Raw genomic sequence first — 126,687 nt, 5'->3', positions numbered from 1 at the left:
TGTGGTGCAGGCATGGAATGCATTATCCAGAGACTGAATTATGTGGTCTATTTCCCATAGACTCCATTGTAATCAAATAATTCACATTTTTAGAATGTTTTCCTTTTTCTCCGTGATAATAAATCAGTACCTTGTACAGGTATGGGATCCGTTATCTGGAAACCTGTTATACAGAAAGCTCAGAATTACAGAAAGGCCATTTCCCATAGACTTCATTTTATCCAAATAATCCAAATTTTTAGAAATGATTTCCTTTTTCTCTGTAATAATAAAACAGTAGCTTGTACTTTATCCAAACTAAGATATGATTAATCCTTTATGGAAGCAAACCCAGCCTATTGGGTTTATTTAATGTTTACATGGTTTTCTAGTAGACTTTAGGTATAAAAATCCATTATCCAGAAAACTTCAGGTCCAGAGCATTCTGAATAACCGGGCCCATACCTTTACTTGATCCCAACTAAGATATAAAGAATCCTTATTGGAGGCAAAATAATGCTATTTGGTTTAAAAAAAAATTCTAGCAGACTTAAGGTATGGCGATCCAAATTACCAAAGAACCCATTATCTGGATAACAGGTCCCATACCTGCACACCTAATTTTTTGTAACATTTTTTTATACATTTACTATATATTCACAAAGACTGAAAATGTGCTGTGACGGCCTTTTTATTTCTATTTATGTACTGTATGTTTGAATGATAAGGGAATGTAAAAATATTCAGTGTGACTGAATTTCACTTTCTGTGCAGAATAAAGGACAAGTAAAGCCCCATAACTCATATTTTACCAAAGCCTAGTCCTCACATTCCCTTGAACACTTTAATTTGTCTGCCCAAATCTTGTTTTTCTTAAGGATACATACATGCCATTCAAAGTTTGAGACTGCAGCCTGGGACATGGCCGCCATGTTGAGGACACTCATCCTGTTAGCTTTGTGCATCTGGTTTCTAAGTTTATTCTATATGTGCATGTGCTGGCCAGAAAAGAGATAGCTGTGCAATCACCAAGCCTGAAGTGACAAAACTTTGAAAGTGCCATCATTCATTGTGTAAGAATTGCTGGTACAGTTCTGGAGATTTTGGAAACACTGCTGAAAAATTACTGTGTATATTTATTGGCGTATGTAAGGATAGTTACATTTCTTATCTGGGCTTTCCTTGTCCTTTAAACTATGTAATATATACTGTATTGTAAACTTTTTTATAATGGTCAAAGATTATGCATGTTTTATGTATTTTTATTGTTTGCGTTTCAACAGTTCTATTGTACAGAACCGCTTTGCACTTTAAACGTTTTAAGGAAAAAATGGAGAAACAGATTTATTACAGTTGCCTTAATACAAGGTTGAAGAATAAAAAAATCTAAAAAAAACAAAACACCTTTTATATTAATCAGGGTCTTTGTTAAAGATTTACGAGGGCACAGTTTGTGGAGTTCTGTCGACCAAAAAAAAACTTGGGTAGTAATGCAGCAAGCCATAGAGGCATTTAAATGAAAAGCAAGCCTAAAATAAAAAAACAAATAAAATTGCTGTTTTTTTCTGCTGCTTGTGAGCTTTTTGTGAGATTTTTTTATGAATATATTTTGCCTAATAAATGTGCTACACCCTTTTAACTCTTTTGTCTTCTTGAGCCTGTGAGGTTATATAAAGTAGAATACTATGGACATCTGCATAATGTTTCCTTGCTATTGTGCTCTCTACCATTTTTGAGCATTGTGTGTGAAAGGCTATAGTAAAATGGAGTGGCACCTTCTCCCGCGTTATAAGCTTTACCATCAATATACCCAGATGAGACTCAAAATACTCAGGTGTGGGCCCTTGCAGTGGTATGTAGGCAGGGTGTAGTGAAACTGTAACTTTTAGTATTTCCACAAGAATGGGTACCTGTCATTCTTATAATTTAACCATAGAACTTAGTTATTAAAGAACACAATCCACATAGGAGTTTATCAATACAAAGCAGGAACAAGGAACATCAGTGGATAGACACTCACAGGGTAAGAAAGAGAGAATACACTGCATAGACAGAGGCACTCCTTCTGGAGCTTTCAGCCTTTACCCTACTTCTGGGCATTCAGTACCCAGGATCCTAGTCCCACAAAACGCTCCTCGGTGGAGCCTGTGCTACTTGTATAAATAGCCCTAGAGTGATCTATTAAGGTGAGTAGCCTATCCATGCTAAACCTGACCAATCTAGATACCACTGCACCCTTCTAGCCTGCTCAGGTAAGGAGACTGGCAAAATGGACACTGAACACGTGTGCTCAGCTTATATATCATTAAACACTGACACCTTGTGGCTAAACTAGGGAAAGCTCAGGGTCCAGCTCCAGTATAAACTAAGGGGCCCTTCAGTGGCCAAACCTTATGGGGTTGCACAATAAATGAGCAAACCGATTTTTTCCCTCACAAAACAAGTGTTTCTGGATGTGTTCCTGTGCAGTGGCTTTTTGATGCATTCCACTACAAGGTAAAGCAGGAGTTAACAGAGTCCATTATTTCCTGTGTAGGTTGTACTGACTGGGCCATGCTGATTTGCTGAACATGAGATGTTGCATGCAGCTATGAGTTTGTGAGTGGATCACGCACCCTTTGCATGTGTGTTGGTGTATGCTGTCCCTGTATTCTTTCTCTTACCCCCATATGTAATAAAAGGCACTTTGCCCAGGAACAGTAACTGATAACAAACAATATGATGTTTGATGTTAAACATGTGACCACTAAATACTTCCTGCTGTTGCTATGGGTTACTGCTCCTGGGCAAACTCAGTGACATATTACATAACCCCCTAAATGCAGAACATTCCACACCTGATATATATGGCATGCTCTGAAGTCATGGTGCAACTGTCTATTAACAATGAGTTTGAGAGTGGATACTGAGAACTGACTAACGTCCATAAGATCATTGAAATTCTTCAGTGCATTTGGACAGTTTTTAAACCCAGAAACTATTTTAGAATGCCTAGGGGCATATTTATCAACATGTGAGTTTAGAGCTTAATAAATAAAAAGTCACCCACGTTCTATTCATTCCAATGGGATTTTTAGAATTGTATTTATCAGTGGGTGAAATTTAGAACTCACCATTTGATAAATACAGTTTTAAAAATCCCATAGGAACAAGTAGAACATGGCTGAATTGTTACTTATTAGGGTCTAAACTAACACCAAAGGGCACATTTACTTAGCTCAAGTGAAGGAATAGAAGAAAAAAAACTTCGAATTTCGAATGATTTTTTTGGCTACTTCGACCATCGAATTGGCTACTTCGACCTTCGAATCGAACGATTTGAACTAAAAATCGTTCGACTATTCGACCATTCGATAGTCGAAGTACTGTCTCTTTAAAAAAACTTCGACCCCCCCACCACCTAAAACCTACCGAACCTCAATGTTAGCCTATGGGGAAGGTCCACATAGGCTTCCTAAAAATTTTCGAAAAAATCATTCGATCGATGGATTAAAATCCTTCGAATCCTTCGATTTGAAGGATTCAATCGTTCGAATGATTTTTCCTTCGATCGTACGATCTGCGGTAAATCCTTCAACTTCGAAGTCGAAGGATTTTACTTCGACGGTTGAATATCGAGGGTTAATTAACCCTCGATATTCGACCCTAAGTAAATGTGCCCCTTAGATATATGTGCCCCTTAGGCTGATTGAATCTGAGCCCATTCCATTGCATGAAGAAATTAATAATATGAGTTCATTTTATATGTACTAGGAAAAGTGCCGGATCAGACAACTGGTACTATTGGGAGAGGGATATGTAGGTTGTGTTTGCTTTGTTAAAATTCTGCCATCTATTTATGTTTATATATAAAGGAACAGCCTGAAATGTGAAGCTGGTCAAATATAACACGTAAACATGGATAGCTTTATCGTGCCATATTAAAATTAAACATGAAACTAGATATTTACACGCTTCAAAAATAGACAAAGTCAGTAGACACAGTATAAATGCAGTTAAGATAATAAGATAAGTCATATCAAATTGTAATGCATTACACTTCAGTAACCAGAAGGAAGCACATTGGTTTGCCATTACTTCGGAGCTATTTGCAATTAGATTGAAAGGGTTATGTTGAACTAATTAATGCTAATCTCCTTTTCTTAGCACAGCCTGACATTTGGCACCATGCGGAAATTCTTTTTTAATCCAGCTTTACTGCCTCCTTTTTGTAAAGGAAAAGCAGCTAAATTACATTTTAAAAAATTGCTCAATTTGTATTTGATATAGACACAAAAGGATGCATGCCCATCCTAACATCATATTGTGCTACACCTGCTCAACTGACTATGACCTTTGAAACTGCTGCCTTTGGATCAGGCCCTATATAGAAAATACAATCCTGGTTGCTGGGGTTAATCGGACCATAGCAATTGCATAACTGCTGAAATTCCAAACTGGAAGGTTACTGAAGAAAATGCTAAATTTGACAATTTTTTCAAAAAAATCTCAACATTTTTGGATGAATATAAAATGAAAAGTTTACATAAAAAATACCAAATAAAATACAGAAAATTCAATATTACCCTCCGCACCCATCCACGGTTTTTCTTTTTTTGTGGCTAGCCAATGCAAGGTGCTCTAATGTGGTAGGAAAAAATAGGAAACAGATCTGCTCTTTGCTTGGGTAAAGTCCCCAAATTTTGGGGATTTTTATGACTGTCACCAGTTCTGCAGTTGCCCCATAATATCAGTTGTTTGTGCTTTACTGTAGTTGCTGGAACTCTGGGATTCAGTCTATTCTGAAGGAGCTGGAAAGTCACTGGAATATAGAAGCTTCTTCACTCAGGGGATGCCAAAGTTCAATCCCAACCATTGCGTCATCTCCTTCTGGTCTTGGTTAAATCCCTTAATCTCCCCTGCACCTCAGGCACCAAATTTACACTATTACGAATTCTGCGTAAAGACCTGCATATCATTATAAGCTGATATAGATTAAAAAAATGACCAGTTTACAATGCCAATTTTTTTAAAGTTTGTATTATAGAAAAAGTCTACAAAAAAAGGGAAAATATTTGAAAAAAAAAAAAACTTGCCATGCAACGTAACTGAAATATGGCATATAATTTTAGAGGTTGCCCACAATTTTAACAGAAAAATATTTTAACTCCTATCCTGAAATTATCATTGAAATTGTTGTTTTTTTGGTTCTCAAATTAAAAATCTACTAACTTTACTATAGGTTCATATAATTCCTTGCATCTTACAATACAATATAATATTTTCTATTTACTTAGAAGCATATGCACCTCTCAGCCACTCCTCCCAATTTATTGGTCTTAAAATAGCTTTATCCAATTCATCTTCTTGTGGAATTAGCTGGGATTGGCAGAGCTCTGTGCTCTCAATTAATGCTTTCTCGACACTGTGGGATAAGGGTTGAGAACTATCGGAAGGATGTACAGGAAAATTCTCCTTTCCAATGCAGAGCTGTTAGGATGGTAACTGTATTTATTATTGCAGCATTTACTGCAGCTAGATATTGGAAAAGAGTGGATTGTTGCTAAAAGACATTCTTTGAAGATGTGGGAATGCAGCAAAAACTCTCTTCTGAGGATGTCCACCTGTGACCTGGGTGCCATCTGGAAAAGCATACAAAAATTTTGGAGACAGAATGGCCTGTTGACTCTTTCTATTCTCTCTGTTATTACTGGATGCCTTATTGGATTTCTACTAAGAATTCTGGAACTCAGTGATTTGGTAAGCTAAATGACTTTATGTTCATCCCTTCCCTTAAAGATGTAGCAGGCTCTTCATAATCTGCTCTGGTTATAAATGGAATGGATTCCATCATCATGCACATAGTTATAGTGATATATAGGCAGTTATTTACTAGAATCCAAATTTATCTTATTATTTAAATAAATCCATGACCAAACTCTAAGACCCGATTTTACCTTATTTATTATTAAAAAAAGCTCCATTAATTGGTTTGGGAAAAAACCCGATAAAATCTAGAGAAAACTTTTTCCGGAAAAGCCCAAATTCTTCGAAATTTTCCCGAAAAGCCAGAAATGGTTGGATTTTTGACTAATTTCAGCACAGACCACAGAAACTTACATAGGAAGGATAGGGACCTCTGCCATTGACTAAAACTCAACCTGAGATGGCAGATTTTCGGATTAAGTCTTTTTTGCAGCATCGGGCTTTAATAAATCTCGAAAAATTTGAGGTTTTTTTTTTTAAAAAAAAGCGCCTGACCAGATTTGGAATTTAGTAAATAACCCCCATAGTGATACACCACAATGATAGCCACAAAACACTGGACCAGTGCAAATCAATAAGGGTGGGAAAATCCTTTGCCTAATTATTTAAAATAGCACCTCTCCCAATAAAAAACAATGCATCCAATTTATAAAATGATCTTTTATTTGTATCAATTTTCATAAATATATATATAGCGTAATGAACTTAACACTAGCTAGAAATGATAGTCACAGTACCAATTCTTCTAGTCATGTGACTCAAAGACCGCAGTGATGATATTACTTTTGGATGATGAATTAGAAGGAAAAAAATAATATATACAGGAATAAGATCCATTATCTGGAAACCAGTTATTTACAAAGCTCTGAATTATGGGAAGGTTGTCTCCCATCGACTCATTTTTATTTCAATAATTCAAATTTTTAAAAATGATTCCCTTTTTCTCTGTAATAATAAAACTGTACCTTGCCCATGATCCAAACAGATATAATTAATCCTTATTGATATAATTAATCCTTAATGGAAGCAAACCCAGTCTATTGGGTTTATTTAATGTTTACATGATTTTCTAGTAGACCTACTTATGGAAAGATTCACTATCCGGGAAAACCCCAGGTCCCGAGCATTCTGTATAACAGGTCCATACCTGTACTTAAAAAGAAACAAAGGTGTCCATTCATACAAAGCCAAGAACAAGCTGAACGAAACCCTAGAACAAGCTAAGTGAGACCCCTAAGTCAGATACCAACTGTATTGCTGTCACACTTAAAGTGAAAACCACCAGTGCACCCTGGCCTCTTGAAAAATTTAGGCCCAGTGCTCAGTAAGAGCAGGGCCTGGCCCGCTTGCATGGAGTCCTGAGTGCCGGTATTTTTCCTTTTTGTCATACTTGCAGCCCACTGTCAGGGCCACCATTAGGAATCTTGGGAACCCCCATAAACCACCATCAGAAATCTTGCCCCCCCACGCTGCTACTTCAACAAAAGATGAAGTAGCAGCTTTTTTTTCAACCACAGCTGCTACAATACAAACTCGCCAATCATTGTACTGAAATGCAGGGGTGTAACTATAGAGGAAACATACCCCTCAACTGCTGGGGTGGCCAGGAACTATAGAGGGTTAAGTTTAGAAATGTACATAAGTTTGTGCTACCTGGTTAGGCCTCCACTTGGGTCAAAATTTAACAGGTCAGGGACAGCACCCCCGGCTTGCCTGATGGCGGGTGGCAAATGGACTTACAGAGGTGCACAGCCTCATAATTATGCTTAGCCAATAACATATTTCTTGCTGTAATGCTTATTACAGCTAGTTAGGTAGGTATGGCATGTCAGAACCAAATAATTGTTATGCGATATTTGAAAGTCTTAATTACAAATGCATATTTATACTTTAGACAGGTTATAGTAGATGTTTTTCCAAAACCATAAATCAGTTACTGTATCCACTCTTGCCTAACCTCTGGTCATATTCTATAAAACATAACAGGATCTGCCATAGAAAGTCAGTATTTAGTGGGCTGGTGGGGCTGGTGGGGCTGTTTGGGCCTCTGAGTGGGCTGATTGGGCCTCTGTGTACCTGTAATGCCAGGGCCTATTTTAATTCTCAATCCGGACCTGTTCCTAACTCACACAGGGTTTTGGGCCAAAAATGCTCAGCTATTTCCATAAATTTACCTGAACAGGTTTTTGTAACTAAGCTAAAATGTTAAAACTAAAAAGCTCAAAGATGCCAAAGTGATTCTTCATTATTAAAAATCATTCAAAGAAAATTATGGAAATTGCTCGAAAACCCTGTGTTAGGAAACTCATGCGGGGTTTCCTTAAAGATTGTTTGAGCCAAAAAGCTTAAATCAGGCTGCCCATCATTATTCGCACTTGACTGTTATTATTTTTGATACTAACCCTCCTTTATTCTCAGATTCAAGAAGCTCGAGCTCAAGAGCCATCATTAGATAAAATATTGTACAGTTATGGCACCTGTTATCCAGAATGCTTGGGACCTGTGGCTTTCCCGATAACGGATCTTTCTGTAATTTGGATATTCATACCATAAGTCTACTAGAAATAATGTAAACATTAAATAAACCCAATAGGCTGGTTCTGCTTCCAATAAGCATTAATTATATCTTAGGTTGGATCAATTACAAGATACTGTTTTATTATTAGAGAGAAAAAGGAAATCCTTTCCAAAAAATTTATTATTTTGATAAAATGGAGTCTATGGGGATTAGTCGGAGCATTCTGGATAATGGGTTTTCGGATAACAGATCCCATATCTGTCCTGACTTTTCTAGTAAACTTAAGGTATTAAGATCCAAATTACAGAAACATCCATTATCCGAAAAACCCCAGGTCCCGAGCATTCTGCATAACAGATCCCATGCCTGTATATATAGTGAATAAAGTACCCCCTCTCGTAAATTATAAGGATATTATAAGTTACTCAGGAGTTTCATATACAGGTCATGGAACTCTGAGGTAACTTCTAATATCCTCATATTTTACAACTGGGGGTACTTTATTTATTATAATACACAAGTTTCAGTGAGTCATGTGACAGAAATGACATCAGAACTCACCGTTTATAACTGATGACATCAGAACTCACTGTTTATAAGAATATAATTTACAAGATATTCATGGCTTTTGTGTATTATATGTATATACACTAAACAGTTTATTTACAATATTTATTAACAATATCATGGCAAAAATGCAGTTAGAAGGACATTCATTGTATTTCATTCAAATTTGCAATTATTGCAGCTTATAAATCCACATTTATTAGAATTGTAGCCTATTTTCAGATGACCTGGTAAACTTACTGTTCATGTAAATTAGGTTTCCAATGTAAACAGATCCAATTTGTTAAGCCTTCCTATATATCTTAAGCCATCCATTCTGGTTATCATCCGGTTAACCTTCTCTAACCTTTTCACAACTTTTTATAGCTATGTAGAATATTATACTCTGTAAAGCTTACAAAGGCAAATTGTATAGTGCTAAAATGTGCTCAAAATCGTACCTACTTAAATGCTGTTCTAAAGATACATGTGCCCTGATCAACCTGCTTTCATAAATTGGCATGCAGTTGTGCACACGGTGCAAAATACAAGCCATAAAATGCCAGGGAGTTCTGGAATTAGCACCTTTACTTTACACTTTAGGAAGTGTTACACCCAGTGTTCCCTTAGCACCTTCACATCATGAAACTACCTTGCATCTTGAGAATCACACTAATGTTACGTGACACCTGCATTGGCCATGCAATGTGGGTGGGTGATCACAATGATCCTGGAACTATGTAAAAATCATTTACCTTCTTACCTTCTATGTAGGGTAAGATTAGCAAACTGACTGCTGACTGCACTGTGATACATGATCATTGAATGTGTCACTGTGAGCCTACAAGCATTATGGCCATATAGTTACACAATCAATATAAAATCCCAATTATGTGAAATATTAGAGAAGGCTCACTGGTATCTATGTTGAGTTTGAGTGCCACAGCCAACCCCCAAACCATTAGCTGACGGGAGCAGGACTCCAAGTACAGAAAGGTAAAAAAAAGTTTTTATTCAGATGTCCACAAGTAGTATTAGGGTTGTGACACACTGGCAGATTGGGGGAGAAGCGAAACTGTGTGCTTTAGCGCAGGCATTTTTTCATTATAGCGGACGGGAAGACCCGCAAAGGCAGTTCGGGGAGATTGTCTCCCAGACAAAGAGGCGATTAGTCCCCCGAATCTGCCCGTGTGTCTCAACCCTAACATGTTTTGTGCCTGCAAAGCAAATTTTTTTGGCGCAGTGGATTTTACACTGGCGAATTTTCACAGCAGTTTCGAAAATGTATTTGTCGATGGCGAAATGTGGAATTTGTGCCTGCCGAAAGTTGTGTCACTCTCATTTGCATAACGCATGTGTGACGTCACGCACATGCGCATAATGAGTAATTCAGGTCATCTTTTCATTATGCGCATGTGAGTGACCGTACATGGCTGCTCGCACTTGGAGCTCCCTGCCGGTGCGAGTAGCCTAGCGCTGGTCGGGGGGAATTTATTTTTTTTTAAAAACTACTGATATCCAAAACCAGAATGCAGGTGCCCTTTAAGGAGGCACCAATACAATTCTATTTACTGTATTACTAGCTATATGTTAGTTTTACTACATAGCCTTGCATTTATCAACAACAAACCTCATTTGCCAGTTTGCTGCCCAGTTCTCCAATCCATTTAATTGGTCTTGCGCCATAATCAGATTATGTATGAATGGACTGCGCATGTGGATGGTTAGAATGTACTAATCCTATTGGAAAGCTGCCTCCTGCATGACCCCGCCCCCTCCCCCCGGGATCCCATTCATTTTCTATTATCTTAGCATCTCCTATAGGTAGGTTTTTGAGAAGCTTTCACAAATTATAAAAATGGTGACAAGGTAACCGCTTGGTATAGTCAATATTAAAATTTACTAAATCTAAAAAATTTTGTCTATATAATGTATTACCTTGTGCCAGGTTTGGATCTGGTCATGACTGCATATAATCCTCTATATATATATATATATATATATATATATATATATATATATATATATATATATATATATATATATATATATATATATATATATATATATATTAATATAGCAAAAATAGCATCATCGTCAACCTTGGTGTTTTAAAGAAGATGTTATTACGAGAGTACTGAATATTATTCCTGAGTAGTGACATCATTATCCTGGATACAGCTAGTTGACTGATACCTTTAAGTCCGGAAGTGACAGTCTTAAAGTCGCATTGCCCATGCCGCATAAAATGTCAAGCAGTGTGAGGATCCTGAACGAGGATAAAGAGGATAAAGGTTTTCACATGTCAATATATACATCCATTATTGCTTGCTGAAATACAGAATAATCAGGAACCCCATGCAGAATTTGCAATAGAAGAAGTGGAGATCGCACTCACAGGTCTTAAGTGTAGTAAATAGCTTTTAATTGTGGACAATCGCTGAGAAAGGCTGTTGTATCAGCCGAAACGTCAGCGATTGTCCACAATTAAAAGCTATTTACTACACTTAAGACCTGTGAGTGCGATCTCCACTTCTTCTATATATATATATATATATATATATATATATATATATATATATATATATATATATATATATATATATATTATACATTCATTAAACTACGGTAATAGTTTTTAAGGGGTGGTATGGTTATAGAATGGCTAATTCTAAGAAACATTTCAATTGGCCTTCGTTTTTTCTTTTTTATAGTTTTTAAATGTTTTGCCTTTTTCTACTGACTCTTTCCAGCTGTAAATGGGGCTCACTAACCCCATCTAAAAAACAAATGCTCTGTAAGGCTACAAATGTATTGTTATTGCTACTTTTTATTACTTGTCTTTCTATTCGGTCCTTCTCCTATTCATATTCCAGTTTCTCATTCAAGTCAGGCTCGGTTACTAGGGAAATTTGGACCCTAGCAACCAGATTGATAAAATGGAAAACTGGAGAGCTGCTGAATAAAAAACCACAAATAATAAAAAATTAAAACCAATTGCAAATTGTCTCAGAATATCACTCTCTACATCATACTTAGGGCTCTTACTGACGTTTTTACCTGCGCTCCCCTGCGTTCCGTTTTTCTGCGTTCAGCCGCAGGGGAGCGCAGGAATAGACGCATTACATTTTTTCCAATGGGGCTGTACTGACACAGGCGCGTGTAGGCGCCGAACGCAGGTTGAGACGCAACATGCTGCATTTTTCCTGTAATGCGTCCATTCCTGCGCTCCTCTGCGGCTGAACGCAGAAAAACGGAACACAGGGGAGCGCAGGTAAAAACGCTCGTCAGTAAGAGCCCTTAAAGTTATTTTAGGTGAACAACTGATGTCAATGAAATGCTCCTCCTATATGAGAGCCTATTCATTACCTTAATTATTGATTGTTAATGTCTAACTTGCATGTGATCCATTAACTGGAATACACTGTGAATCCAATTTGTTAATTAAAAATGGCAAAGTCTTTTCGTACTAAAGGGTTCAGAGCAGCACAAATACATTAACTATTTACTGCCAGCCATATGTTCACCTCCAACTCAAAATCATCTTTCACGTTCTTTTAAATATATATATATATATATATATATATATATATATATATATATATATATATATATATATATATACTTAACATTTTACCTAACTTATGGTAATTTCAGCCCAGATATTTACCAGTACACCAATGGGATCTATTATTCTTGTCAATAACCAATATGCAACATTACCCCTATATCCAAATAAACTAGTCTGGATATTAAATCCAATACTTATATTTGTAATTTATTTTATGATAACCTTTCCATTCCTGCATTCTAACATTCTCATAGGCAATATTTATCCCACTATCTCTTCATTATGTTTTGCACATTCTCATAATTCTGTTTTGAACCCAGTATTTCTATCATGCATAGTCTAAATTTTCACCATTTATCTCAGTGTTTGTTGTCATCGCGTCCTTTCAGTTCAAACATTTTACCAGTGTTATTCTCATCATTGTATTCTGAATATTGATTCCAACAATGCTAGTTGTAATTAACAATTAATTCACCAGTTATGTTCTTATGCTCAGTTTAATTATTAAGCTATGTATTATATGGGCAGCATAACCATTACTGTACACTATGAGGATATTTATTGTCGATACAGAGTTCAAAGAGTTCAGCTGAAAAGTACAGCTTCTGCCTACTTGCAGAACATGGCCTGAAAATGTTTGTTTTGCGTTTTTCAGGTCAATCTCCATGTAGCTGCCCGCAGAAGGAAGCTGTTCTTTTCAGTGTAATGGCTCTTACAGACAAGCGTTTTTACCTGCGCTCCCCTGCGTTCCATTTTTCTGCGTTCAGCCACAGGGGAGTGCAGGAATAGATGCATTACATTTTTTCCAATGGGGCTGTACTCACACAGGCGCGTGTAGGAGCTGAACGCAGGAAAAATGCAGCATGTTGCGTCTCAACCTGCGTTTGGCGCCTACACGCGCCTGTGTGAGTACAGCCTCATTGGAAAAAATGTAATGCGTCTATTCCTCTCTGAGAATTCCCATAGGTCTCTTTATCAGATGGCAAGGCATTACCTAACAACAATCACCATGTAATACAAATCACTACCTACTGAGGTCTGTGGGAAGCAAACCATGGCAGATTTTGGGAAGAACAGGAGGCCTTGCCTTGGAATCTATATAAGACAAGGGGTGCACATAATTCAGAGCCTGGAAGGGGGTAAATCCAAATGAAGATTAGACATAGGCTGACAGGGATGTTTCCCAGTAACGTGACTAGCGGGGGTGTGCCCGGGTGCGGAATGTGCAACCGAGTCCCCCATCTCCCTCCGTATGCAATTTTCATTGCGGCTTCAGCGGTGTGTGAGCTGCCGGGGGGCCCTGAGGGGGTGCTGGGCCTGGTCCAATCGCACCCCCTGCTCCCCCAGTAGTTCCGCCACTGAATTTACTGAGTGTCATCAGTTATAATTACTGAAACTGAAAAGAAACAAGAAGTTATGTTTTGTATTGAAGCAGAGAAATTGTCATGCATCCATTTACTAAAGATTGATATCTATATTTAAGCATGCATTTATGCTCAAAAGTCAGTTACTAAGGCAAAACTGAACCCCTTTATAGCCACAATTACTTATTTTCCTCCAGTGTGTACAAGGGCTTTTCAAAGATTTTAAATGTAACCTAGGTCTTGTGAGTTGCCTGTAGGGATGTAGCGAACGTCGGAAAAAAAGTTCGCGAACATATTCGCGAACTTGCGCAAAAATGCGAGCGGTTCGCGAACGGTTCGCGAACCCCATAGACTTCAATGGGAAGGCGAACTTTAACATCTAGAAAAGACATTTCTGGCCAGAAAAATGATTTTAAAGTTGTTTAAAGGGTGCAACGACCTGGACAGTGGCATGCCAGAGGGGGATCAAGGGCAAAAATGTATCTGAAAAATCTGCCTGTGTGTGCTTGGAAGAGATAGTGTAGGGGGAGAGCTGTTAGTGATTTCAGGGACAGATGATAGTAAGTTTGCTGGCTAGTAATCTGCTTGATACTGCTCTGTATTGGAGGGACAGAAGTCTGCAGGGATTTGAGGGACATTTTAGCTTAGGTAGCTTTGCTGGCTAGTAATCTACTGTTCTCTTTAAACAACTGCCATACGTTGACCTTGTAGGCATTGTTTGCCCAGTTTTTTTGGACGCAGCCACTGAAGCACAGTTGCCAGAAAAAATATGCCATATAAATGCTGAAAATAGTCATTTTTCGCCATACGTTGACCTTGTAGACATTGTTTGCCCAGTTTTTTTGGACGCAGCCACTGAAGCACAGTTGCCAGAAAAAATATGCCATATAAATGCTGAAAATAGTAATTTTTCGCCATACGTTGACCTTGTAGACATTGTTTGCCCAGTTTTTTTGGTTGCAGCCACTGAAGCACAGTTGCCAGAAAAAATATGCCACATAAATGCTGAAAATAGTCATTTTTTGCCATATACGTTGAGTCAACGTATGGCAAAAAATGACTATTTTCAGCATTTATATGGCATATTTTTTCTGGCCTCTGTGCTTCAGTGGCTGTGGCCAAAAAAACTGGGCAAACAATGCCTACAAGGTCAACTTATACACTACTACAGCGGTAGTAAAATAAAAAAAAGTAAAATAAAAAAAAAATGAATATTAAAAAAAAAAAATTAAAGTTGGTGCTGCTGAACTACTAGGAGCAGCAGATTAGCACACCAGTCCCACTCCCCAACACTGCTAGACTAATAGCACTGGGCTCTTATAGTAGTAGTAGTAGTAGTAGTAGTAAAACAACAAAAAAATAAATAAAAGCAGTCCTTACAAGGACTACTGTTATTGCAGCAGTCAGCAGATGAGATCAGCAGCAGGACAGCTGCCCACTGCAGCTACATACAGAGCACTGCAGTAGAAGGTAGATTACTAGCCAGCAAAGCTACCTAAGCTTAAATGTCCCTCAAACCCCTGCAGACTTCTGTCCCTCCAATAACAGAGCAGTATCAAAACGATTACTAGCCAGCAAACTTTCAACTGTCCCTGAAATCACTAACAGGCAGCAGCTCTCTCCCTACACTATCTCTTCAGCACACACAGGCAGAGTGAAAAAACGCTGCAGGGCTTCGGTTTTTATAGGGAAGGGGAGTGGTCCAGGGGAGAGCTTCCTGATTGGCTGCCATGTACCTGCTGGTCTGGGGTGAGAGGGCAAAAAAAAGCGCCAACAATGGCGAACCCAAAATGGCGAACGTCGCGCGACGTTCGCGAACTTCCGGCGAGCGCGAACACCCGATGTTCGCGCGAACAAGTTCGCCGGCGAACAGTTCGCGACATCTCTAGTTGCCTGTAGCCTGTAGGTCCTTCAATGCTTTTAGCTATCTGTGAACCTGCCAGTTTGCCTATATCAGATGTAGTATTGCGGACTGGCTATTTATATCAATGCATAATTTGCATTTTTGTTAAGAGTTCCCCAAAATCAATGACAAAGTATTACTGTAGTTATTAGAATATATATATATTTTTGCGTAACAAATTTTTACTTATTTCTCAGGAAAAACAGTATTTTTCCTTTCCTGGGGAGCTGCTTATGAGAATGCTGAAAATGTTAATTCTGCCACTAATAACTTCTAGGTAAGTGTTGGAATTCTGCCACTAATAACTTCTAGGTAAGTGTTGGATCTGCTCTATTTTGAGGTGCCAGGCTAATGACTTGAGGCAGACTGATCTTTAAATAAGTGGTATTTATTTACAAAGGAACTAAAAGGTATAACATAAAAAGGGAACTAACTAACATGGAGGGAGGTAGAAAGGGATAGGGAAGGATGCAATGGAAGGGAGTGGAAAGTGACTAACTAATAAAGTATTTACAATGCTCTTTATATACACATAAGGAAGACCATTCAAACAAACATACTACCCTGTTCCCAAAACAGCCACACCCAAAAGACAGTCCCAGCCAATCAGGTCGATGTTAGCTTTTCTTGAAGATGGTTCATCTCTTCTTAGATAGACAAGGGACTGAAATCAAGTTAGGAAAGAAATCCCATAACCCAATGCTCCAGGTGTCCCTTTGTTGATCCAGCAGAGTGTCATTTCCTTGGGAACTCTTGCTATCCCTGCACCCACACCAGTATGTCCAGTTATTTGCATCTCTTTGATATGGACATTACTGTAGCTGCAAGGATTGTTTTATGGCAGGATGACTGTTGTCCAGGCTTGCACCTTCACAGTTGCCATTGATGGAAAGGCAAATATCTGTTAACCCATTGCGTGTATGGGCTTATTGTTGAATATCCAAAATTCAGTACTACAGTAAGTTTCTGATTTATTTTGATTGGAATGGATTTAAAAAAGAATGTATTTTGTGTGTATGTGTAGGCATACCTGTTAATACAGAAAAAAGTGATTTATACTGAGAAACAGTGCTAGTTGAGCTAGCATACCAATACTTGCATGTTTTCCCACTGATCTATATTTTTATATGCATTAGTTTGATGTCTGGCCTTGCAACTATGGACTCCAAAGCCTGTGGCAGAATGGGGCTCATTACCATCACATACTATCTCTGGACCACATTCCTAGCAGTTGCAGTAGGCATCATCTTGGTAATCACCATCCACCCAGGATCTGCTGTCCACAAAGAAGACTATGTTGGGGGAAAACCAGTTCTAAGCTCTGCAGATGCCTTGCTGGATTTAATAAGGTGCTTGAGCCATTGCTTTTTTATCTGTTGTGCTGCTGATGTGAAACGGGTAGTTCACCTTTACGTTAATTTTTCAATTGGCCTTCATTATTTATTTTTTATCGTTTATATTTTAATGATTTGCCTTCTTCTTCTAACTCTTTCCATCTTTCAAATGGGGGTCACTGACCCCAACTAAAAACAAATGCTCTGTAAGGCTACAAATGTATTGGTTTTTTTTATTACTCGCCTTTCTATTCAGGGCCTCTGCTATTCATATTCCAGTCTCTTATTGTAATCACTACATGGTTGCTAGGGTAATGTGGCAACCAGATGGCTGAAACTGCAAACTGGAGAGCTACTGAATAAAAAGCTAAATAACTCAAAAAACACAAATAATAAAAAATGAAAACCAATTGCAAATGGTCTCAGAATATCACTCTCTACATCAGTAATCCCCAAACAGTAGCTTGTGAGCAACATGTTGCTCTCCAACCCCTTGGATGTTGCTCTCATTGTCCTCAGAGCAGGTGCTTATTTTTGAATTCCTGGCTTGGAAGCAAGGTTTAATTGCATAAAAACTAAGTATAGTTCCAAGTAGAGCCTGTTGTAGGCTGCCATTCCACATAGGGGCTACCAAATAGCCAATCTCAGCACTAATTTGGCACCCCAAGGGAATGTTTTATGCTTTTGTTGCTCCCCAACTGTTTTTACATTTGAATGTGGCACTTGGGTATAAAAGGTCAGGGACCCCTGCTCTACATCATACTAAAAGTTAATTTAAAGGTGAACAACCCCTTTAAGAGACATTATCGCAGGGGGACAGGGAGGGATAGAGTCTGCTTCTTCTATAGCATGTCTTATACTTAAAAAAAATATGCAAACTATCAGCAGCAGGTAAGTGCGTGCATGTGAGAGGGAGGGGTGAGGGTGTGAGCAGCAGTTAGATAGGTGCGCACGCAGGGCCCATCTGGTTTTTATGCAGGGGGCCCGATAGTGTAGTTACACCACTGATTATTAGGATTGAACAATTTTCTGGATGTGGGCCACTAACAGGGATGTAACTATAGTGGGTACAAAAGCAACGGGGTCCAGGAACCTCAGGAGCTTATATGTGCTTAAAATATTCACCCAATTTTCATGTTAAGGGTATACATTAGATACATAGAAGGCCTGGGATTAAGTGGTGATTTTGCCCATGCAAGTTGGGGATGACAAGGATAGGGGTCCAGATTTGGACTCAAAATATAAATGTTTAATTAATCTTGATTGCATTTGGGGGTTACCGTTCTCCCACCTCCATAATACAGAATATAAGAAAACGTTTAGTGGTATTGGGTTGTATCCAATTATTCAAATCTGTTGCTTTCACATGCTCATTTTCTATAGCTCTCTGTTGCATTTGCATCATTTGTGGGATGCATTCTGTGGTCGCTATTTTTGTTGGAATGGTTTTAAATAACATTTTGATTTTTCATCCATAGGAATATGTTTCCTGCAAATTTGATTGAAGCATCATTCCAACAGGTGAGGCCTTTCATCTGGTTACTGCATACTGTATCTATATACAGCGGCGACCCAGTGCCACCTTTAGTCTACTTACTGTTGGATTAAAAATGTTTTCTTATTTCTGTTATTTTACAGTACAGGACAATCCTTGTTCCAGTGGTGAAAACACAGACTATTCCAAAATCCAGCGGCAAGTCCATAAATTTTCTCTATTTTGCACCGGATGATATAAACCCTTTAATTCATCGACCAGTAATATTGGAAGTGACGCCATCTCCAGACATCCGATACAAAACACTTCCTGGGACAAGTACAGAAATGAACGTCTTAGGAATTGTTATCTTTTCTGCTACAATAGGTAACATCTATATTAATAAAGATTAAAAATGCTGAACAAATATTGTTTTTTGTATATATATATATATGCTACTTTAAATGCTCTGTCAATCAAAGTAGTTGGGGCATTTATTTCTTTGGGTCCTCCCCACATAAGACCGCCCCATAGGCCAAATAGAGTAGAATAGAGTTTGACAGGGTTTACAATTTGCCAGTTAGGGCTGGTGGGACTAGTGGGCCAGACATCTTATGAACACTCAATTCTTTGTCCTGCACCTCCTCAAGTAGGACATTAATGTGTCCTTCTTTTTGGGGCCTGTCTATAAAGAATAATTTAAATTATAATAATATAAATGACCTTACTTATACTGAAACAGCTGGAACTGAAGGCTTCAACTCTTCATAAAACATGTTTGATGTAGGTTAAAACATCAGACTTTAGTAATTCATTTGTTAAGTCTATTATTGAAAATTATCTCAGAATATCACAGTCCTTGTGTCATTATGTATTCATGTTACAAAATGTGATTTCCAAGAAGGCTGTGGAATTGCTTTTATATTTTGGAAACCAGCACTTTAACAGAGTGAGCAGAATATCTTCATCTAAAAATGTGTTGATTATACTGTATAATAAATATATATTATTTTATTATATAATGCTGTGTTATATCTAATGTTACATTATGTTATTGTATGCAATATTCACTTCTACTTTGCTTTTTTTTTTAAATGAAAAAATGATCTAAAGGTTGAGAAACAGAGCTATTTCTTGTTTGCTACAGTCACACAATGTGCTCAAATATTACCATTCATTTCCCTTTCAGGTCTTCTTTTAGGCAAAATGGGTGACAGAGGGACTCCCTTAGTCAATGTATGCCTGAGTCTTAACGAAGCAGTGATGAAAATTGTTGCAGTGGCAGTTTGGTAAGATTACATTTTAATCTTATGGAACTTGTTTAAATCAAATATAGCTCAGAATACACAGAATACACCGAATCAAAAATAATTTGCATCTTCACATCTCCTACCTTAACTGAAAAGTATGTAGAGGAAGTTCCAGTTATTTCAAATAAGCAGTTTCCCCATGAACCATATGCCAGAAAGACAAATGTTATAGAAAAGGGTTCCTTACTTTTCCATCTCTAATCTAACTTCTGAATCAGCCGATCACTGGGCTGCAGAAAAACACAAGCCGAGAATGAGCTCCTCCACTGCTTGATGTGCCCATTCCCAGATACATTACCTTGGCCTGGGTGCAGGCAGACACAGCAGAGTTTGACTCTGACATGCAAACTCTCGCGTTTCGGCACCGAAATCCGCCACATATGCCTGCACCTGGGCCGAGGAAAATATCCAGGTACAGGCACATGAAGCAGTGGAAGAACGGATACTCATCCTGAGTTTCTCTGCAGGCCTTCATTATTTATTTATACAAAACCAGGTTATGCAGTAGTTTACAATAATATATAAACAAACAGGGTCATGAATTAACAAATATTCTAGGTCCCCCCTCAAGCATCAGGGGAAAAAAACATTCTGAACCACAGAACACATATTATGTGCACATTTCTAAAACCGGTGTGCTCAGGTCAAAATAAATTTAAAATTTTGTGTTTTCCCACAAAATTCTTTGAGAGCACCAAAATTGTAGCCTCAAAATTTATGTGCACATGCCCAGCTTAGAGGGAACATAGTTTACAATGCATTTCAAAGTGTGCACAATGCAAAAAAAAAGCACAATGTGCGATACATTTTAAGAATGGCTGCAGGCCTCTGTGGCATGTCCCTTAAATAGGCACTACACCATTCCCCTTGTCTAAAACGTTAGTGGCAGAGCCATATCAGTTGATGCTTGTCAGACAGTCAGACATTGTCTTGGTTTATATCTAATAGAGGACAGGGAACTCTGTCATAGTATTATTTTCTGTAACATTACCTTTTTCTCTAGGTATTTTCCATTTGGGATTGTTTTCCTCATCGCTGGAAAGATTTTAGATATGGAAGAGCCATCAGTGATCGCAAAGAAACTTGGGATGTACACAATAACTGTCATGGCAGGATTATTTATACATGGTGTACTGCTATTGCCACTCTTGTTCCTGATAATAACAAGAAAGAATCCATTTGCATTCATTCAGGGGATACTACATGCACTTCTGATTGCCCTGGCTACTTCATCAAGGTAAAATATTTGAGGAAAAATATTGATAATTTTCAATCACATTTAAAAGATTTGCAAACACAAATACATTGAAATAATGTTAGCTTTAAAAACAAGCATATTTAAGTGATAAAGTACAAAATGTATTAGGTATATAATACACGTATAGTCAAAGAACACTCTCAAAGATATAAGTACACAGCTGCTAAATTTACTAACAAAATAAAATTGACAGATATCCTATGAGGGGCTGTACATTGCATGGCCACCTTACCATTGTTCTGTTTGTTCAGGGCACTGCACCCAGCTAGTGAGTTAACCTTTATATTTTCTACTTTTACCTGAATTTTGGAACATGATCCTAGAGGCACACTAAGGTTAACGGCAGACAGGTTCTTTTCTCCCCAGAGTATAAAAGAAAATCCTAAAGTATGCATTTTAAGGGCCTAAATTTGCTGTGTGACACACACACATTCAGGGGATACAATCATCTGTCTGTCATTAGCCTAAAGACTTATCAACTGTCCAGTCAATTAGCAGTTAGAGCAGTGGTGCTCAAACTGTAGAGCTGTACCTCCTAGTTGGGCTCAATACAGTCAATGAGGGATGGGGCAGCACAAAAGGTAGTAAAGGTGAAATTTGCAGGTAAAAACTAGGGATGTGCCAAAAAACAAACTAGACCCAAATATTAATATGCATTTATAGATTTAAGGAAATGCACAAACAAGTTTTCCACTTCAGTTATCCAGTCCTTTGTCATATAGTTCAGTTTTGACTTTGCTAAGCTCTTCATCAAATCCAAGTCTTGGTCTAACTTGGTTTTATAATATAGATTTTTTTTTTTTTGCATTGTTTAGGCTTACATATAAAATTGTTGCAAAGATTTTCTAAACAATGTTCTTTCTCTCGGTCATCTCAGTTCAGCAACCCTGCCAATTACAATGAGATGCCTTATAGAAAACAACAAGATAGACAGACGGGTGGCAAGATTTGTGCTGCCAGTTGGAGCTACCATTAACATGGATGGTACCGCGTTGTATGAAGCCGTAGCTGCCATATTTATCGCACAAGTTAATGAATACGACCTTGATTTAGGTCAAATTATTACAATAAGGTAAGCGATGTAGTTTTAACAAATTGCCTTCACTCCTGTCCAGGGACAAACAGTACTTAAGTACTTAGATATATCGATTTTCTAATTCAGATTACCTAGAAAAGTCAATTTTTAAGAAAATATTTAAAAAAATATTACATGAAGCAGTATTGTACTTATGGGCTGTTTTCCGAGCTATATATTCATAGAGATCTGCAAAGTTCAGGAGTATAGTTCCGCTTTAATAAATAACACAGCATTCATATTTATTATATTTAGTTTCTCCTTAAAAATGAGGAAGATCAACTTACCTTTTTTAAATTCTAAAATCTATACTTTCTGAAATGTTCATTAAAGGAAAACTATATCCCCAAACAATGTAGGTCTCTATAAAAAGATATTGCATGAAACAGTTCATATGTAAAATCCTGCTTCATGTAAATAAACCATTTTCATAATAATATACTTTTTTAGTAGCATGTGCCATTGGGTAATCCTAAATAGAAAATTGCCAATTTAAAAAATAAGGGCCACCCCCTGGGATCGTATGATTTACGGTGCACACAAACAAACCATACATTTTAGGTCACATGAGCCAATTAACAGACAGAGTTCTGCACTTCTTCCAGTTAGATAGAGTTGTAGTATTTCTGGTCAGGTGATCTCTGAGACAACACAGGGAGAGTCACTAAATGGTGGTTCGAAGCAAAAATATATAGACCAGTTTGGTAAGATTCTTTAATATGCCACTTAATTTGATATAAACTATCCTTTGCTTAAGTATTTATTTTTGGGGTATAGTTTTCCTTTAAAGGAGTAAGATTCTAATAAGAGGTAACTTACTCCACACAACACGGTATGCAAAGTGCAAAAAACAGCCCAGTTTTAGGTACTTTGCATACTGTATGGTGTCTTATCTATATTTCTGCACAGGGCAGATGCCTGTGGCATGAGGGTCAGGCGTGGGGAGGCACATACGCGTTCCCGCGCCTGCCTCCTAACTTGCACATCACATGGACGCACAAGTTAGAGCGCTTCAGAACACACACCCCACATTGGTGCTAACTGTGCTTCCTGCAATCCAGGTGAGGAGCTGATTACAGCTTACCCCTAGTAATATGCCCCTATTGTATTTTTGTCCTAGAGAAGAATTTTGTTTTCATTGCATCCTTCAATAATTCTTCACTTATCTTTGTAGCATAACTGCAACAGCAGCAAGCATAGGTGCTGCAGGTATACCACAATCGGGGCTTGTTACAATGGTAATTGTACTTACATCAGTTGGACTCCCTACCGATGATATCACACTCATTGTTGCAGTTGATTGGGCACTGTAAGTTTTAAAAATCATACAACTAGTAGTATTATAAGTGGTTAATTAGTTCCTTTATGTAATGTACTTTTTGTTTGTCTGTTTAGAGATAGGTTTAGGACAATGACCAATGTCCTTGGAGATGCCCTGGCTGCTGGAGTTGTGGCACATGTGTGTAAGAAAGATTTTGCTTCATATCAAGAAAAGGTAATTATACTCAAGATTTATGCAATGAATGTCAAAATACAAAATACAGTTGCAAAAACCTAAAATTTCTTATATCTCAAAACTCTATAAAACTATGCTGTTATAGCGATAGTCACACGTGAATTTTAGCAGCTGTGTAGCACATTAATGTGACCCTCTTGACAGCTCTGAGATCTCAATGTGCACAGGACATATGGTTATATAATACAGGTATAGGATCCGTTATCCAGAAACCTCTGAATTATGGAAAGGCCTTCCCCCATAGACTCCATTTTATCCAAACAATCCATATTTTTAAAAATGATTTCCTTTTTCTCTGTAATAATAAAACAGTATTTGTATTTGATCCAAACTAAGATATAATTAATCCATACTTGAAGCAAAACCAGCCTATTGGGTTTATTTAAAGGAAAAAGAATACCGTTTTACAGTTGGGGTTCCAAAAGTTAGACAACCCCAAGTGACTACTTTTACTTACCTGACGCCTCGGGCCGGTGCTCCTATCAGCAGAAAAATGCATTGGGCCAGGGTTCCTCTTCCTGCTTCTTCGGTTTTCAAATTAACGGTGTAGACGCATGCGCAGTAGAGCGAAATAGCCAGCTTGTTAGTTCAGCTTTTCACATGCGCAGCAATGTGTAGACCCGAAGAAGCCAGAAGATGATCGCTCCATGGTGGTCGCTAGAAGAACACCGGGCCGGTGTGGTTTTCTGCTGATAGGAGCACTGGCCCAGGGGGTTAGGTAAGTAAAAGTAGTCAGTTGGGGGGGTGCCTAACCTTTGGAACCCCAAAGGCTAAAATGGCAGGAAAAAATTGGATGCAGAAATACTTATTTCAGTAGTTTTCAGGCGTGTGCTACAGAAATTACCCAGGGGCATGGAGATTGCATGATTTATGCCTCTCCTAGAATGAAAGCATTGGGGAAGGTCAAAATGCATCTACACTGATTGCATTTAAAGTGATTTGCAATCAATGCAACCCTTCTAGGTTGATTTTCTAGGGGTGTCCGTGCGTATTTACATTATGTAGTAACTCTACTGTAATTGCCTTAAAGGGGACCCATCACCAAAAAAAATATTTAAAATCCTATTTTATCACATTAGTCAAGCAAAATAAACTTTAATTACACTGTATAAATTATTTGAATCTTGTTTCCTTCAGTCTGGGAATTCATAATTATAGCAAACAGGCAGGAGCCATTTTGTGGACACTGTTATTAAGACAAGCCTTGCATCATCTCAGATTCTTGTTTGTGCACCAGAATGGGGTACCCGATGACCATTCCCATGCATGGCTACACAATTAAATGGTAAAGAGAACGGGGGAATGTGTGGAGAGCAGTGACATCTAGGAAGTGCTGAATGGAAAGTGAAAGTAATTGTCTGCCCCGCCTCTATGCCACTGGCATAGAGGAGGGGCAGACAATATTTGATTGACATCTAAGATTTTTATATTAGCTTACAACAGCTATGAATTGTTTAATAAAAAATAGAAATTGGATTTCATGTTTAATTTGAAAAGGACTTTTATTATACAGATTTTTGTGTCTGGGTGACAGGTCCACTTTAAATGGCATGACACTGAAGTGTATAAAAACATATGTACTTTTTCTCCACAGCAAGATCAAGTAGGCAAAGAGGAGGGGAGTAATATCAATGAAGAATCAGTACATGCTGACAGCCACATCATGGAAATGGTAGAAGAAGCAATGTATGACAAGAGAAGAATACAATTTAATGTTTGCCTAGTCTAAATGGAGACAATCTTCACACTGCCTATTATCGAATGATTTTTTTTCCGTAAAAAAAAAAAAAGACATCATATTTATTATATCCAGAGGATATAAATGACAGTTTGTAAACCTTGCTTTATTGGAACAACTGTGATTTAAAAGCAATGACAGTAAAAAAAAAAAAAAAAGGAAATAGAGAGTTTAAAAACTGAGAACTGTTATGTTATGCAGAAATAAAACTGGCTATGGAGAGAGTGTCGATGTTCAGATGTTATTTGACTAGCATAAATGCAGCCTCCTTCTCTCATTCTAATAGGAGGGCATACTGTATTATAGGACCATGTATTTAAAGGTGCAGACTACAATTGTCAAAGCCCATTAATTACTGTGCCTATTTCATGTTCTATAACTTGGCCACAGTTGGGAGCAGTGTAAGTTCCATCGGGAAGAAATATGGCTCCATGTTCTCTGACTTTGGCACCACCACGATTCACATCAAGCAAGATACATGACAAAGACTATAAGTGGTGCTGAAAGCATCAGTACTGTTCTATTCATATCATATTTGTATATGTATAATGTAATATAAATAATAAACACTACATATATAGCAATTATTGGACATCCCATACCTTCCACCAAACATAAAATATCAAAATACATGTGTCTTTTCAGAAACAATTGGAATGTGAATATTGGGCCATTTTAAACAGTCCCTGCAGTCTGTAATAGCGAGCTTTGAGTTGGCACCAGCCTGTGATCACTCAGAAAGGTACCGGTAATTGTTTCATTTTTGAGAGACATACTGTAAACAGGCAGGAATTTGGACCTTTGATAGCTTGTTTTTTTTTTTGTCAGCTAGGTCATTTCCATTTTGCACTGTACAGAATCCATAAGAATCAGAGGCCAGCTTCCACCCTATTCCTTTTCAAATGCAATTTAAAACTGTATATTCTGTAACTCACTTTACAGCTATATGGAGATATATATATATATATATATATATTATAATATAATACCACACTCAACAGGCTCAGAGTAACTGATTTTAATAGATAAGAAAAAAAACAAATTTCTTTTGCATGTCTATTAATATCAATCATTACTCATTAACTGAGCCTGTTGAGTGCGGTATTTGTTTGTTATTTTGTGCACATTTTACCTGCACCCCGGGCATGCTGTTTTTGATTAATAATGGTTGAACTGCAGCTCACTGACAAGGGTTCCTTTGCTGGTTGTCCTGTGAAGTATCCTGTGTTGATACCCCAATTAAATTGTTCAAAAGAAGGACAAATCCATGGCAGTAGTCTATGACTGCACATAATCCTTTTATTGGGTAAATGGGTATCCAAAACCACATATTTTAGTTTTGGATACCAACTTCCCCAATAAAAGGATTATTTGTAGTCATCAACTACTGGCGTGGATTTGTCATGCTGTGTTTTGTGAGTGCATACATATACACATATATATATATATATATATATATATATATATATATATATATATATACACACACACATACATACACACACACACACACACACACACACAATTTGTACAAAAATGTACAAAAGCAAACTACACTCACAGGATTTCAGTGAAAAAAAACAAAAGTTGTGTTTTATTACAATGTTTCGTCTCCTATACTCGAGCCTAAATACTCACTCAGTATAGGAGCTGAAAAGTTCTGTGAGTGCAGTTTGCTTTTGTACATTTTATTTTATTATATATATATATATATATATATATATATATATATATATATATATATATATATATATATATACACATATACATACATACATATATACATACATACATATATATATATATATATACACATATATATACACATATATATACATACACACACACATACATATATAATTATCCGTGTTGAAAGATTAAGCCTTTGTAAAAAAAAAAAAAAAAAAAGTATTTTTTTAATGGAAAAGCCAATAAAACATTGTAAATAAATTGCTGTGAACATGTTGTGAGACTGTTTTGAAGGGTATTTAATATGGGTGGACTTTTCTCACTCCCACTGAATCCTAAAAATAATTGCTGTATCAACCTCATTGCAAATGGGTAAAAAACATTTAGAACATTACAGGTAATAAATTATCTATATTACCCCCACATTGTGTAATGTTATGGTATGTAAGGGATCATAATACCTCATATGACTTCACTTAGGTTTTCCAACAATATCAATGTATATATAAATTAAGAGAACAGGGAGGGATGTGCACATGTTTGCTTTTTGGATATTCTTTTTAATACAGGATGGTAAGGTGCATTCAGATCAGTACCGGAAACTTGGGATTTACCGAATCCAGGATTTTTTTTCTGCAGGATTTTGATTTGGTCAAATTCAAGTGCATGGCCAATCCAAATAATATCATGACTTTTCGTCATACAAAGAGGTCAAAAAATTTTTAGCCACGTGCGCAGAACAAGGTTCTCTCCCCCCTCTTCCTTTTTAACATATGCAAATTAGGGTTTGGTTCGGTATTCTGAAACCTATTACACACAATACAATGTTACATTCTGAAAGTAGCGAGGTATCCTGGTGGGACAATTTTTGCAGTTTGCAACACATTTTCTACCAGGGCAATGCTAATGTGACATTGCATTGTGTAGAGACATCAAGGAAGCTTATGAGAAAGCAGTCTCTAGGAATATGTCTGTTAACTTATAAAACAAAAACTCAGTCTAGCAATTTTAACAACTTCTGGACAGTCCAAATAAGATTTTGTACCACATATAATAAAGCGGCCCACACTGCACAACAAAGCATCAGTAAATATTGGGGTGTTTGTATTCTGGTAAGGAAACAATCTAGCTTCCTGTTTTTTTTTTTTAAAAAGTCCCTAACCAGCCAAAATTCACCAGTGACAGCTTCCCAGCCATTAATTAGCTAGGACAACGGCAATTCCCTAAAGTGCGAAGTTGTGTCCAGCGTGCTGAACGCTGGCAAATCTTTGCTAGCGTTACTTCTGCAATCAAAGCGAAGATGCGCTAGCGTTGCCTAATCTGCATACAGTGGGAAATGATAGAAGTTAAATGGCCGTATATGTTGCAGCAAATATTTTACATTACACAAGTCCAGGGAACCTTATTAAATAAAATAAAGTTGTTATAATGCCCTACATGAGCCCAGTTTATAGTTTATGTTCCATATGTTAGAAAATGGAGGGGGGAACCCGGTTACCCAAAAAAAAAAAAAATTACGGACCTTTGCAGGCGATCATTCAGAAAAAAAGGCGCAAGCATTTTTTGGGACTTAGAAAATTTTTGCAGTAAAAATTGAGGAAGTCCTATGAACTCCATTGCACTTAGCCTGGTCTGAGCTGGCAAAGGCAAGTCTGGCGAATGAGGTAACGTTCAGTAAAATCCGCATCTTAGTGAATTTGCGGAGTTACGTCCATTTGCCAGAGCGAAAATTCGCCTGCCGTTAGTGCGAAGCAACTCTAGAGTCTATCTCCTTCGCTAGCGAAGTGACGCCTGCTCACGTTAGGAAATCTGCGAAGTTCTCGAGTGACAACAATAGCAGGCCTGGATTTGTGGCAAGGCCACAAAAGCACAGACCTAGAGCAGCAGAAGAAAGGGGTATAATTCTGAACAGCCGCAAGGGGGGCAAACTGAGGTCTAGGCATGCCAATCTCTGCACTTCCTGATCCCTCCATCCTCCATAAGATCAACGGATCGCGCCTGGTGGGGGGACTGTGAAGGATACCGACCTGTCCCCCTGTGTGCGTGTGATCCTGACGGGGGCGTGGGTACTGATGCAGGCGGGGGGTGGATGCCTCCCAGACATGAAATCTGGCTCTGAATAATATAAGTGAAACATGCTTAAGGTATAAAAGAAATGATAAATGTGGGAGAAACAGATGTAAATGGTGCATGTACTGTAAAAGCTTCAATGGTACCTATACCCGATATATACCTCCCACTATACACTTAAGAGAGAATACAATTGTATTTGTATAGTGAACTTCCTGTATCAGCAGAGTGGTTCAGCAGTCTTACAACAGCAATGATCCAGGAACTTTCAAAATAGTCAGGAAAGTTCAGGATCTAAGGCAGGGGCCCCAACCTTTCACCCATGATAAAGAAATGTTCCTGGGTGGTTCCAAATAAGAGCTGTAATTGGCTATTGGTAGCCCCTATGTGGACTGGCAGCCTACAGGAGACTCTGTTTGGCAGTACATCTTGTTTTTATGCAACCAAAACTTGCCTTCCCACCAGGAATTCAAAAATAAGCACCTGCTTTGAGGCCACTGGGAGCAGCATCCAAGGGGTTGGGATCACTGATCTAAGGTATGCTATATTTTAAGTGATAGCGGCACTGCACAAACTGAGTGAGATCACGGCAGCAGTTGAAAAGCTAAGCTTAGGGGTTTTACCCTTACACATTTAAGACCATGAAGTAAATGGCCATAAGGGGTAAAGGATTGCTACAGACATCATTAAAGGGATTTATTCATACATTTCACACTGCGTCTGTCAGGTACCAAAAAAAAGCTGTACAGTGTCTCTTGCAGCTGGTAAAATGCCATTTGGTCATGTATTGTTTGGTCTGTGGGCTTTTTATTTGGATTGGCAACAAAACTGCCTATTTAAATCTAATGGATCATATTTTGTCAAGCTATTTTCTTGCTTACAAAAAAGATTCTACATTTTTCTGGCAGACTGAAAAGGAGACTTGTGCATGGCAATTTCAAAGCTAGGTTTCTGACCTAATACATTCGAGAGTAAAGCTCTTGCTTATGGCACAAGTATTTGATGCATTGGTTTTAAAAGGCATTTTAACACATTATACCCCCGCCCTCTGTATGCGTGCAAACTGACAGGAGTTAATTCATTTTTTACTGTGCACATGGGGCTGATTTTGCCCAGAAGTGTACATTTTTTTCTGTCCATCCTGTGTGCACAGGGATAAGTTGATTCCACTTCTGCAAATGTGCACACATACAGGGCAGATTGTGAGATTTAGAAGCAAGGAGAGAATATAGAAACTTGTCTAATTATATCTTGTAACAACCGCAGACAGCAGGTCAACAAATCAAGTCACTGAGCCAGCAAGGTTTAGGGGCCCTATAACAAAGAACTAAAGAGATCACAATACACTTACTTTTTTACAATTATTGCACATTTGATTCTGTATCATGGTGTTATTACTTTTGTTGTTTTTAGCATGATTGTTTTTCTAATACTGGAAAAAATCTAATGAATCAAGGTTTTAGGGTAAAAGGCACATGCTAAGATTTAGGGAGATTTAGTGGCCCGGCCACAAATCGCCTCTTCTTGGGGCCATTAATCTCCCCGAAAAGCCTTCCCGTCCGCTAGAATCTAAATCGCCGGCAGGATGGCACTCAGAACATTTGAGTGGGAAGGCTTTTCGGGGAGATTAGTCGTCCAAAGAAGAGGCGATTTGTACTTGCCTCATGAGGAAACTTCGAACGATTTTGGCAAACAAATTGCTCCAAGTGCCATCCAGCCAGAAAATTAGATTCTAGCCGGCTGGAAAGCTTTTCAGAGAGATTAGCCGCCCGGGCGACTAAATCTCCCCAAATCTTAGCTTGTGCACTTAGGATAACAAAGTCAATACTATAATGTCCACCGCATCTGCAATTAGTAAAGCTGTGCATAAACATATGCCCTCAAATCCAAATGAGCGAAAGTATAGTTGTGAGAAGTGAGCTAAATTTTCTTCAACATACAGGATAAAAATTGGATAAGGAGTTAACTATTCGATTTACTGCCAACATTGGTTCAAGCTACTGACTCCATGGTTTGGTGTACTTCGTTTTCCACATTTGCCTTCTTTGTCTTAGTTTATTTTTTTCCTGAATAATTCTAGAACATGGGTGTTATTTGTCACACTAGATGATTTAGTTGGACCCCAAAAAGATTTAAAATAGGTGTTCACTTGCTTCAGTGAATTTCAACATATGTCTTCATTCAAAGTTGTATAAGGTCCAAAAAATGCTTTAGCATAAGGGTTACTTTATGATACCTAAGAAACCAAATACACACACGGCTACATCTCTCAAGTGAAGCTGAAATTCCATCCAATTTCAGTGGCATGTAAAAGGTCTCCTTTTGGTGTTCCTTGAAACTGATGATTTTCAAATACTTTTATTTAAGCATGCTTTATAAACAGCAGGTTAATTGTTCACAACAGTGAGTAAAGCCCAACTGTCTTATTTACATAGTAATGTTAGGTCTACGGCACAATTAGCCAGCGGACTTAATAATCAGTAAGTAAAAATGACTACTGTGCAACAGGCCTTAGTGCAAAGAACAATGGTGCACACAGCAAGATCAGTTGTTTGACAAGTCATTAATAGCTCTGCGACGAAGAAAAAAATCACTCCCCACATATTTGAATGGAAACCATTTGGTATAATGGATGCACTTGCAGGCCAAGGTATTGTCACTCAGTGAGGCTGTGGGGTTGTCAATTGCTCCATTGCCCAAAGTGGAAGCAATAACTTGCTAGATATAGTCTGATAAAGAATAGAGATTTTGAAGATACAAGTACCCGGTATGATTTTACTGTGTACACATGTAAAATAAAAAACACAAACGATACAATAAAATTGAATGTTAATGCAATAAAACACCAATAATAAAATATTGCAACATCTGTTTTACTTTTAGATTAAAAAAAATTAAAGGCTTCTGAAATGAAGGCACAACATCTAAAATACAAAATGTTCAAAAACACTTAAAAGATTTTCTAAACGGTATGTGCCTTTGCAACGCCTTTTTAAGAAATAAATAACATATAAGAGTATTTACAAAGGATGCAAAAGGTCAATGGTCTCAAAAAAGGTTAACATTAATAATACAAGCAATGAAACATATCAGGGATTTTCATAATACAATAGTGTTCTCCAAAATGTGGTTTCAATGTTTATTTTGAACAAAGACCCTTTTATATGACCAAATATTTAATACATTTGTTAAGATTGGTCTAAAACAGTTTAGATCGTATGAGAACGGGATTAGGGATTGCACATATCAATTTGAAATCCATATTTACAAGAGCCATAACAGTAAGGCATCTGAACACCCAGCCTCAAGCAGAAATCTTAGGCTATCTACACTTTAGCCCCAGCAGATCACTGATGGGAGTTTCAGCTGGGTTTTAAGACAGAAAACCATTAAGCTGCCAGTAGGATAAATAAGTTGCATCCGAATAAATAAATGAATTTGCCAGCAAATTTTAACATGATGTAGTAGAAAATGGTGCAAACAATTTTTGCAGTGCTACTTAATGCTGCATACCTTGCCAGGGAGACCATCCACCTAAAGGCAAATTAAAATGTAAAATACATTAACATTCTGGACTTTTTTTTCACCCAAAAAAGTATTAAATATGTCTACATATATTTTACAAATTAATCAGAGAAGCAGCTAGCATCCTAACAAGATAGTAAACTCTTTTTCACAATGACATTTAAAACTGTCCCCAAACTTTTATATTCGAGATTTTGCAACTCATTTGTTGAAAAACACTTCCATAACCCATAAACTTTATTAGAAGCCAAATATGTTACCTTATGAGAAGATGCTTTAAAAATACTTACATGGTTTGTGTTCCCTATCAGAGTACAAGCTTTTAAACTCATTTTGCAGCCTTTACTAACAGTGATCATTAGAAGAATCACAGAGCCACTTATAGCAGTTGACTAAGACTCCCACTGGCAACCTGCAGGAATTTTCATCCTGATCAGTAAGAAAGTATGATGAGACCTAGAAATATTAATTGGCTCATTTATTTCCCTGATTCAACCTTTAACCCCAACTGGAAGTTCTATCATAAATATATATACAGTTTTATTTAACCAAAAAGCTATGGAGGAGGAGTCAGGGAGATACCCCTTATGTATTGCATGGGATAATATAACCTCTCTGAAACTGGTACTGGCAGAACCAACATGGTTCCCCCATTTCCAAGAAATGTTTTGAAGGATATATGTTACTTCCACAACTGCCACACTGTACTAGCATAATGGCATTAGATAAAGAAAGCTAACTTCAAAGTGCCACTCCAACCACAGAATTTTAAAATATCAATATTTGAAGCTAAAATGCTTGTAACCAACAAAAGTTTTCTGTGTTCCCTTTATACTACCTTCAGTACTTTTTTGTAGGCTATTGTAAATCATAACAGAACATTAAGAAAGAGATCGTACTGACAAAACTCACCAGCATGACAAATGTATGAAATAGATCAAATGCGTTAATGTAGTACAATATTGTTGTATCATTATAGCATTCATGCAAGAACAAGATTAATAAAAATAAAGTTTTAAAGCACCCATTTAAATACAGAACATTTTCATATGTCAAGCAGATAAAAACAAATGCAGCACTCAAAATTCAATTAAGCCTAAGGGGTCTATTTATGAAAAAGTGTGCAAAGAAATTAAACAAATGGGGAAAACATGCATAGAAATATGTTTTATCTATTTGCAAAAAGGTATAATTTGATAATACCAACAAATTTGAATTTCATTATACTACTTTGGAATACCTGATCAATTTTGCCAATTTAATAACTTGTGAAATACATTTTGCAAAGTCTGCTCCAGACTTGGCAAAATATACTCAAATGAAGTTACACTATAAAAGTCTGGGATCCTCTGGTCAAATTACATGATTGATTTTGTAAGTGTGTTTGTAAACATAACACAAGTAAATAAGCACTATTTAAAAGTGCACAGAAAACTGTTCATATTCTAACAATTTCTCCACCAGTAAAGAACACAGAAATAGCATGCTTCCGCCACATGTACAGTAACCAAAATGAATGCACTGTATTAATGTTTTCTCCACCAAAAAAAAATGGAAGATGCATAATGCAACATATTGAAGGGATGTTCTTATTTTAATAGCAAGTCTCTTTTTAGATTCAGTTTCTTCACACACTGTGGGACATTTAAATTAAAGGATGTGTGCATACATAAACCACTCTTCGCTCAATATTTTGTGCGTCACTGGATGCCTCAATTTTCACAGTATGATAGATCCACCTTGTTATAGTTTATGTCCCACAGTGTGTGAAGAAAGGGAAGCTAAAGAGGCTTGGTAATAGAAACCATGAATAAAATATACCTCAATACCAAAGACAAATTATTTCTATGGAAGACCACAAGAACTGAGTTCAGATGTTATTCTGCACTGGCTGACAGGGTGTCCAAGCTATTGCACAAATAATTTAAGTTTTATTTTTTTTAATCAGGTAGATCCAGCAAAGATAGAAATTGTGAATTATAATCTGCAGAAATAATGCATGTGTTCCCTGTCGAAGTTGTGTTAACACAAATGTGTAAATTGATAAACATGACAGTTTGTAGTCCACTGCTTAGCCCAGAACTACCATGTTATACAGCTCAAAATGCATGCCTGTAGTGCATAAAGGTCTAGCAAATGGGAAGTTTGGCCTTGCCTTCTCCGACTTTTCCAGGAAAAAAAAAGTCACCAGGACAAAATACCTGAGAAAAATGTAATCTTTTCCCAGGGAAACCATGCTAAATTATAGAAAAGATTGGAGAAAATATACTTAGAAGAAGTTAGACCACACAGAAAATTGCCAAATAGATGTCTACATTAGATGCAAAACGTTCTACCTTCGGGAATTACAATTACATTTAACACAGTAAGGAACTGTCTATTTTAAGAAGCAGGTAATTGAAATCATCCTTTAAACATAACCAGTTATATACAGGTGTAGGTGTTGCTATACTTTCACATAACTGTAGAAACACATTTTGTGTGTTGCAAGTATCAGGATAATCGCTATGGCAACATTTGTTCTGAGAGCTTTAGCCTTAAACATTGGGCATTACTTAAAGGAATTGTTCAGTGTAAAAATAAAAACTGGGAAAAAAGATAGGCTGTGCAAAATAAATAATGTTTCTAATATAGTTAGTTAGCCAAAAATGTAATGTATAAAGGCTGGAGTGACTGGGTGTGTAACATAATAGCCAGAATACTACTTCCAGCTGTTCAGCTCTCTTGGTTTACACTGACTGGTTACCAGACAGTAACCAATCAGAGACTTCAAGTCGCTGACTAGCTCATACTAATAACTTTAAAGTTGTAAAGGTTATGTATACTAGTGATTGAGCAAGTGTGAATTCTGCTCCCGTAGTTACTCAATGTTAATTATAATAGTTACAGTAAATGCTGAAACCTATTATATGTAAATATTAAAACTGAAGATTGGCTGTAAAGACAGTATAAAACAAAATGCTTGAAGAGAGCTTGAAATACATTAAGGGACATATTTATCAAGCTGTGTAGAGGAAACCACCAGAGATGTTGCCCATAGCAACCAATATGCAATTACATTTTGAAACAAAAAATGAAGATATGATTGGTTGCTATGGGTAAAATCACCAGTGATTTTTTTCTTAAAATTTTTTTACACCACAATAAATAGGCACCTTAGAGTTATCCAGACATATAATGATTATGGAAAACTATGGACTGCAAACAATAAACTAGGCCACTCCATGTGTAATAAATGAATAACTAAAGTAAAAAGGGCTGACAAAGCTACATTTAAGTCCTTATACAGGTATGGGATCTCTTATGTGGAAACCCGGATTGGTGTTCATTACAGGAAGGCTATCTCCCGTAGCATCCATTTTAAGCAAATAATTCTAATTTGTTTTAAAATTATTTCCTGTTTCTCTGTTGTAATAATAGCAGAGAAAAGGATTCATATAAGTGGCAAAATGTACCCTTATGGTTTTATTTAATAATAAAGTGTTTTTAAGCAGACTTAAGGTGTAATGGAAAAACCCAGGTGCCAAGCATTTCAGATTATAGAGCCCATACCTGTACCTGGCATCTTTCCTTGAGTCTTGATTATTAATCCTTATATAGTTACTATGATCACGGTGCCTGGCAATCAGATAGTAAGCTGAATGATAGGCTGAAAGGCAAGTTGGAGAAAAGAATAAAAATATCTCTACAATGCAGGGTATTCAGGGGCCAGGACTTCATGCAATGAGTCTCCAGTTTCGGATGCTTCCATTACTCACTGAAAATGCTGACAATGAAAAGTTTAGCAAGATATTTGTAGTGGTGTTTGTGTTGCTACAATAAAGTTCAAGGGAAAAACAAATCAAAATTAAATGTAAAAAGAACTCACATTTATTCCAATAGCACAAATTATTTATCATTAAAATGTTAGGACCTCTATTAGCAAGATATTTGAAATGTATATAAAACCTATTAAAAGGAATGAACTCAATGCCCTAGGCAGCAAATTACTTAAAAGAAAGAAAAAAAACAAAACAAAACAAAAAAAAAAAAACAAAACCAAAAGTTGAGCAAAACAAAATCAAATTTAATGATAAATGCAAAAGTAAAACAAACAAAACAAAACACAAAAAAAACAAAAGAAACAAAATCAACATAAACAAAACTGATATTTGGGAAGAGTGTTAGATTTTTTTAAACTAGGAATCAAACTTAATATTTAATTTGAAAATAGGTTCTGCTGTTTTTACTGTTAAAAAAAAAAAACTATATCAAAAACTATATAAAAAAACAAGGCCATAACGGGATGCAAAGGAAAAACTAAGCAATGCTCAAATGTTTAATGAACAAGGAATCTATATTAATCCAAATGATACTTTATATAATAACTGGATGCTTATTTAAATTAATTTACGATGTACCACAAGGCAAACATTACATGCCACATAAAATCAATCAAGAATAGATACATGAATGCTCTACTTGGACTTTAATATAGTATTGGAATAGATTGTGTTATGAACTTTTTGGTCCATCCCGAATATTCTATGGGCTAATGAAAATATAACAAAAAAATAAAGAAGAATTCAAAATTGCAAAAAAAAAAAAAAAAAAAAATAGATTGAGCAGTTATTCTCTCTTAGAAATAGGGTCCCATAAAGGAGCAATAGAATAAACGAAAATATTATTCAGCCAGATTAATCCAATTGTAATATATATAATATTTACAGTTTAAATGATGCTTGTGGAGATCTCATCTTTTGTTCTCCTTTATACATTGTTTTCATTTAGCAGAACCTGAATGAGATGGGGGGGGAAGCTGGCAGAAGGTGTTTTTACTTTGGACTTAATTGGTATTTACAATCCCAACAACCAACAAAATATGGGCAAGGTAGAGTCTAAGCAGTCACATTTCCACACATGCCAACATAAACCTTCATTTAAAACCAAAACATAAATGTATTTTCTTAAAGGAAAAGACAAAGGGTACTTGACTACTTAAGACTAATCACAGTCAGTCATGTCTTACATGGGATTGCACATATAATAAATAGACATGCTGCTATTAATGATCTTCACTTTATGAAGTCTAAAATGATCTATGTTGGCTCTAGGGTAGTTCTAAACTCAATGCTTTAAAGTCTATAAGACAGGGTAAACCATGGAAAAAAAGACATCCTACTTGTATTAAAGGAAAAAAAGAAAAAAAAATCCATTGTCTGGAATAAAGAAAACCTACAGAGCAAGAATTTTTTAAAAAACATCTTCAAGGTTTAAGCATGCTTCAATTTACCATCTGTAGGGCATAATTTAGTCAAAACTATCTATATTTTATTTGTATACTTAAAGTAAATAACTTAATGAACTTAAAATTGGTCTAACACAATGGGGTTTGTCAAACATTTGAACAAGTAAGTTGCATCCCCAGAGTATAAAAAAAAAATTAATTTTGATAAGACAAAACACACTTGAAAATTGGCGCAATGAGTACACGAACAGAAAAAAAAATGGATTCCCCTACCCCAACTTAGCAGATCATAATTTCTCTATTACATACAAAATTTTAAGAGCAAGTTATTTGTGTGACTTGCTGGTTTTGAAGGAAACTTGTAAGGTTTTGTCCCCTAAACGGTAGCCATTAAGACTTGCAATAGCCATTGCTGCTTCTTCATAGTTTGTCATGGTCACAAAACCAAAACCTTTACATTTGTTGGTGTTAAAATCACGAATAACCTTGACATTAGTGACAGCTCCAAAAGGGCCAAACATTTGCCAAAGAATTCCTTCATCAGCATCTTGGCCAAGATTGTAGACAAATATGCACCAACCAGAAGTCGCACTGCTTGCAACATTTACACTAGATATGCTGCTCATGTGATCTACACCCATTGGAGAAAACCTGTCAAAAATGCAGAACAGAAAAAAGAAAAACAGTTAATAAAGCAAATAAATGTTATAAAATATGTAGATCTATACATTTCTAAACAAAGTAAAGGAACAGCTTAGTGTATATATAAAACCGGTTAAATAAGCTGTACAAAATTAAAAAGAAAAAAATTCAGATATAGTTAGCCAAAATAGTAATCTATAAAAGCTGGAGTGAATGAGGTCTAACATAACGGCTAAAAGACAACTTCCTCCTTTGCAGCTCTCTAAGTCTTAGTCATTGACTTTAAGGGGGGGGGGCACATGGGACATAACTGTTCAGTTGGTTTGCTTTTAGAACTTAGAATTTAGGTCAGATTCAAAAGCAAACTAAATGAACAGTTATGTCCCATATGGCCAACCTTAAAGTCAATCATCAGTAACAGACAGGTAACCGGTTAGAGATCTGCAAAGGAGGAAGTACTGTTCTGACTATTATGTTAGACAACTGCTTACTCCAGTCTTTACACATTACATTTTTAGCTAACTATATTGAAAACATTTTTTATATTGTGCTATTTGTCTGCAGACACTCCTGACAAAATTCAAGATGGGAAACTATTGTAAAAACTTGCCTAGATTAATACTACTCTAGAGATGCTGAACCTTTAGGCTGGTTAAGCAAGTTTAATATATACATTTTCAGCCAAATTAATTTTTAAGGTTTAGTTCTCCTTTAAAAATTTACCACTTCCGATTTTATAAAATTATAACTAAAGTTATAATTACAATGCACTTTGCTACTAGAGAGTAATGTGGAAACATGCACCTATGAACTGAAATAGCTGGGAGGGATTCTACAGTAGAAATTATAATTAAATAGTTTGAGAACCAAAATGTATCGGAAAGGCTTTATTGACGAGCAAATGTTTGTCATGTTAACAAGTGACATTTGAAATATTTCACTTTCCCGTCTTCTTGCCAAAGTAAAATATTCTAAAATGAAAGTGGTTTCATATGCATTTGCTTATATCAGATTGCAGAACTTGGTAGAACTAACCAGACACGGTGTTGAGCCCCACGAATATTTACAGTGGGTCTAACCCAATAGAAATGATGTTTGTGAATTAATTGATGCTGTTTTTTTTATGGAGAATGTAATGACCTGCTATTACAAGCAGATGCTTCATTTAAAAGCAAAGTAAGGGTTATTGGTGCACCTCAAAAACAAAGACTTCCTGTAATTTGGAGCACCATTACTTTCTGCTACCAAAAAAAACTTAATTAAAAAAAAACTAAAAAAAAAAAAACAAACCATCATAAAAAAAAAAAAAAAAAAACCATCATCAGGTCCTTAATTGCAATCAACAATATAAACTTTGGCTTTAAAATGCCTACTACAAGTTATGAAATCACACAATATTTTTTTTCTGTTTGGTGATTTTAACATTCTCTTAAAACATTTACAGTACTGTACATATACATGTATATGTAGCTTTGTTTTGTTGCGGTCACTCAATGTGTTGCCATGATATAACTAAGTTTGATCATAGGGAAAATATTACTGCTATGTATATCCGATAAATGACATTTGTAAGACATTTACCATAACAGAGACTGGGGCGTTAATTCACTAAATAGCACAAATAGTATTCATTTGTAAGAGCTCTTTAAGACTGGAGATGCTTTAGTGATTTTGCTTTTTGGTTGGTTTTTATATTTACCGCAACTTACTGGGCATTGAATAAAAGAGGAATACCCTGTATAGTAATAGTCTGCACCCTAACTCAGACATGTGTCAGACGATCATTTCTTAAAAATGATGATATATATATTATATATGTCATATCTAATAAAACTGTCTAGAATTCATTTTTAATAGGTCTACGTGCTAAAGAATATTCAGTTTTTAAATAATCATTCAAATTCACTATTTGTAGGGAGGAAAAAAAGCAAACGTTAATAAATAACACCCCACCCCCAAGGGCTCATACAGATGGGCATTCTCCTATGGTCAATTTTCCTGTGTTCCACCACAGGGGAGCGCAGAACAAAACACAGTTTTTCCTTTTAATGCTGCACTGCCAAAGGCACATCCAAGTGCCGAACGCAGGTGGACAGCAACACACATTGTATGGAAGAACAGCCTGTGTTTCAGTCTATGCTCCACTGCTGTAGAGCAAAACGCCCACCTGTATTAACCCAAAGTGGTTTGACTCCCACCAATTGTGATTAACCTTAAAACACAGGTATTTATTATGGTTGTTCCCGTGTGGTGGATTTTCTGTGCATTCATTGTGAATTAATTGATGCTGTTTTTTTTATGGAGAATGTAATGACCTGCTATTACAAGCAGATGCTTCATTTAAAAGCAAAGTAAGGGTTATTGGTGCACCTCAAAAACAAAGACTTCCTGTAATTTGGAGCACCATTACTTTCTGCTACCAAAAAAAACTTAATTAAAAAAAACAAACCATCATATCCCATTTCTATGTATAGAATTAAACTGATAGCACGTTGTCACAGTGCTTACAGTTCAATCCTGTGTTCAAGACTACTCATGCCACTGAAATATTGTAGGGCTTATTTACCAACATAGGTCCTTAATTGCAATCAACAATATAAACTTTGGCTTTAAAATGCCTACTACAAGTTATGAAATCAAAGAACTCGATTGCTATGGGAAAATGCTATGGTGCAAATAAGCACATATGTATGTTCCAGCCAAAGTATTGGTAGACAATGATCATTCAATTAATTCCCACACTGTTTTGCATGTTCTTCAATTAACAGGCCTGATACAAAAATAGAAGCATAAAGACATTGTGGAAACAGGAGTCTTAACTTCAGCTCATTGTTCCTGAGCTCTTCTCTCTCTCTGACTATGAAGAACTCAAAGAGGTGCCTACTACGCATGCCCGATTGATTTCTATCGGAGCAAACCCCTCAATTACGGCAAACAAATTCTCATTTAAAAGCACAATTGTTACTTCACCTGAACCTTTGTGCCTGGTGATGAACAGGCCCTCCAAATCGTCGAGCTGGGGAATGACAAATCTGGGAAAGGAGGGCCACATTCTTGTTCTGATTTGGATTGGCAGCAAATTTTACTGTAATAGGCTCTGAAGATCCAGGTGGTTTGTGCCCATTGAAACTGGCAATGGCCTCTTCAGCTTCTGATCTTTTATCAAAACGTATAAATGCAACACCCCGGGACAAACCTGAAATAATAAAGAAAGGGTTGTTTTGTGTGTTTTTCTGGTGTCTAGTGAGACACCTCCCTTGTGGTGGATCGCATGAAAGAGTCACTACAGACTAGCACGCATGTTTGAGATTCAGGTTTGAGAGCACCTACGTGCAAGAGTTAACGGATTCCACTGCCTGGTTGTACCCATAAGGTCTGCATTTTAGCATTGTGGCACTGAAAAGTCTGTACAAGGTCCCTTTAAAAAGGTTAAACAAATCTCTCTCGACATAATTGTGTATAGGGTTGGTTTTTAGGTTGGCTGGATTCTTGGTAGCATATTTAATATAACACTATGTGAGACTGAAGATTGTAGACAGCCCGACAAAGGCTTTAACAATAAGCAAGGCCATTATCTTACTAGCAGAACAAGGAAAAAAGAAAATATATGCATTCAACTCTTAATATTTCCGTAACACAAAGGGGCAAATCCACTAAGCGACGAACACTAGCGTTACTTCGCTAGCGTTACTTCGCTAGCGTTTGTCATTTTCGTTACTGCGCAAATTCACTAACGAACGCTGGCGTAGTTTCGCTAGTGTTACTTCGCACCCTTACGCCTGGCGAAGTTTCGCTAGCGACGTAACTACGCAAATTCACTAATGCGTGCAGTGTACTGAACGCTACCTTTTACGCTAGACTTCCTTCACCACCTCAGACCTGGTGAAGCGCAATAGAGTAGATAGGGATTGTTTAAAAAAAAGTCAAAAATTTTTCTAAGTCCCAAAAAACACTGGCGTGTTTTCTACATTATGGGTGAGGCTGAAAAAGATCGAAACATTTTTTGGGGCTCCCCTCCTTCCACCCTACATTTCCTGACTCATGGCAACTTACGTAGACAGTGGGCACATGTGTAGGGCAAAATAAATTTTATATTTGATGATTTGAAGGTTTTCTAGGCATTTGTAATGCTGATACCTATTCCTCCATTGAAATTTGAATTTCGCGCCGTATGCAAATTAGCCTTCGCTAGCGTAACTTTGCTTTACTTAGCGAATCAACGCTAGTGCAACTTCGCAACCTTACGCTACCCCTGAGAGCAACTTCGGATTTTAGTGAATTTGCGAAGCGCTGGCGAAACTACGCCTGGCGAAGTGTGGCGAAGTGCGGCGAAGTTTCGCCTGGCGCAACTACGAATCTTAGTGAATTTGCCCCAAAGAGATCATTTTAAAAGGGAAAGTACATGGACATACAGCTGGCTACACAGTAAACCTGGTATTACCTGTTGCTTGATCAACCAGCACTCGTGAATTGATAATGTGCCCAAATGGTAAAAACATATCTTCTACATCTTTCTGCGTCATTGTCCTTGGGAGCCCACTGATGTACAAATTTGCATCTTTAATGGATTCTGAACTTGGGCGAGCAAAGGAGACCTTTAACAAAACAAAATAATACCAGCATTAACCATTAGAAAATAAAAAAAATGTACAGCCAGGCAAAATTTCAAAGAAACTTTTTTCCAAAAATGCAAATGAACTTTTTTTTTCCCAAATATTGTTGGCTAAGTCAACAAAATTCACAAATGCAGACTAGTCTAAAAAAAAGTTACCTTATTCATGTGATTTGGCAAATTAATTTTTATACTGTACAAGCTTATTTTCAAATCCTACTTCATATTTTATTTACCAGCTCTGTTATGATCAGTCATTTTCTATTTAAAAAAAAACCCAAAAACTTCAATATTATAATTAATTGAGCCTTAACCCTTGCCTGCCAAGCACGTACAGCGTACGTTCTTATGCAGAGGAGCCATTTTCTGCATCGGCAGCTTTAGACGGCTCTGCAAAGTATGCAGCAGTGACAGGCTGTCATGTCAGTCCTGTGATGCAATCAGACCCACGCCTATATTTACATACATTTATACACTCTTAAGCTGGCCATAGACGTAAAGATCCGATCGTTGGAATCCTCGAACTTCCATATCTCCCGACCTGCCACTAACCTTCAGTTTAAATAAAGTAGTAAAAACAGATTAGCCAATGTTCTACCTCTGACAGCAACCATACGAAAGTTTATGTCCGACAAAGCTGGTGACGGTCTCCCACTGAAAATCGTACAATCAGCAACACATGCAGAGATATTATCGGCAGCCGACAGAAATCTTTTAACCTGGCCGATCGTCCGATCTCCATGGGACATAAAATGACGGTACTCTCCACACACGGTCCGAAAATCGTACGATTTGTACGATCGGATCTTTGCGTCTATGGCCAGCTTTACACACACATTTTAGTAAAGATTCCTTTTTCTTTTTTGTATACTTATATACACTCACACAACTTTTAGAAGTGTACACATGTATACACAAGAAACTCAGATTTTTTTTTTTTTTTTTTTTTTAACTTAAAAGTCTACATTGGCCAGCAATTACTCTGTTGGACCAGTTATTTTATTTCATCGATTTGCACAATTTTTATGATTTTATTGCAATTTTTTCCCTGCATTATTGCTCCTTATGTATTAGCATAGCTTTGCCATTTTGGTATGGAAAGGCGTCTTTTCCCTTGTTGAATTAGTCAGTTTTTCTGGAGGTCCTTGTACGTTCGGTGGTCTTACAACACATGATACAAAGTCAGGGGGCTGGTATTTACGCAGCCGAGTTGGCAGGCGTGAAAATTCATATCCACTTATTTCATTTGGGGTATGTAAATATCAAGCACTTTGGTAAATCTATGCATATTGGGCATCAAACTGTTCAGTAGACCTCTGGTGTTCATATTTAGCTTTGTACATAAAACACAGATAAACGCCTCAAATTGCTAAATTTTTTAGCCATGAATGTCATAAAACCTCTACTTTAAGAAAAGCTTTGCAGTTTGATAGTTTGGTGTAGAAAGATGTCTTTACCCATGTTGGATTCGTCAGAATCCGTACTTTCCAAATATGGTTTTCTGGGGGCTCTATTTGCAGCAGATGAATTGGCAGCCAAGAAAATTTTCATTTGGGGTCCGTACATAGCCACACTTTGTTATCTCTATGCATATTGAGCATCAAAGTGTTCAGTAGACCACTGGCGTCCATATTTAAGGTGATCTGTCTTTGTATATTAAAAATTCTGTGATATGAATGTGGCAAATTGCAGGTGAGGTGATTTTTCAAAAATCTCATAAAAATCAACAACTTTAAATTAAGTTTGGCACTTTGGTAATTTACCCATGCTTAATTCTTCAGAATATCTGTGTTTATGAATGTAAAGTTAAGACATCAAATTAGTATGCACAAGGTACATTTTTGGGCCCCTGTATGTCACATACTTAGGTATACCTATACACATTGGGCATCAAACTGTTCAGTGGCCTTTCCTTCATATTTAGCTTGATTTATCTTGGTAGCTAGTGATATGTGGTGGATAAGATGCTTCAAAGGGTAAGCTTTTAGGTGATTTTCAGAAATTTCATCAAAACCAACAAATTTAGGAAGGGTTTGAGGGTTGGTACTTTGAAGTAGAAAGATATTTATCCATTTTGGATTTCGGTGAATGTGTACTTTCCAAAAATATAGGACTTTCTAGGGTTAACACACTATGTGGCAGTAAATGTGTAATTGCAGTAAGTGTGTTGATTTTGCAGTAGCTAGAACAGAAATGATAGCTCATATGGGGTGACTTTCTTGGGCATCAAATTGTTCAGTGAGACCTCATGCCTTCAAACTTAGGGTGATGTATCTTCATATCTAATAATGTGCGAGATAAAATGCTGCAAATGGAAGCCTTGGGGTGATCTTTCAAAAATGTCAGAATGTTTTAGAAAACCCTGTAACTTTAATTGGGTAGTTTGGAGTAGAAATGCAAAATTCAAAAGTAAAAGTAGTAACCTCCGCTGTATGCTGGCAAATGCAAGGAGTTTGTCAGGTAAAATGGGAGACCTAGAATTAATTGCATGCTCTAAAAATTATGATATAATTGGTATCACTGAGACCTGGTGGGATGAAACATGTGACTGGATTGTGAATTTAAATGGTTACACCCTTTTTAGGAGGGACAGAGGGATTAAAAAGGGTGGAGGAGTGTGTTTGTATGTAAAGCCTGAATTAAAGCCATGCGCTAAAGAAATAAAAATAGCTGGCACTGGTGAGGGTGTAGAATCACTCTGGGTAGAGATTTTGACTGGGCAAAAGGTAACAAAAAGAATTATCATTGGTGTATGCTATAAACCACCTCGTATAAGTGTCGAGTATGAAGCCCAGCTACTCTTGCAGATACAAGCGGCTTCACAGCTGGGTCAAGTTGTTGCTATGGGTGACTTCAATTGTCCAGACATTGACTGGGGTAATGGGGTTGCTAAGACAGAAAAAGCTAGTAGGTTTGTAAATATGCTAAATGACAACTTTTTATTCCAGCTCGTTCAAGAACCTACTAGGAATAACTCTCTTTTGGACCTTGTAATAACTAACAATACTGATCTCATCTCTAACATTTGTGTGGGTGAGCATTTAGGGAATAGTGATCATAACATGGTCTCCTTTGAGATTCTGTTGCAGAAGCAATTCTATAAGGGAGTAACTAAAACACTAAATTTCAGACGTGCAAACTTTGACAGTATAAGGGCATCTCTGCAACATATTAAGTGGGAAATGCTTTTCACCAGGGTTAAACACAGAACAAAAATGGGAAGTCTTTAAAATGCTGCTTAATAAATATACTTGTCAGTATATTCCACTTGTAAGCAAGGAACGTCGTTGCAAAGCAAAACCTTTTTGGTTCAATAGAAGCGTTGGTGTTGACGTGGGTAAGAAAAGACGTGCTTTTAAGGCTTTCAAGTTAGCTGGTACAGCCGAAACATTTATAGGGTACAAGGAGGCCAATAAATCATGCAAAGAAGCTATAAGGCAAGCTAAAATTGCTATAGAAAAGGATATTGCAGCAAGCAGTAAAAAAAATCCAAAATTATTTTTTAAATATGTTAATAGTAAAAAAATGAAGCAGGAAGGGGTGGGACCCTTACTATCCGAGGGGGGTCAGCTGGTTGATGAAAACAAAATAAAAGCGCAGATTCTGAACTCCTATTTTTCATCTGTCTACACAAATGAGGAACCAGTAAGTGAAGGTTTCCTTCTTAACAGTCCCAATTCTAGTAATACAACTAATGATGCATGGTTCACACATGAAGAAATTCAAAAGAGACTTGAACATGTTAAGATTAACAAAGGTCCAGGGCCAGATGGTATTCATCCCAGGGTAATTAGCGAGCTTAACTCTGTGATTGCCAAACCTCTTTACTTAATTTTTCAGGATTCATTGAGATCTGGCATAGTGCCGAGAGACTGGCGAATAGCTAATGTGGTGCCTCTATTCAAAAAGGGATCCCGTTCTCAGCCTCAAAACTATAGGCCAGTTAGTCTGACGTCAGAGGTAGGAAAGCTTTTCGAAGGGTCAATAAAGGATAAGATACTGGACTTCATAGCAAATCATAATACTATGAGTTTGTGCCAGTATGGTTTTATGCGTAATAGATCTTGCCAGACTAACTTAATTTCTTTTTACGAGAATGTAAGTAGAGACCTCGATTCTGGGATGGCAGTTGATGTGATTTACTTAGACTTTGCTAAAGCATTTGATACAGTGCCACACAAAAGGTTACTGGTTAAATTAAGGAATGTTGGCCTGGAACATAGTATTTGTACCTGGATAGAGAACTGGCTAAAAGATAGACTACAAAGAGTGGTGGTAAATGGAACATTTTCTAATTGGACCAGTGTTGTTAGTGGAGTACCGCAGGGCTCTGTACTAGGTCCCTTGCTTTTCAACTTGTTTATTAATGACCTGGTGGTGGGCATTGAAAGTACGGTTTCTATTTTTGCAGATGATACTAAATTGTGCAGAACTATAGGTTCCATGCAGGATGCTGCCACTTTGCAAAGTGATTTGTCTAAACTGGAAAACTGGGCAGCAAACTGGAAAATGAGGTTCAATGTTGATAAATGCAAGGTTATGCACTTTGGCAAAAATAATATAAATGCAAGTTATACACTAAATGGCAATGTGTTGGGAGTTTCCTTAAATGAAAAGGATCTAGGAGTCTTTGTAGATAACACATTGTCTAATTCTGGGCAGTGTCATTCTGTGGCTACTAAAGCAAATAAAGTTCTGTCATGCATAAAAAGGGCATTAACTCAAGGGATGAAAACATAATTATGCCTCTTTATAGGTCCCTGGTAAGGCCTCATCTGGAGTATGCAGTTCAGTTTTGGACTCCAGTCCTTAAGAGGGATATAAATGAGCTGGAGAGAGTGCAGAGACGTCCAACTAAATTGGTTAGAGGGACGGAAGACTTAAATTATGAGGGTAGACTGTCAAGGTTGGGGTTGTTTTCTCTGGAAAAAAGGCGCTTGCGAGGAGACGCGATTACACTTTACAAGTACATTAGAGGACATTATAGACAAATGGCAGGGGACCTTTTTACCCATAAAGAGGATCACCGTACCAGAGGCCACCCCTTTAGACTAGAAGAAAAGAACTTTCATTTGAAGCAACGTAGAGGGTTCTTCACAGTCAGGACAGTGAGGTTGTGGAATGCACTGCCGGGTGATGTTGTGATGGCTGATTCAGTTAATGCCTTTAAGAATGGCTTGGATGATTTTTTGGACAGACATAATATCAACGGCTATTGTGATACTAAACTCTATAGTTAGTATAGGTATGGGTATTTAGAATTTAATTAAAAGTAGGGAGGGGTGTGTGTATGGATGCTGGGTTTGCATTTGGAGGGGTTGAACTTGACGGACTTTGTCTTTTTTCAACCCAATTTAACTATGTAACTATGTAACTTCGTTTGGATTCGTCAGAATCTGTTCTTTACAAAAATGTATAGGTCCTAGGGTAAACCTACTTTTAGTGGAAATTTTTGTCCTTAAAATCTGAAATATACAGGTTTTGGAGCAGCAGTTTTACGTTGTTATAAAAAAAAAAAAAAATTTTTTTCCCCTTAAGTATAAAAAATTTTTTTGCCCCATATGTAGACTGTAAATATCCCAATGAAATCTATTTTAATTCCAGATTGTAACTGTAGAAAAGTCCACGGGATGGGTGGGTTTATGTATGACACACAGTAAATTTCAAGATATGCAAGCACAATCTATAGTTTGTATAAGTGGCATCCCACTGAACTGAAAATATGGCAATCTAACAGATTAAAAATGGTCTTTGACAAGTATATTTTGGAATATTTATATGTTTTATTGATGTGTAGTTTAAAAAAAAAATGTGCATGACTTAATATTAGCAATGCCATACAAAATATTCTACTGTAGATGTTTATAAAATCATGGATAGTAGGAAGAGGACTTAAGTTTTATTAAACCCACTAGATATGTTATGACTCAAACTGTGACCCCTTTGTTTTAAATGTTTTCCTTAATCTGACTTTCTGGTCAGTACATTGTATATCCAAAAGCATAACTGACTGACAAACCACGGGGCACACTCAGTAAATGGGGTGTCTGAAAGATAGATGCAGCGTTGCTGGACATATTTATGATCACTGCTATGAGCTGCTGTACATCTGGGATGCTACAGTTATCATCATCATCATTTATTTATGTAGCGCTGTCAAGATACGCAGTGCTTTACTGCAGTTATAGCAAACAGGGAATAAATGGTGGATAACAGACAAGGATTACAGAGTACAAAAGGGTTTACAAACTGAAAAGTTAGGGTACAATTGAGACATTAGGATTGTATAAACACTTTGTCATTTTTGATACAGCAATGATTAATTAAGGTACATCGAATAGGCCTCTTTACACAGTTAGCAAAAACCATAAGGCAAATGTTTGTAGCTCTTCTTTAAACAGATTTGGGAAAACATAAACCACAAATGTAGATTTACCTTTATAGTTTTTGATTGGAGCCTCAGGCCATTAAGAGTGTTTATTGCTCTTTCTGCATCTTTTGCATTAAGGTAATTCACAAAACCATACCCTAAACTGTGCCCTGCAAAAACAAAATGTAATTCTTTATTACTCGCACTTTCAGTTTTAAATTATATATACATTTATTTTTAGATCAATTAATGTGGGAACAGAAAAAAAATGTTTACAGAAAGGCTATAAAAACAAAATACACTAAAATGCAGTCAGTTTTTTTTTTTTAAAAAAAAAAAACAATTGAAAAGCTTTTTTAAAGCTAATTCAAAGTAGCTCACTGACAAAAACTGACACTGTTTTCTAAGTTATAAGCTTAAAGGGGCAGCATACCCATTTTTCAACATTAGTTTAGGGCTCATACTGAACATATTTTTTGCCTATTGTTTCATTATGAAATATAGTTTCTCACACTAAACAGGGCAAAATCTGAGTGAAAATAAAGCCACATTCTACTCCCTGTCTGTATGAGCAAAATCAAAAGAAATCAGCAGTTCACTGAGAATACCTTTGGATAATGAGCTGCTCCTCATCTCAAAGCCTATATATGGGGGAAAGAAGGGGTAAAATTACTGGGAGATGACAAATATTAGGCACCCCCCAGTAAACACCAACCATATACCCCTACTGGGTGCTCCTATTAGCAGAAAACTGCCACAGGCCAGGGTTCTTCTCAGTGAGCACCCCAGAGCTATCCTCCTCCTGCTTCTTCCTTCACGTGGGTGTGTATGGGCAGTAGAGTGAAAAACAAATTTTAACCCAAAAACATTTTTCACTCTACTGCGCATGCACCTGTCTTGGGCATTGAAGAAAGAAGTGGATTGCGGCATTCGGCCACTTTATTAGGTTTACTGTTCCCTATCCCTTAAAATCTCAGACCTGGAATCCACTCTAAGTTCTTTGCAGCTTGGTAAAGCCTTACAACTATGGCCACCCACAGGGGTAGTCATCCTGGTGGATTTCTCACTTCCCAGATTAGCAGTCCCCCATGAGCAGGCACTGAAGCAGGATGTCGCTGAAGCCGAATCAACTGAAGAAGCAGTCTTCGCAGAGGAGAACAAAGAAGACAGCCTGCTTAACTATAAAGGTTAGTTCCACTGAACACCATTTTCAAAAAAACTTATGGGATCTGTGCCACATTGCCAGAAAACATTTAAAGAGAAAGCTGAATGTGGTCAAGCAGTCAGATCCTTGACAGCATTCACTATAGACTTTAAAATTTACAGCATGCAAGTACTTAAAAGGACGAGTAACACTAAAAAAAGTTAAAAAAAAAAACAAAAAACTTTATAGCCCCCTCTAGTACCTCCTCCTTTCAGCACAATGTTCACTATCTTTAATGCTTTATTTAAAAATAATCATAATCAATATCTTCTTCTGGTTTTGTCTCAGAAATAGGGCGATATGGTGAGATGCCCTCAGTTTTATCCTACGTGCTCGCTCCACATCTCCTGACCAGACTTCTTCTTAAGACGGAAGTCAGTTGCTGCGCTGCTGTGGAGGATTTTTCAGCCTGCATGTCTTAAATTTAAGCCCGATTTATTTCTGTGAGTGCTTCGAACAGCGAAGGCAGCACTCAGGTCAGCCATAAGTCTCCTACAGCAGAGCAGCAACTGACTTCCGGCTTAAGAAGAAGTCGGGTCAGGAGATGTGGAGTGCACACGTAGGATAAAGCCGAGGGCATGTCGCCCTATTTCTGAGACAGCACAATCCCAAGAACCTTGCTGCTGCCCTGGGCTATGACTGTGTGCACAGCCCAGGGCAACCGCAAGGGATCCACAGAACCTGCAACTAGGTGTTTGTGTGGAGCTCAGTAGAATACCACACATGGCAGGTGTGGTTTTTGTGAAAAAAATGCTTTGGGTCTGGGGTCTGATGTTAGATAATGATCACTTATGTTTTTAATAAATCCCCACCACAGCCTTTCCTTGTACTTTATACGTGTAACTTTAAAATTATTTAAATTAATTTGCCTTACCCGCAACTTTATCCCGTATAAGCTTTGCAGATTCTACCTCTCCGATACTGCTGAAAAGGCTTCGCAGTTCATCTTGTGTCATGTTCTGAGGCAGGTAGTTCACAATCAGATTGGTCCTACCAATGTCATCCCTGCACACGTCATCCATGTGATCTTCATAACCGTTAGACATCTTATATTACCTGTTAAGATAAATATAGCAAATTTCTAATTATCTTTTAACCAATGTGTGCAAAAAAAAAAAAAAATCAGACTAGAATAGACAACAGTAAATAATGTTTTTGAAAAAGCTAAACCAAATTTGAGAGGGGCAAATCAGTTCAGTTAAAGGACAATAAAAGGCCATTTCACGGGGGTGAATTTGTTAGGCATACTCCACTGAATTTTAACTTGAACCCAGGGCCAATGCTCCTCTTCACAACAAACCGCACTGTCTTTGTTGACTATATTCCCAGTGTTTCCTTGCACTGGGCTGGGCCAACCTTGGGCGAGGGTTTGCCAACTTTACTATACTGCTAATGTTTAAGGCAGAAAGCATACAATGGTTACAATATAATGTCTATTATCTATTTTTGATAGCTCTGCTGACATATATGCATTAGCAGAGAAAAGAATCTACTGCCTTTCTCTATTTGAAATTATGTGCTGAGAGGCATCGGATGAGCCCATCATGCACAAACAGCTCTGATACCATGAATGTCATAATACATTTCTATAATATAGGCTAAACTATTAAAATGTAAAAATACTTGTAACAATGGATTCCCCAAAATTGTATACGCTTCATTAGACTCCTTTACTTTTATTAGGCTGTAAGATAAGAAACAACTCATTGTATAGATAACTTCTCAGTGGACTACTGATTTATTTTAATTGCACTCATATGAACCCAGAATGTTACTTACTTACAATTTCAGATATTTCCTAAATAAAATAATAGGTATAAGTAAGCTTAGCAGAAATCCTATTTATTGGATATATATTGGGGGTACGCTGCCTTTTTAAGAAAGTTCGCCCAAAGGTACCCAACACTTTAAATTGATGTGTGGCATTTTAAACTCTATTTGAATAGTTTTACCTATTCTTTTCAGCATTTAATCAAGGTATGAGACTTGCATATTCTATGCTACAAATCATAAAAGGTAGATAATGCTGGTCAGTTCAAACATGTATTTTTGTAAATTCTATACTTTTCTGGTATAAGATCCATTATCCAGAAAGTTCCAAATTTCTATGCAACAAAAGATTTTTAAACACTGATGGCACACTTTACCCTGATTAGTGCTGATCTCTAAAAGATCACATACAAAATCCAATTTTCAGATCAGTTTCTCAAATCATTTAATGAAAAATATATTTCTCTAAGTGTTTTGATCATATAATTATTTAAACACTGCCATTTTGAATACAGGTATGGGACAGGTTATTCAGAATGCTCAGAAACTTGGGTTTTCTGGATAATAGAGCTTTCCTTAGTTTGGAACGTCATACCCTTAAGTCTACTAGAAAACTATGTAAATATTAAATAAACCCAATAGGCTGGGTTTGCGTCCAATAAGGATTAACTATATCTTCGTATGGACCACATTTAAGGTACTGTTATTATTACAGAGAAAAAGAATATCATTTTATATGGATTATTGGATAAAATTGAATCTATGGGAGCTTTTCTGTAATTCGGAGCATTCTGGATAACTGATCCCATACCTGTACTATAGTCCAACCCTCTTCTAATTCATAAGAACCTTTAACAGCTACTTTTTGTTCAGAAATTGTGGTTCCTGCATATCTTGGAGCTCCAAATTTGGTTTATTACAAGTGAACACTGAATGCAACCACTCTCCTCCATGAATATGTCAAAAGATTATTTTAACGAAAAAATAACCATGTTATTTTATGTTACTACAAATCATGAATTGGGGCACAATGCACCAAAAAACTTGGCCTCTTGTAGTAGCAGAGTGGTACGGGGCTTGTCACGTGAGGAATACTTTTATTTGGATGTAGAAAGGTGCAATTGTTAGGACTTATATGGGCAGATCAATTGGCAGTGCTGATGAGTTCCAAATTACCACACACTGAGCCACTCTATCTGCATCACAAGGTGGTATGCAAAACTTTTTTTTTAGCCATTGTGCGTTTTTCTGCAACAAACGTAACCCCGATTACACATAAGTAACCTTGCAGTAAGGAGTCAGTTTTTATAGCAGGTTTTTCATGTGTTCCCGTCTTCATTAGCAACATTTGTCAATGGAGTCATTGGGTCACGGACAACATCTAAAAAACAAATGCTCCAAGACTATAAATGTATAGTTATTGCTACTTCTTATTACTCGTCTTCCTATTCAGGCCCACTCCTATTCATATTTCAGTCTCTCATTCAAATCAATGCATGGTTGCTAAGGTAATTTGGACCTTTGCAGCCAGCTTCCTGAAATTGCAAATTGGGGATCTGCTGCATAAAAATCTAAATAACAAAAAATGAAAAAAATTGCAAATGGTCTCAGAATTATCACTCTCTACATCATACTAACATCCCACTGACATTACTGTAGGTGGGAAGGAATTTGGAGACTGTTTGTCTGCAGATTTGCGGATTTACCACAAGTAACAAAACGCCCAGTTAGCTATTGCCCTAAGTTTAGTCCAATCTGCACTGTAAAACAAAGATATGTTTTATGACCTGATAGCTCATCTGAATACATTACATATTTTAATTAGTACTAAACTACTACTGTGCAGTACATACTTCACTCAGAACTAGGGTTGCCACCTTTTTTGGAAAAAAATACCGGCCTTCCTGTATATTTTGATTTTTTCCCTATAAATAACATTGGGGTCAAGCATCATTTTTACCGGTCAGAACACCAATGTAACAGTCCTTTAGGGCACTGACTCTTAAAACAAAATCAGAAGTTGCAAGATTCAAGAGATCAGTTACCCTTTCTGATTCAAAGACTGCACTGTTTTAATTTCAAAAATAAATGGAAAGCCAATACCTTGTCTGCTACAAACAGGTGAATCCCAAACGTTATTCAATGGTGCTCACAACACTTCAATGTTCAAACGTTTCGGGACCGCATGGCCCTTCCTCAGTGGTCCATGCGGTCCCGAAACGTTTGTTCTGAGTTGGGTCAGTAAGCACCCTCTATAGTGCATTTTGTATTTAATAACCCGCTGCGTAGCTGTTTCTTCTTTTCTTTTGAAGGCTTTCAGTATATTTAATAAGTGGTGGCCAGATCCGGGACAGCACTGAGTAAGTTATATCTGAAACTTTCCTATACAGGTTAAAGGTACTATTGTTTTTATTTTTCATTTCTGTGCTTTTATCACTGTGTGCTCTCCCAAGATGGTTATGCACAATTTTTTTCTTGTGTACATTCAGGACACAATGGGGTATGGACTGCTACGTTCCTGAGAGATTGTTTAATGAACTGGAATGTCCTGCACACAATTGGTTTGTGTGTGATTGGGCGTGTATAGAATATCAGCGGGCAGGCTTGAAAAAGGGCAAGACGAAGCATTTTTCTGACCCAATTAAACTTATCACCTTTGCAACAAAGGTGATGCGGTGGTATTTTTTCTAGAATGTGTACTTAACTGCTAGTAAAGGTTTCTGGACTGCTTTGCAACCAACTCTATAAGGAGGTTGAAGCACACACAACGACTACCAATTTGCATACACAAATTGACACGCTTGTTTGGTAACCACTGCACAAGTTGGCCATCCTTGTCCACAAATCTGGCTGTTTGTAAAGGACCATATCAATGTGCTGATGCGGTCTCCACTCAATGGAAAGCGGATTCAACAGCATTTCTTGGCCTGTATTTGGCCAGCAGTACACATTTAAAGGGGAGAAAAAGTAAATTTAATCCACATTTTATCCAGTGTAAAACTTACACATGTCAGACACCCTTTGCTTTCTAAAATGAACAAGAGCTAGGTACCTGATACAGGATCACGTTGAGGACTTGTATATTATTTGTGCTTTTTGATAGGGGCAAAAAGCTAGCATTAGCCCCTGTTCAAAGTGATAGGTATCGCTGGAAAATGTGAAGTCCTGAACGTTCCAGTGAGGTGAGTGTCAGTATTAACAGGTGGGAGATTTCTAGCATTTTGTCCCACTTACTTTACAGAAAAGAATAAACAATCTGGCATACTTTCTGTGGAATGTATTCTGAATGTTGTATCTATGGGCAAATTTCACATTTAAGGAGGACCTAAAATAAATAACTGTGCAGTTAAAGTTTAAGGAAAACCAGTCCAATTAAACTGGTTGTTCACCTTTAAAGGAACAGTAACACCAAAAAAATGTAAGTGTTTTAAAGTAATGAAAATATCATGTACTGTTGCCCTGCACTGGTAAAACTGATGTGTTTGCTTCAGAAACACTACTATAGTTCATATAAACAAGCTGCTGTGTAGCAATGGTGGAAATTGAAAAACGGCTATATGGCACAGGTTAACTAATGGATAACAGATAACACCATTAGACAGACAGAGCTTATTTGCTATCTGCTGTGTAACCTGAGCCTTTTCTTCTTTGAATGGCTGCCCCCATTGCTACACAGCAGCTTATTTATATAAACTATAGTAGTGTTTCTTAAGCAAACATCAGTTTTACCAGTGCAGGGCAACACTGCATTATATTTTCATTACTTTAAAACACTTATTTTTTTACATTACTGTTCCTTTAAATTAACTTTTAGTACAATGTAGAGTGATATTCTGATACAATTTGTAATTGGTTCTCATTTTTTATTATTAGTGGTTTGAGTTTTTTGTTCAGCAGCTCTGCGGTTTGGAATTTCAGTTATCTGGTTGCTAGGTTTCAATTTACCCTAGCAACCATGCATTGGTTTGAATAAGAGACTGGAATAGGATTAGGAAAGGACCTGAATAGAAAGACGAGTACTCAAAAGTAGCAATAACAATACATTTGTAGCCTTACAGAGCATATGATTTTAGATAAAGTCAGTGATCCCCATTTAAAAGCAGGAAAGAATCAGAAGAAAACTGCAAATAATTACACTATAAAAATAAATAATGAAGACCAATTGAAAAGTTGCTTAGAATTGGCCATTCTACAACATACTGAAACTTAAATTAAAGGCGAACCACCCCCTTAAGGTTTCTACTTTTGTTGTGGAGAAAATAGAATAAAAAAAAAATTAAGGGCTGAGTGAAAAACAACCACCATTAGTGCCTATTTTTTACAATGTCTTATGGGTTGTAAGGCCAAGTATTCCACCTCCAACAACACAACTTATTTCCAGCGTCTGTTCAAACTGCAAAGGAGCAATGCAACATACAATCCTACCATGCAACTCTATTCTATGAAGGGCACAGACTTGGCACCAAGAACCTTGAAACCAACTATGAGGCGTTGTCATCTATAGCAGTACCAGTGAAAAACTATGCCTCTTGTTCCATCAAACTGTGAGAGCACAACATACAAGAGGAGAAATGCCGGGAAAAAGCAGTCCCCTCAAGGCTTCAACCTCTACGAGTAAGGGATGAATAAAGAATCGTCAGTCGCCACGAAAGCCATCTTTTAATGCCATTAAAAGTGCACTAAGAGAATACTCTCCTAAGAAAAGGCGAACTTCACTGTACGACTGGGCCGCGCTCCCTCCCCCTTATCACTGCTGCAGGGAAGCGTACACTGGAGGCGGGCTGGATTAGGGGCCTACCCTACTACACGCGTTCCCTTCTTTTCTGAGGCGTCTCTCGCTCAGAGCCAAGCCATGTAACTGTCGGACAGCTCTTACCTCTGGGAGCTTCCCGCTCTTTTTACACTACAGAGCGGCACGGTCCGTGGCCCGGTTCGGACGTTCCCAGAACAGCGAGCGGGTTTTTGGCGTCACACGGCCAAAAAAAAAAAAAAAGAAAAAAAAAAGAAACCAACATGGCTGACTCCTCTCGCGCCGGCGCTTGTTCCGCCCACTTCTATTCCTAAGTGGTTGGCGCCATTGACAAGCTAAAGCAATTGGTCACTAGCGGAGTTTATCGGGGGCGGTAGTTAGACGCCATTTCCGGTCAGAGAGGATACAATGGTTTGTGCGAGTGAGTAAGCGAGCGGGGGATAGTGGCGGTACTCTGACTCCCAGTAGGCATTGCGTGCTAGTTTATGTTTATAGAGAGAGAGAGAGCGAGCATCCTTCACTTAAACCCTGCGTGGAAACTGCTGTAAGTTTAAAGAAACGCAAGTCTTTAGAAGTATTACTAAGCGGGACAAACAACTTGGGTCAATGGTCATTGTATGCTTTTACTTGTCAAACTACAAGGCTTTGTGTTAAACACTCCACAAGCACAGAGAAAGGCTAAATGTGGCCATTCATTGGACGATACCAAATGAGTAGATCTTCCCACTATATTTCTACCTTACTATGACTGTCTGGAATACAGGTTGAGCTGAGAACCACATCAATGAGCTTATGCAGCCCTCACCCCAATGGGAGTTTTCAAACCAGCCCAATCAACAACTAGACAATTTTTGGCCAGATATGTTGCGTAGGCTTGGGGAGGACCGCATAAGTTGCCGAATCTGTTCATCAGCATCTTTTATCAGCTGGTGTATAGCCACCATCAATCACTGAGGAGCCTTCCCCAAATTGATTAATCTTGGTCCTCAGCCCCTGGTCAAGTGTTCTTTAAAGGAGAAACAAACCCTTAATAAAAAAAAAACCTACCCTACATAGACCCCCCCCCCCGGGCAAATGCCCCTAACGCTTTACCTACTCCTCCGTGTAGATTCAGTCCAGCGGAGTTCACAGACGGCATCTTTTTTTCAGTAATCTTCAGAGACCAGCGCATGTGCAGTTGGAGCAATTTTCTGCTTCGCAACAACTGCACATGCGGCGAAACTCATGGAAATTGCCAAAGCGACGTTCTCATTCCTAAAATTACCGAAGCGTCTGAAAATGGCACAGTGAACTCCGCTGGACATAATCTGCAAGGTGGACAACTTTACACACCTGGACTACCTCGGACACTCTATCTGTACTAGCTGGAGTCACGTGTATTCGTATACTGCTGAGATGACAAAGTTTACTTTGACTTTGAAAGGCTTACCTCCATGGAAAGGCATACCTCTAGTGTTACCATCAGTGATATTTCAAACCTTTTTTCAGATCAAACCCACATTTTAGGAAAAAAACCAGACTTAAGTAAATACAATTCCCATCATTCACTTCTCTTTCTCTAAGACAATGGAGCATGCACATAACGTAGAATTATCAGGCAGCATTTGTGCTTAAATAAAATTCGTGAGCATACCTTGTACTGCGGGAGAATGAGCCCTCCCTTCATTAAGCGCACCTATCAAAACACTCTAAGAAGATTGCCGTGGTGATCCGCAAATCAAGGCAGAAGCTATACACACTTATTGGCCAGTGCTTATAACATTGTCCTCCTCGGAGTCAATTGTGTGTGATTTACTGCTACTCCTGTCTCCTTCACCAACCTGCTACGTCCTGACAGTGCTGCCTATTTGGAGCAGATGTTTTGGCACAAGGGCAAATTGTTGCCCATTTTAATGATGTAGGGAAAGAGTAGTCAGCACATCGATTCTCAATACTCTTTGGAGATGGTGCACGTTCTACAATGGCCACTTCCCATTGGCAAACTGTGTAGTGCGAAATTGAAAAGCACCATCAACTGTTGAAGTAGTTAAAAAGCCTTTATTTGTGCTTTTGTGGGCATCACCGCAACGTTTCAGGCCATGCAGCCTTTTATCATAAAGGCCGCATGGCCTGAAAACGTTGCGGTGATGCCCACAAAAGCACAAATAAAGGCTTTTTAACTACTTCAACAGTTGATGGTGCTGTCCAATTTCGCACTGCCCATTTTAATGATGTCACGGAAAAGAAAATGGCAGCTGCAGAGGACACAGTGGGACAAATTAGAAGAACTTTGAAAAAAACTTTAACAATCAGGTACAACCATGGTAGAGACTTTCCTTGTAGATGCATCATGCCATATTGCGCCTTATCTCTGTGACCCTTGCTGCTGCCCTGGCATTGCTCATACACAATACAGCAAAATTTGGATTTAGAAACTGAAAGACATGAAAGCAGCAGAAAAAAATCACAGAGACTGAAAGAAACATGGCATTATGGCTTTCCCTACAATAATATCAAGAGCTGGTGCAGGATACTATTGTAGTGATTAAGCCTTCCCTTCGTCTTCTGCATTCTAAAAAAATATCCTGATTAAATAGCTATCTAGTGCAAAAGTGTGTCCATAAGATACAATGATCGATATCTCCTCGTGGATAACTTAGCATGAATTACTCCAGGAAGCCAAATGTTATAACTGTCCTCAAGAAGCAAAGTTTACAAGAAAGTTTCTGTCAGGAGAACATAAAAAATGATCTAACATCGTGGAACCCCTGAAACAAAGTCTCAGTATTCAAGATGCATTGTATCAATCATTTATGATTTTATTAAAAGATGTTTATAGCTATTCCTTAATTATAAACTTTAGTGAGCTGCGGCATCTACCGGTAATCCCATTTTTATTCTGTAACCCTTGTTGTGTAACTATTTAAATAAATGTTAACTGTTGCTGAGTGAGAAAGACGTCTGAGAGCCGATGGCCTGAAATCTTTGTCATGACATTTACTTCTAGCTGTAGTGATTTCACAGAAGTCTGGAGATGAGATTTAAATAATTGCTTTGAAAATTTATAGCACACAATTTTCACTAGGCAGAATAACCAGTGTTTAACTAAACTAGAACGGTGTTTGTTAGTAGTCAAGATAATGTTAGATTTTCAGATTACAACAAAATGTACATAGAGATCTTGATAAGAATATTACTGAAGAATTTGGAAGATTTAATAACATAATGAAATTAAAAATATTATAAAGAAAATACAAATCACTGGGAGGTGCCAAATGGTACCCGATACCTCAGGCCTGTGCTCCCTTTAACAGAAAGCTGCACCAGGCTGGGGTTCTCAACAAACACCACGGAGCGGTTCTATTCCTGCATCTACTTTGTGCAAGTCACATGCGCATTTAAAAGCGCAAATCCCAGCAGTGCAGTTCTCGGCTGACAGATGCCTTGGACTGGAGTATCAGTATGCGGTGGTAGCTCAAGTATGCTCTATTTATTGTTTGAATATTTATATAGTGCAGCCATATACATTAAAACAATACATTCCTAGAATAAAGAGCAGTATAGTTATTAAAAAAAAGTAAGTAGCTGCCCTATTTTTCAAAAATGTCCTGAGTGAGTGCATGTTGTTAGTGCTCCAAGAAGTAGTCTTTGGGTCTTCTCTGCAAATTTATGCTGAGAAATTCAGATATAGGTCAGCAAGAGGTTTTAGGGCTGGAGCTCCAAGAGGAACAAAGGAGACAGCTAGAGATGTATGGAAACATGATAAGAGACGTGTTTGTAAGTTTTTATCAATATAGATAGCAGCAGAGGGATCTTTTAAGTTGGAGGTTGGATTATAGCATCACAGTTTAAATGATAAGTAAGCCTTTTATTTTAAAATCCCCTAAAATATTTGACTGTAAACAGTCCCCAGAATAACATACAGTTCTTTTGTTTGGTTTTATTTAATTCCTCAATCACAAGCAACTGAATCTCCAACAATGTAGTTTTGTGGCATCAGACCACAGCATTTGGGTCCAACACAAGTGTTGTGTTGATCACAGATTTCCTTCTGATGAATTTCCATACAGATCACGTTTGTTCAAACAATTCTGCACAGTGAAGCAGTGCACCACTCCTATTCCAACAAAGTTCTACAAATACACATTTTATCTCTATGAAACAATGTCAGGTATAAAACTGCCGCCAATGACATTACATTCAGATATTCCACTATGGTCAATTCCACTGTGAAATAAAGTGTCATATTGGATCTCTGTGTGGCTCTGCTGAGAGTGGTCCCATTGTGTTATTCAAAAAAAACATCATAGCTGCCTGCCATGCCATTGCAAATTCTTTAAAGGGGTTGTGCCTTCCAAATACTTAAAATTTAGTTGTTTTCAGATTGTTCACCAGAAACAAAGACTTTTTTTCAATTGCTTTCCATTTTTTACAGTTTTTCCAAAATTGAAGTTTAATGTTCCTGTCTTTGGTGTTTCAGCGTGGCAACTCAGTAATGAAGGTGTGGATTCTGAACTGTTACAATTTGTTGCAATTGTTGATATCCTATGGAACATTAGCAACAGTTGTATCAATTATAACAGCTGCCTTTAATGAAACTAATGATTCTGCATAGCAGGGCCAAAAATAAGAAATGGATCAACTTAGGTATCAACTTACAGAGTCGGTGACACCCATGATCTGCTTCAGAAAGAGATAAGAAGGTGAAAAATTAAACTTCAATATTAGCAACATGGTCACAAATAGAAAGTAATTTATTAAAGTTCTGGTGAACTATCTGAAAACGAAGTGAAAAGGTGTTGGAAGGTGAACAACCCCTTCTGTTAACAGAGCTAATCAATTTGCAAAGTTCTTTATTTCATGGGTATAAAGCATTTCCACAGTTTTGGTTACCCTAGATGGATTATTAGTTCCATTTTCACAATGCATTGCAAGCCAGCCTTCTACCTATGTATGGATGCTACAGAGGGTGGGGACTAGTCTTTTTTTTTTTACCTTGCATATTTTTTTTTTTATATTGGACACTACACCTGCTAGCTATATAGTGTATAGTGGTGCATTGTCAGATTAGCAGAGTAGTGGATCCAAACTATAGGAAATATAAAAAGTGGGGCCATGTCACGTAAGGTCCTTTGCACATGCTTTCAGGGTGTTTATTCAGATACCTACTAGTATCACCCTTACACTGATATCTTGACACCATTTCCCTCTGCCTATAAAAGTGTTGATATACCTACAATTGCCACATACTGTAGTAGTTTTAGACCATTTTCACCGCCTACACATTAAGCAGTTATTTTACAATACACTCATATGTTGATCCTTTCCACCAATTATCAAATTATTGACTCAACAATAATCTATACTTCTAAATATTTTCTGTTATACCATATTTGGGACACCATTCATGGTCACTGACAAATCTCCTTGTGTGCCAGAGCATAACATTTAAAAAGTGTATTCATAGACCATGTTTCCTTTATTATTTAAAGCCATACTTTAGCTAGGACCACTAACTTGTTTAAAAAAATAAATGTATAATGATGCATTTGTACCTACAACAAATGGCAACTGAGATAACAAAGAAATCATTGACAAAGGGTTATTTACATAAAATATATTTTAACAAAATTAAGAGACTGACTTGTCTGAAACAGAAAAAAAAATGATCACGTTTCAGTATTATGTAAACGTTGCAGAATCAAGAATTCGAAAATCTTGAAAAGGATTCCTAATCATCAGCATACCATCACCAATAGCAGCCAGTACCTGTTGGTACAGATATAAGTTATACCATAGCAAAATTTACAAAAAACAATTATATATACGATAGCCAGAACATAACAGATACATTAGTATTCTAAAATAGCTTGAAAGGGTAATAAGAAATGTAGTGCAGCTGAAAGCCTGTTCATAAAAACTTGTGGTTACCAGTGTGGCTTAATGTACAGTTCTGCACTCATCACTTCCTGTGCGATTATCTGAACAAATTGACCAGAATAATTTCAACTGACCTGATCAATTATTTGCATTCAAACTTTTACTTGTATATCAATACATAGGATTTATAAAGGTCATACTTATTTGAGAGGCACTAGACCAAAGCATAGTAAATCAAGATAGATATTGAAAAAAACTGAATAAGTGATGAAACATTCATTATCTCAAACAAATATGTGTGAAAAAGCAGATGAATCAGTCTTTCAGTATTTGTTTACAACGCTCTCTAACCAAATAAGTATTTGTAAGTAGTTGATAAAAATCCAGTTAAAGAACAAGGAGAAAAATGCTGGGGCACCAAAATAACTAATCTATGCTTACATCACTGATGAACTACACTTCTCAACTCCTAACTCTCATGCTTTTTAGAAACAGTAACCAATGCTTTTACATTAATCAAGACTAGTTCCAGCTAATAAAAATATAATTTTTCATACTACTGCACATGATTATCGATACCTGCATCAGCCCAAATGTGCTGGATATAATTTTGATTAACATCACAGTACTAACTAATTTTTTAACCTGGGCCAGTGTGCCTCTTGTTTGAAATTAACTGGTCCAAAGTACTTTAATGTAAATCATGGCAGTGTTATGTCTTTCTGTGCTCTCAGATTTCCTGAATGTGCCCAGCCCAAGTTCCAGTGGGGACCTGGAAGCACAGAAAAAGCTGGCCAAAGTACAGGTTTATATTTTAATGAGGTGTACAAGTCTGGGGGAAAAGTTTAGCGATTTAGGTTCCTGGCAGTGAATAAAAAAAGTGGCACATCCTAGTATTTTCTGAATCTTTCATCTGTAATAGCCAACTCATCTTATTGCATGTTAGTTGCTCAGAATGTTTAGCTGAAAGCCCCGTGCACAAAGTGGTGATTGGCCAATTCAGCAAATTAATACGAATTAACTACTTGCCTGTGTGACAGCTACACAGATATTTTTATATAAACAAGGGAAATCATGCAACAGTAAAATAATTATGCATTTTCTCTTTCCACAAAAGAAACTACAAATGGAAAATAGGTGATATTAAAGGTTTGCATCTTCCAAAGGGGTGTTCTTACGCTCTGCCTTTAACCAATTCACGCCCAAGTGCATCAATCCTTATCCAGGTCAACGCTATCCTTTAAGTAATTTTAAATCCAATGATTAAGGAGAGCATTTCAAGCAAAACTGCTGTGATTCAATTTATTTTGTGGACTACAATTCATTATTGTAGTCCACAAATAAATTTAATCACAGCAGTTTTGCTTGAAGTTCTCTCCTTAATCATTGGATTTGATATTAAAGGTTTAGTGTAACTGGATTCCTGTTGTTGCAGATGTGTGTGTGGGGCACGATTGCCTTGCATTGCTCTGGTTAATATCCTAAATGTATGCAGGAAAGGTAAATTAACTATTGTTTATTCTAAAATAAAACTCCAGAAGCTTCTGGTGCATGTGTCATACCAAATCCTTCCACTGATTTTAAAGAAGTTGTTTGTCTGTTAATAAACTTTTAGTACGATATAGATGGACCTATGACCTGTTCAATGACCCTGACGACCAAAAAATAGAGTACGAGGCTTCAGATTTATCATTATTGTTATGGGTTTTTATATTATGTTTTTGTTCAAGTCCTCCTTTTATTCATATGTTGTTCTGATTCCAAATGGTTGCCTCGTTACTACAGTAATTGAATATAGAGCCGTTGCTACTCGTCTTAAAATTCCACTGTCTGTACATATTAGATGTTACTCTTAAGGGGAATTTCCCCATTGAAAACTTTACTGTTGCTCTATCATACATTGAAAATGAAATTATTCTAAGTAGCATGTTAGGTCATTCAAAAACATAAAAACATACACAAAAAATCTGCATTTTCTTAAGACTCCTTTTCTTATTTTCTTACCTGTGCAATTAATACAGCAATACATGACCAAAACAGCCAAGTCATGAAATAGTTAAGCCGGGAATGCAGCTTTTCAAAGCAACCCTGTTACAAAAAAAATATAATAAAATCCAGTTTTAGACAGTTGTATTATTTAAATGGAATTAGCCTTTCAACATTTATGTTATTCTTGCCATTATTTTTTTTAATAAATAAAACAGTATTGGGAATTAAATAAAAAGGCATAGTGAACCTGGTGCATCCAGTTGAACCTACTGAAGCATGCTTCTATTATGCATGTAAACCAGCGTCCTAAAGAGTAAAATCACCCTTGTTTAAAAGTCATAGGATATGCATGTTTTCTTAACCAGAGTGCTGGTTCCAGTTGGTGGAATTGGCAGAGGACCCCAGGCATAATAGGACATGGCTGGGGCGGAGCAGGGGCGTGGTCTATTTTCTATTCTATTATTCGAGAATTTAAATATTGTGAGGTATACATATGGACACATAAGGCCACTGTTGTTAAATACATTTGTGTGTACCTCTTGATAAAATTCTTTTGTCTCTGTAATGTTTCCATTACATGATGTAAATGTCTCATTACAACAAGTCTTCGGTATGGTAAAATTCTGCTTGTACCACAAAGTGGTTTCCCAGTCAGTGTAGTTGTGGAGGCCACAACAGTGCAGCTGTAGAAAAATAAAACAGTATATTAGAATATTTATAATGTTTAGATTGTCAGGGTCCGTACAGTTCATTTTCTAATATATGATCCTTCATTTCACTATTGGAGCTTGAGCTAAGAGAAATGAAAGGGAAGATTGCCAAAGTGGCAATTATTTTTGCATCCTATCAGTAAGTAATATAAACTGATAAAGTCAATCAAATATTATTGCGGTTAAGAAATGGTTTAATAACAATATAATACACAAAAGCCATGAATATTATATCCTTATAAATGATGAGTACTGATGTCATCAGTTATAAACGGTGAGTAGTGATGTCATTTCTGTCACATGACTCACTGAAAGTCATATAATATAAACTGATAAAGTCAATCAAATATTATTGCGGTTAAGAAATGGTTTAATAACAATATAATACACAAAAGCCATGAATATTATATCCTTATAAATGATGAGTACTGATGTCATCAGTTATAAACGGTGAGTAGTGATGTCATTTCTGTCACATGACTCACTGAAACTTTATTATAATTAATAAAGTACCCCCTGTTGCAAAATATGAGGATATTAGAAGTTACCTCGGAGTTCCATGACCTATATAAAAACACTCTGCTTTCGGCCTCGTGTTTTTATATGGTCATGAAACTCCTCGGTAACTTATAATATCCAAGAGGGGGTACTTTATTCACTATATATTTTTCTTCTTCTCTAAAGTGGCTAGGGTGACATTAAATACTTTATCAAACACACACATGGACGGTAAGATACTACTATTTTAAGGTATGGAAGGATCAAGAAGGCACAAGGAGAGTGGCTCTCCTTATCAGGTCAGTGGTATAGGTTTGAAAATTTAACCTGCCAATGAAACAGTGTATAGTCCATTGGCAGATGAGGAACTGAACAGAAGTCACAGCTTCTCTTCAGTTTTCAGTTCCAGGTGTTCCCATCAGGTTTTTGACCAAAACAAAGAAATGTGACTATAACATCTATGGCCTTGTGTGGTGTCTGTCTATTCAACTTTTGGGCCAGATGGTTCCTTTCCATATGTGTTCGTCCTGAATATGCCGCTTTAATAAACATGATGATATGGACCCACATGTAGACAACGAAATTGCATGAGAAGGTAAAATTCCTGTCATTTCCTGATTGCTGATCTGTGTCTAGACACAATCTGACGGGATCCTCTTAATTTTCTAATTTTCACCTCACACATGACCAAAAATAAAGTTTATGGAAACAGCAAAGATTATGGTTTCCTTTAGAAAATGCAGAGCTCGAGAATTGGAAGAGCGAATTGTAGCCACCCAGTAAAAAATAACATCATAGCATCGGAAATTTAGAATTTACAATTTACTCGTCTTTCACAGATTTTCAAAATAAAAAGTGATATGGGTTATACAAGAAGTGAATGCAGGAAGTTTTCTGATGACAGGATCCCTTTAATATAGGAAGAGAAGAGTATGACAACTAGATTTTACAACCTACTACAAGCGAAGACTAATGTAAACTATAAACAATCTCTGTAAACTGATGTATAAATGTGTTGGCCCTATGTAGATAACAGATAACAAATAAGACACACTTGTGGCAAGATGGGTTCAAATCCCAAAAAGTTCTAGATATGACTAATTTGTATATATATATAAAAGGATCCCTGTTCTCCTGATATGATCTCTTGGTGAACGCCCCCTATTCTTTTGTTTTGTTGTTTAAAGGCAACAAAGCACTGCAATATGACCTGATGTTTTATAAACAAAAGGCCAATGACATGGGGCTGTTAGCATTCTCCCAACACACAGTGCCATAGTGTTTTAAATTCTACTGAATGTGAACTGGCTGTTGGCAGGGTAATATATAGGTTAATTCAGTGCAGTTATGGCATAAGTTAGTATATACTGAAAATACTGGCAGTCGTTGCTCACTTTGTCTATAGCTCAATTCATTTAGATTATAATGTAAAGAGATTAAAGAGCATTATCTGGATCAGAAAAAAAAACAATGGAATTTGTTAAGATTGATTCCTTGTGTAAACATTAATTCCTGTTGTCAAAAATGGAGATGATTCAACAGATTTTTATGTTGCTACTTTTACTTCCACCCCCAAAAAAATATTACATAGGACAACAAGAATTACAAGGGGTGGTTCACCTTTAAGTTAACGTTTAGTATATATATATATATATATATATATATATATATATATATATATATATATATATATATATATATATATATATATATATATATATATATATATAGTTATAGAATGGCCAATTCTAAGCAACTTTCAATTAGACTGACATATTTTATAGTTTTTTAAATGATTTGCTGCCTTCTTCTTCTGACTCCTTTCAGCTTTCAAATGGGAGTCACTGACCCCATCGGTGGAAAAAAAAACTATGCTCTGTAAGGCTACAGATTTATTGGCATTGCTTTTTATTACTCTTCTTTCTATTCAGGCCCTCTTCTATTCATATGCCAGTCTCGTATTCAAATCAATGCATGGTTGCTAGAGTAATTTGGTCCCAGGCAACCAGATTGCTGAAATTGCACACTGCAGAGCTTCTGAATAAAAAGCTAAAAAACTCAAGACCAAAATTAATAAAAAATTAAAAACAATTACAAATTGTCTCAGAAGATCACTCTCTAGATCATACTAAAAGTTACCTCAAATGTGAACAACCCCTTTCAGGTATGGGACCTGAGGTTTTCCAAATAAAGGATAGTAATGTAATTTAAAGGACAGATATGGGACATGTTATCCAGAATGTTAGGGACCTGGGGTTTTCCGGATAAGGGGCTCTTTCCATAATTTGGATCTACTAATAAAATTATATATATATACACATTAAATAAACAGAATTGTTTTGTCTATGACAAGGATTCATTATATCTTATTGGAATCAAGTACAAGGTATTGTTTTATTAACAACATATTAGACTATACCGTTTTTGTCAGAGATAATAGCAAGGGTTAACTCAACAATGTTAACAGGGGTTATAATCTGAAGGCACTCTAATCTTTAACCACGGGCTGGCACAAAATGCTTTTTTAAAGAAAAAACATCCCAAAAATATAGCCTTCGTGCCTTGTGGGCACTTAGCCAAAGGTTTGTTTTATTATTACAGAGAAAAAGGAAATCATATTTAAAAATTGAAATCATTTGATTAAAATGGAGTCTACAGGACATGGCCTTTCCAATAATTCTGAACTTTCTGGATAAGGCACACAGTAGTGAGTTTGAGGTGAATGTGGTGAGAGAATGCCAATTTGCCAAGTCAAAGTATTAAATCTGCCTCTCCTTAATATTGTAGGTAATAAAGAATAATATATGGTGCCAGTTTTACTTTTGATTAAAAAATCTTTAAAAATTGCCCCTTTATTGGAGCTCCTTATACATCCGATAGTCGATGTCTGTTTTTCAAATGAGGGGTTGGCGTGTCCTAAAAGCCCCTTCCAGAAGCATAGTAGGAGGGGGATAGCCAACCACAGCTCTGCATTTACACAATCAAAGACAAATTTCAGTTCCCTATCAGGTCAGTCTAGCTTCTGATTCCATCCTACAGTGCAGTGTGCCACTCAGCCTGGGAAAGGAGGCAGCAGGAAGTGGAACAAATAATTAGAAAATTATAAAAAAAATAAACCAATTTAGAAGTTGCTAAGAATTGGCCATTCTAGAACATACTAAAAGTTAATTTAAAGGTAAACTACCCCTTTAAGATTTAAAAGAAGCAGAAAAAGTAAATCTGCATGACTCTCATTGCCTTGCTATAAAGCACACAGATGCTTACTTGTGATATTTAGAAACCTTCTTTTTCCAGAGAAAAAAAACAAACATACGGAAGGTTTCCCAAAAAAATAAAAAAGGGAAAAGGATCAATCACACCTTGTAGCCAAACTTGCTTCAACTTTGTGTGATATTTTTGTTTTGTTGCAGGTTTAGAGAGTGGACCTTAAAAAGCAAGTAGGAAAGTGTCCAGACTGTGGATTAATTAAGCCTGCTGATTATGTTTCTCTCTGTAAGTTACCCACGGTTGCCAAATGGCATCATAGGTGGAGATTCGATTTTAATTATGCGCCGCCATTAATTCCATATTTGCTCTAACATCCATTGCTGATGTGTTCGGTTGAAATTGGTCCTCCGGGTTTCCAAAATTTGGCAATCAAGGTGGTGGTGGTGTTAAATAGGTGGAAAAGCAATTTTTTCATAATTTAGGGACATGGTGCGGGAACATCAGTAGCAACGCCACTTGTGGTTCATAAGGGATGTCCAATTCAAGACCTTTCGTTATAATATTAAACACAGATTTCCAAACGTGCTGTGACAATGGGCAGTCCCACCATAGGTGAAGCAGTGTTCCAGACTGACCACAGTTTCTCCAGCAAAGCGGGGGAATGAGATTGAGAAATTTTATGCAAGGTTGTCGGTGTAAGGTGCCACCTATATATCAATTTTTTGTGGGACTCTAAGTGGTTAGTGCATCTAGTTGCACCTGATAAGACTTGTGCCGCCTCTAACCATTTATCAGGATAGAGCGATAAATGAACATCTCTGTCCCATTTAATCATATATGGATATTTGTATTCTGGAGGATCTGAAAGAAGCGATTTATAACAGCTAGAGAGTACTCCCCTCATGGACCAGCCATTAACCGAAAGTCTCTCTAGAAATGAAGGCTGAGGAGGAGTTCTGAACCCAGGGATGTGAGATTTGAGCAAATGTGTAGGGCGTAAATAGGTGAAATAGTCTCGGTTATTTAACAGAAATTTGGTTTGCAAGTCTTGGAACGATAAATATGTACTGGGACCAAACAGGTCCTTAACAATTTGCACACCATTAGTAATCCAGGATTGTAAAGATAAATCACTTATGAAAAAATGAAGACTTTGCAATGGCATTCTTAGAGAAATAGTCGAAATGATGCCTAGATCAGATCTTGCTTTGTCCCACACTTTGAAGATTTTAGCAGTAGGGGGTAACATCTGAGTTCCTTTAGGTCTTTACCAAAGAGGGGTCCACAGTAGTTGGGGAATTGTAAGTTTAGGCATTTCAAAAGTCTTTAAGTCCAACCAGTACCTGCATGATAACGGGCTATGCATTTTTACAGCAGTATCCAAAAGAGAGGCTCTAAAGTAACAAGATAGGTCAGGCATTCCAAAATCACCCACAGAAGTCGGACGTTGTAACACCCTAGCTGCTGTGCGAGGCTTCCTCCCTCCCCATATAAAGTCGCTCATTTGTTTCTGTAATAGTTTAATGTATTGTGGCGGGAGATCTATCTGGATGGTTCGAAATAAATACAAAATTTTTGGCAAGGCCGTCATCTTTACAGCATTAATTCTACCAGTCCATGAGATACAGTATATGAAGGTTTCCATTTAAGGTACAGTTCTTGAAGGGCTTTCTGCAGGGGTATATAATTGTGTTTATATAACAACTCACCTACGTGAGAAAGGACTCTCTCCACTCAAATAGATAATTACTTTTAAGAAGACCTACCTCCTGAGCTGAGACATTAATTGGTAGGGCCTGTGTTTTTTGAGGACTAATTTTATACCAGGAGACATGACAAAATTAATCTAGTTCTCGGAAAACATTAGGAAGTGTGATGTGTAAATTAGTCAATGAAATCACGTCATCGGCAAAAAGTCCAATAGTATTATTGCCAAGTTTTGTTGGGATCTCCCTGATATCCCTAATTCTGATTGCCAGTGGTTCTACTAGGAGGGCAAAGATCAAAAGAGATAAAGGGCACCCTTGTCTGGTACCATTTGTGATGGTGAAGGCGTCCGACAGGATCCCCGATGTCAAAACTTTAGCTGAGGGCTTTGAATAAAGCGGTATAATTGCTCGTAAAAAGTTGTCTCCTAACCCAAACTTAGTAAGTGTCTGCATCATAAACCCCCAGTGTCGAAGGCCTTCTCCGCATCCAATGACAACGGTAAGGTTGGGAGTCTATTTCGTTTAATAATATGAAGTAGGTTATGAAATCTTCTGGTGTTATCAGGGGCTTGTCTTCCGGGGACGAATCCCACCTGATCATAATGAATAAGATGTGGTAAGACAGTATTCAAACGGAGTGCCAAAATTTTAGAGTAAAGTTTAAGGTCAGTATTTAATAAAGCTATAGGCCTATAATTACTGCAATATTCCAAAGCTTTACCTGGCTTGGGGATAGTCGAAATGTGTGCCTGGAGGAACTCAGGTTGTATTTTCCCTGTTTCCATAATAGATTGAAATACTTTTAATAAATGGGGAACTAAAATATCAGCATAATGTTTGTAATAAAAGTTAGTGTAGCCATCAGGCCCTGGGGCTTTACCCAATTTTAATAATTTTATAGCTTTGAGGATTTCATCTTTAGTTATTGGGGCATTTAGTAGATCAAATTGGGATGCAGAATGTCGTGGAATGTGAATTGAGTCCAAATACTGTTGAATTACCTCTGTTGTAGGTTGTGGTTCATCAGTATTGTTAGATAGGGTGTACAGGGAGGAGAAGTAGGAGGTGAACTGGTTAGGTATTTGAAGCGGATCAATAATCTTGAGTTGTCTCACTTTTAGATATTGGATTCTCGTATTGGCCTGTTTTTTACGTAGTTGTGAAGCTAAAAGCTTGTCTGCTTTATTACTTTTGGTGTATTATAGTTGTTTAAGAAGTTTTAATCTGTACTCAGTCTTAGCGTAGAAGTTTTTGCAATTTAAGTTTGAGTGTTTGAATTTTGTCCACTAGGACTTGAGAAGGCTGTAAATAGTAATCATGTTCAGCTTGCTGTATTTGGTGTTGTAACTCCCGTGTTTGAGATTCTCTTTTCCTACGAAGATTAGTAGCCTGTGAAATAATCTCCCCATGCATTGTAGCTTTATGGGCTAACCAAATGATTTGGAAGTCCATCCCTGGAGTAACATTGTTCACAAAATAAGAGGTTAAGGTTTGTTTCAAGTGTTCCTGAATATCTGGATGAGTTAGAAGAGAATCATTTAATCTCCAGGGGGAAAAAGTTTTCCTGTCCGGAGACAAACTGAGTTCTATTCCAACGGGGGCATGGTCTGACCAAGATTGTGTCCCTATCCATGCTTTATTGGTTTGGACTGTAGTTTGGGGGTCTAGCAAAATTAAGTCGATTCTAGAGTGGGTTAAAAACCTGGGGGAATGAAACGTATAATCTTTTTCTGTTGGGTTTTGGGCTTTCCAAATATCTATAAGAGCAAAATTATGTAAAAGGTCTTTAAACTTGCGAGCCTGTGATAATTGATGCTGTGTGAAGGGGTGTTGAGATGTCCTGTAGATATCCATGATAGGATCAGGAGCAAGGTTGAAATCTCCCGCCACAATACATCTACCTTTTCTAAATTGCATTAGGTGTGCTAAAGTTTTTTCAAGAAACTGCAGTTGGTTATCATTGGGAGCATAGACATTTATCATGTATAAAGCTGGTTGTTCAGAGTACATAGAAGCAATAAATATCTACCTGAGGGGTCAGCAATCATGCGATGCATACTAAATGTGACCTTTGCAATATTTAATATGGAGACACCTTTAGATTTAGTAGGAGAAAGAGCATGGAAGTCATGCGGATAATGTCTATAAATGAAATGCTGGTTGATGTGATTTTTTGGGTTTCCTGAAACATCAACACATCCGCTTTAAATTTGTGAGCCTCATTAAGTGCTAGGTTCCTCTTTTGAGGGGTATTTAGCCCTCTAGTATTTAAATAATACAATTTAACCATAATATGCATGACATATTTGCTCTACCACAAGCTGAATCATCAGTATAACAAATTTCAGAGCTGAAACCCATACATACAAACAGTGCAAAAACATTATTATGCTAAGATCCTTTAAAATAAAAAAAAACAAAAGCAATCTAGATAGGGAGTGAATTATACAGTAAGAAACCTGTAATAAAAATAAATTAAAATGGGAAACCTTCCATAAAAGAACTGTGTATAAAGGGATACTGTCATGGGAAAAACATTTTTTTCAAAATGAATCAGTTAATAGTGCTGCTCCAGCAGAATTCTGCACTGAAATCCATTTCTCAAAAGAGCAAACAGACTTTTTTATATTCAATTTTGAAATCTGACATGGGGCTAGACATATTGTCAATTTCCCAGCTGCCCCAAGTCATGTGACTTGTGCTCTGATAAACTTCAATCACTCTTTACTGCTGTACTGCAAGTTGGAGTGATATCACCCCCCCCTTCCCCCCCCCAGCAGCCAAACAAAAGAACAATGGGAAGGTAACCAGATAACAGCTGCCTGTTAGATCTAAGAACAACACTCAATAGTAAAAACCCATGTCTCACTGAGACACATTCAGTTACATTGAGAAGGAAAAACAGCAGCCTGCCAGAAAGCATTTCTCTCCTAAAGTGCAGGCACAAGTCACATGACCAGGGGTAGCTGGGAAATTGACAAAATGTCTAGCCCCATGTCAGATTTCAAAATTGAATATAAAAAAATCTGTTTGCTCTTTTGAGAAATGGATTTCAGTGCAGAATTCTGCTGGAGTAGCACTATTAACTGATGCGTTTGGAAAAAAACATGTTTTCTGATGACAGGATCCCTTTAAGCATCTTCGGATGGCGCAGGTAAGAGAGCAGAGCTGCACCCAAGTAGATCCCAGATGGTGTTTAAACTGCGAATGTGGGGGGAAGAAAAGAGAACTGTTATCCGTTAACAATGCCAGCAACAGTGCTGGTATCAGTCAGAAAGGGAACAGGCGAACGAGGAGAAGTTATGCTCCAACTTCTTGAGCCATAGTTGAGGTAGGTGAGGAGAGAGATATGTTAAAGGTAAAGTCAGCCAAATACATTACCCCTCCTGCCAATCTTTGTGCAATCGTTGTACTTGCTTATGTGGAGGGGATCTTGGCGGAGAATCCAAAGTGATAAGCAGATTCCATCTGCGCAGGGCCTTTCTGGCTTCCTCTGGAGAGGCCAAAGATGTGACCATGCCTTGCCTGTTAACCAAGAGCTTCACTGGGAATCCCCAGCGGTAGGGAATACTGTTGTCCCGAAGGATCTTGGTAGTTTCCAGGAATGCCCGCCGTTTTTCCAGAGTAGCCTGGGATAAATCAGCATAAATTTGTAAATCCGCATATTGGGTCGGCCAGGTTTCTTTGCGGCGAGCAGAGCGTAGCAGTTTTTCTTTGACATGAAAGAAGTGCAGCTTGGTAAGGACATCCCGCGGAGCTGAATCTGGAGCGTTTCGTGGTTTAGGAATCCTATGGATTCTGTCAATTAACAGCTCCAATGGCAGGGTATCAGGCATGATTACCTTGAGTAGGCCCGCTAGGTATTCGTCCAGGTCCTGTGCCAACACTGACTCCGGGATACCACGCAGCTTCAGGTTATTTCTGCGAGAACGGTCTTCCAGGTCTGCTACCTTGTTAGCAAGCCGTTCAATTTCTTTCACTGCCTTATCTTGGTTTTCCGCCAAGTCATTATGGGCGTCGGTGTATTCCCCCATCTTGGCTTCAATATGTGACTATGTGTCTCCTATTTCTTGCAGCTCCTTGCGAATGTCCGTAGACAGTTGTTTAATGTCAGCTTGTAAGGTATGTTTGAGATCTAGAAGCATAGTTTTAAGCTCCTCCGCCGAGGAGCGTTGCAGATCTGCTTCCTGCCGGGGTTCCGAAATTTGATCAGGCTGTGTGGCCTCCAAAATGGCGCCTTCCGTAGCTTGTTGATCAGCAGTTGTTTGCGCAGCAAAGTATGCTGCAACAGTGGAACTTGCCTTTTTTTGCTGAAGTTTAGGTGCCATACCTCTCCGAAGTATGTAGATGAAAAAAAGTCGGTGAAATCTCTCAGTCCTCGTGATGATTATTGGTTTGTGGCTCAGTACAGCACAGAGCTCAGAATTTAAGCGTCCATGTGCAGTGGTAGTTGGCTCCGCCCCCCAGTGCTATTTATTTTGACTGGGAAAAAAGCAAGCACTGTCTTTATTCACTTGAAAAATTATATATATGGATCCTTTGGTAATTCTCAAATACTATGATTTTATGTTTCCTAGGGGACCATATCAAAATGGTGGAAGTTCTGGGAAAATCCAACTTGTCTGAATGGGACCACAACAAAACCTGCGTCAGTTCCAGAAAAACATAAAAGCAGGGCTCTACTGTAATCTGTCTTATTTCAGAAGCTCTTTCAAGTTTCACTCAGTAGCATGTACATAAAGTGGCTATTTTATTTGTCTTAATACCGCCATAATTTTGGACACAGAAAAAATGTGGTATAAAACATTTATATATTGAAATGCTTTTATGAAGTAAAATTGATTTTAGTTACCTCTTTTTGAATGTTGTCGACAGTCAAGTCAGATTTACTTCCATTATAGTTTTCAAATGCCTTGAGCATTGGGTTCAGTTCAAGATCCATCTGAATGCGGTATTAAAAAAATGATATGCAACTCATTAAATAGATAGTAGAGCTTGCCCTCAAAAACAGCTTTTTTATTTTCCAGAAAAACACCCACCAATAATCTCATAGGCATATGTCTTGCAATTGTATGGGTATTTTCAAGCAGTTGACTAGGAATGCCAGAGTGCTAGGATGCTTCTACATACTTAGACATTTTAGAGATGCCAACCCGCAGGATAAGGGTGATGGGAGGACTGCAACACACTGTATGTGCCACCGCAAGTTTTCCCAAAATCTCAGAAGTGACCACTGTTGGAAGTGACGTTACGGTACACAGACTAGTCTGAAGCCTTTCAAATGCACTTTCACTAGAAAACTAGGGGACTGACATAAAGGTGACTGGAGCAAAATTGTGTAACTCCTGGAGAAATCATGGAATTAATGTGCCTGTTTTTTATGCTGTGTCACCCTGTTAAAGACTTTGAGGACTGATACAAATTAAGCCTGCACAAGGCTTCTGGGAAGCTAAATATATTTAACTGTTCACTTCAGCACATTCCACTTTTGGATTATTTGCACTCATTTTGGCTCTACTTTCATACATGCTCCTGCATTTTACACTCAAGGGTACTCATGAATGCCCTTTTTCATTGAGACATTCATTTATTAGAATTGGAACAATTAACATAGTGGGACTTTTGGTTGCACATTACTCTACTGAATGTATCTGCAGGAAGCTGCTTTGTCTGTGCCTACCCTGCCTATGCTGCATCTGAGTGCCATTATGACCAGGAGGTTGCTGTGCTATCCACAGGAGAGGAGGGAACATATAGCTTTAAGGGTATGTCTTCATATTATTAAATATTGGGCTATAGTCCTGCAGTAAGGACAAACTTTTTGTTTTTTGGTGTGGGTATTGATTGTAGTTTTTTTGTTGTAAATTTAATTGTAGTATTTTGGAGTCTTTGTTGGAGAAAAATTAACTTGTTGCTTTACCAGTTCAACACTCAAAGCAAGTTAGGCATAGAACAGAATCCAAACCTTATGGTTAATAAAAATCCATTTAAGCGTTCTTTTTAAAAAGTTGGTATGAAATAGTTTGCCATGTTTCTAATATAATTTGAAACTGATGGGATCCATCTCTGGTGTCAGAAAGCAGAATTTTAAGTATTGTCTAAATTGCCACTAGAGAGTTATTGCCATTTGTTATCACTAAATAAAACTATATACTACCTGCAGTGATTTATGCTCCAGGAGGATTATGTAGCAAAATTTAAGAAAGTTTTGTCAGGTACTAGACATTATCTTAAAACAGGGTATATAGATCCTACAGATGCTTATTCTGTACTACAACTAAGCATCCTTTGCACGCTAAAGGATTGTGTGAGTTACCGTGTTACAAAAGTTAATTGGTTACTAGTTTCTCTTCCTCTATAAGAAAGAGGGAGGGTTGTATTAAGAGCAGAAGTGGTCAGAGTGACTAAAATTACCCAATTTAAAATACTTTGCATACTCGTGACTTTTGTCTGTGAAAACATGTACATCACTAAAAACCATGTTTCTGCTACCTTTACTGTATACAATGTAAAAGAAGGCATACCAAAATAGGAAAACACTTTTTTTTTTTTTTAAAGGGAATGAACATTTACAGATATATCCAGTAGATGGGATAAAGTTACATGAGAAAACATCCTTGGGGCTCTTACACATGGGTCTTTTTTGTGCATGCAAAAATGATTACAATATAATGAACATCATGAAATAAATAAGTTGAATGTAGGTGCACTCAAATCTGCATCTCAAATGTATACAAAAGCGATAAAAATGAACATTAATCTTTATAGGTATACATGGGCTCAGTTAACTATAAATTTCTATTGAATATAATCCACTTTTAAAATGTGCATGCAATTAATTTATTTGCCCAATAGTAAGAGCTGCATAAGGGCTAGTGTTCTCCCCAGAAAAATATGTTGCCCCCCCCCCACACACACACTAAAGTAACGGTTTCTACAAATGTTGATAGGGCTGTGCACTTCAACAAACACAGTGTGCAGTCCTAACAGTATGAAAAAAGTCTGTGTGTGATCTTGTGGGGGTGGCACTGGGGCACAGAGGAGTTTTGCAGTGGAGGAAAACAGGCTGGGGAAAACAACATGCATCACAACATGCAATGGCAGGTCTGGATGGGGTCCCTAAGTAAACAGATCATTGACTTAGAGGCAAAAGATCAATTTAGGCCACCACATTGGTAGACAAATCGGCAACAATCTGTTCTTTTGGTGACCAAATATGTAGATCTTCCTGTGTATGGTCTGCTTTACCTAACTTTTATTAAAGGAACTATAACACACAAAAATGGAAGTGTTTTATAGTTGAAAACATCACTGCGTATCTTGACAGCGCTATATAAAAAAATGATGATGATGTATTGTTGGCCTTCGTTGGTAAAACTGACCTGTTTGTTTCAGAAACACTACTATAGTTCATACAAACAAGCTGCTGTGTAGCGATGGAAATTGAAAAAAGGCTATATAGCCTTTTACCAGTGCAGGGCAACCATGCATTATATTTTTATTACTTTTTTGCCGTTACTGTTCCTTTAAGTCTTCCCAAGGTGTCAATATACTATACACTGATTACACATGTGCTCTAAGATACTTACCCTGTCCATATAAACAAATGTCAGTACCCCTGCAGAAGCCTCTAAGCAGAGCACGACCACAATAAAGTACATAAACTATGAAAGAAGGGGAAAAAAATGTGTTACTCTTAGTTTGATCAATCATTTTGTTCTGTCCTGCGATGCACAATATTTGCTTATCTATCTTTTTTTGCATTGTCTATTTTCTTTTTAAAAATAGAAAATACATTAAGAATGCACAATACATTAAAAACAATATATTATCTCTTTATTCTTCTCAACACTACTGTTTAATTAAAGAAAGTCAGGCAGATACACGATCCATTTACATTATTATAATCATTTAAACTGGTTTACTACTACTTATACAGAGAATAGTGCATATAATATATAAGCATGTAAGGTCTTTGAGGATGATATAAAGGCAAGAGACTGCAGGTAGAGATATTTTACACAGATGTACAAGGGTGTTTTGACTGCCTCAGTCTTCTAATTAAGAGTATCGATGGTCAATATGCCCTTCCTTGCCTGCAGTACATATCCCTTTTTCTGAACTGAAAACATGCTGTCTATGGCAAAAACTAGCAGAACTAGTCAGGAATTGAAATACCAAATCAAGAATTTCCTTCTCAAAGTGCTAGACATAGGTATTGGAAGTGAGTGGAGGAAAGGAAGGGCATTTTGACAAGCAATATCCTGCTCTCACAGGATTTCTAGTATCCTTATATAACACTGGTTAGATATCCCTGTTTCATATATAATTTGTACTCTGTAAATGTTTGTAATTGTAGCCATTGGTTCTGATTTTTAAGTTTTCTACCAGCCAACTAGTTAACGCTACAACTCCAAATTTTACTTATTCACATCATGGGCATGTCATAGTACTTAAAGGGCATGTAAAATCCCATTTATACTTTTTTAATGAAAAAGAAACCTATCTCCAATATACTTTAATTAAAAAATGTGTATTGTTTTTATAAGAACCCTGACTGTATGAAGTGAAATTCTCTCTTCATTTACTGCTGTGAATAGTAGGTCCCCAACTGCTCTGCAGGGAAACAATCATACATATGAACAGCAGGGGGAACCCCCCATCTTACTTCCCAACCATGCAGAACTCAAACAGCTTTGTTTGTTTATTTCCCTGTAGAGCAGGAGTGCTCATACTTTTCTAATGCAAGGTCTACTTTTAGTGATGATGTCCCATTATGATCTACACGCATAAAAGCATTGTTAACATTCTGTTCCATGGAAAATATTACTGAAATATAAATTTATGAGAAAATGTATATTGTTATATTTAACAAACAACTATTTCTTATGCAACCTTAATGTTATGAATATTTAAATGAAATGCATGAAACACGAGGGTGATTTAGACAAGCGGTTTGTTGACAGTGTCTTGAGATCTACTGCTCACCAGCTAAAGGTCTACTGGTAGATTCCGATCTACCTTTTGGGCACCCCTGCTGTAGAGCAGTCGACGACTGTGTAGAGATTTGTATTGGATTTTATTTTTGCCTTTACATCCCCTTTATTTTTGCCTTTACATCCCCTTTATTGTTTCCAACTCCAGTTGCAGGGACAAAATTATGGAATACATGTGGGGTTTTACCTTGACGTGGTATGGTGGCTTATCAATATTATGATCATAACTTTGTAACAAAAAAAACCCTGTTTCAAAATTACATGCACTGGCATATTTACTTGAATTACTTAGACAGGGCTTTATACTTTTTGAAATTGACCTCAGGTGTGCATCCACAACCCCCCCATAGTTACAAAATTATGGAGCCATATTTAAACAGATAAAAAAAACTAACTAACTAACTAATTAATCAGCCTTGCTGTATTGGCTTCTGGCAGATATTATTTGACTTGTGCTTTATGATGATCCCCAAGCAGCCCAGATCACACAGAGCATGTGCACAGTCTTGGTCTTGCAAAGATGTTTAAAAAAGTTAAAAGATGGTGACCCCCTGTGGCCAACTTTGAAAGCATAAATCATTTGTTTGATTATGCTCGTGGGGCAGTAAGTTCATGTTTATTTTTAGTGTACAAAATACATAATTTCTAGCCTTATTCTATTTTAAACTTTACTTCCCCTTTAAAAGGGGAAAACAACCAAAAAGTAACACTCTTCAACAGCACTGGCTTTCACAACCAGGAAGCTCATGGAGAGCTTTGAAGCTTTCAGCTTAAAGAGATACAGTGTTTATAAAGGATAGCCATCAGACACTAGTGAAATATTTCATACAGTACTTTAGCCTTTCATTAAAAAAAAAAGAGTTCCATTTAATACTCACGCATCCCTGCTTGCAACGTGAACCCTTCTTTGAGATGCAGCACCCCAACAAACCATTAAATACAAGGAAGAACGTTCCAGTGACAGCCAAACAGGAGGGTATAAGGATATATCGATCATTAAAGAATGACTGATAGCTCCTGTAGGTTTTGATATTGCAGCAACCTGCATACAGTAGGCAGCCTGCACCAACCTAAGATAATAGGAAGGAGAAAGTGTTTATTTTTTATGCACAAAAACACCTATACAAACATTTTCTAGTAGTTCCAATAAATTTATATTTCTAATTAACTTATATATAATATCTTGTTATACCTAATCAGAAATTATGGCCAATTGCAGTGCAGAAAGAAACACTGTCTAAACAAACATTATGCAAAATATTTTGCTTCTCCTCTTTAGACAAAACAAGTTGCATGATTAATCGGGCATTGCTTCCCCCTATCACTAAACGGCTTCAGTGACAGATAGGAAGACAGGAACAGAACAACAAGATATTAAAAACTATAAAAATGTAGCCTCTATAGCACATTGCTTTCTGGATGCAAAGGTCACAGGTTTGATAGCATTCTAAATTCCATGGTAGGGAGAGGCAGAGTTGTAAAAACAAATAAATGCACTTTTGGATTATTTCTGGCTATATGAGATTTATGCTTTGGATTCTTTGCACCCCTGCATTATTGACCCGAAACACAAGTTGTGCTGGTACCACACTGTTTATATATATTTATACACATATATCTTGATACATTGTTCTTTGAAGCGTTACTTATATATTATGTTTTATGAGCTTTTTCTTTAAGTTTTTTTGTTTTTGACTTGAGTTTACACGCATTGTATATATTTCCCACGTCACTGATTGACGTCACAAGACCTCCCTTCCCGCCACTGATGTTTTAAAATGGTTGCAAACAAAGGTTCCGCTCGCACACCCTGGCCTACAGCTCGATGCTTGGTGCTCGGTGATGGAGGGGTCGGCATCCTCCGAAATGTACAATCGAACAGGAATCACTGGCAAGCAGGGCCAAGCCTTGCGTGTTTATTTTGCATTTTTTCTGCTGAATAAACACGCAAGGGCTTGGCCCTGCTTGAACCTGCCTTTGAGTGCCAGTGATTCCTGTTCGATTAAAATGGTTGCACTCATTCTGTTTGTTGATAAAGGCTAGGGATCTAGTTTTTGTTTAATAAACCTTTTTTCTTTATAAGTCCTGTGTGTGTGCGCTTCTATCGAGGAGCCTACATACAATTTTTTACAGCTTTGCACCCAGGCAACGACTTTTAGCAGCATGATCATGTTTTTAGCTTTTATGTTAAAAAAAAACACCCAGCCACCTTTTTTCATATGTTTCCTTTCGGGAAATACATTGCTTTTTAAGTACGTTTACTACAAAAAGCACTGACAACATTCTTTGGATATTGAAGTTGACTAGATGTTATTTTCATCACGAGGCTGAGAATACGTTCTTTTCTTCGGTTAACTCATAACAATAAATGCCTACTGCAAAATATGGCATTCATTTATATATTTTTTATTGAGAAAGAACCTGACTGTTGGTACATGTGCAGCTATATGCCAAGTGCCACTTCCAAGTCTTCTAATGGGTAGAAGAATAACAATGGAAATGGGGGCATAAGCTTAGGGCAAGAGTTAGACAATCAGCTAATATATTTCAGCTAATCACATCCTTTAAATCAGATATAATTGTACAGGTCATAATAGTGCCTTGATAGGATACTTCTGCCTGAACACGTGCAGTTTTCATTCTTGACATAAGCTTGTTTTACCCAATAAAAATCTGCTGAAAAATTGTTCAGTGACACAAATGACTCACAATCATGAGTTCAGAAGGTTTTGTAACTGTATAAGGAAAAAACAAGAATACTTAGAACTATGAAATTTGTAACCCCTTAAAGGGTTTTTGACCTTTAAAGTAACTTTTAGCATGTTGTAGACATTGCTTTTCTGAGAAAAATTGCAATTGGTCTTAATTTTTTTTTGGTTTTTCAGTCATTTAGCTTTCTGTTCAGTTGCTCTCTAGTTTGGTGTTTCAGCAGCAGTCTCAATGCCAAGGTTCAGTTTACCAGGCAATGTTTAAATGAGAGACTGGAATATGAACTGGAGTAAAACTGAACAGAAAGCAATACAAATGAACAATAACAATGACATTTTAGGATAACAGAGAAATAGTTGCTTGGTTGTTGGGGTCAGTGACCCCCGTTTGAGCTGGAAACAGAAAAAGAAGACAGATAATTAAAAAATAATTAAGTCTAACTTTCGGCCTCCCCCCAAAAAAAAATTAAAAAATAGCTCAACCAGCACTTTTAATATAAGCGTGATAAATTGTGATTATTCATGTTTTGTAATAGATTTATTACAACTACCCTGTGTTAGAACATCAAGAGTTACACAATATGGTGCTGCATTTAAGACTGCTTACAATATGTACTTTATGACAAGTCTCTTCGAGGCAACACTACTGTTATACTGTAACATTTAAAATGTCAATAAAAATATTAATATTGTTATAAAAAAAATAATGAATTCTAATTGAAAAGTTATTATTCTATGTTATTATTAAAGTTATTATTATTATAAAGTTATTTTCTATATTATTCTATTGCAGCGCTCTGCGTGGGAAGTTGGGAAATAGAAGCAAATTCCATTGCTACAGCGCCCTCTCCCAGACTAGGTATAGTTTAGATAGATACGTTTACGGAGTCTGAAATTTGTGCTGTTCCTTGTTATACCGGCCGGTGCTGTTCACAGTCATTTCTCAATGCATACTAATTCTTCCCTAATTTGATTGGTTTTCGGTTGAAAGCTATTTTTTAAGCCATAAAAACTAAATTTAAGCCACGCAAAGCCATGGGATAGTGCACAGATATAAGCAGACACTTCAAATTATTGTCTACTGTAAAAGTACGTATGTAGGATCAGCAACATTAGAATTGAAAGGGATCCTGTCACCGGAAAACATGTTTTTTTTCAAAACGCACCAGTTAATAGTGCTACTCCAGCAGACTTCTGCACTGAAATCCATTTCTCAAAAGAGCAAACAGATTTTTATATATTCAATTTTGAAATCTGACGTGGGGCTAGATATTTTGTCAATTTCCCAGCTGCCCCTGATCATGTGACTTGTGCCTGCACTTTAGGAGAGAAATGCTTTCTGGAAGGCTGCTGTTTTTCCTTCTCAATGTAACTGAAGGAGTCTCAGTGGGGCATGTGTTTTTACTATTGAGTGTTGTTCTTAGATCTACCAGGCAGCTGTTATCTTGTGTTAGGGAGCTGTTATCTGGTTACCCAGCAGTAAAGAGTGATTGAATTTTAGCAGAGCACAAGTCACATGACTTGGGGCAGCTGGGAAAATTGACAATATGTCTAGCCCCATGTCAGATTTCAAAATTGAATATAAAAAAATCTGTTTGCTCTTTTGAGAAATGGATTTCAGTGCAGAATTCTGCTGGAGCAGCACTATTAACTGATTCATTTGGACATTTTTTCCCATGACAGTATCCCTTTAATGTTTCATATACATCTTTTATTGCATGTATGGTTTACTGAGGAGCCTCAGAAGCAGAATAAATAACAGGGATGGAGGGAATAAGATTTTGTTTGGCGGAGGAGGGAGATGGGGCAGCGCAGTGCGAAGGATGGGGGTGTGGGAAGAAAAAAAAACATGCCAGGGAGAGACGGAGGAGCAATGCTGGGAAGTGGGGAGCAACTGGCAGGCAATGGCGAGGTGAGCTGGGGGATACGACGTGCATCACTTAGAAGTGCTGCCCTATCTTGTCGGCAGAGCAGAGCGGCCAGGAGAGATAGCCAGGGAGGAGAATCAACTGCTGCAGAATGGATGGTCGCCCTGTCGCCTTTTCTCAAGAAGAGCTGGTGGAGTTTCAGTAAGTTATTTCTTAATAAAGGCTTTGCAATTTAAAAGTTTAATTTGTATTGGTGTTTATTTTTCGATGTATACGAACGAATTTTATAAAAAAAAAAATTTGATGTTACTGGTCCTTTAAGAGTCTTTACACTCAGGGAATTCTTACCTGTTCGACCTGCGCATGATGCTTGCCTGCAAGTATGAACTAATAGAATACACCTGGCTGTGTTTCCCTGCAGAGGAATGCATGAAAGATCCACCGAACAGGTAAGAAAGCTTGTGTTTGCGTGTGTGTATATATGCAACGCAATAACACTTTTTTTGATTCACTGAAAACCCTGGTATTGCTGGTCTTTTCTATGTATATGTAATTCCTTTACCGTGCACCCAGGTTGTAAATTGAAAGGGAGTGCTGTCCATTACTACACAATGTGTGTGTATGTATGTACTGTATACAGAGAACATAAGACTAAATTTATGTGCAAAGCTTTAATGGTGTATCAAGACATCACACACACTATATATATATATATATATATATATATATATATATATATATATATATATATATATATATATATATATATATATATATATATATATATATATATATATATATATATATATACCATATACACAGGTCATTGAACCCCCGAGGTAACTTCTAATATCCTCATATTTTACAACTGGGGGTACTTTATTTATTATAATACACAAGTTTCAATGAGTCATGTGACAGAAATAAACAAGGGAAAGTTGTGCTCACCACTAATTTTTAAAAAAACAGGCAGGGGTGCAATGAGGCTGTGACCACAAAATACATATAGACAAATACAAGAGGTCCTCTGCACTATATTTAAGCTGGCCAACTACGTCAAAGTCATCCCATATCTGGCCAGTCCTACGCTCAATTTTCATTTGATTCACTAAGAATTCAATTGCTTCATTATACATTTTACAAAGGGACTAAGTTTGGGAGTTTTACTTTGAAAGCAGCTAGTAATTTGCAAGGTAAAACTTAGTCCCTTTGTAAAATGTATAATGAAGCAATTGAAATATATTGCAATATATGGACAAACAATCCCTGTTTTGTTTAACGGGTAAGGCAGTTTTCAGTAGCAGTATGCACAAAATGTCTCTGTCTTAAATATATTGATAATGGGTTGAGTGCAGAGGACCTCTTGTATTTGTCATGTGACAGAAATTACATCAGAGCTCACCGTTTATAAGGATATAATGTACATGATATTCATGGCTTTTGTGTATTATATATAGTCCTTTTAATATATAACATGCCTTATGGAAACCGTAGTATTTCAGCAGTGACAAAGTTTATTGGATTAACAGAAAATATGCAATATGCATAACAAAATTAGACAGGTGCATAAATTTTGACACCCCAACATTACATCAATTCTTAGTTGAGCCTCCTTTTGCAAATGTAACAGCCTCTAGATGCCTACTATAGCCTTTGATGAGTGTCTGGATTCTGGATGGCGGTATTATTGACCATTCGTCCATACAAAATCTCTCCAGTTCAGCTAAATTTGATGGCTGCCAAGCATGGACAGCCTGCTTCAAATCATCCCATAGATTTTCCATGATATTCAAGTCGGGGGACTGTGACGGCCATTCCAGAATATTGTACTCCCTCTGCATAAATGCCTTTGCAGATTTCGAAGTATGTTTAGGGTCATTGTCTTGTTAGAATATCCAACCTCTGCGTAACTTCAACTTTGTGACTGATGCTTGAACATTGTCCTGAAGAATTTGTTGATATTGGGTTGAATCCGACCCTCGACTTTAACAAGGGCCCCAGTCCCTGAACTAGCCACACAGCCCCACAGCATGATGGAACCTCCACCAAATTTGACAGTAGGTAGCAGTTGGTGTTCCTCTTCTGCCATGCAAAGCGCTTTTTGTTATGACCAAATAACTCAATTTTTGTATCATCAGTCCAAAGCACATTGTTCTAAAAGGATTGTGGCTTGTCTAAATGAGCTATTGCATACAACTCTGTTTGTGGCGTGAGTGCAGAAAGCACTTCTTTCTCATCATCCTGCCATACAGATGTTTTGTGCAAATTGTGCTGAATTGTAGAACAATGTAGAGATACATCTGCAGCAAGATGTTCTTGCAGGTCTTTGGAGTTGATCTTTGGGTTGTCTGTAACCACTCACAATCCTCCACATATGCCGCTCCAGTATTTTTCTTTGCCTGCGAGACCTGTGTTTTACAGCAACTGTGCCTGTGGCCTTCGATTTTCTCATTAAATTCCTTACAGTTGAAACTGACAGTTTAAACCTCTTAGAAGGCCTCCTGATCTACTGCCTAGGCGCGGGTAAATAATCTGGTTGGAAGAGGCACAGCCGTGCGCTACTCCACAGCCACCGATCTACTACTACTGTTGCTGCCAGACTGCACACTGACTAGTCACCCAGGGACGGAAGGAGGGACGGGGCAAGGCCAGCGTTATGGCTTTCCAACATGCAGCCAATCGCTGCATGTTGGAAAGTCCCAGACTTGGGGAAGTAGTGAAGATTAAACATTGGCAGGGGCTGTAACAGTCTGGGTGTTTACCCGGGAGTTTTGGTCTCACAAGTGCCCTTTAACCTTTTCTCCCGGGCAGGGGGTGGGGCCATGATGTTGAGAGGGCTATTATGCGGCCGCATAATTTGGAAAACCTGGCACGAAGTTTTGACCCGGGCAGCGCTTCAAATTACCAGGCTGTCTGGGTCAAAACCGGACAGGTGGCAACTAAGACAGTTCCAGTATTGAAATCAGGGAAGTCACACAAGCTGTAGCTCCACGGCCAGTCTGGCAAGGCATGCTGGGAGATGTAGTTACACCTGAGTTTGAGGTTTGCAAATCTTGGAGCCAGCCTTCCTGCATTGTCAGGGACCCCTTCAATGTTGTCTTTGGGGGGGTGCGGAAATGCCTTACGTGGGCTGCTGGGAGTTGTGGGTTTGTGGCCTCTGTTGAAAAAGCAAGTTTAATCCCTGGGGTAAGTGTTGTATGTCAAGCTTGGAGTTGTTTTCAAGGGCAGCTGAAGGACTGCAAGGTTCCTGGGAGTTTGTGGTTCAAACTTTTATTATAGATATCAGTCATTTATATAGTACCAGCATATTCCTAAACTATTCTACATAATTCTCATCATGCCCTGTCCTAATGAGCTTGCAATCTGAGCTGCCTATACACACGCAGTCTTTATCAACAGTTTTATCAGGAGTCAGGAATGTTAGGAGGAAACCCACTCGGGAAGAACATACAAACTCCAAACAGACATGCTGTGGCATATGGTGTAAATATGGGGGGGGGGGGTAGTGTGCTCCACTACAGTGTGTTCCATCCTTCCCATTGCATTTAAATGGCTTGCTTTATATTGGGGGGAGCCAGGGTTGGCAAGTTATGCCCTGCTTATAACCCCAATCTGTCCGTGCGGGCACCCAGAATGAATAGAGTTCATTAAGTGAAGGAGAGCGTGTGCAGACTTAATTGGTTATATATATATATATATATATATATATATATATATATATATATATATATATATATATATATATATATAGATGCAATTAGGAGCACTCACGGTTGTGGTGTGGAAATACCTTTATCACCACAACCGTGAGTGCTCCTAATTGCATCTATTTGTTCTCCTCTGAGGAGCACCCGGGATTCGATTTACTGAGGGTGAGTGCCGGTGAAGCATTTGTCTATATATATATATATATATATATATATATATATATATATATATATATATATATATATATATATATATATATATATATATATATATAGTCCTTAAGTTAATAAACCATATTTGATTTTTATTTAAGACCTGAGTACTAACTTTTTTCACGATAAATCCTGGTGTGCAGCAGCATTCTTCTCGAGTGGATATTGTATTCCTGTATTGCACCCAGGTGTGTAACTCCTGTGTGTGCCCTAGCCCTCCATTGCATATATATATATATATATATATATATATATATATATATATATATATATATATATATATATATATATATATATATATATATATTTTATATATAAATAAAATAAATAAATATAGTACCCCCTGGTGAAAAATATGAGGATATTAGAAATCACCTTCGAGTTCTATGACCTGTATAAAAATGTGTTTTTTATATGGTCATGCAACTCCTCGGTAAGTTATCCTTGTATTTTACAAGAGGGGGTACTTTATTCAATATATTAATTTAGCTTTAGAAATAGAGTAATAACCATCTGTTTGGAATAAATTTTTATGGGAGGTAAGCTGATAAAAAAAAAACAGGTGAAGTGAAATGAAGTAGATCTTCCGAATTGTTCAACTTAAACAAAACTCGTGACTGTCTAGGAACACATTAGAGGTAGGTAGTGTATATATGTAGCATTCAGGAAAGGGCAGATAGTAGAAAGACACAGGTAGAGAAAACCAAACTACTTCTCTCTAGTAGCAGATTTACAATATGTTATTCAGTATTCTGGGACATGATCCTAATAGCAGGGAAAGTGTGGTTCCTTACCCAGAAGAGAAGAGTAAGGATTCTTAGGCACAGCCGGGACGATGTATCTATCAATCTCCCCATGGTGTCTCTGTCTCTCACATCCACAGCGTCTCTGCACTTTCCCCTCAGGCTCCGCCCTTTCCACTCACATGATCTGCGGTGACTTCAGCATTTTCCAGCCAGGTTGAGAGATTTAAAGGAACACAGAAACCACCCAGTTGCACACAATAATGTATGTTACCTGAGGCTTAGGCATTTGTATTGTTACACTGGCGACGAGCTACTAGTACAAATTCATTGTCAGACTCACTGCACAGGCTTCTCAGCTGCCCTTCAGTATGCAAATTGTCTTGTTAAGGAAGTCACTGCAGTGTCCGTTGCGTGTCTTGTTTCAATGCATGAGGTGATATTGTTCATACACGCGCTAAAATGTGGTTGTCACCTCACCACTGTAATATTGGGCACGTAGCTAAAAACAAGCAAAACAAAATGTAACCAGGTGAATACGATAGCTTTCTACCCTAGTCCAATTCTCCCCGCCATTAAAAATATTTTTTCCGAAGTATTCGTTTCACTGGCACACACGCTCGCCCTGGACCACCGTAAGGGATCTTTGGAAAGTACATCTGCTCATGTGTAAAGGTGGCCATACACGGCGATAAAAGCTGCCAACAGACCGAGTCGGCAGCTTATTGGCCCGTGTATGGGGCCCCCGACGGGCTTCCCCAATCGAGATCTCGATTGGATGGGACAAAAAATCCCATTGGATCGCGGCCGCATCTGTTCATTGATGCGGTCCCACGATCCGACCGTCCGTTCCCATTCGTTAAGATCCGATCGGATCAGCCCGATATTGCCCACCTCAAGGTGGGCATATCGGAGAGAGATCCGTTCGTTTGGCGACATCGCCAAACGAGCGGATCTCTCCGTGTATGGCCACCTTAAAGCAAGGGTTCCATGAGAAAGGTAGTCAAGATGGCAGCGCAGTGCTGAGAAAGAAAATGCCTTTGGCTTTGTTTTTTTTTATAAATAAAAAAAGCATGTAAGTGTGCTCTCTGCATTAAAAAAGACAAAATTCTTCTTTAGAAACTAGAAAGTTTCCAGAAGCACCTGGAAGTTGCCTCACTGCAGAAGCTCCCCTGGACACCCCCCTAGTGAATTTCACTCTCCTTGGGGCAGATTCACTAACTGGAAAATTTTCGCCAGTGTCAGCTTCGCACCCTTCACACCACTTCACCAGGTTCAAATGCGGTACAAATATGGTAATTCACTAAAATGTGACATTTTGTTCTGGGCGTCAAACGCTGGCGACTTTTTGCTATTGTTACTTCAGCTGTGCGATTATTTCATAGCAAAGATGCATTATCGTTCATTTGTGCCTACCAAAAATTCGCTAGTGATCGTGCGCTTAGGGCGGGAAATTTAGAGTTGTATGGAGGTCTTTATTATAAATGTTACCACTTTTTATTACACATTTCCAGGGAACCTTAATAAAGACAAGAGAGTTAATATAATGCCCTACACATGAACCCACTGTAAAATAAATGTTCCATAAAATGTGTGGAGAAAACCGGTTACCCAAAAAAAGTCTAATTTAGGACTTTTGCAGCCAATCCCGCTTAAAAAAAGGAAAAGTCACCAGCGTTTTTTTGAACTTTAATGCATTTTCGGCACACAAGATATGATGTAAGTGACAGAAGATTGAAGAAGATCTAGCTTATTATTAGCACTTCGTCTGCTCTGAGGTGGCGAAGTCAACTCTGGCGAAAGAGGTAACGTTCAGTAAAATCCGCTCTTTAGTGAATTTGCGGAGTAACGATCGTTCACCAGAGCGAAAAGTTGCCCTGCCGATAAGAGTGCAAATGAACGCTAGTGACAGTCCCATTCGTTAGCAAATTGTTGCCTGCGCCTGTTAGTGAATTGCCGAAGTCCCTGTGGGTGACAATGCTGGTGAAAAGTCGCTGGTGTTAGCCACTTTGCCCTTTAGTAAATCTGCCCCCTTGTCTTTTAAATTTCGGATGCATATGTGTATATATTTACAACTTGATTGATATCCAGGAGGTAGTAAGTCCATATTTAAATAACTATTGATTCAAATATATATGTTGCTCTCATTCCTACTGTATGCTGCAGTCTGACAATCTTAGGAAGAAAGCACTACTCTGTCCATGCATCTGAAGATAATATTGGACAAGTCAATGGATATAATTCATTGCTACACAATTTAAGTAGATGTATACAGTTTTACTATCATCAGTCATCTATTCTGTAAATTACATAAGGAAACTTTAGTGGTGCAGTCACCCCCTAGGTCAGGGGTCCTCAAACCTTTTAAGCAGAGGGCCAGTTCACGGTTCCTCAGACTGTTGGGGGGCCGGACCAGGGGTGCTTCGCCAATGAGGCGAGTTGAGGCTGTCGCCTCAGGCGGCAGAGCCCCACTAGGTACCAGGGGCAGCAAAAATGCTGCTCCTGGTACTTTAAGAGCGCAATTCCGGGGGAGGGGGGGCAGCAGCAACTGCTGCTGCCTCAGGAGGCGGAGGGGTCAGGATCGCCCCTGGGCCGGACTATAGTTTAAAAAAAAAAATGAACAAATTCCCATGCACACTGCATATATCTTATTTGTAGTACAGGTAGTGCAAAAAAAATCATGAAGAAACAATACACTATTTAAAAAATGTACAATGAAGAACAATTTTAACTAACATAAACTTACCAGTATTTCAATGGCAGTTCATAAAGCTATATGTGTGTGTGACTATATATATTATATATAGTCACACACACATATAGCTTTATGAACTGCCATTCCATTTAATCAACTTGTAATTCATTGACATTTATTGACTACAAATCCATTGTTACACTTCATTAATCATGTAAAAATAATTAATTCAATAAGCATATAATCAATTTTTAAAACATTCATCGTAAGCACTCCCAGTAAAAAAATCATAGCATACCCAGGGATAAAGAGAGATGGAGATGGGCACCAAAATAAAAAAAATGGGGCAGAAATAGGGCAAACAGAAATTAAGAGAACTCAGGGGTTTAAATGTAAAATTAATGCATTTCATTAATCATGTAAAAATAATTCAGTGAGCATATATAATCAATTTTTAACACATTCATTGTAAGCACTCCCAGTAAGAAAATCATAGCATACCCAGGGATAAAGAGAGATATAAAGATGAGGCAAAGGAGTAGTATGGAGATGGGCAGCAAAATAAATAAAATGGGGCAGAAATAGGGCAAACAGAAATTAAGAGAGCTCTGGGGTTTAATTGTAAAATTAAATTAAAACACTTCATTAATCATGTAAAAATAATTAATTCAGTGAGGAGATGCAAGGGAGAATGTATGGAGATGGGCAATGCAACAAGATTTAAAAAAAAAATGGGGAAGAAATAGAGAAATAGGGCAAACAGAAATTAAGAAACCTTGTAAAATTAAATTAAAGAAGTTGGTGGTGGGCACAGTGTGTGTGTGTGGGTTTTGGGAATAATTAAGGCCGACGTTCCCCCAATTCACTTTGCTCACCAGCGCAGTAGAAGAGACAGGAGCAGCAGATTCCGATCAGTTGGCAGAGGAGCAGTAGGTTACTTTTTAGCCTGCAGCCCACCAAAATGCGCAGCCACAGCATGCCCTAGGATGTCAGGAAAAATCCAGAGCGCTCCCTCCCTGATGCGCCTCTTGTGCCCTACGCGTAGCACGCCTCAGTGACGTCATCAGGGGGCCGACGTGAACATGCGCGCATACATAACTGATGCACCGCTTGTTCAAATGCCCATAGTTAGTCCAGCGGGAGGCCAGATTCGAGCTTTCTATATTTTTTTTAAAAAAAATATGGGGCAATTGCCAGCGTGGGCGGGGGCCGGGTAAATGACATTGGAGGGCCGTATCCGGCCCGCGGCCGTAGTTTGAGGACCCCTGCCCTAGGTCTCCTGTATTGGGGTCCTCACCTTTTTGTATGTTACTTTTTAACTACAGCACATCTTCTAAAACATTATAATGTTCTCCCCTTGTTTTTATAGGTTATTTCCACACTCCAAAAATATACAGGCATGTTAATTGGCTCTACTGAAATTGTCCCATGGACACACAGATATTCTTGTACAAAACTATTATCTGTGCATGTTTGGGGGCCCATCAATCTTGAATGTTATCCATGAAATATGGATATTATCTGGTGATGCACTATGTAGCCTAGTGCATGATGCATTAGCAGATGGGAAAGTGTAGAGAACAAATAGCTTCTTTTACTTTACAATAGAAAGGCTACCATGTCATGTGTGGCCCTGACGATCGCTTGTGTATGGCCTACTCAAGTGTCCGGGTGATTGTGCTAGAGAGATTCCATCGTAATTGCCACAAAGGTATAAATTATATGTGGACCCTATATAAATAAAGAATTGTGATTTTCAAACAATTGCACACCCAGAATTCTGTTACACTGGCTTTATATGCTAAGTGATATCCTCCTGTGCATATATGGAATTTTCACCAATGGGACAATCTTCTTTCACTTCCATTCAAAATCCTTTTGCCAGAGCTATCTCAGAATCAATAGTTTCCACTTTATTGCACTTAAGTTCCTTGTTTTTGCAAGACTGGGTTGTCTGAAATGATGCATTTACGCATCATATAAATCATTTTCCTATGTAAAGGAGACAGTTTATTATTATTAAAGGGATACTGTCATGGGAAAAAATGTTTTTTTCAAAATGAATCAGTTAATAGTGCTGCTCCAGTAGAATTCTGCACTGAAATACATTTTTTAAAAGAGCAAACAGATTTTTTTATATTCAATTTTGAAATCTGACATGGAGCTAGACACATTGTCAATTTCCCAGCTGCCGCAAGTCATGACCTACATCAGTACATCAGTACATATTTACCAGGTAAGCCACTAGGTGTTTAAATTGTTACATTTGGGAATTAGCAGTAAAAGTAGGGTGGACACCTGGACCACAAATGATAAAAATCATACTGCAGTGTAGCCTTTGTAGCATATTACATTGTGATATGTACTTGTAATAGGTGTACTTTCTCAATAGGTATTTATGACCACTTGCTGAATTGTCAGATCACATGAAAACCTTGCACTATAGCCCTTGTCCACATTAAAAGACCATGACCACCCAAATAAAAGCCATTATACATAAAGTCTACTAGACTTGGTTAGTTCAGACTTGATCAATTTAAAGGGGTTCAGAAGATTAGCACTTTGCTGTATTATAGGTCTGACCTGAACTCTTGGGCCAGCAATTGGATGCTGTTCATCCTTAGGCCTCCCTCTCATAAGACAAAATAGTTCAGTGTATTTGTGTCTTGAAAGACTTCCTGGTCAATAAAACTGGTAATACATAATGCAGGACTACACAGCAGGACTGCTGTGGGAATAGAGGCAGGAGTTTAGAGGGCCCAGTAAGGCCAGGTGCAATATATTATTGCAGGAATTGTCATTTTCCAGAAGTTACAGAGGCATTAATATTTTGTGGGGTACCCAGTAAGTTCTGGGAAAGAATACAATATGCAGTGGTGCTTGTTACATGGATAACTATAGGACATAGTTCAGTGGTTTTTACATCCTTTCATTCAAGACCACCCCTTCTCCCATGATGAAGCATTTGGTCAGGACCCACCAGGGGTGCTTCGCCAATGAGGCAAGTTGAGGTTGTCGCCTCAGGCGGCAGCGCCCCACTAGGTACCAGGGGCAGCAAAAATGCTGCTTTTGTACTTTAAGAGCGAATTTCCAGGGGAGGGGGGGCAGCAGCAACTGCTGCTGCCTCAGGCGGCGGAGGGTCCAGGGTTGCCCCTGGGACCCACCTTAGCTTATTATTGAAAACTTTGCTTTTCCTTCCAGCTTTAGTTTCTGGAACAGCAAATAGGTATTTACCCCATATCTAGGGCCCTCAAATTTGGTTTTAGGAGTATCTGGAATAGCAAATAGGCCTTCTTCCTAAATCTATTGCACATGAGACTGAGCCTCCATAGAGGGGACAGCCCAGCATTCCCTGTTTTCCATAATTTTTTGCAATTACTTACTGCAGGTGAATTATTATTACACTATAGAATAGGTGGCCATACACCTAGCTAAAAGGCCTCATTGTTTTGGAAAACATACCTTGACTTGTCCAAGGATGTGCACTTCAACGCAAATGGATTTCATACACCAAAAAGCCCATTAAAAAGAATTTTTAGTAGGTGTAACAACAAATGTGGTACTCCTCTTTACCCACCTACAGAAAATAGGGATTCTTATTTATATTTATTACTTCTCCTTTAAGCTTCAATGTTTACCATAACATCAGGCCAAGATTTGAGGAGCCCTGTGAAAAGTATTCCCTGTGGCTGAAAATGTAGGATACCAGAATATCTTCCACAGAATCCAAGGTTTTGCTGGCACTTGGCTATTCTGCTGTTACACCTGAGTAAGTACTTTGGATTATAAATCTTGAACTCTTTTTACTATATCAGAAAGTAGAATATAGTAGGAATTTTGGGTGGCATGGGCACCTTTTGCCTTTTTTTCTGAGGAACCTGTTTTATAGAAAGTAAAACTGGAGGCACATGTATATAGCAAAGCTCTATATCGATGACCTTGGCGCAGCATTAACCACTTTATTAATATATACTTTTTTGCATATTGGGCAAAGTGTTCATATTTATTTAGGTTAAACTTTAAACCACTAGTATACCACAATTATGAATATTAATTTTGGGCTTTTGCATTAAGTGCATAATTCTGCATAAAAATACTTCCTTGTAAACTCATTTCACATTGCGAATAGTTTTTCCATTCCCATATATATGTTTCAGATACAGGCATGCTGATTTTTTGCTATCATAGAGATCACAAATGTAAAAAAATATATTATGGTAAAAAAAAAACAGGAGAATACTTTTCATTCCTTTGATTTCAGTGGCATTCCAGTTAATGTAGTAGACTGTCTGAGTGCATTTTTGCTATTTCAAGAGGTAGAAATTAAGTGCCTCCTTCAAATGAAATTTTCAAATTACAGACATTGGCATTAAAACTATGTTTGCACTTATAACAGTGGCCAATTGAAAATAATTTCCAGATACAAATTCCCACGTTGCTGAACATCCTCGGCAACATTGTGCATTTTCTATCCATAAAAAAACAGGCCAGGTGGGTATAATTATTAAGGTAAATAAAAACAGTGGAATGTTGGTGAGGCAAACAATGGTAATATACATTTTAAAATAAAAAATATCCACGTTTGCATTAAATAAGGCATTCTTTGTTTGTTACTCTTTCAGATGCATTTCTTTTTTCTTTCCACAAAACTGTACAAGGGCACAATTTATTCAAGTGCAGTGGCTCATAGCAATCAGTGAGAAATTTGTTTTGATCAGTCTGCCACTGGGCAACTGCACTGATACTCTTTAGCACCTATCTTAATAAATTAGCATTTGTTTTTGAAACATGTTGTCTTCAACACCATTTTGGCCAATTGTTAAGTAAACCCCTAGCCAAAATCATAAAAAATATACAGGTATGGGATCTATTATATAAAGAATGCTTGGGACCTGGGGTTTTCCAGAGAAGGGTTTTTTCTACATAATTTGGATCACCATACCTTAAGTCCACTATAAAACATTTAAATATATAAAACATTTAAATATTAAATAAACCCAATAATTATGTTTTCCACCAATATTGATTCATGCAACTTAGTTGGGATCAAGTACAAGGTACTGTTGTATTATCATAGAGAAAAAGGAAATAATTCTTAAAAATCAGAATTATTTACTTGAAATGGACCGAATGGTAGATGGCCTTCCTGTAATTTTGAGCTTTCTGAATATTATGTTTCCTGATTAGAGATCTACAGTATTGGATAGATTTAAACTGCTAGGGGGTTATTTACTAAACTCTGAATGTATCTCATTTTTTAATTAAAAAAAACACAACCAAAGTCCCATGTCCGATTTTACTTTATTTATTGATTAAAAAACTGAAATTAATTTGGGAAAAAACCTGATAAAATTGAGCAGAACCCCGAATCGTCTGATTTTGCAGACTTTTTTCCCTAATCACTTTATTTTTTGGGGTTTTTGAAAACCCCAATTTTTTTGGTGTGAGGTCTGAGATGGGGGATTTTCAGATTCAGGCTTTTTGCAGCATCAGAGTATAATAAATCTAAAAATTTGGGGGTTTTTTATGCACAAAAAAATTTAGTTTTTGCACCAAAAAGCCAGACCAGATAAATTTGAGGTTTAGTAAATAACCCATTAAAATTGTTAAGCTTTGTCAGTTATTACTGAAGTTGATGCTTGGCATTTTAACTGTGGTTCCCAGCATTGACCAGTAGGTGGAAAAATTGATACATTTAGGGGCCCATTTACTAAGGGTCGAAGTGAATTCGAAGTGCATTTTCGAATTCAAAAACTTCGAATTTCGAAGTCATTTTTGGGTACTTCGACCATCGAATAGGCCAAAATTCGATTTGTATTGAAAAAACTTTGAATATTTGACCATTTTTAAATCGAAGTATTGTCTCTCTAAAAAACTTCGACTTCGACACTTCGCCACCTTAAACATGCCGAATTGCTATGTTAGCCTATGGGGACCTCCTAGAACCTAGAACCAGTATTTGGCTAAGTTTTTAGAAGTCTAAGTTTTTTTTTTTTAAATTTGTTCGATCGATCGATTAAATAGTTTGAATTGTTCGATTCGAACGATTTTAACAATCGATGGAACGATTTGAATTCGATTCGAAAACAGCTAAATTAACTCAAAAAAAAACTTGAGTTTCGAAGTTTTACCACAACCCTATTTTCTTCTGATTCTTGCTCACTGACCTCATTTAAAAAAACAAATGCTCTGTAAGGCTACACATGTAATGTTCTTGCTATGTTTAATTACTCATATTTCTATTCGGGTCATCTCCTATTCATATTCCAGTCTAGGTTGCTGGGGTAATGTGTACCCTAGTAACCAGATTGCTAAAATTCTCTTAAACTGGAGAGCTGCTGAATAAGAAGCCAAATAAGTAAAAAAACAGGGTTCTTTTAGTGAGCACCACGGAGCGATCCTTTTCCTGCTTCTTCGGTTTTCAAATTTCCCTGGGCAGACGCATGTGCAGTAGAGCGAAATAGCTGGCTTTTCCATTAAAGTTCAGATTTTCTCTCTATTTCGTATGCACAGCCATGAGAAGAGCCGTAGAAGCAGAAAGAGGATCACTCTGTGGTGCTCGCTAGAAGAACTCTGGGTCGGTGCAGTTTTCTGCTGATAACAGTGTCAGGTAAGTAATCACTTGGGGCTGCCTAACTTTTAGCACCCCCAAGTGTAAAATGGTGTTCCTACTCCTTTAATAAAAAACCAACTGCAAATATTACTCTCTACAAAAGTTACATTAAAACTGATCAACCCCATTAATAGTATACCCAAACCTCTTTAAGACAATCTTCACACTGCAAACATATTAAACAGGGATATGTACCATTTTGTATCGTATGAGAGAAAGGATGAAAGACAAATATGTGTATTTGGGCTGAACAAATGTATCCAGTTGCAGTAAATCACGGTACAGGTATTGGATCTATTATCTTGAATACTTGGGATCTTGGGTTTTCCAGATAAGGCATATTTACATAATTTGGATCACCATACCATAAATCCACTAAACAACATTTAACCATTAAATAAATCCAATAGGATTGTTTTGCAACCAATGCAAATGCATGCAGCTCAGTTACCATCAAGTACAAGGTCCTATTTTATTATTACAGAGAAAAAGGAAATTGTGAATTATTAGCTTGGCATTGACTCTTTTTAATACCAGTAAAATGTTTAATTAAGCAATTAGCCAAAATATAAAGCACCTTTTAAGGCAGTGACAAATGTCATATTTCTTGCCATAATCACATTGCATAAATTTGAACGTTTTCTCTGTAGCAATTCTCCACGCCGATTATTGAAAGGATATTTATGGTATTTTGTTACTGCAACAAAACACAGGAGGCAAAAACCCACATTGTCTTTATTATTTAATTTAATTCTATCCATCAACAGGCTGAATCTTTTAATGACATAACACATCAGTGTAATGGTTGATATGCTAACTAAATTTGTGCTTAACCCCAACGGTGAAACATTCCTTGGCTTAGCTCTTTTACTAAATTGTAAATAAAACAAAGCCATTCATATCAAATGAGTATCTGACTGGGCTAATTTGAATGGGAATTGACCTACAGCAATCAACATCTTTAGAGACTTCTTAGAATATTATTGTGTTACTTAACAAGGAACATGAACACTAGAAATTATGGATGTTCTCCTGATTAAAGGAGAACTCCACCCAAAGCATTGTTTTTGCATAATAGAAGAAATGTACTTCTAAGCAACTTTCTCGTAAGGAAACTTAAAACAAGGAAATGCAAATATGTAGAGCAGATTATCTTTGTATAAATACAGATTCCAACAAGTATTTTAAAATAAAAATAACTAAATGTTTTAAGTATGCACTGTACCAAGCAAAGTAAAGCACATCTTTTTTTTTTACAAAGTTTTTTTCTACTAGTAATCTTAACAACATTTCAGTTGTGCTTATTTCATATCAGTAGATATATTGCTCCTCATTTACCGTCACTACACCCAGTTATGGACACAAAACAGTGCCCAGTATAGACCAGGTAATAGGGAAGGGAAATTAAAAAGGTTTACATGGAATTGGAAGCTATGGGAGACGGCTTTCCTGTAATTCTGAACTTTCTCTATATTGGGTTTCTGGATAAGGGATCCTATACCTGTAGATAAAAAAATTATAAATATGCTTCATTGGTTTCTGATTTCACATAACTCTGTCCTGTGTTACCCCATTTAACATCTCATCGACTTCATGCTGGGTACACTCTAGCTCAATGATTTTCTGAATTATGTGACCCCTTAGAATCATATCCTATACTTTATCTCCTGTTGCACAGGCCACTCTCTAAGCACCAGTCAGAGATTATTTAAATATGCCTGTGTCAAACCCATTATTAAAAAGGCAACCCTCAACCCATCCTGTCTATCTATCGCCCTGTCTCTCTCTTACTGCTAGCCGCTAAACTTCTGGAAGATCTTTTCTGTACATTGCTAACTTTTTATGCACCAATAATGTGCTGGACCCCATGCTGGTAGAATTGTGAACTCCAGACTGCTTAGGCTAAATGGCACTACTATCTTCTCATACTTATCCTTTGCATTTGATGCTGTTGACCATTATGTTCTAATGAATATTCTCTCTTGTATCTGTGATCCGGCTGCATCCTGGTTTCCATTTCTACCTTTCTAACCACTCATTTTCTATTACTTTCACTAACAAATCCTCTTCCCTTGCTGAGGGTTCTGTACTTGGCCCTATGCTGTTCTCCTTTTACATTCTCTCTTTAGAAGACATTATCTCCTTATTTCTCTCTTATAAATTTTATGAAGATGACTTCCAGATATAATTAGACACATCTTCACTAACCACTGCTGTTAAGACCCAGATCACTAACAGCCTCCTAGCTATCTGCTCCTGGATAAACCAATGCCACCTCAAATTCAACCTATCTAGTGATGATCTGCTCCATTTCATTTTGCTGATAAATACACAAAATTGCAAAACATTTGCATTAAAGTTTACGGGCAACTTTTTTGACATGGCAAAATATATTATTGTCTATGGGCGACTTTTTTTTCCTCACACCAATTGCATTAAGTTCACCTTCCAAACCCTTTTTGAGTTGTTTTCAGATTGTTCTACAGAAATAAAGACTTTTTTCAATTGTATTTCAGTCTGGAAGGTCAGTAATTCAGATACAGACTCTAAACTGATATAATTTTGCAATATTTAGTTGATACATTTGCATCTGTGGAGTATTAGCAACTATTGTATCAATTCTAACAGCTGCGTTTAATGAAACTCAGGGATTCTACTCAGCAGGGACATAGATAAGAAATGTATCAACTAAATGTATCAATTTAGAACAGTTTAGAGAGTTGGTGACCCCCCCCCTCCCAGTGCTGCTTTAGAAGGTGGAAAATTTGATTTACACTTCAATTTTAGAAAAACGGTCACACATAAAAAACAGTTGGAAAAAGTCTTTATTTCTGGTAAACTATCTGAAACAAACTAAACTTAAAAAAAATGTTGGAAGGTGAACCACCATTTTAAAGTCAAATTTCTCTCAAATTTTGTTTCACTCCAAATGCATCAAAGTGAATGGGCTTTTTTTCAGAATTTTTTGTGCGGCTACATTTTTTGTGGCAAAATTTTTGTGAAAAAATCCAATGAAATGCTGAATTTTGCCACAAATCCATGCATGGAGGCCACGAATCTGTTGAAATGTGGAATTTTGCCACAGATGCATGCTTGAATTCTTGTGTTTTTAGAGGTTTTTGAAACTACAACTAAACTGTCTCTAAACCCACAAATGTCATGACATTTATTATAAATTCCAAACCAAAAAAGCACTAACGGTAAAAGTTGCAGAAAAGTTGCCAAAACTGCAACTTTTTCATATCGTTGCACAAAAACCAGCCTCAAAAATATCCGAGAAATTCTAAAACCAGGAATCAAAGAAGTATCTTCCAGTTGTTGTAAGAGACATCTGCAACTGACAGGATTTAGCTGGAGAATGTTCGTATTCAGAATTGTCGCAGTTTTGTTGCATGATTAATCCCAAAAAAATTGCACTTTTTTTCAGCGGCTATTGAGAATTTTTGTTGTCAAAAAGCCGGATTAGAAAGAAATGCAGTTGTTGCTGTTCCCTTCAGCATCTCCCTGTAGCTGTACTGACAATCACAGCTTCCATCTGAGTGTAGTGAAAACACGCATTTTACATCTTCACTCCACTCTATGTAGCTACACACAGGCAGAAGAGAGCCAATCTGTTTCTCTTAGCCTGCAAAAAAATGCAGACTGAAAGCAGTGGAGCTAGGGTTGCCACCTGACCTGTATTTTACCGGCCTGGCTTGTAAAAATGATGGTCGATCCCAATGTTATTAATAGGGAAAAAAGATAAATATATAGGAAGGCCGGTATTTTTTTCCAGAAAAGGTGGCAACCCTAAGTGGAGCCAGTGCTCCACGTGCCCTCAGCCTAAGAGGCAACCTATTCAGCCCCAGGTAAAATCTTTAGCATAGATGTTAAACATACAAAATACTTCTGCTTACATTGAAAGCCTAAATACATTGATTAATTTAATCTTTTTACATCATCCACACACAACTGCTATCTTTGTCTAAAACCTTTTTATCTTGCTGCTCTGCTCTATACATCTAGAAATGTATACCTCTAGAAATGTATACCTCTGGAATTTTATTTTTCAATAAGGAACACTCTCTAGATCTAGAACATTATAACAATTCCCAAACCTTGGGCACTTTTGCTTTCCAAATTGTTCTTGCATGTTATTAGTCCACTTAGACTGTATGTTTGTACTGATATTGGTGAAAAATCCCCCTCACATAGTGTAATCATTAAGCAAATGTCAGTTGCTGCTAAACAACTTCACATGTTAACACTTTCGGTGTTAATTAAGAGGAAATGGGAGCTTTAGATTCAAACACTAACCTATTGTAAATTATGGTGAACAATCTTTTTTCTAGCTGTTGGGGTAGTTTCACCTAAGGTAAAAGCCTTTTTTATATTTTGGAGTCACAGTTGGGGGTCATGACTCTGTTGCAAGCCTGGCAGCCAATAAAATATTTATGAAGGACTTTTTATCACTCTATATATACTCTGTACAACTTTGTTTCTAGTGGAAACATATGTGTTTTGAGCACTTACAGTAACTTGTTGAAGATTATTAAAGGGGTGGTTCATCTTTAAGGTAACTTTTATTATGTTATAGAACGACCAATTCGAATCAACTTTTCAATTGATTTTCATTATTTATTTTTTATAGTTGTTTGCCTTTTTCTTCTGACCCTTTGCAGCTTTCAAATGGGCGTCATTGACTCCCTTCTAAAAAACAAATGCTCTGTAAGGCTACAAATGTATTGTTATTGATACTTTTTATTACTGATCCTTCTTTTCAAGCTCTCTTCTATCATATTCCAATCTCTTATTCAAATCAGTGCATGGTTGCTAGGTTCATTTGGACCCTAGCAACCCGATTGCTGAAATTGCAAACTGAAGAGCTGCTGAATAAAAAGCTAAATAACTCAAAAACCACAAATAATAAAAAATGAAAACAAATTGCAAATTGTCTCCTGAATATCACTCTCTACATCATACTAAAAGTTATCTCAAAGGTGAACAACCCCTTTCAACACACGTTGAAATAATAAAGCAAACATATTTTTTAATTTTTTATTTTTTCCAAGCTTCTTGCATAGAAATTATATTTTAATGCATATATTTTAATATGTATATTTATAGAAGAAAAAGGAACCTCACACGTTAAGTTTACAGATTTACAATACAAGCATTATATATTAACAATTTACTTATATACAAATATTACAAAGAATAATAACGCAGCACAGGCAAGTTTTGTTTAAAGCTGCATGAGCACAGACATCATTAAATGGTAACCACCCTTTAATGTATTTTTGTGTAATAAAAGAATATCAAAAGGGCAAACAGATAATGCTGTAGCAATTTGGTGAGGACAAAAGTTAAAAGCTAGCAAACACTGTTCCAGGCAGAGATATTCAATTCTAGTTTTGCTGGGTACGAGGTACTGCAATTAACTTACATGCTGTGTAATTTCTATACATCCCACTAGGTCAGGGACTAAGAACCAGATAACAGCCAGTATGCCACAGCACAAGCTGCCTAACATATAACATTTATGTTTAGGAAAACATTTTGAACAGTTGTTACATGCCAGAGTTGTAGTGTACTGCATTATAACTCACAGAGGCCACACGGTGGCTATAATTGATACTTTCTGTAGTTGCTAACAGTAATCTATGCACAAGGATGTGGATAGTCCAATTCTTATGATTCTTTTTCAGACAGTATATATATGAGATACTAAGTTGTATTTTATTGTTGCAGTTCAATATCAGTGTTTTCTCCAGATACTGACTGAAACAATATAACACTATCTTTCAGTATTTACAAGTTATAGGTACAGTATTTTATAGACTTTTAATCATATTATAAAAACTAAATGACTGGTATTTTTGATCTATAAAACATACAGTACTAGTCATGTTCTCAGAAACTCCCAGTTGCAGAACAACTGGAAATACAGTGCTTATCAGAGTTTCACCAAACATGGGGTCTGTCTTCTATTGGTTACCCTAGGTTTTACCTTAGACAGCGCCACCATTTGTCGGTGTTTGTCCAAAATGTTTTTAGTGGCACCCGCAGCTGCCAGCGACCATATCATCATACTGTTTCAAAACAACATTTTCATCGTCATCAAAGTAGAGTAGATTTATGGAGAAGAGTTTGTCAGGAACACAGCACAGGCTACTAACACCTTTTGTTAGTTTGAGGGCATTAATGATAGACTGCACCGTGGCATGGTTTGTAGGCCTCATGTTCTGACCCAAAGGAAATGGGCAGGATCCTTTACAGTGGTAAGCATTATACCCTCTAGGAGAGATAATCCATCCAGACCAGCCAATTTCTTCAAAGTCTACATAGAGTGGATGTCTCTGGCATGGCAGTTGTCCATCTTCTTCTACAGATCTAATACTCCTTGTTCTGTTTGGAGTTTGTGCAATAGGACCATTTGGTAAGGGTACTAATTGGCCATCTAAATAAAAAAGGAAGCAATTAACCAGGGAAACAAATCAGAAGGAACATGATGTATAAAACAAAAAGTATTTCTCTGTTTTTACAGTTACAGTTATGAGAATCTTTAAATCAATATTTTAATGTCCCTCTATAGCCACATTATGGCCATTACCCACCTAATATACATTTAATATAATAATTAATTTTGCTTTTGTGTACTTTACTTTACTTTAAGCAAAGCAAATTTCCCTTTAATAACAAATTAAAGGGAAATATACCCACCCCTTTTTGAAAGAGCTCATTCAGTTGCATGCATACATACTATCTGATCTTCCAGAAAAAAGTATCAATATATTTTTCTACACAAACATGCCTGATTCCACAGATTGAAAGAAAACCAAAATTCCTTAGATGCACAATGTAATGCAACCCCATCCTTACTTTGTTCCATGTTGAAGTGATGGATTCTGGGACTCGGTTTTGCAAAAAATCTGCACACCACCCACTTTGGAGATCAGAGGCACTTTTGAAGTCCCAGGATCCATCAAATCACAATGAAACAAAAAAAGGAAAGGTCCCGTTATGTGTGAGGGACTAGGTAACTCATGCCTGTGAACTGAGAAACATTATGATGGTTTTCTGTTTTTTGTTAGAATATATATATACATATATATATATATATATATATATATATATATATATATATATATATATATATATATATATATATACATACACATTCAGATAGCATTTATCACCTTTTCTACCCTTTTCATAAAACCAAATGAATGAGTTCTTGTCAAAAAAAGGGGGGTAGATATCCTCCTTTGTGTTCAGTAGTCTTACCAGGCTGATTGTTTACTGAGACAATTCCTCTCCTTCCATCATCAGTGAATAGAACCAGCATGGGCTGTTTGCTTTCATGGTGATCTCTGCCAGATGCAAAACGGATGATGTTTGGATCAACTTGTGCTCCTCCCAAATTTCGGACAGTTACAAGAATGCCATGATTAGCACTTTCATCGTTCCAAACTCGGACCTGTTTTTAATGAGAAACCCATATGTTAGATAGATAATGTCGCCTCACAGTCCTTAGCTCGTATAATGCAGGCCTCTATGGCATAGGGTCTTTATACACTTTGTAAACTACCTAGAGACATATAATATAATTAACTGGCAGACTTTCCATGCATATAGACAAATATGCATTCTATGACACGTCATATTACATATTGGAAATGTGTGTGGCAGCATTTCTGAATACTTACAGCCTGGGTTATAGAAAACACTTCCCATCCTGAAGAATGAATTGGTACAAGTTTCGATGATAGCAGTTTTCTTCCTTGTGGCAACTGTACTTTATTTTTATCTAGGACCAGATAGACACTAATCTGTAAAAAAAAACACAATTATTTCCCCTCTGTTTTAACATGTTGTCACTTTATATGGCTTAAATAGGCATGCCCAACTGGCTTTGCAAAAATTAGCAAATGTTTTCCAATATACTTTCCCACCCATTTTAAAGTACTTGAAATTAGAAATGTATGTCTTATACTGAACAAAGTAACAAAATAAATTCTATAAACATGGAAGTACAACTACAACATAGACAGCGATGAGCATGTTATTAGACTTACCTGGCAGAAGTGGTGCCTTTTAAAGTAAGCTTGCTCAGAAGGCCTTGGTTTTAGTTTAAAAAGATGAAGTTCCGCTGTTAGAATCTTCTCGTTTCTGGCCACAGTCGAGAGGTTAAACAAGAAATGCATATGGTCACTGTGAACTGAGAAATCATTTTGTTGTTAGATATAATACTGTAGACTGCACAGTTTCAAAGAAATCCGTTTATAAGTTTATATTAATGGCATTTAGGCTTACAGACATCACTTAATTATACTATAACTGTCTTAATGTTTCATTTAAAAATAATTTTCATATTAAATAAAAACTGCAACTGACAGTAAAATGAGTGCTACAGATGACTGCCAGGTTTGACTTTTTTTAACATAAACTTTCCACAATCATATACGGTATGTATAGAAATATGAAAAATCACAATATAGACCCCAGGTATTCTAATACTTTTTTTCTAATACTTTTGCCTAAAACCTATACAAGTAAATTAATTCAAATCTTAAGCTATATTTATTAATAATAAGAAGAGCACCTTACTTTTATCAAAAAAACTCCTGACAGTATTTCCTTCTAGAAGGTCTGGGTCCTTGGTTACACCATCTTCATCAGCTACTGTGTTGTAAAGGTCCACCATATACTGAGGTGGCTGCTTGACATGCTGAAGAGGCTGTGGTGGTTCCTCAATACCAAACACTTCCAACAGTCTTTTGAGGGCTTGAGATCTTACTAGCTCAGGGTCTTCTAATTCAAGGTCAGTAGTATCCACCATGTCAGTAGGCCTGGAGGTGCATTCTTGTATGATGACAAACAGCAATATAAAACCCAACATCTTCCTTAGGTCCATCTCATCAAGCTGCAGCTCTTGAGGTTTCTTGTGACTGAATGACACACTGACTGCTTAGTCACAGAATTTATATCAAAGCTAGCAGGCACCTTCGAATCAAGATGGAATTAAGTCAAGTATGCAAAACAGCAATCAGTAAATGTAAAGAAACCTAATTGCCGTGCTAACAAGGTGTGAAACAAGACTACCAATGCTGTGGCAGCAATTATCCTACAGTACACAATTTAGGTTGAAATTGGAAGCTCTTGTCCTGTGTACATTCCTTATTTTAAAAGAAAATGGGCAAAGATTTAAACACCTGGAGAGGATTGGTTTGTTTATCATTTTTTCTGGAGTAAATGTGAAATTATTCTATTGTACCAGTCTGAATGAGGACAGTTTGCTCTCCCTGGGAGGCTAACTTCCTTCTAATGAATTTATTAATGGGGCAAACAAGAGAACATTTACTTCCATGAATTAAACCCTCTTAAGCAAATACAGGGGAAAACCTAAGGTGTCTTGAGATTTTAACTACACAGATTGCCTGCATTATATCAATAGCTACCCAATGTGATTTCAAAGTACATGCTGAAATCTGTTAGATTTTGATTGGAGTCAATAATGAGAGAGCTGTAGAAAAATGGCTTTCTAAATCTAAAATAACACAGTGGAGCTTAACAAAGCTCATCATTTGTTGGCTTAATGTGACATTTTACCATTAAGGGATGTTGTAATTTACACCTTCAACTAGTATCTTTCTTAGTGTTTTATAAGCAAAATGGCAACTAAAGAAACAAAAGCTTGCTACTTTGCAAGATAGGACTTGCAATATAATATTTTATGATATATTAGACATACGTTTTAAAGAACATTTAAAAAAAAAACACAGAGATGATCAATCGTTTTTCCCTAACAGATTCAATCTGTTTAACAAAGCATTGAGTTTTATATTATTTCAAATGATGGATTAGTGTTCTAATGTGTATTGGGTGCAGAAGCACTTTATTGACTGAAGAGATGACCTGATCACTGATGGGGTGAAATAGATAAAGAGGTTCATAAGGGAACAGGATTCTGACCTCTCAGCCAAATTTCCCATTATCTTGCACTTCTCTGCTAATCTGCATATGTAATGAGTATGTGTATTTCCCTCTTTCATTTCTCTGTATGCACCCAAGTGATCTACAGGGGTGCTTGTTCAATTCTCTAAAACAGTGTCACCAATATTTTTTCTCCACACATCTAACCTTTGATTGGACAAGATATATATATATATATATATATATACTGTATATATATATATATATATATATATATATATATATATATATATATATATATATATATATATATATATATATATATATTAAGGGAAAATATATTTCTATATCTGTATGGATCTGTCTATAGAATTATGTGTGGTTTTCTCCTTCTTAATTCTATTGAGAGCCCCAGTGAGTGCAGTACTTTATTTTCTATATTCTTTCTATATTTGCAACTTTTTCTGGAACCCAAGCAGCGATTTGATAATATGATATGCACCTTCTTGGTCTACTAAAAATATTTAAACATTAATGAATCCAAAAGGATTGTTCTATTACAGTATGGATGAATGCAGATTATTTATCATCATGTACTGTTTTATTATTACAGAGAAAAAAGTATTTCTGGAGTCAGATGGCATTTCTGTAATTCAGAACTTTGGGTATTTAATATCTGGATAAGAGAACCCATAACTGTATATTCAGTCTATTAGGCCTTACTATTTGATTTGATACATTTCAATTATATAATAGATGCCCTATAAGCATTCAATAAATATTTATACATATTCACTGGGCACTTCTGTCCTATGCAATAAGTTAATTATTTGGGCAGGGCCCTCTTTACCTCTTGTAATCTCTATAAGTTGTTGTTTTTATATGTAAACATGTTTAATGTATATACCCAATTGTTGTTGTGGAATATGTTGGTTCTTACCTGTCAGTGATTTAACTCTTTGATTTGTATGACAACGAAGAACATTTACAATTCCCCAATTCCCCCAAAAGAACTGATTGTTTTTAACAGTGCAAGTGTATACTGCCAATATTTTATTCAAAGTTTTTTAATGTTTGTACTATATTTGCTCTTTCTTACAATAACCAATGAACGTGCTGTCCTGCAAGTTGTACTGTTAAATTACCATAACAAGGAAATATTGAAATGTGTGTTGCCCTTGTGTTTCTCGAATGCATTGCCTAGTATAGCACTTCTGCAATGTCAAACCTGATTTGCTTAGCGGTTGTCCCATATATCACAATTAGAAGCAGCAACAGGTGGATTTTTACTATCTCCGTTTTCTGTTGCACATTTGTTTGTGGTGCTGACACAAGAGGGAGCTGTTGTGCTGAAGCAAGTCAATCAAATGATAAAAGACTAATTTATGAAGTGGGAGTAAGGTGCAAAGAGCTGGTGAAAATCAACATGTCATGTTACTTATCACATGAAAATATGTCAGTTAGCATTTTCAAGCCATAAGAGCTTATCAAGTTAGCAGAGCTGGGCGCTTGCAGGCAATTCCCTTTCATCGGGGTGCTTTAAAACATTCTATAAAGCATTCTAAGGGTAACAGCACAAGGGAATGGATAGTGTTTTTGGTGGCAAAGAAAACACATATGTATTACATTACCCTAAGGCTAAGGACACACAGGGTGTAGGGGCTGCTTCTCTTCACCTGCATTTTGTACACACTGGTGAAAAGAAGCGGATTTGCTCTCATCTGCAGCTCCATGCAGCAACACTAGCAGGCACTGCAACAGCCTGATGGCAGCTACACGAAGTGAAGATTGTCCCAAAAATGCATGCGGACTGCACACTATGGGGGTTATTTATCAAAGGTCGAGTTGTGTTTTTCCCAAAAACTTTGCGTTTTCAAGGGTAGTTTCAGAAAATAATAAAAATTTTCGGGATAAATAACAAAGTAGAATTTTTTGAGATGTATTATGCCTCAAAGCTGCAAAAACCTTGAATCCGAAAATACTCCAGCTTAAACCAGTCAAGGTCATGTAAGGTCAAGTTCAGTTAAACCATTTGAAGATATTTTTTACCTTCATGATTTTCGGGGGGTTTTTTTCAGTGGTTTGCACTCGAAAACTTGATAAATTCGAGCTATTCAAGTTTTTTTTCCCGATCAATTCGAGTATTTGAGTTTTGCCCCCTGTTGCATTGACTCAAATGTTTACATTTGTGTTTTTTATAAATAAGCAAACATTCCAGTTGCACGTTTATTCGAGGTATAAAAAACCTCACAAACGCAACCTTTGATAAATAACCCCACAATGTGTTCCCTGTGTGCTATTACCCTTATCACTGTGATTTTAGTTTTCTTTGTTTCAGAGCATTCGGATCACTGAGCCCTGAGATTCTATCTGAAACCAACTGTTTATTTTACTGCAGGATTTTGAGCCATTTTAAAAGCATTAGTTAACAAAGAGAGATAAGAACATTTAGCAAAGTTTAGGCAAACTAAATCTGTATCAGTTTAGAGATATGCAACTAATGTGCAACATTGTACTTAATATACAATGTGTATTTAGTAACAAAAATGGCATTGTACCAATTAGAACTGCAGAAAAATGAAAAACCAGTTGTTAAAAAAAAAAGAGATATCTTATGACAATAATATCCAACAAATGTACCTTGGCTTTTTGTTTTTTTATTTTGTTTTATGATTCAACACATAAATGATTTTATTGGCATAAATATATGTAGGTCTCACTTGTTACAAAGCAAGGTACAGTAAATTATATATTTACTTGGAGGAAACTCTTAAACCAGAACAACAGAATAATCCACAGCTGAGAAGGAGAGGTCCAAAGAGACTGGTAGGCACTGGGGCCATGGTCACTTTATGGAGTGCTCCCACAACCCTCATTTTTTGTACATCTGTTCTTTCTAAAGTGTTAGGTCAGCTGCATGAAAATTCAGAGATCACAGCACCTGAGCAGAAAGGAAGGGCATAAAGACATTTTAGTTCAGGTATGGGACCTTTTATCCAGAATGCTCAGGATCTGAGTTTTTCTGAATATGGATATTTATATCCTGTCATGGGAAAAAACATTTTTTTCAAAATGAATCAGTTAATAGTGCTGCTCCAGCAGAATTTTTCGCTGAAATCCATTTCTCAAAAGAGCAAACAGATTTTTTTATATTCAATTTTGAAATCTGACATGGGGCTAGACATATTGTCAATTTCCCAGCTGCCCCAAGTCATGTGACTTGTGCTCTGATAAACTTCAATCACTCTTTACTGCTGAACTGCAAGTTGGAGTGATATCACTCCCTCCCTCCCCCCCCCAGCAGCCAAACAAAAGAACAATGGGAAGGTAACCAGATAGCTGCTCCCTAACACAAGATAACAGCTGGCTGGTAGATCTAAGAACAACACTCAATAGTAAAAACCCATGTCCCACTGAGACACATTTAGTTACATTGAGAAGGAAAAACAGCAGCCTGCCAGAAAGCAAGTCACATGACCAGGGGCAGCTGGGAAATTGACAAAATGTCTAGCCTCATGTCAGATTTCAAAATTGAATATAAAAAAATCTGTTTGCTCTTTTGAGAAATGGATTTCAGTGCAGAATTCTGCTGGAGCAGCACTATTAACTGATTCATTTTGAAAAAAAAATTTTTTCCCATGACAGTATCCCTTTAAAGGAGAAAGTTATAAACACTGCTGGGGTGCAAGATCGTTAAGCACCAACCCCCCCCCCCCATGAATATAATAACTAACCTGAGAACCTGCTCCTTCTAGCTTAAAACTGTACTGGCCTGAGGTACTAATGTAGGAGCTCTACACCATTACCTTCTGTGTGTGTATGTTCTGCAATGCCCTGGGCAGGTGTGCATATGCAGCAGAGCAAAATTAACTGATGCGTTCTGATGACAGGATCCCTTTAAGTAAACATTTTTTGGAAGACAACTCTCAGATTTGAATTACATTTTTCTATTGGTCTAACTATGCTCTACTATTTTGCTGGCAATGGCAAAACATTTTTGTCACTACATTTGGATTTCTAATGATACTGGCTGAAATCATTATTGCTCATGCACAAAGCAGTTGGGGGCACATTTACTAAGGGTCGAATATCGAGGGTTAATAAACCCTCGAATTAGACCCTCAAAGTAAAATCCTACGAATTCAAATATCGAATTTGAAGGATTTACCACAAATCCTACGATCTAACTGCTGTAATTGGGTAATTGGGGTCGGCACATTATTTTTATTTTAATTTACTTTTATAATGGCAGATAAAATATATAAGAGAATGCTATTTTGCATGAATCATAGGTTTGAAATCACAATATTGAAAAATGCATGACTCTACCTTGCCTGATTTTATTTTAGAGAAATATTGATATAACAACATGGACATTTTTAATAAATACCTGTACAAGGATTCCAGAAACAACATTAATTATGTATATAACTCCATTACTATTACATTGTTGTCTTTTATTTCATAGACTTGTATACATAAGCTGGCCACAGGCGCAAAGATCCGATCGTATGAATCAACGTACAATCGGACTTCCCCATCTTCCGAACTGCCACTAACCATTCCGATCAAATAAAATACAAAAAACAGATCAGCCGATGTTCTGCCCCTGACAGCAATCGTACGAAAGTTATGTCCGACCAAAGCTAGTGACAGTCTCCCTCTGAAAATCATACGATCAGCAATACACGCAGAGATATTATCCGCAGCCGACAGAAATCTTTTAACCTGTCCAATCGACCGTCACCAAACGACCGATCTTCGCCGGATGAAAAATGACGGGACTCTCCACACATGGTCCGAAAACCAGATCTTTGCATCTATGGCCAGCTTTACTTGGAAAGGTTTTTTCTTTGAAGCATGAATCAACCTGGATCTAGGAAAGTCGATGACGACTGATTACAACATAATGACATTAACATTAATTTGTTGGAATGCGTTCTATATTTGAATAATTGGATCAGGTTTTGTAATTTATTTTAATCCATTTAGCAGTCAGTTTAATTAAGTTTCACATTTGGCTATGGGACAATGAGTGTTTTTATCTCTACTACTGAAGCTTTTTGCATGTAAGTGCTACTTGCAATGTATTATACTATTTCCTCTGTTCTGAATGGTGCAAATTAGCTGATTATACTGCGCCAATAGTGGCTGCCAATTCAGTAGTTTACTGGCCCATATATGGGGTATTCCAGTGTAGACTGGTAGGTAGATTTGGAGGATGTTACTGAGTACATTCCAGAGCTGCCAACATTCGCTAAATATTGCCCAATAAGATTTAAATGTTATACAGGGTTTTTCTCACAACGGCAGCAATTAGCGAAAAATATATCCATGTATCTCTGATTTGTGTCCCAAAGAATTAGGACCATTTTATGATGTTTTTGGAAGTGACCAATTTAGTTATTTTTAAGGGAACTGTGCTCTCCTTGCCAAAGAATACATTACCTCAACTATGTATTGTGGTGGTAAAGTAGTCTATTGTGATGATAAAATCTACAATTAGATAGGATAGATATTGGTGTATATCATTTATATATGTGTATAGATAGGTCTATATGAGTATTTGTATATATGTGCACTGGGGTTTGTTTGGAGGGGTTGAACTGGAAGGACTTTGATATTTTTTCAACCCAAAAATGTAGTATGTAGTACCATAGTTATTATACACTATACATTCACTATGATTTACCTGTCTTTTAAACAAGCCTTAAAAAAACAACGGTACCCATAACAGTGGCACTGTGGATAATGGTGGTCAGTACATCTGGCCCAGAGATGCACATTGAAAGTATTTAGAGACATGAGGTCACTGTGGCATCCTCTGCATCTTCCTTATTCCTTTGTTTTATCTTCCTAATAACAAATAATAAATCAGCAATGTTATGTGGTTATTCAAGTCATTTAAATAAATTTGTGTTTGCTGCTTCATGTTATCTTCCCCTTTGGATGGATTACAAATCTGAACTTGTGAACTCCAGCAAGAAATAGCACAAAAATAAAATCACATATAGTGTAGTATGTCCTTTTCAATAAAAAGTCCCAAGTGAAAATTTACAGTCCCCTCTGGGGCCACTGATCTAATATGCAGACACTCTGGATGTAGCAAAGGATTCCAACTTCAGGGGTGTGAGTGTGTGCCGTGTCAGGCTGGGTGCCTGAGGCCTACCAGGGCTGCTGCCCCAGTGGCCCCCACACCCCCTCAGGGGCCCCCGCCATTGTGCCACCCAGGCACAAATGACCCCTTTCTTTTTTAGAAGGAGCCAAAAAGGTCTTTACTTTTTTAACGGTAACTAAATCACCCTTCTCCGCTACTGGATCTAATAAAGATCCGCACATAGAACATGCCAGTGTTTTCTAACTATTTGTTTTATACAGTTAGAGGTTTCATTGTATTTAGTAAAGAAAGTATATCTATCTACCTTCTCCCTACAATGCCCTCAACCTATATTTAGCATACAGTATAACTGAGCCTCATTTAACCATTTTTCCTGATAACCCTTTTCTTTTAATCTAACTTCCAAGTTTGAACACTCCTCAAGAAAGTCACTGTATTTAAAACAGTTTCTTCTTGCTCTAAGACAGTGATCCCCAACCAGTAGCTCGTGAGCAACATGTTGCTCTCCAACCCCTTGGATGTTGCTCCCAGTGGCCTCAAAGCAGGTTCTTATTTTTGAATTCCAGGCTTGGGGGTACGTTTTGCTTGTATAAAAACCAGATGTACTGCCAAACAGAGAATCAATGTAGGTTGACAGTCCACATAGGGGTTACAAAATGGCCTATTACATCCCTTATTTGGCACCCCAGGAACATTTTTCATGCTAGTGTTGCTCCCCAACTTCTCTTACTTCTGAATGTTGCTCACGGGTTCTAAAGGTTGGGGATCCCTGCTCTAAGATATTGGCCTTTATGTATATTTCTAATGCAACTGGTGTGATGGCCACCAGAATCATGTAGCAGGCCATTCCTGTGCGTCGATTTACAGAACAATTTTGCTACCCTCAGCAAATAAAGTTATATTCAGGTAATGTATCTCATGAGAGCCTGTATCTGCTGTAAATATGAGGTTGTGCTCATTGTTATTAATGTTTTCAATAAATGCACCAATGGGTCCCTTATCCAAGTCCCAAATGATTAACAGGTCATTGATATATCTAGTGTATAAAACCAAGCTATCTCTGAATTTAAACAATCCCCATATCTAATCATCCTCTCAAACAGCCATATACAAATCTGCATACAATGGGGCAAACTTTCTCCCATCACTCTTCCTTGTTTTTGCAACAAAAATGTATCATCAAAGATATAATAGCTGTTGCTTAAAATAAATGCTATACTTCTAACCAGAAATCCTTGTAGCTGAACACTATGTGCACTTTCCTTCATCAATGTATCTCTTAGGTGGCCATATATGGAGAGATCCGCTCGTTTGGCAATGTCGCCAAACGAGCGGATCTCCCTCCGATATGCCCACCTTGAGGTGGGCAATATTGGGCTGATCCGATCGTGGGCCCTAGGGCCCAACGATCTGATCCTATCGAACGCGAACGGGCGGTCGGATCGCGGGACCGCATCAACGAACAGATGCGGCCAGATCTCGATCGGGGAAGCCCGTCGGGGGCCCCCCATACACGGGCCAATTAGCTGCCAACTCGGTCTGTTGGCAGCTTTTATCGGCCCGTGTATGGACACCTTAATGGCCCCCAACCCAACATCTTCCTTCCAGGGTACAATGTGATGTTTGGATAATGTGCCCATAATCCAGGAACAAAACTCCCTTGGTTTACATATCTTTTAGCCCTTTTCTTATTTTTCTCTTTGTTTTTTCCTTTTCTTTGAATACTTATTGTGTGACTTTGTTTTGCATATATTAAATACAATAAATCTGTAGGCATTTACCATACATTGCATCTTATACTGCCAAAGACTTGTTGATATGGTATGAAACCAGGCCTGGATTTGTGGCGAGGTCACAAAGGCCTAGGGCGGTGAAATTTTAGGGGCAGCATGCAGAACAGCCACATTAGGAACGAATTGGCAAAATTACAAGGGTTTGTACACACATTTCTGCACAGGCAGTTTTTCATTTGATTTAATTTCATAAAACTGAATACTGCTTCAATGAAAATCTTTGTTCAGAAAATACCCCAGTACTCAGATGTTCCTGGGAAATTAAAGGGATCCTGTCATCGGAAAACATGTTTTTTTCAAATAGCATCAGTTAATAGTGCTACTCCAACAGAATTCTGCACTAAAATCCATTTCTCAAAAGAGCAAACAGATTTTTTTTATATTCAGTTTTGAAATTTCCCAGCTGCCCCTGGTCATGTGACTTGTGCCTGCAGTTTAGGAGAGAAATGCTTTCTGGCAGGCTGCTGTTTTTCCTTCTCAATGTAACTGAATGTGTCTCAGTGAGACATGGGTTTTTACTATTGAGTGCTGTTCTTAGATCTACCAGGCAGCTGTTATCTTGTGTTAGGGAGCTGTTATCTGGTTACCTTCCCATTGTTCTTTTGTTTGGCTGCTGGGGGGAAGGGAGGGGGAGATATCACTCCAACTTGCAGTACAGCAGTTAAGAGTGATTGAAGTTTATCAGAGCACAAGTCACATGACCAGGGGCAGCTGGGAAATTGACAATATGTCTAGCCCCATGTCAGATTTCTAAATTGAATATAAAAAAATCTGTTTGCTCTTTTGACAAATGGATTTCAGTGCAGAATTCTGCTGGAGCAGCACTATTAACTGATTCATTTTGAAAAAATCTTTTTCACATGACAGTATCCCTTTAAGGTATATATATCCATATTCAGAAAAACCCAGATCCTGAGCATTCTGGATAAAAGGTCCCATACCTGAATATACCACTGTTATTTTTTTTGTTGAAAGTGGAGTAAATTATTATGCAGGCTGAGAGGGGTTCCCAAACTCTTCATTAGTGCTGTGGTAATCTTTTAAATAAAATAATCTGTGGCACATTCTCGGTTCTACACACTGTATTTCCTTCCTTGAGAGAAAAGTATATTTACAGTCAAGGTAATTAAGCTGTTTAGTCAAGTATCATCAATCATTGAAGATTAAAAGAGGAATCTGACAGGAAACATATTCACCTTTGTTCTGTGACTGTTTGTATCCAGGTGGGATTATTCTTCACAGCTTCACAGCATCACTAAACTTTTTAAAATATGGGGGTTAAATTATATCTATCACCTTTTGTTTTATGGTGTTTTTCCTCTGGTATGACACACAGGCTCACAGCAAGACACCTTCTAAGGTGTTAACATACCCCTAACACAATCAATTCCTAAGGCTGCTATTACAGTTTATGTGCAAATAGGCTTCACATGTGAGGAATGGGGTACTGCCATATAGTCACATTCCCAGTGATTGGAAAAGTTGAGACTATGGGGCAGATTCACTAAAGGGTGAAGTGGCTGTGGCTAGCGACAATCCACTAGAAATCTCATCCGCAGGGACCTCGCGTAGGGGACAATTCGCGAATGAGACTGTACCCTACAACCAGGCAACTTTTTGCTCTGGCGAAGGTTGTTACTCTGCAAATTCACTAAGATGCGAATTTTACTGAACATTACATTCGCCAGAGTTTACTTTGCCACCTCAGACCAGGTGAACTAATAAAACGAAGCTACATCTTCCTCAATCTTATGTCAGTGACATCATATCCTATATGTCGGAAATGCATTAAAGATGAAAAAACGCTGGCGACTTTTCTTTTTTTAAAGCGGGATTACCTTCAAAGGTCCAAACTATTAAAGATAAAAATTTATTTGAGGGGCATGCCACATTGTGTAAGGGTGGGCTCATGTCTAGGGCATTAGAGGATCTCTTCTGTCTTTATTATGGCTGATTGGACATGTATTTGAAAAAGTGGCCACTTGAAGCATTTGCACCAACATTACTATTAAAGATGTTCATACGACTTTGAGGGACCCACCCTATTCAAATTAACCTAAGTGCAAAAGTGCTAGTGAAGTTTCGCTAGGCCAGCCAAGGTAAAGCTAGTGAAATTTTGCCAGCGTTCTGCTGCTGAAACGCAATTTCACATTTTAGTGAATTAGCATAGTAGCAACAAATTTGCGCCTGGCAAAGTGGTGTGGAGTGTGCCAAAGTGGTCGCTGGTGAAAATTTTGCTTTCGTGAATTTGCCCCTATATGTTTTTTCTGGACTTTTTAAATTGGTAATACAGTGTATATACAGTCGAATGGGGCAACTTCATGTTTGACTGCCTAAGTGATTTTGAACTCAGCATGTGGCAAAATGCTCAGAATTGCCACTCTTTTGACTTCAAAAGTTAATTGCTCACTTGCCAGTACACTTGCAGGCAAGGTGATCATAGCTTGAAAACATATTGCCAGTAAGGGGCAGATTTATTAAGGGTTTAGTTGTGTTTTCCACTAAAAATTCAAGTTTTCTGAGGGTACTTTATTTAAAAAATTGTTTATTTAAAAAAACCTCAAATTTGTAGGGATTTACTATACCCAAACCCTGAAAATAGCTTGCATCCAAAAATACACCATCTAAAACCTGTTAAGGTCATGTAAAAGTCAATAGAACCCAACTTCCTGCTTTTCAGCTTTCTAACTCTGAGTTACTCAGTGACTTGACGGGGAACCACATGGGATATAACTATTCAGTGAGTTTGCAATTGATCCTTAGCATTCAGCTCAGATTCAAAAGCAAACAGGTATGACCCATGTGGCCTCCCCTCAAGGCTCTGATTGGTTACTGTCTGGTAACCAATCAGTCGAAACCAAGAGAGCTGCAAAGCAGGAAGTACTTTTCTGACTATTATGTTAGACAGCTAGTCACTCCAGCCTTTATACATTACATTTTTGGCTAACTAAGTATATAAGAAACATTTTTTATTTTGCACAGACTATGGGCCAAATTTACTAAAGGGCGATGTAATTTCGGTACTGCGCCAATTTACTAATGGTCACCGGCATAACTTCGCTATCGAAGGAGATAGATTCTAGCGATACTTCGCTCCCTAACGCCTGGCAAAATTTGCACTCTGTGAATGGACGTAACTACGCTAATTCACTAAGATGCAGATTTTACTGAACGTTACCTCTTGCGCCAGACTTGCCTTCGCCACCTCAGACTAGGCAAAGTGCAATAGAGTAGATAGGACTTCCTCAAAAGATAGTTGAAAATTTTAGTTGAAAAGTCAAAAAAAACGCTAGCGTCTTGGCACATTAAACTATACACTGGGCTCATGTGTAGGGCAATATAACAACTTTATTTTATTAAGGTTTCCCGGGCTTGTGTAGTGTAATGTATTTGCTGCAACATATACGTCCACTTATGCTTGACGCAGTAATGCTAGCGCAACTTTGCCAGCGTTCGGCGCCCTGGACGAAACTTCGGATTTTAATGAATTAGCGTTGTCCTGGCTAATTTATGCCTGGCGAAGTGTTGAGCTGCGAGCCAAGCTATCGCTGGTGAATTTTCGAAGGTTAGTGAATTTGCCCCTATGTATTTATCCAGTTTTTATCTTTACACTGAACAATTCCTTTAATTCTGAACTCGCTGATTTGAGTTTTCTCTATTTTAGTTTTTTCTTAAATTAGAAATCATTTGAGTTGTGAGTTCATTCAAGTTCATTTGAGGTCAAAAAAATCTCATATAACTCTAAAATTCTACTTTTGATAAATAACTTAAGTGTTCCCCACAGATAAACCACCTATTGCTGAGTACACCAGTAGGGTTCAGACAATTTTTATTCATACATAGCTACAAAGTTAAGTTGGGATGAAAAAAGACGAAGGTCCATCAAGTTCAGCTGCTCCAAGTGAACCCCCAGTGTACATATATACACATACTTATTCCGATCTATCTATACTCTCACATATTTAATATATATATATATATATATATATATATATATATATATATACACAAATATCTTAATTAATTGTCGATTTTAGTATCACAATGGCCTTTGATGTTATGCTTGTCCAAGAAATCATCCAAGCCCCTCAAAGCATTAGTAGAATCAGTCATAACAACATCGCCGGCAAGGCATTCCACAACCTCACTGCCCTTACCATGAAGAACCATCTATACTGCTTCAAATATAAGTTTTGTTCCTCTAGTGCAGTGGTCCCCAATCGGTGGCAACATGTTGCTCACCAACACCAACCCCTTGGATGTTGCTCCCAGTTTTCTCAAAGCAGATGCTTATTTTTCTATTCCTGGCTTGGAAGTTTTTGTTGCATAAAACCAGGTTTATGGCCAAGCAAAGCCTCTTGTAGGCTGCCAGTCCACAAAGGGCTGCAAAATAGTCAGTCAAGTCCTCCTTTTGGCAATCTAGTAACTTTGGTCATGCTTATGTTGCTCCCCAAGAATCTGGCCATGGGTAAAAAAGGTTTGGGACTCCTGCTCTAGTGACAAGGAAAACAATACTTGAAGCAGTGTAGATGATCTCTGGTGAGTTGCTTCTTTTTAAGGGAAAAAGATGCCCTGTAATGTACTTATAAAGAGTAATCATGTCCCCTCACAAGCATCTTCTCTCCAGAAAACAACCCAAACCATGACAGTCTACCTCATACTTCAAACACAGGCTGGCACAAAGAACTGGTTCGCCTTGCAGAATCGAAGCAGTTAAAAAAAACATCTCAAAAAGAGCCTTACGTGTTTCATGCCTTGCTGGTACTAACTCAGTCTCTCAAACACCACTAGACATCTCAAAATATTTAAACCACCTATTGGAAACAGTTACTGAACAGCAAATCAGAAGAGGCTTTATAAATATGTAGTAATATCAAAGGTCATATTATCAAAAAACACACTTTATATAGATACTACATTATTTTTGATGTAAAATAGTAAATATTATTTTCTACATTCATAGCCAAAGGTTGCCTAGTTCTATTTGAGGTGGAAGTAGCTCCAGGGTTCCCACAGCAGCCTGTATCAAATTTCTAGAGCAACTGCATATATTTTAGGCCATCAGACAAACTGTTAATAAACACAACTTCCCTGGCAGATGCAACATTGCTGGATTTATTGGAATGCTGCATTATGGGTAAAAACATGACAGTTTGCACCCAAATTTACATTGTGGTTGTAAATAAGCCCTGTGGATTTATAAGATAAGAATGGTTATAACAATAGTTTACCATACATTATGTCAGTATTTTTTATTTTGCTGATTCCTTTTAATGGCAAGTAAGGACACATATTCTCATGCCAAATAATTGGGTCAGTGTAATATAAGCATCCCCATACGTGGTAAATAGTGATAACTGGGTGGCTTGATAGGTAGGACAACCAGTTGTATCACATGGGAACTGGAAAGTATGGCCAGTTTTAAAACCCATGTATATAAGTTCACCCCTTCTTTCTAGAAAGAACACAATCTTTTGTCCACTGCTAACTGTGACATCAATTTTATTTGCAAAAATCTTGACAACATATATTTATTTACATGCTTTTATATGGTATTCAGTCATCTATATAAATATTGGAATTTAATAAAAACATTTCAATTGGTTGCATGTACAGTATATACAAATCTTATATACAATAATATATACAAATGTACAACTATTTGTTTTACAGTATATATTTCTATAGTATAGCTTTATACAAAAGACAAAAATACTTTTTTTCTTTTTAAATGGGCTGCATTGAATGCAGAATATCATTTGGGATTCAGCTAAATGTGCTTTTAGTTTGCAACATATTCGATTTGTTGGGAGAACCGGGTGCTCACAATGTCACAAGGAATGACAGAAAGGGAAAAGACTGGAATGCTGGTTTTGGAATATCATTTGTGCCAGAGCCCTAGTAGAACTGGACAATAGGAATCTTAGAAATTCTCAGACAATGCTGTTTGATGTTTGTGCTCAGATTTAAAATGGTACTGGTACAGATTTTGTATTTTGGAAAAATCTGTTTTGAAGCATTTTGTATTAAGTCAAATACAAACTTCCAGATTCAATCAATTGATGAGTTGTATTTCTATGCCCAAGTGTCTATGTACAAATGGTGCTTTGGTAATGTTCTTTTTAAACTCCTCTGGAACTTCTCAAGTACAACTACAGTAAAATTATATAGAAGATATAAGATATAGTTGCTTGAGTTCAAGACCTCACAATAAAAAATATGTCCTCGCACAGGATAGTCTTTGAGCCCCAAAACCTCAAAACCTAAAAGGCCATTATTGACCACTAAGCAATGATAACCATTTATGTAGGGGTATTTTAATCCTTGTGCCAGACATGTAGGCACATTTTAAAGAGAATTAAAGTGCCCTTTTCTTCACCAAAAAGTAGCAGAGAATCTGCAGCTCAGTACCATTGATGACAGTGCTTAGGTAACTAGTTTAATTGTAGCAATTCCATATTTTTCAGTAGATAGAAATCTACTAGATTGAAAAATGCTAAATAAAAAAAGAATGTTTCTCTACATTTGGCACTTGCAGGTCTTGATTGCAAACACAGAACGTATGTGTCCATTCCTGCTCCTGAATGTGTGTGTCTCGTAATCTTGAGGGACACATCCATTGCCCGAGCCTTCTGCCCACACTATACAATGATCTCTGTTACGGGAATCCCTGTAAGAGAAAAAGAAAAAATATAAATATTTTAATAATTCAGTTCCATTGGACCCAATATTTGTTTTGTCTGTATATTGCAGGTGGGGAAAAACTGGATGAACTCTTATCACCCTAGAAACTGACCAAATCATCTTTTTTTTCAAACAAATAAAACGGAAGTAGTAAACAAAAGGTTTCTCTAATCAGGGCATATTGTTTTAGCATAAGGACTGTACATTTATTTTTTAGTTTTAGCGGGTTCAGAGAGATTTGCATTGGACCTGCTTTTGGCAGTCCATAACAGTCTCAGAAATCACAAAAATGTAAAATGATTGTGAATTGCAAAAGTGCTCACAGCACCACTCGAGTAAGTTTGCACTAGTTTTGGGGTTTACGTCCCCTTTGACATTTTCACACTTCCCTTTTAGACCAGTCTGCTGTGGTAGGTGAAAGATGCCCATACATACTCAGTCAATAAGGGTTGTGTCATGTGGCACCAATTGGGCATCCAATCAGGTAATAGCTTTATCATCAACCATAAATTGCAGTTTTTACAGTTTTTGCAAACCATATCAGTTTTGTTGATTATTGTATTTTCCAGTTGGTTCCTGTGTGTAATGGCTTAATCAGACATTACTCTAGTCTAGTATATAAAGAGGTGCTAACAGGAAACTAAGAAGGTGGGAAGGGAGTCTAGAAGCAGCTGTGCTTACCTGAGTAGACAATGGCTTCCTGATGAACAGCCTCCTAAGCACCTTCCTACATCAATTTCCTGAAAGATTTACAAAACAAAGGAGTTAAAAACACATAAAACCCATACTTAGAATGCAAATGCCTACACAAATGCTAAACTACTGGTTTGCATATGAAATACTATGCTCTTTCAAGCTTTATTACACCACACGCACTGCTGGGGGTGGGATGAAGGGTAAACAAAATAAAAAAAGAAATGGGAAGCTACATACATTTGTCAAAAAAAAATAAAATTATATTTTGTTGCGAATAAAAACCTCTGAGCAAAATAAATATGTCCGTCATACTGTTAGGGTTGCCACCTTTTCTGGGAAAAAAATACCGGCCTTCCTATATATTTATTTTTTCCCCTATTAATAACATTGGGATCAAGCCAGGCCGGTAAAATACCGGTCAAGTGGCAACCCTACACACAGTAAATAATAACATCAGATAATTTTAAAGATATAGGGTTGGATAAAGATGCAAACTGCTTTAAAATAACAACGTCTATATGTTACGCTACTCTGTCACATAGGGCTGTGTATCCACCTATGAATAAACGCACGTGGAGAAACATTCGCTCCATTTCCATCCACTGCTTCTGCACTGACGGTGTCAGTCTGTGTGCAGACATGCATAATGTATTTTGGCACGAAAATGCATACACTGGCGTTCTTCTTAAAAAAATGCACTCTGTGTGACTATGCACAGGCCAACACCTTGCCTATCAACGTAGAAGGGGAAAGACACCGATGGACTGTTTCACTGCTAACATTTATACAAGCCCCATGTAGCATTAGCCATAACCTTAATCAACACAGAATCAGTTTAGGGACTGGAAGAGTTGCACAGAAGAGGAAGTGCGGTTGGTGTGATGGAAGAATCTGACAGCTGATGCTATAGAATGCATTATGTTGGACAAATTAATTTGCACAGCTACTATTTCCGGCATCATTCTCCAGTATAAATAGCTTTTATAGTTATTTGTTGCACTACAGGGGTAAATATGTGTACAAACTTGCCTGCCATATTTGCTGGTAGTGGCCCATATTATTGCTATAATGTATATTAAATCAACTGACTTGCTTGGTGGGCTACTTTGCCAGAGCACTATGCAGAGTTCATGCAGTCTCAGTTCTGTTGAGTCAATAGCCTTGTACAGTATATGTGCTAAATCAGGTTATAACTTAGCCCAGTCAAATCACTCATTAGAGGGATCACATGGATGGAGAAACCAATATAAGAACCTGGTTTTGAGCAGATTCCGATCATTTAAACCAAAGTAAACACAGTTTGTGAACATTAGATACAGTTTCTACGTTTATCTGCTGTGCATACCCAGTTTTAAAATATTTTAACCTTGGCTCTCATAGGCCTTTTAACAGCCTTGACTTTATGAAACAGTGATTCCGCCTAGCCCCATTAAGTTTGAATTCAGAGGCTTCTGCATAAGTAATGCTATTAGTCAGACATACCTTTACCCTCTCCTCTTTGCTGCCATTAGAATGGTACACTACTTCATAGTAATATTCCAGGTAGCTGATTCGGTAACAGTTCTCTTTCATTTCACAATTTTCCACAGTCTGCACAATTTCCGCTCCATTTGGGCTTTCAACAACCACAGTGTCAAATTTAGTTGGGGAACACAGGAGTCCTGTTTAGAAAAGACATCTCATGAATTAAGGTTTCTGCTCTACTTTTCATAATAATTTAGATGCTATTCTTAAAGTAATTAATAGCAGTCAGGGCACCGAGAGCAGATTGTTGAGCTGGTAATTCTTAATTCAGTGCTTGTAGCTGGAGTATTTAAATGCTCTAAACACCTAGCTTGCAGTTCCTGGTAGGTATATTGTTACCAGAGAGGCTACTTGTTGCCAGAGAGAATGATACATGCCTCTCACAACTGTACAATATATTATATGTAATAAAATAAGATTGTGGTTAGCCTAGGCGTAGAGTGTTGTCATACCTAAAAAACTTTAAATAAAAAATGTTCTCTGTTTAACCAAGAATTTACTTAATTTATAAAGATATAAAAGAATATGGAAATAAAATGAATCTATTTGCCTCATAATATTTGCCAGCTCTAGCATCTGAAGCTTACTTTTTTATTATTGCCAGTATTCTTATACATGTCCACCACTGAGGGTGGTGCAGGTGGAATTTTGTCTCTGCCTTTTCTCTTTGAAAATAAACACACATTGTAGTTGAGGGGAATCTTTAGGCAATTAACTGGAAACAATTTGAGAACCATAAAAGGGCTAAAAGGAAGGACTGTCATTCGTATATGACTATGATATTGCAGGTATGAGCCTCAATAATATAACAGTTTTTTTGCTAGTGCAGTAATGCATATCAATAAACTAGTATTGTACTTGTTCAATCACAATTTTTGGTTGGTTGATTTATTTAATCATTTGTTCAATGGTTGGCATGGTAAATATGCTCTAAAAGAAGAATGTCTATAAATAAAAGGGTTGATGCTGCATAATGCAATATATTAAAAAAAATGTTGTTTTATATTTTCACACAAACATCATGGAAATAACATCGAAAATGCTCTTTGTGACATAAAGCCACCTACAACCAAATAAGCAATTCTCTGTAAAAGCAGTATTGGCGCAATTGTACATATATTGCCTTCTTTACTTCCAAGGTCAGCATGGGCTCTCAGCTAAAAGAAAGCTGGCCTTAGAGTGCTACTTTGATTGCTGCATCCCAACGCACTATGCCTACAGAACATATTTTGGGTGCAGATGGGCCTAAGAC

General features: G+C 37.3%; 5 protein-coding genes across 7 annotated transcripts in view; 1 reads left to right on the top strand and 4 right to left on the bottom strand.

Moving 5' to 3' along the window:
* The first annotated feature begins 5,376 nt into the window (after positions 1-5,376).
* LOC108713086 (excitatory amino acid transporter 5) lies at positions 5,377-25,510 on the top strand. Of its 2 annotated transcripts, XM_041562222.1 has the most exons (11): positions 5,377-5,718; positions 15,824-15,903; positions 16,763-16,975; positions 18,439-18,481; positions 18,599-18,821; positions 19,624-19,723; positions 20,748-20,981; positions 21,880-22,074; positions 23,252-23,386; positions 23,473-23,572; positions 25,188-25,510. In XM_041562222.1, exons 1-11 carry the CDS (start codon positions 5,542-5,544, stop codon positions 25,320-25,322), a joined length of 1,635 nt encoding a protein of 544 aa, XP_041418156.1. In that variant the 5' UTR covers positions 5,377-5,541; the 3' UTR covers positions 25,323-25,510. The 2 variants fall into 2 exon arrangements, with proteins under 2 accessions (XP_041418156.1, XP_018111289.2); XM_018255800.2 differs by lacking the exons at positions 5,377-5,718; positions 15,824-15,903 and adding an exon at positions 16,525-16,584.
* Positions 25,511-31,432: 5,922 nt separating this feature from the next.
* Positions 31,433-57,501, bottom strand: elavl1.L (ELAV like RNA binding protein 1 L homeolog). 2 transcript variants are annotated; one of them, NM_001090609.1, is given in 7 exon segments: positions 35,136-38,493; positions 41,455-41,680; positions 42,926-43,079; positions 49,533-49,636; positions 50,075-50,107; positions 51,545-51,726; positions 57,317-57,501. In NM_001090609.1, coding segments are annotated over 6 exon segments (1,014 nt in total). In that variant the 5' UTR covers positions 51,717-51,726; positions 57,317-57,501; the 3' UTR covers positions 35,136-38,168.
* Positions 57,502-62,771: 5,270 nt separating this feature from the next.
* XB5740125.L (provisional ortholog of tetraspanin 3 L homeolog) lies at positions 62,772-89,587 on the bottom strand. Its single transcript, NM_001095286.1, has 7 exons — positions 89,449-89,587; positions 81,037-81,228; positions 78,752-78,826; positions 76,015-76,104; positions 65,575-65,721; positions 65,054-65,137; positions 62,772-62,938 (listed from the first exon to the last, which is right to left on the bottom strand). The coding sequence occupies exons 1-7, from the start codon at positions 89,509-89,511 to the stop codon at positions 62,852-62,854; spliced, it is 738 nt and encodes a 245-aa protein (NP_001088755.1). The 5' UTR covers positions 89,512-89,587; the 3' UTR covers positions 62,772-62,851.
* A 14,141-nt stretch (positions 89,588-103,728) lies between these two features.
* admp.L (anti-dorsalizing morphogenic protein L homeolog) lies at positions 103,729-107,660 on the bottom strand. Its single transcript, XM_018255787.2, has 5 exons — positions 107,295-107,660; positions 106,763-106,905; positions 106,394-106,516; positions 105,972-106,164; positions 103,729-105,144 (listed from the first exon to the last, which is right to left on the bottom strand). Exons 1-5 carry the CDS (start codon positions 107,599-107,601, stop codon positions 104,738-104,740), a joined length of 1,173 nt encoding a protein of 390 aa, XP_018111276.1. The 5' UTR covers positions 107,602-107,660; the 3' UTR covers positions 103,729-104,737.
* Positions 107,661-122,016: 14,356 nt separating this feature from the next.
* The window catches only part of pnhd.L (pinhead L homeolog), a gene marked incomplete at its 5' end in the record, with an annotated part of 6,511 nt that continues 1,840 nt past the window's right edge, over positions 122,017-126,687 (bottom strand). The window contains 3 exon segments of the mRNA NM_001127751.1: positions 122,017-123,201; positions 123,897-123,955; positions 125,394-125,572. Coding sequence (NP_001121223.1) covers positions 123,051-123,201; positions 123,897-123,955; positions 125,394-125,572 — 389 coding nt within the window. The 3' untranslated portion in view covers positions 122,017-123,050.

Source organism: Xenopus laevis, chromosome 1L (assembly GCF_017654675.1).
Source record: "Xenopus laevis strain J_2021 chromosome 1L, Xenopus_laevis_v10.1, whole genome shotgun sequence".
NCBI lineage: Eukaryota > Metazoa > Chordata > Amphibia > Anura > Pipidae > Xenopus > Xenopus laevis.
Note: the sequence above shows the minus strand (reverse complement) of the source record. Positions and strands in the feature narration are given on the sequence as shown.

What these genes read in the sequence shown, in the direction of transcription:
- LOC108713086 (XM_041562222.1), top strand. Translation starts at nt 5,542, where the DNA reads ATGTGGGAATGCAGCAAAAACTCTCTTCTGAGGATGTCCACCTGTGAC. An exon ending in ATTGTTGCAGTGGCAGTTTG is followed by an intron (nt 19,724 to 20,747) that starts GTAAGATTACAT and finishes CTTTTTCTCTAG; the next exon opens with GTATTTTCCATTTGGGATTG. An exon ending in GTTGCAGTTGATTGGGCACT is followed by an intron (nt 23,387 to 23,472) that starts GTAAGTTTTAAA and finishes TTGTCTGTTTAG; the next exon opens with AGATAGGTTTAGGACAATGA.
- elavl1.L (XM_018243234.2), bottom strand. Translation starts at nt 51,716, where the DNA reads ATGTCTAACGGTTATGAAGATCACATGGATGACGTGTGCAGGGATGAC. An exon ending in TCCAATCAAAAACTATAAAG is followed by an intron (nt 43,080 to 49,532) that starts GTAAATCTACAT and finishes GTTTTGTTAAAG; the next exon opens with GTCTCCTTTGCTCGCCCAAG. An exon ending in CACCAGGCACAAAGGTTCAG is followed by an intron (nt 38,494 to 41,454) that starts GTGAAGTAACAA and finishes CATTTTTGACAG; the next exon opens with GTTTTCTCCAATGGGTGTAG.
- XB5740125.L (NM_001095286.1), bottom strand. Translation starts at nt 89,511, where the DNA reads ATGGGGAGATTGATAGATACATCGTCCCGGCTGTGCCTAAGAATCCTT. An exon ending in CAAAAGAATTTTATCAAGAG is followed by an intron (nt 65,138 to 65,574) that starts GTACACACAAAT and finishes TTTTTGTAACAG; the next exon opens with GGTTGCTTTGAAAAGCTGCA. An exon ending in TTGCTGTATTAATTGCACAG is followed by an intron (nt 62,939 to 65,053) that starts GTAAGAAAATAA and finishes CTGTACCAACAG; the next exon opens with GTACTGGCTGCTATTGGTGA.
- admp.L (XM_018255787.2), bottom strand. Translation starts at nt 107,601, where the DNA reads ATGGACCTAAGGAAGATGTTGGGTTTTATATTGCTGTTTGTCATCATA. An exon ending in AAAGGCACCACTTCTGCCAG is followed by an intron (nt 106,517 to 106,762) that starts GTAAGTCTAATA and finishes TTTTTTTTACAG; the next exon opens with ATTAGTGTCTATCTGGTCCT. An exon ending in CTCAGTAAACAATCAGCCTG is followed by an intron (nt 105,145 to 105,971) that starts GTAAGACTACTG and finishes TTTTTTATTTAG; the next exon opens with ATGGCCAATTAGTACCCTTA.